The sequence below is a fragment of the Delphinus delphis genome, chromosome 3 (assembly GCF_949987515.2).
Source record: "Delphinus delphis chromosome 3, mDelDel1.2, whole genome shotgun sequence".
NCBI classification, from domain to species: domain Eukaryota; kingdom Metazoa; phylum Chordata; class Mammalia; order Artiodactyla; family Delphinidae; genus Delphinus; species Delphinus delphis.
The window spans coordinates 23,970,127-24,114,305 of NC_082685.1; the positions used below are offsets into that span (position 1 = coordinate 23,970,127).

At 39.7% G+C, this 144,179-nt stretch overlaps 1 protein-coding gene, 2 long non-coding RNA genes and 1 pseudogene across 5 annotated transcripts in view; 3 read left to right on the forward strand and 1 right to left on the reverse strand.

The window, feature by feature from the left end:
* Nucleotides 1-12,182: 12,182 nt before the first annotated feature.
* On the forward strand, nt 12,183-12,841 carry LOC132421940 (golgin subfamily A member 7 pseudogene; annotated as a pseudogene).
* A 39,902-nt stretch (nt 12,842-52,743) lies between these two features.
* On the reverse strand, nt 52,744-117,137 carry CPEB4 (cytoplasmic polyadenylation element binding protein 4). Of its 3 annotated transcripts, XM_060008368.1 has the most exons (10): nt 114,634-117,137; nt 97,441-97,522; nt 78,865-78,915; nt 69,901-69,924; nt 67,991-68,164; nt 63,312-63,401; nt 62,829-62,947; nt 61,317-61,431; nt 59,620-59,801; nt 52,744-57,144 (listed from the first exon to the last, which is right to left on the reverse strand). In XM_060008368.1, exons 1-10 carry the CDS (start codon nt 115,756-115,758, stop codon nt 56,917-56,919), a joined length of 2,190 nt encoding a protein of 729 aa, XP_059864351.1. In that variant the 5' UTR covers nt 115,759-117,137; the 3' UTR covers nt 52,744-56,916. The 3 variants fall into 3 exon arrangements, with proteins under 3 accessions (XP_059864351.1, XP_059864352.1, XP_059864353.1); XM_060008369.1 differs by lacking the exon at nt 69,901-69,924; XM_060008370.1 differs by lacking the exons at nt 69,901-69,924; nt 78,865-78,915.
* Nucleotides 117,138-133,654: 16,517 nt separating this feature from the next.
* On the forward strand, nt 133,655-143,729 carry LOC132421941 (uncharacterized). The gene is made up of 3 exons (XR_009518789.1): nt 133,655-133,710; nt 140,560-140,728; nt 143,634-143,729. It is a non-coding gene; the product is annotated as an uncharacterized lncRNA (long non-coding RNA).
* A 58-nt stretch (nt 143,730-143,787) lies between these two features.
* Nucleotides 143,788-144,179, forward strand: part of LOC132421942 (uncharacterized) — a 4,763-nt gene continuing 4,371 nt past the window's right edge. The window contains exon 1 of the long non-coding RNA XR_009518790.1: nt 143,788-143,804. This is a non-coding gene — a long non-coding RNA (uncharacterized lncRNA). The remainder of the gene's footprint in view (nt 143,805-144,179) is intronic.

The window sequence follows — 144,179 nt, forward strand, 5'->3', positions numbered from 1 at the left end:
AGAAGATATAACAGTTGTAAATATTTATGCACCAACATAGGAACACCTCAATACATAAGGTAAATGCTAACAGCCATAAAAGGGGAAATCGACAGTAACACAATCATAGTAGGGGACTATAACGCCCCTCTTTCACCAATGGACAGATCATTCAAAATGGAAATAAATAAAGGAAACACAAGCTTTAAATGACACAATAGACAAGATGGATTTGACTGATATTTATAGGATATTCCATCCAAAAACAACAAAATGCACTTTATTCTCAAGTGCTCATGGAATATTCGCCAGGATAGATCGTATCTTGGGTCACAAATCAAGCCTTGGTAAATTTAACAAAACTGAAATTGTATCAAGTATCTTTTCTGACCATAAGACTATGACACTAGTTATCAATTACAAGAAAAAGAACTATAAAAAATACAAACATATGGAGGCTAAACAATATGCTACTAAATAACCAGAAGATCACTGAAGAAATCAAAGAGGAAATCAAAAAATACCTAGAAACAAATGTCAATGAAAACACGACGACCCAAAACATATGGGAGGCAGCAAAAGCAGTTCTAACAGGGAAGTTTATAGCTATACAATCCTACATCAAGAAACAAGAAAAATGTCATATAAAACGCCGAAGCTTACACCTAAAAAAATTAGAGAAAGAAGAACAAAAACAACCCAAAGTTAGCAGAAGGAAAGAAATCATAAAGATCACATCAGAAATAAATGAAAAAGAAATGAAGGAAACAATAGCAAAGATCAATAAAACTAAACGCTGGTTCTTTGAGAAGATAAACAAAATTGATAAACCATTAGCCAGACTCATCAAGAAAAAGAGGGACAGGACTCAAATCAATACAATTAGAAATGAAAAAGGAGAAGTAACAACTGACACTGCAAAAATACAAAGGATCATGAGAGATTACTACAAGCAGCTATATGCCAATAAAATGGACAACCTGGAAGAAATGGACAAATTCTTAGAAATGCACAAACTTCTAAGACTGAACCAGGAAGAAATAGAAAATAATAAACTGACAATTACAAGCACTGAAATTGAAACTGTGATTAAAAGTGTTCCAACAAACAAAAGCCCAGGACCTGGTGGCTTCACAGGCAAATTCTATCAAACGTTCAGAGAAGAGCTAACACCTATCCTTCTCAAATTCTTCCAAAATATAGCATAGGGAGGAACACTCCCAAACTCATCCTACAAGGCCACCATCACCCTGATACCAAAACCAGACAAAGTTGTCACAAAGAAAGAAAACTACAGGCCAATATCACTGAAGAACATAGACGCAAAAATCTTCAACAAAATACTAGCAAACAGAACCCAATAGCAACTTAAAAGGATCATACACCATGATCAAGTGTGGTTTATCCCAGGAATGCAGGATTCTTCCATATACGCAAATCAATCAATGTGATAGACCATATTAACAAATTGAAGGATAAAAACCATACAATAATCTCAATAGGTACAGAAAAATCTGTCGACAAAATTCAACACCCATTTATGATAAAAACCCTCCAGAAAGTAGGCATAGAGGGAAGCTACCTCAGCATAATGAAGGCCATATGTGACAAACCCACAGCTAACACTGTTATAAATGGTGAAAAACTGAAACCATTTACTCTAAGATCAGGAACAAGACAAGGTTGCCCACTGTCACCACTCTTATTCAACATAGTTTTGGAAGTTTTAGCCACATCAATCAGAGAAGAAAAAGAAATAAAAGGAATCCATATTGGAAAAGAAGAAGTAAAACTGTCACTGTTTGGAGATGACATGATACTATACATAGAGTATCCTAAAGATGCTACCAGAAAAATTCTACAGCTAATCAATGAATTTGGTAAAGTAGCAGGATACAAAATTAATGAACAGAAATCTCTTGCATTCCTATACACTAATGATTAAAAATCTGAAAAAGAAATAAAAGAAACACTCCCATTTACCATTGCAACAAAAAGAATAAAATACCTAGGAATAAACCTACCTAAGGAGACAAAAGACCTGTATGCAGAAAACTATAAGACACTGATGAAAGAAATTAAAGACGATACAAAACAGATGGAGAGATATACCATGTCCTTGGATTGGAAGAATCAACATTGTGAAAATGACTGTACTACCCAAAGCAATCCACAGATTGAGTGCAATCCCTGTCAAACTACCACTGGCATTTTTCATAGAACTAGAACAAAAAATTTCACAACTCTTATGGAAACACAAAAGACCCCAGGTAGCCAAAACAATCTTGAGAAAGAAAAATGGAGCTGACTCCATATATATATATATATCTGCAGTGAACATGGAAATGCAGATATCACTTCAAGACACTGATTTCATTTCCTTTGGGTATATACCTAGAAATGGTATTGCTGGATCATATGGTAGTTCTATTTTTTATTTTTTTAGGTACCTCCATACTGTTTTCCATTGTGGTTGGACCAATTTACATTCCCATCAACCATGCACAAGTGTTACCTATTCTCCACTCACTTACCAATACTTTTTATCTATTGTCTTTTTGATAATAGCCATCCTAACAAGTGTGAAGTGATATCTCATTGTAGTTTTGATTTGCATTCCCTTGATGCTTAGTGATGTTTAGTGTTTTTTCATATACCTGTTGTTCTTAAAGTACCACCAGAATATGAGTGTCCCTTCCCAGGAAATGGACTGTGTATCTCCACCAAGGAGTGAGAGCTTATAATATTTGCAAATTCCCTGTGAAAATTTCCTTTTTGTAGAGAAATTTTACTTCCTTTACTTTTTACATTCATGTTAAAGAATGGGAGAAAAACTACCCCCCACTGACTCATATAAGGTAAGAAAGGCCTGCCTCCTCTCAGTTCATTCTCAAAACAGTTGCCAAAGTAGTTCTGTTAAATGTTAGTCAGTTCGTGTCAATCCCCTGCTCAAAACCTTCCAGTAGTTTTCCATCTAAGTAAAGTCCTCAAAATAGAACACCTCACTCTCTAACTTCTCACTTCATCTACTATTCTATCTTTCTTACTCTACCTGAGCTCTTCTTTCTTTTTTCTTTCCTTTTCTCCAGCCTCAGGATATTGGCCTCTACCCAGAACGTTCCTATGCTCTTTCTGCACGTCTGGCTTCCGAACTTCAGGTTTTTATCTAAATGTCACCTTCTATGTGAGGCTTTCTCTTCACCTCAGTACTTAACACTGTATCCCTTGACATACCTGCATCTCCTTTATTTTTCTCCATAGTATATTTTTATCATATTTCATTCACTTCTGTTGCCCCAGGCCTAGAACATGATATAGACTCAATAAATATTACATAAATAAATGAGTAAATGAATGAATGTCCCACTGGAACCTGACTCACATAAGTTAGGGCTGGATGTCACCACTCCTCCACAAGTTCTATCCTAGACCATTATATAATTGAAGACTCCCACCTTCAGGCAGGAGTGGGTAGCACATGTTTGGTAGCTACCTAGTATTACCTTTTGTTGAGATAATTTCAGTTTTCAGTTGGTCTCTTTTTCTCTTGATGTCCGGAAGATTCCATTTCATGGTGATATTTTAAAAAGAAAATAAAAGGTCAGGCTCAGAGAGGATATTTCCTCTCTGAAATATACCAACTTACATAATTCATAGATTAAAATACTGCGATGAATGGAGTCATCCATAGTCAACTAGGCTATTTCCAGTTATTTGAAAAATTTCTCTAAACTTCACCAGACTCCTGAAATAATAAGGTACCATAAGGACACATTAGGGTCATGGAAAGACCAACATGAGAACTGACAACTAAATGGAGTCATTTGAGATCATATTGGAGCATGTCCTGAAATCTGAAAAAAACTCCCTCATACTCAGATTCTTAGAAAGTAGAGAATAGGGTAAATGAGGATATTTCATGTCAGGTCTTTCAACTGGGAGTCTATATATTAATTTGATTTTATACTGTAACTTTTCTAGGAATATAAAATGTTTTTATACATGCAATCAGATTTCTAAAAGCATAGGAATCAGAGGTCTCTTTTAGGGTTATTGTCATTTATTATCAATAAAAGTAAACAAATTAAGTAAGTGGTAAATGAGTTTATCATGATCATGAGGAAAAGTGGGATAATCTGGGCTCAAATTGTGTTATTCCCAGGAATGTGGATATTTCCCCACACTTTACTTGACTTTTAGAAAGTTCTGAATAAAACAAATGAACCATGATGACAGTCAACAATATGCATAAATTTTACCAATGTAATATTAAAAAGTAATATTAATGTAATATTAAAAGTCTAAAAAGATTATATGTAACCTAATGTCCTTATTAGAAAATTAAACACCTAGATTTATAATGAAGTTTTAAAAAGACATATAATTGCAATAAAACTATATAAAAAGCAAAATAAAGAAATCATATGCATGGATTCAGTATGACAGTTATCTTGAGTAGAAAAAGCAAGAAGAAAGTAGCTATAATGTAGCTATCTTGAGTAGAAAAAGCAAGAACAAAGTAGCTATAATGACATGATAGCATGAAATTAATCATAATCAATTAAGAGTAAATGGACCAAATTTCTGAATTCAGCTTAGTATGTGCCAAACTGGAAAGAGCATCACTCCCACCATAACAAAAAGAAAGCTGGGTAACTGCAAAGTCACAGTTTTTCTTTAATCCATCAGATTGCTGAGGGAGCAGTACAAACAATTTAGTTGAAATTTAAGGAAAGACAGGCACCTCCAAGAAGAAACAAGGTGCTAGCATTTGCTCACCTAGGGTAAATGCCAGACATTGTACAAATTGGTAAGAACAATTCAGCTTAAAATTCTGATGGATTGCTAAAAGCTTAATGTGAGCCAGTGTGAAAGTATAGAATGAATCCCCCAGAACCACAGACATGAGAATTTTCACCTATTCACAAGTCTTCTACACATATCTTCCCAGGTGCTCACAAGAAAGACCTCAGACAGAACAGAGACCCCAGACAGCCCTCCCTTATAGTGTAGAACTTGGATAGGAAAATAGCAGCACTGAAAGAAAGGCACAAAATCCTGTTCAGATCTTTCTTCCCTATCTCCCCTAAAAGCAAAAGAATTAAGCACTGATGATGTATCCAAAAATTAAGAGACACATGAGGAAGCAAGGACAAAACTTCAACACACAAAGCAATCAAAAGAAAAAGATTCATATGTGATGCTGTTGTTTGAGTTAATAGACAGAGAATTTAAAATAAGTCTGATAAATAGAACAAAGTGTCTAGTGGGAAAGATTGCCGATATGCATTGGCCAGATAAGGAATTTCATCAGAAAAATAAAAACTGTAAGTTTTTATTTCCATTTTCAAGTGTAAATGCTAGGAATAAAAAAAATGCTGGAATTAAAAATTTGTAATGCTAGTAATGTAGTGCAATGCTAGTAACAGAGATGAAGAATGCCTTCTGAAGGCTCGTCAGCAGACTTAACACAGTGGTGGAAAGAATCGATGAACATGAAAATAAATCAATAGAAATTGCCCAAACTGAAAAACAAAGATACAAAAGAATGAAAAATAATAGCACAGAGCATCCACAATCTGTGAGACAATATCAAATGTCTAATATGTATAATTTGGATACCAAAAGAAGAAAGAAAGAATGGAATGGAAGAAATATGGAAGAGATAATGACCAGAATTGCCCAAAAGTATTAACACCAAAAGAAATATCCAAAAAGAGGACACCAAGAAGGATAAAAAGAAAAAACAAACTACCACAACCTAGACACATCATATTCAAACCACTGAAAACCAAAAATAGAAGGAAACTCTTGATGGCAGCCAGAGACAAAAGAAACTTTACACACAAAGGAACAAAGACAGAAAAACAGCAGATTTCTCATCAGAAACTATGCAATCTAGAAGGTAATGGAGTATCATCCATAAAATGCTTAAAAAGAAAAGTTAGCCCAGAGTTCTAAACAGGGAAAATATTCACCAAAAATGAAAACAAAATAAAGAATTTTTTCAGAAAAACAAAAAATAAGAGTAATCATTACCATCAGACATGCACTACAGGAAGTGTTAAAGGAAGTTCTTCGGTCAGGATGAAAGCAGACAGAAACTTGAATAAACATAAATAAATGAAAACCACTAGAAATGGCATGAGTGTAAATATATACTTCACATTTTTATTATTTTTAATTGCTCTAAAAGGTTATTTGAAGGTAGGCTGAATAACTTAAGGTGTATATTGAAAACCCTAAAGAGACCACTAAATCTTCTTAAGAGTTAATAAATAAAAATCTGTGGTAGGTACATTTCTAAGGTGGTCACTAATGATCTCCACTTTTGGTATTCACATCCTCATGTAATTGCTTGCCCTTGAATACAGAAGAAACATAGTGACTTGCTTCAAACTTATATAACTTGATAAAAGTGATGGCAATATTTTCACTATTTTGAAGAGGCCCACATTGCAAGGAACTGAGGGTGGCCATAAGCTAACAGCTAGGAACCAAATGCTGCCAACAACCAATGAGAGAACTTGGAAGTAGGTCTTTCTCCAGTTGAGCCTTCAGATAAGACCACACATGCTGAGCTGATACTTTGCAGCCTTGAGAGAGACCATGAAGTGGAGCCTTCAGTATAGCTGTGCCTGTATTCCCGGTTCATAGAAATTCTGAGATAATAAATGTGTGTCTTTTTAAGCCACTAAATTTGGGGATAATTTGCTGTGAAGCAACAAACACACAGAATGGATGCTTTCTGGTGAGTGTTAGCATGTAATACAAAAATCTTCACACTTTGTGCCCCTTCCCATATGTCTAACCATAAGCCTCTAGCCCAGACCTTCTTGTCTCCAATCTCCCAGTCTTTCCTACCAGGCCCCAGATCAGATGGCCAGGCCCTTGCTTACAGCCCAGGAATTCATACAGATTCTCACTGTGAGTCACTTCTATAATAAGTGGATGATCAGGTGTGTTGTTTTCAACTCTGCTCTTTTCCCTTTCCAGTATCTTTCAGGGCCACTCTGGAACATGACTGTCATGCTGCCACCATATATATTGGCTTGCATCCATGATCAAGCCAATCCATCCAAAGAGAGCTCAGACTTTTCCTGCTCTTTCAACTGGTTGTATGAGACTTCCCATATGGCCATAGGTGCAAGCAGGGGGAGGGGAGCTAGTACAAATGATGCAGGTGATCTACCTGTTCATGTGGCTTGTTTGTGTTCTCTGGTCCTGCTTAATCTTCCTTCCCAGATGTGCTATTTCCATTTTATGATACTCTGCTGCAGGTACTTCAATTTCTTGACTAGATGGGTTCAACAGAATTCTTTTCATAAAGTGAAGTTTCAGATTCACAGTCATTTGGTACTTCATGACCAAGCAATCTGTCTCTACCAGAGCCCCAAAACATGTTGGAGCTGTTTCTCAAAAGGCATTTTATTTCTTGATGTAGACATAAATTTATCATTCTACTATGATTTATAATTCTATTATGGGGCCTATGTTAAGCTTTTCATAAGCTTCACACTACATCTTTTCCCACTACTGATATCTCCAACACCATAGGGTCTTCCAAATCTTATGCCAAGCAGCAGGACTGCTTACACCACAGCCTGGTCCTATTGCAGATCTCTTTCCTGCACTGGGTCCCACTCAAAGTTGGCAACATTCTATGTCACCTAATAAATGGACCAGTTCAACATTCCTAGGTGAGAAATGTGTTTTTTTCTAGAATCAGAGATGTCCACCATGCATGTGCTTCAATTTCTGTGGTAAGGGAATCAGGATGCATGCATTTTTTTTTTTTTTTTACTTTGGAGGGGATATCCTGGCATATTCCTGACCACTGGACCCTAAAAACGTCACTGAAGTTTTCTTCATTGGAATCCTAAGATTTCACTAAAAATTCAAGCAGGTCTTTGAAACTTTGCAGTTTATCCCTCACACCCTCTGGAGCACATGTGCATTATCAAGGCTTTCAGAGTACTAGCCATCTATTGTTTGACTTACCTGATCAGCATTGTTAATGTAATGAATCACTGTGATGTTCTGTGGGATGACCAAGCAGGCCAGCTCTCTTTGGACTACACTATGATGAAAGGCAGGAGACTTAACATAGCCCTAAGGCAAAACTAAATGAACACTATCTTCCCTGAGTGAATGCAACTGTCTCTGACCTCTGATTGGGATAGAAAAGACTGCATTTGCCACATCAGTGGCTACACATCATGTTCCTGCTCTACCAATGATATTTATCTAGCACAGCAGCTGCAAACAGGGCTACTGGTTAAGTCTGCAGTAGTCTACGATCACTCTCCGGGATCCATCTAGTTTCTTCAGGGATAAGAGTGGTATATTTAACAGAGGTCTGATAGGAATCACCATCCTTGCATCCTTTAGATCTTTAATGGTGGTGCTAATCTCTGCCACTCTCCCTGCATCCCACAGAATGTGATCTTGTTTTTTTTTTTTTATTTAATACCTTGGTTGGGAAAAGGGGGAAGTTTCAGACATTTCCACTTGTCCTTCCCCACTATGAGAACCCTTACCCCAAATGACAAGTATCCAATGTGGAAATTACTCCAACTACCAGGTATATACCAGGTATATTCCTGGGGACTATGGAAATGACCCCTGAGTAGCTTGTAGATCCAGTGGGCCCATTGTAAGCCAGACTGTAACCAGGATTCCATTTATCACCTGGTCCTGAGATGTCCCCACTCTAATCAGAGTGCCTTGAAGATGCTTTGGGGCTCCAGATATCCAAGTAAACTCAGAACCTGTGTCCAAGAATCCTGAGTATTCCCTTTTTCCCATGTATCCCAAGAAAGTTCCTCCATGTCTATGGATTCTTTATTATCTATAGTCTTACGTTTCAGACCCTTTGATCAAGCACCTCAAAATCCAATCTCTGGGGTATGCTCCTTTCTCATGACACTGCATGCTAGCTAATTCTTAGAGTTCTTTCTGTATATAATCTCTTTCCTGCCTTATGTGGCCTAGCACTTTTCCAGTTGGGTTACCCTAGGATTTAACCTTAGTTATGGCCTAGTAGCTAGGAGAGGAGATAAGGGCAGCTCCTGAGGAGGGCACCTGTTGCCTTGAAGGGGAAGGGCTTCTGCAACACCTTCCAGCAAAGGGGAAGGGTGGACTACGTTGCAAATTCCTAGGGTTCAGGGGAATCTGCAGAGCCAACACCTTCAGGGAAATATATCCAGATAGTGCCATTACACATTCCAGGGCCTCAGATTTCCCCAACCTGTGCCTTGACTTTGTCATAGCAGACCTGCCTTAACAGATCATTTATTCACCTCTGGAGCTCTTCAACTTTAGCTCTTAGACCCTCTAACTGCCACTTAACAAGGTCAGTTCTTCCACTGCAACAGATAAAGACCTTTCAATAAACTACCAGAGAGACACTCTGGTCCTCACATTTATTCTTTAACTGCTTGTTAATGGACATACAGTTTTTTTTACTATCCTCTCTGTAGAGTGTTAATACAACATAGCTGTAACCAGACAACTAAACTATGTTTGAAGGCATTACTTGCCCCATATCTTTCAAATGCTTGGATCATCACACCTGTGAAGATATTCCACTCCACTGTGAAGTTTTTCCAAGTGACCACAGTTGAGATCTTTAAGAATAGGACCGCCACCGTGTGCCAGGGACTATCCATATTGCACATACCACTCAGAAAGTGTCTTGTTGCCATCCGGATGGTGAATATACCATCCCAGTGCCCCATCTTGCTGCCTACTTTATCAGACCACTCCGGACATCACTTGCATTCATTTGAGTCCTCTCAGAAACAGATGCCAAGGTGGAGGAATTAGATGTGCAAGTATTTATTGGAGAAATGCCTGGAGGGAAAAGAGAGAGAGGCAGGGGAGCCTAGGAGAGCCATCCCAGCATGATGAAGGACTGATCTCTGCAGGGGAGAGAGGGAAGGAAAGATTGTTGGGTAGGAAAAGTCTTAGACTCTCTCTCTGCTGTGGTTCTAAGAAAGTTTCAGCGAAGCAAATGGGGAGTCTTTGAGGCTCATCTCACAGAAATGTATCTGCCTTAATATCCCTGCCATGCTTAATCAGTGGCTAGGAGCAACTAGTTGGGAAGCAGGGTCTCATACAAATGTAATAGTCAATGCACAATGCAGTACAGGTGGGCCATCAGTCAATTATGTCCCCCTATGTGGTAGGAAATCTGAGAAGCATATTTACATAGCTGCCATAGATATATGGTCCCTGACTTAGGAACTTGTGATGCTACTCCAGTGGCATACCACTTCCCAGCCAAGCATTCTCCCTTTAATTAATGATGCACTAGTGTGTTTCCACCTCCACTCCCACAGGCCTGGCTCCCCAACTCAAGACTAGTCTCTCATCATTGTATTATAAGCCTACTCTCAAAGACTCCTAGGTTACCCAAAACTTTCCCCAAATTTTAACCTTTCTTCAGCTTATACTAGATGGGAAAATGTCTTGAATTTTAGTTATTTCCTTTGCTAAAAGATCCCATTCATTTTTCCTAATAGTTCCAAAGCTCACCTATAATCCTCCAGATGACTGGAATAAATGGCTGAATAATATTTTGAAGTACTGACATGTTTCTCCTCTATTCTGTACTCACCCAAATGCTTAATTTGAACCACTAAAATATCTTTCCTCCCCAGCATGCACAGCTAAGCATGAAACACTCACTGCAGACTCCAAAACAGAAGTTGCAAATACTAGACTATTGGGCAAAAATAAAATGCCTTTGGTCCAAGCAGAAGAAAGGAAGAGTCAGGTAAACATTATTAAATGAAAATTTAAAGACTTAGAGGAAATATCTAGAACATTCATTTTAGTAAGAGTCTTCATTACTCCACAGTTCTAGAACAGTGAGACCAAGCTTGTATCCAGCATTAGACTCATTTCTAAAATCTAATAAATATTGACACACTTGATAAATTAAAACAGACTACTTCACTATGTCAAGTAGTATAACTCACATAAATATAAACTTACATTGAAGCAAACCTAACATCCTCATTCATGTTCATCACAACACTTTATGCAGCATAAATTGCAGTGTAAACAAGTAAATGTCTCATTTTACAATGATTTAAATTGTATTAAGCTAAAATTTGAAGCTTTACCCAAGAATTTAGCAGCCTGAAAATTTGCCCAGTGCATTCCAAAGAAGTTGCATGACCCTCGCTGCCGGGGGACCTTTGGACACTGCATGGCAAGCAGGGCCCATTCACTCAGGCAATGTATCCTTCAACGGGAAACAGATGGATTTGGTAAACAGTCACAAGACCATGTTACCACAAACCCTAGTCTGTTCTAGGCTCATGAAGTAGTTAACTTATAACTAGAAGAAACAAAATTATGAATTATTTTACAATCCTTACATCTTGTACCATTTCATGAGAATTCTGTATTACTGCCACTGTGTAATGCCATTGTAAGAGAAATGAGGAGGCTCACCCTCTCAGTACCCTCAAAAATAATGGATGTCACTGTCATCATCCTGGATAAAAAAAGAGGACCTTCACCTCAAGGAAAGAAGCAAGGAGTGCACATGGAGCTTGATTAAGGGAAAACCTTTTGTCTCCTCCCTCCCACATTTTCAGTTCCAGCCTTTGATACAATTTAGGGAGAGAGACTGCATCAGCAAAAAGCAGAACTTATGTAGGTACTAGATGATTACTACTAATATTGAGTAGAATATAAAGGGACTTCACTGAAAAACACTTCTAAATTATTTTCAGAGTTCTGAATCTCTCATTTACTGATATAAAAATAATGTATCTTAATTAAGGGCCTGGAAAGGAGAAAGTCTCCTCTGATCTTTATCCAGAAATTTCCCTAAAATACTCCACTTTACAATACAGACTCTGCATAAATTTACTAACTTTCCCTAGGATAAAAAGATGGCTTAAATAACTATTAAACACCCCAAATAACTGTTTGCTATGTAAATGGTAGGTCTTTATCATAATTGAGAAATTTAGAAAAAGTGAGGAAGCCAAAAATAATTTAAATGAATCCAAATTTAACTTAAAACAATTAAATCTATATGAAGGGATGAATAAAGCAGTGGAGGTGTAGGCGGTGCGACAGCCGCTGGAGGGCAGCGGAGGCGGGTTCGTGTTTCCCGGGCCGAACGGGTCTCTGGGGTGCGCGGGGCCGGGCCCGGGAGCGCGGCCCGTCCTGTCCTCGCCATGAGGCCGCAGCAGGCGCCAGTGTCCTGGAAGGTTTTCATTCAGTGAGACTACAGCAGTGGCACCCGCTGCCAGTTCCAGGCCAAAGTTCCCCGCGGAGCTGGAGAATCGGATGGATAGGCAACAATTCGAAGAAACAGTTCGAGCTCTAAATAACCTTTATGCTGAAGCAGAGAAGCTCGGGGGCCAGTCCTATCTTGAAGGCTGCCTGTCTTGTCTAACAGCGTACACCATCTTCTTGTGCATGGAAACTCACTACCAGAAGGTTCTGAAGAAAGTCTCCAAATACATTCAAGAGCAGAATGAGAAGATCTATGCTCCCCAAGGCCTCCTCCTGACAGATCCCATGTAGAGAGGACTTCGAGTTATTGAAATTACTATTTATAAAGACAGAGGCATGAGTAGTGGAAGATAAACCATAGGATTAAAGGCCCGCCTCCAGCTGGGACCCTCACCTGTGCACCGGCCGACCGCAGAGTGTACCCCACCTCCTCTCCAGAGCATCATTCCTTCGTATCTGCTGCCAGAGCCACGGTGCCATTCACTCCAAGGACTGACTTTGTAAAATTCCACACCTGGAGCGACCTCTAGTCACTCAGCATCCACTTTGTGTCTCCAAATTGTGTAGGACTCTGTAATCTTTTGATTAGTTTTTGAGAAAACGCAATGAAGCATTTCACTTTTTTTTATTCAAAGCCATTAATAAAACATGCAGTTGGTCAGCCCAACACAGTTTATTTCTTACCTGCCACCAGTGCCAGTGGTTCTCGTCATTCCTTGGGCTTCAGCAAAGTCGTAAACTAGCCAGTGCTCAGTCTTACTCCCCCAAATTCATAAAATGTTTTTCTCCAGGATTTTGGTGAAGGGTGGGCTGTGTCTGGTTTTGCTAATGCATCTCCCAGATTTCAGAGAATTACCAGTTTTGCCATGACTCAAAGCTTAAGGATCAAGTTCTGCTGTTCAATTTCTCAAACCAAAGCTCATTGGAAAAATAATGTATAATGTTACTTGTTTTATTATAGCAATTCCTGATTAAAGCAGTATTTAATGCAATTTCCAGGTTTTTGTTTTTTGGGTTTTTTTTTTGAGAATTCTGTTATTACTGCATTACCTTGAATATTGGGAAGATGTGGTATGTGTTGCTTGTTCCTTATAAAAATAAGTAAGCACAATAAAGTGGATGCTAAACCATCAAACACAAATGTCCCTGCTGTGTCCCTGAATAAGCAAGTGTTAATAAATAGTTTAATTATAGTTTTGTTATAAATATAACTTAAGAGAAAAAAATTGATAGGGATAATACTATATATTGCTAATTTTTAACTATCCCTACTGGCAAACCTTATGATTCCTAGACTTTCCTCATATACAGTATTCAGTGCACAGAAATATTATGATTGGTTCAAGTTCAGTAAGTTAAGTGATTTCCAACTAAAAGTCTCAAGTCTGGGTCACTGTTTCTAGTTCTTTTTGGCTGTGTGTTCTTAGTATTGGGATTTCCTGTGCCCTTCATCTTTGGGGTTTGAGAGCACTGTATTTGGGAGAAAGTTAGGACATATACTAGGAGAGAATGAAACGGTTAAAAGTTTTACTTTCAGAGATATTGTAGGTGCTAATACTGGATTTAACATTTCAGATTTAATTTCTTTTATGGGTCTGTTAGTTATTCAGTAAATCCCATAGGTCTATGTAATATTTTAATTGTATGAAACTTGTTACTTTATAGCCTATAATAGTGTCTGTCTGCCTTTTAAACCCATTGCAATAACTTTGCTGAAATATTAACACATTAGTAAAACTTTTCTTAAACAAACAAAAAAAAACCAGCAGTGGATGCAGACTCACTAATAAAAGGGAAAAGTTGGCAATTTTAAATGCATGCAATTATATTGATATGCTAATTTAAATTTTATGTAAAATATTAATTTGAATGAGTATGGAATAAGTATTAATTCTAAAAATAACACTTGTATGCATATAATAACAATATTTAACTAAAATTTTTATTAATTTGCAAAGAAACACTACTAATTGATAAAGAACATAGTTTTTTCTATTCAACTATTAAAGTTCCAATTCCAACAAAACACATCAAAATTAACATATAATTATAATTCAATTTAAAGTTCCATCTTTAAACTCTTCATAATCTTCTTTGGTAAACAGATCCAAAAATAGGTTAACCCTAAATAAAAGATGACAAAATTGAATCTTGTTAATACAAAATGTCATAATCAGTAGTCACTGAAAAATTTTAACATTTCTAAAACTGCAAAGCAACAGTTAGCCACTCCCTGCGTTTACTGTTTGGATTTTTACTTTCTCTAGTTGACCATAAAAAGCTTCTGATGGACTCAATATGTAACTCATATTTTCTTCTCCACTCCAACTCCTGCCAATACCCTTGGTGACTTCAACAGTCCCAATTACAAGAACTGTGACACAAAAAAGACTATATCACAGGCCTTTATCTCCAGGCCTCTCACAAGCACTCACAAGCAAAGTCACTCAAAAGCAAAGTCACAAGCACTCACAAGCAAAGTCACTTCAGCCACTCACAAGCAAAGTCATTGCTTGGATGGTCACTGTCATCACTTGGAACTTCTACTTTACTTCTAAGCACTGGAACTCCTAAAATATTCCCAACTGATATACATATACTTCTATACCCCTACTTTTTTGTACCCCTATACTCTCACTGAACAAGGTCACTGTCCTTTAAACTGTTGATCCCTTGATCTCCCACAAGCTTCATTTGTATCCCCCCAAACTGACAATCATTTCTCTCATTACTCCTAATTAAGCCCCTAGAATCCCTCTTCGAGGGACTGAGACTTCCTCTTCATCCTAGACGTTGCCTGACATTCTGTTCTCAGTCCTCTCCTCTCCCTCCAACCCCGCATTGAGGTTTCATCTGCATCTACTGCTAGAACTACATATGACCTTTATGCAGTATAGATGTCACACTGGATCTGATATGACACTTCCAATTGCTTACAATTTTCACCTGAATACCTATCGTCTAAAATTGTACGTGCCAAAATAAAACTCAGTAGCTTCACAAAACCAGTTCTTTCTCTTGACTTCCTTATTTCTTACCTGCTCATTCTCAAACCTTAGTATCATCTCTCATACTGCCCTACATCTAGTCATCTGTATCCTCTCCACTCTCACTAAGTGCATTTCACTTTTCCCTTGGACTGCTGTTACAATCCCTAGATTTTCTTGTTCACCTCTTATCTTGCCTCTATTCCAAACCTTTTTATAAAATGACACTGGATTCTTTCTAAAATGCAGATCTGATCAACCCACTGCTTTAAAATGTTCTATACTGATGATATACAAGATATTTGCGTAATTTCTAATTATCTTTCCATAAAATACTTATTAATTACAAAATGAAAAACAGTAACTATATATAGTGGAGAAATGGACATCTTAACCAATAGATCAAAGTTAACATCCTCAATAAGGGATAAATGAAAATCACATGACTCCAGATGTGATGTTCTGAGAAGGAAGTAACATTACTTATATAATGTTCCAGCCAAAAATGCAAAATATGAATCAAATCATGGGAGGTATCAGCAAGTCCAGAGGGATAATCTGAAAAATAATTGGCCTGCATTCTTCAAAAATGTCAATGTCATAAAAGACAAAGAAAGGTTGAAGAACTGTTACAGATTAAAGAAGACTAAAGAGACATGACAATTAAATGCGATACATGACACTGGACTAGACCTGCTAACAGGAAAAAAATCCCATTAAAGACATTATTGGCACAAGAAAAAACTGGAATACAGACTATAGATTACATAAAAGTTTTATACCAATGTTAAATTTCCTGAATTTGATAACTGTAGTGTAGTTATAAAAAAGATATCCTGGTTCTTAGGATATACACACTAAAGTATTAAGGGGCAATACTTGATACACATAACACACAGAGAAAGACAGAGGGGGAGTAGGATAATGATAAAGCGAAGTGGCAAGATGTAAAAATCGGTGAACCCAGGTAACGGGTATTCTGGAGGTCTTTGTATTCTTCTTGTGATTCTTATGTACATTTGAAATCATTTGGAATAAAGGGTTACGAAAATGTTCCATGTTTCTTCATTGCCTACTGAACTGAGTACATATCCTTGGCCAAGTATCCATGTGAGACCATTTGAAATACATTCTCAGTACATTGTATACCTTTCTTCACTATGACTACCTTGAAAAGCTTTAATTAAGCTGTATATTCCTAAACATTTTCTGTGACTCCATGAATTTTCTCATGTCCATGTCTTAAAGTATACTCCCTTCCCCCACATTCCCACTTATAAAAGTCTAATTTCTCTGTTCCAAAGCCCATCTTACTTACCTTTTCTACTACTTTCCAAACCCCACCAAACTGGGTGTAACCTATTCCTAAGAATTGAATGAGCCCAGATGATTAGTAAATCAGGGCACAATTGAAAAAAAAAGTGGGGGGATGACATGCTCAGTTTAAACCATGTGGCATTTAAAAGTAACTGTAGAACAGCCTAAAGAAATTCAGAGGCACATGACCAGAGGTCAGAAGTAGGATAGAGATTTAAGGGTCATACACCCAGAAAGAATAACTGAAGTTATAAAATGGGTGAGTTATCTCAGAATAAATATGTAAAGAGACAGCAGGACCAACAATTACTCCTAGGGAAGCATTTGTTATTAGATGGTAGCAAAAGGGACAAATAAAAAATACATAGAAAATATGGTCAGAAAGGTAGAAAGAGAACCATGACATAGTCTTCAGGATAATAAGAAGAAAAATTTGAACAAGTAGTAGTAAAACAGTATTAAATGTGACAACATGTTCAAAAAGAAAAGAGAACTAAGCAGAGACATGAAAAAGAAAAAACATAAAACTTGGACCATAGAGAGAGTAGTTTCAATAGCGTTGTGAATATGAGGCCCAAATGAAGCTTATTAAATTTCAACAAATATTTAATGAGTGCTTTCTATGTGTCAGACACTGGGTTTAAGGAAGGAAACAGGCTAGAATTAGCAATGGGTATACATTAAAGGTTGGAGATGGTAGGATGTAAAGGGGAAGGAAAAAGTCTACACCTTTTCATTGTTATCTAAGTGGATTCTTACCAGAAGATGACAAGAAGATTCATTTTGTGTAATCTGAATCTAGGAACAACATAAAATATAAGGAAAATTCAAGTTGGTCTCTGGCATTGGCTTTCCCATTAATAAATATATAATAAGGAACAAGAATTATAATACATTTTTAAAATATAATTATTAGTTTCCATAATCAGGTTAAAAATTGTAATAAAAATAATGAATTACAAGGATACCTTTCATTTATAAGAGGCTATTTCTGGAAAACACAGCATATTATTTTAAATTGCTAAATAATCCTTACAAGATCATATTACAAGATCATTGATATTTAATAGAAGGTCTATTGCTGAGGCACAAAAGAACCCGACAAGTTCAAGGTAATGGCCAGAGCAAAATTAGATGTGATCTAGTACATTTATTAGAGTAACTGGATCTGGATTAACACTCAGAACAATGTCCAGGGTTTGTGCACATTTCTCTGCCTGTTCAAACATCTTTGTCACCTAAGAAACCACTGACAACTTTTTTCCTCTTAAATGCCCTCTGCTTCATTCTCCTCCTTAAATGGATAAGAAAAATAAAACAGAGTATCACTAATGTGAACATTAGTTCATGTACCATGATTGCAAACAATTTATGCTATTATGGATGCAATATTACAATAACAGTAATGAGTTTCCAGTGTTACACTGCTTACAAAATGGCATTCTGTTTTAATTATCTTACGAAAATATTCTTCACAAAATCAAATTATGCAGATTTACTGACTGTCAGTATAAAAGTTGTCCTTGAGTGATTGCACTAAAAACTTATAGAAGCATTCAGCATGGTAATATATGTATTAGGACATGCATGTAAAGGAAAGAAAATGCCTTATGATTTAGCAATTCATGTTACATAAATTTTATCCAACTTAACTGTTTGAGCATCCAGAACTTCCAATTACTTTAATAAACATACTAGATTACATCTAATGCTCTGGCCACAATATCAACTCACTGATGCAGCTTAAAACATGGTTTAATTTATGAATTGTTTTCCAGGAATGAAATAATGACATCAAGGCCATAACTCAAGGGCAGATTTTGCTAAATGCATTAAATTGGACTGCAGCATAATGAAAAGGAAGTGACTGTATGAAGCAACACAGAATTTATACTTCTATAATACAACTAAAATGTTTTTCTTCATCAATATGGATGAGTTTTGTAATCTGTATTAAAAATTTGGCGTTTTAAAAAAAAGTTGGCATTAAAATTCAAATTTAATAGACAAGCGTGTTCCCTTGACTCAGTCAGTTCCAGTCAACATTCACCTTCTGCACTCTTCCACACACACATACACCTGTGGTCTACTCTACACTTAATGCTTTACAATGCATTGACTTTTCATTACAATGAACAGTGATAATATGGTAGCCTTTTTTCTATAGCTCTATACATTGAATGTGACAATTAGGAAAACTACTGGTCTAATGTAATCCAAAGGTAACTAAACTATTAGAGAAGCAAGTTCTCTTTAATACAATGAAAATTGTGTTAACTTACTTTCACTACATAATTTCAGCCTAAGTCTGTATTTTTCATTTTCTTCAAGCATTTTAGAAATGACTTTGTACACTCCATTCCATACTGAAACCTTAAAAAGGTAAGCACAGTTAAGGAACACTGGGCAGAGAATCTGGACTACATTGTGATGTAGGCAATTGGGAGTGAGCCAACTGTGTTGCATGCCAGTTTTGATATTATCATTATAAAGCAATATTATACTTAGAGATCTAAAAATTAAACATGATTGTTTTCCCATATTCAGTGAATTCTCTGATATCTTTTTCCAACTTCCTAGCATTTCCTCTCTGCAGTATTTAAATTAACTGTCCTGGTCGAAGGCAATGTCTTTCAAAGGCAATATCTAGTAAGTCCTATGGTTTCAACATACTCAATTTTGTTTTGAAAGGTAGTAAAAATAGCGAATTTCTATTCCTATGTCTATGTCTAAACCACTGGACAATGATATGATTTTAAATGTGTTTTATTCTACTTAATAATTAAACATTTCTCCTAGGACATACCAAAGCAAACTTACTAGAGAACGTGAATATACAAAATAGGAAGAATGGAGACTATAGAAGCAGATAGATCTAGGCTCAAATTCTGGCTTCACCACTTAACCAGTTGCTTGACATTGGGCAAGTGTTTTAATCTCATTTAGGAATAACTTCAAATACTGGATTATTAGAATTAATGAAAAATATAGGTAAAGCACTTACCCCAGTGTCTGGCACAAAGTAGTTACAGGTAAATATTGGCTATTGCCCAAGAGGAATTGGTTCTTAGAAGAAAAATTTCTTAGTATAGTGGGAAGATTAAATGCTCACTCAAAATACACTTGCTGCAAGGATTAGTCACTTTGAATGCTATTTTATACTATACATGTATTAGAAATCAAACAAACTCAAAGCTCAGAAATAATATAATTTTATGTGTCATTATCAACTAACAGTTTCTTTAAACTGAAGTGTAAAATATATAGTGGTAAACAAAGATTTAGTAGAGTAACTGATCTTGAATATGTTTAATTAATTTTACTTATTTATTTATTTTTCGCTGAGTTGGGTCTTCATTGCTGCGCGCGGGCTTTCTCTAATTGCCGCAAGCGGGGGCTACTCTTTGTTGCGGTGTGCGGGTTTCTCACTGCGGTGGCTTCTCTTGTTGTGGAGCACGGGCTCTAGGCACACGGGCTTCAGTAGCCGTGGCTCGCGGGCTCTAGAGCGCAGGATCAGTAGTTGTAGCGCACGGGCTTAGTTGCTCCGTGGCATGTGGGAGCTTCCTGGACCAGGGCTGGAACCCGTGTCCCCTGAATTGCAGGCGGATTCTTAGCCACTGAGCCACCAGGGAAGTCCCTTGAATATGTTTAAAACACTCAAAGTTACCATGACATCTGGACAGCCAGACATGAAAATGGTTCAGCATAAAGGTTCATGCTTGTCAGCTTTCCTGCTAGAAACTTGTACACCCCTTGCCTTTAAAAGAGCAATATGACACCAATAGAGATGCTTTTTCTTTTCTGTGAAATCCATGATTTTCTTATGTAACACTATCTGAGTTTGTTATATTCTATGGAACATATATTTTCATGCTTTGAAAAAGCTCACAGTCAGCTACATTTTGATTAAAATGCATTTTATGTCTTCAGACACTGGAAGGACTACTCTTTATGGTTAATAAATATTTCCAAACCCAGTTTCATTACTGCTAAATTAATTCTATTTTCTCATCTCAGTAAATTAAATTTTTCAAAAGATGGCACTATTTTTAATGTCTTGAGTATCTTCACACGTTTGTATTTAGACAGGTTAATCTAAAATTCAAAATATCACTCATTCCCCTTTACAATAATATACCTTTTTCTTTTTCTTCACTATTTTGGAAGCTTCATTCAAAGGTATGGGGAAGTCAAACTTTTTAGCTAAATTCTTCTGGGTTAAACCTAATTTAAAAAAAAAAAAGAGAGTCACAAGGTAAAATATCAAGGTCAGCACAGACTTTAAAGGATTCACTATCCTGAGAATTGACAATTATAAATGTCTCTTGAGCTCTCTTTGGGGATATTTACACTTGTTGGTATATTTCAGATCACTAGATAATACCAGTTTACCAATTAGCTAATACTATATTGGAAAAAAAGAAAACTAAGGATAAACTACCTTGGGGGTGCCTAGGAGATCTCCTTCCTTTACTGATTTGAAAGGTGAGCCCCCAAAAGGACAGCAACAGAGTAAATAAATAGCAAAAAACACATCTTGCCCCAGGCTATCTCTATAGTCTTTCTTCTCTGTTCAACTCCAGGTACACATTATGCTTCCAACTGCACAGGAGACCATGTGGTTCCTCAAATACATCTTGTTCTTTACCCCTCCCAGTCTTTGCACATGCTGTTCTATTGGGCTAGACCACTGTGTGCATGCATGCCTGTACACACAAATACAGACATACACACCTGCCAGGCAAATGTCTACCTGCTCTTCAAGACTCAGCCCACACATCACCTCCTCTCTACAGCCTTCTCTCAAACACCCACAGCCCCACAAACAGCGGGGTAGACAGCACTGGTTCCAGGAACAGGTTCCAGGGACACTTTGTTCACAGCACTCAGCACACTTTTATAGCATGTGTTTATACAGTTTCTGACACTAGGCTGTGACCTCCTGGAGGGTCAGTGTCACTGTGTGCCTTATTCATCTTTCTATCTATGCTACCAGACACAGAGTAGGTACTAATAAAGGTTTGTCAGAGTGATAAGCTTCCTGACTCTACTCACTAAACCATGCTGCCTTCCCAAATATTAACTGTGAGAAGAAAACCTAAGGGATTGTGTGTCCAAAGACAAACCTGTACAACAATGAGCATGTGTTCCCTGAAAGCTTTTATATTTATTCTCCTTTTCTCTGTAACACTCTATATGTACCCCAACCCTTCCCCACCTCATTCCTGCCCTACCACCACTCTATACCTGGCTTTCTTCTACTCCTCCAATACTTAGCTTTCCAGGGGTGGAGGGCCTTCTCTGATTCTACAAAGCACCCTATGCTCAGTTATCATAGGAATTATCACATTGTTTACTTGAGGAGTATGTTCTATTCTTCATTAGAGGTCCAGTACTGTATAAATTAGATACACAATAAATATGCTGTTTGTTGAGTGAAATAGAGTATGTTCTAAAATGGTATGTCCCTATTTAAAATGATGAAGGGGAAAAACCTACAACCAAAATTACTCTACCCAGCAAAGATCTCATTCAGATTTGACAGAGAAATTAAAACCTTTAAAGACAAGCAAAAGCTAAGAGAATTTAGCACCACCAAACCAGCTTTACAACAAATGCTAAAGGAACTTCTCTAGGCAGGAAACACAAGAGAAGGAAAAGACCTACAATAACAAATCCAAAACAATTAAGAAAATGGTAATAGGAACATACATATCGATAACTACCTTAAGTATAAATGGATTAAATGCTCCAACCTAAAGACGTAGACTGGCTGAATGGATACAAAAACAAGACCCATATATATGCTGTCTACAAAAGACCCACTTCAGACCTAGGGACACATACAGACTGAAAGTGAGGGGATGGGAAAAGATATTCCATGCAAATGGAAACCAAAAGAAAGCTGGAGTAGCAATTCTCATATCAGACAAAATAGACTTTAAAACAAAGACTATTACAAGAGACAAAGAAGGACACTACATAATGATCAAGGGATCAATCCAAGAAGAAGATATAACATTGTAAATATTTATGCACCCAACATAGGAGCACCTCAATACATAAGGCAAATACTAACAGCCATAAAAGGGGAAATCGACAGTAACACAATAATAGTAGGGGACTTTAACACCTCACTTTCACCAATGGAGAGATCATCCAAAATAAAAATAAATAAGGAAACACAAGCTTTAAATGATACATTAAACAAGATGGACTTAATTGATATTTATAGGACATTCCATCCAAAAAAAAACAGAATACACTTTCTTCTCCAGTGCTCATGGAACATTCTCCAGGATAGATCATATCTTGGGTCACAAATCAAGCCTTGGTAAATTTAAGAAAATTGAAATCATATCAAGTATCTTTCCTGACCACAACGCTATGAGACTAGATATCAATTACAGGTAAAAACCTGTAAAAAATAGGTCTTCCCTGGTGGTGCTGTGGTTGAGAGTCCGCCTGCCAATGCAGGGGACACGGGCTCATGGTCTGGTCCAGGAAGATCCCACATGCCGCGGAGCAGCTGGGTCTGTGAGCCATGGCCGCTGAGCCTGCGCATCTGGAGCCTGTGCTCTGCAACGGGAGAGGGAACTACAGTGAGAGGCCCGCGTACCGCAAAAAAACAACAACAACAACAACAACAAAAAACTGTAAAAAGTACAAACACATGGAGGCTAAATCATACACTACTTAATAACCAAGAGATCACTGAAGAAATCAAAGAGGAAATCAAAAAATACCTAGAAACAAATGTCAATGAAAACACGATGACCCCAAACCTATGAGATGCAGCAAAAGCAGTTCTAAGAGGGAAGTTTATAGCAATACAATCCTACCTTAAGAAACATGAAACATCTCAAATAAACAACCTAACCTTACACCTAAAGCAATTAGAGAAAGAAGAACAAAAAAACCCCAAAGTTAGCAGAAGGAAAGAAATCATAAAGATCAGATCAGAAATAAATGAAAAAGAAATGAGGGAAACAATAGCAAAGATCAATAAAACTAAAAGCTGGTTCTTTGAGAAGATAAACAAAATTGATAAACCATTAGCCAGGTTCATCAAGAAAAAAAGGGAGAAGACTCAAATCAGTAGAATTAGAAATGAAAACGGAGAAGTAACAACTGACACTGCAAAACTACAAAGGATCATGAGAAATTACTACAAGCAACTATATGCCAATAAAATGGACAACCTAGAAGAAATGGACAAATTCTTAGAAATGCACAACATTCTGAGACTGAACCAGGAAGAAATAGAAAATATGAACAGACCAATCACAAGCACTGAAATTGAAACTGTGATTAAAAATCTTCCAACAAACAAAAGCCAAGGACCACATGGCTTCACAGGCGAATTCTATCAAACATTTAGAGAAGAGCTAACACCTATCCTTCTCAAAACTCTTCCAAAATATATCAGAGGGAGGAACACTCCCAAACTCATTCTACGAGGCCACCATCACCCTGATACCAAAACCAGACAAGGATGTCACAAAGAAAGAAAACTACAGGCCAATATCACTAATGAACATAGATGCAAAAATCCTCCACAAAACACTAGCAAACAGAATCCAACAGCACATTAAAAGGACCATACACCATGATCAAGTGGGTTTTATCCCAGGAATGCAAGGATTCTTCAGTATACACAAATCAATCAATGTGATACACCATATTGACAAATTGAAGGAGAAAACCCATATTATCATCTCAATAGATGCAGAGAAAGCTTTCGACAAAATTCAACACCGATTTATGATAAAAATCCTCCAGAAAGTAGGCACAGAGGGAACTTACCTCAACATAATAAAGGCCCACATTGACAAACCCACAGCCAACATCATTCTCAATGGTGAAAAACTGAAACCATTTCCACTAAGATCAGGACCAAGACAAGGTTACCCACTCTCACCACTATTATTCAACATAGTTTTGGAAGTTTTAGCCACAGCAATCAGAGAAGAAAAAGAAATAAAAGGAATCCAAATTAGAAAAGAAGAAGTAAAGCTATTACTATTTGCAGATGACATGATACTATACATAGAGAATCCTAAAGATGCTACCAGAAAACTACTAGAGCTAATCAGTGAATTTGGTAAAGTAGCAGGATACAAAATTAATGCACAGAAATCTCTTACATTCCTATACACTAACAATGAAAGATCTGAAAGTGAAATTAAGAAAACACTCCCATTTACCATTGCAACAAAAAGAATAAAATATCTAGGAATAAACCTACCTAAGGAGACAAAATACCTGTATGCAGAAAATTATAAGACACTGATGAAAGAAATTAAAGATGATACAAACAGATGGAGAGATATACCATGTTCTTGGATTGGAAGAATCAACATTGTGAAAATGATTGTACTACCCAAAGCAATCTACAGATTCAATGCAATCCCTATCAAACTACCACTGGCATTTTTCACAGAACTAGAAAAAAAATTTTCACAGTTTTTATGGAGAAACAAAAGACCCCGAATAGCCAAAGCAATCTTGAGAAAGAAAAACGGAGCTGGAAGAATCAGGCTCCCTGACTTCAGACTATACTACAAAGCTACAGTAATCAAGACAGTATGGTACTGGCACAAAAACAGAAATATAGATCAATGGAACAAGATAGAAAGCCCAGAGATAAACCAACGCACATATGGTCACCTTATCTTTGATAAAGGAGGCAAGAGTATACAGTGGAGAAAAGACAGCCTCTTTAATAAGTGGTGCTGGGAAAACTGGACAGCTACTTGTAAAAGAATGAAATTAGAACACTCCCTAACGCCATACACAAAAATAAACTCAAAATGGATTAAAGACCTAAATGTAAGGCCAGACACTCTAAAACTCTTAGAGGAAAACATAGGCAGAACACTCTATGACATAAATCACAGCAAGATCTTTTCTGATCCATTTCCTAGGGAAAGGAAATAAAAACAAAAATAAACAAATGGGACCTAATGAAACTTCAAAGCTTTTGCACAGCAAAGGAAACCATAAACAAGATGAAAAGACAACCCTCAGAATGGGAGAAAATATTTGCAAATGAAGCAACTGACAAAGGATTAATCTCCAAAATTTACAAGCAGCTCATGCAGCTCAATATCAAAAAAACAAACAACCCAATCCAAAAATGAGCAGAAGACCTAAATAGACATTTCTCCAAAGAAGATATACAGATTGCCAACAAACACATGAAAGAATGCTCAACATCATTAATCATCAGAGAAATGCAAATCAAAACTACAATGACATATCATCTCACACCGGTCAGAATGGCCATCATCAAAAACCGTACAAACAATAAATGCTGGAGAGGGTGTGGAGAAAAGGGAACCCTCGTGCACTGTTGGTGGGAATGTAAATTGATACAGCCACTCTGGAGAACAGTATGGAGGTTCTTTAAAAAACTAAAAATAGAACTACCATATGACCCAGCAATCCCACTAGTGGGCATATACACTGAGAAAACCATAATTCAAAAAGAGTCATGTACCAAAATGTTCATTGCAGCACTATTTACAATAGCCAGGACATGGAAGCAGCCTAAGTGTCCATCAACAGATGAATGGATAAAGAAGATGTGGTACATATATACAATGGAATATTGCTCAGCCATAAAAAGAAACGAAATTGAGTTATTTGTAGTGAGGTGGATGGACCTAGAGTCTGTCATACAGAGTGAAGTAAGTCAGAAAGAGAAAAACAAATACCATATGCTAACACATATATATGGAATCTAAAAAACAAAAACAAAAAAAGGTCATGAAGAACCTAGGGGCAAGATAGGAATAAAGACGCAGACCTACTAGAGAATGGACCTGAGGATACAGGGAGGGGGAAGGGTAAGCTGGGACAAAGTGAGAGAGTGGCATGGACATATATACACTACCAAACGTAAAATAGATAGCTAGTGGGAAGCAGCCACATAGCACAGGGAGATCAGCTCAGTGCTTTGTGACCACCTACAGGGGTGGGATAGGGAGCGTGTGAGGGAGGGAGATACAAGAGGGAAGAGATATGGGGATATGTGTATATGTATAACTGATTCACTTTGTTATAAAGCAGAAACTAACACACCATTGTAAAGGAATTATACTCCAATAAAGATGTTAAAAAAATAAATTTAAAAAAATAATAAAATGGCATGTCCCAGTTTGTGAGAAACATGCCACTGATTCTGAGTGGGGCGCAGACATAGCACTAAAGAATATTAACTCACATGGTGAGAAACTCATTCCCTTTCAAATTCTTTTTCAATCTTCTGATTACAGCCAGGAGAAAGTCTGAGTTTGTAACTATTATGTCATTAAGACTTTTCTAAGACTTGCTAATCTCTCTTTATGACTGCAGCAACCTCCAGCAGGCAACCTATTTGGCTAGAATTTAATATTGTTTTACCTTTATTAGATTGTTTTTAATTAATTTCTATTTATGGAAAATGATACATGTTTTCCACTGAGGTAATGATGTAAAGTGTTCTAAAAAGAAAATTAGTTGGGAGGAAAAACATGCACCTATTTAAATAAATACATTAAGTAAATGATAGTGCAGATGATGTGCAGATAAAACATAGGAAAATAACTTAAGTTTGGGAAACTCAGCTCTTCATATACCCATATGTATCCTTCCCTCTAAGTACCTACAACCTTTGGAATACTACACCAGCATCACTTCCAAATGTTTTCTGTTTGTTAGTCTTACATAACCTAGACATATACTCCTTGAGGTCAAGATAGGAGCCATCACGTCTATCTGTATTAGTTGGGAATATAAAATATAGTTGGGAATATAAAATATGTCAAATATAAAAAAGGCAAAATTATTTCTTCCACTTATTTTGTGTACTTTACTGAGGCTATGGCTCCAGTGTATACCGTAGATTTTTGTCCCAGCTTATGCTTCAAATCTGCCTCTCCTCCTCTTTCCACACACTCTGACCCTGTCAAAATACACTTCTCCTTCTTCCCAAATCATTATCCATCCCTGATCCATACTCAGTGCTTCACTAACATGTTTTTCCTACCTGTAATCCCCTCCTATCTCAGGAATATGTGTAAATTTCATGGAGCTACTTCCACCACCACGAAGACTTCCTTGACTCCTTCATCCCCAAATTATTCACCACCTCCAAAGCATTTATTTGTACCTCCACAACAGCATTCAACATCCTCTACTATATATAAATTATGGGTATGTATCTCAAGTTCTGTGAGAACAGGGAACCAGCTTGACTGATTAGTCTTGTTTGAAACATTAGAAGAGTTACCTGACTTGGCTGCCCCTGGACTTCTAAACTATAAGACATCTCAAACGGCTTAAAAGCTTATCTTCCAGAAGTGTCTGTATCTCTGATAACTCGACTCCACCATTCAAAAATCTGCAGTGATTATAAAATTAGAGTCCCCAAGGCATTCCATAATGTGGTCCAAAACTAATTTTTCATTCATTCAATAAATATTTAGTGTATGCACTATGTGCTAGACACTGGGCTGATCACCTTCTCTTCCCTTAAGCCATTCCTGCTGAGTGTGCCAACATATACTGGGCACCTACTCTATACCAAACACTGTGCTAGGCATTCTGCATGCATTACTTCATTTAATCTTCACAGTAACTCATTAAAGTAGGAACTATTATCCCCATTTTACAGAAAGGGAAACTGAACATCAGAATAGTTAATTAACTTAGCCAATATTACACTGCTAGTAAATGAGAAAGCCAAGATTATGACTTTCTGACTTCAAAGCCAATGCTCTTGATAATATCCACTGTCCCACTAGCAATTTCTCCATTCATTACCTTGATTTCTTCCTTCTATGTCTCCCTTTCCCTGAACTACCAAAGCCCTTCTAAGTTGTCTCTCTTACAGCACTGATGCCTGCTAGCTTATATTTCCATTATTCACATTATTCATTTACAAGTCCCTTGAGAATAAAATATTTGTCTGATCTATCTGTGTCACTAGCACCTGACTTAGTGCCTACAGTATGGTAGATGTTAAATAAATGTTACTGAATGGGTAAATAATTCACCTTTGTTTCCAACAGAGAGCCAGACAAAAGTATGCAATGAATGTCCACTTAACGTTAATACTAAATACATCCAAGAATGAGTAAAATCATTAAGCACTTAGTGATTTTACTCATTTTACTTAATGAGTAAAATCATTAAGCACTTAAGCACTTTCTGGCTTGATTGAAATATAAGTCTACCTCAGGACCTCCTTCCCTTGACCCTATTGTTGGTTTCACAAGCACAGCAGAGTGGTCACCAAAGTTAATGGCTCCATCATCCACCCAGCTGCCCAGCACATAAACTTCAGACTTGGCCTCAACCCATCCTTCTCCCTCTTCCAGCCAGTCATCAGTCCTGTCCATTCTGCCTCCATTGCCACTGTCTTAGTTCAGGCCTTCTATCTTTCTACTTTATTACTGCCTCAAAACTGGTTTCTGGCTTCCAATCTCTCCCAATCCCACTCCCTCCCCGTTATCCTCCCTCCAGCTCTGATCATGTCACCCCTGCCACAAAGGAACGGCAAAAAATTCCAAAATTTCAGGACCAAACTTCAAAACAAACTGCATTATTGTTTGTTTCCCAGAAGAGAAGCCAACTAGAGGAAAGCCATTCTAGGTCAGCACAAACCAGCTACAAGAGCAGAAAGCTGGTTTCACAATCTCAGCTCTTTGCCATCCTGTTATTTCTACCTGACTTATGTGGCGATCTCCAGCACTAATTCATGCATCCTTTCCCTTCCCCGATGAGCTTCTTCACCTGTTTTTCAATGTTCTTCACTTCCAATCCACTATCTTAGTGCTGGACTATTATTTGTCTCTTTGATCTGTTGGTGCTAATGCAATATCAGATCCATTTTATTCTTTCCTCACTTCCTGCTCTCCCCCGTTTAAAGGTGAAGAGCTCACCAACACCACCATACTCTCTCCAATTCCTAGAGTAAATCTTTTATCTGTTTTTATTATTCAAAGGAGGGGGAAACCTAGTGCTAAAGTGTCTTTTACTACCCCTAACATTTTTTAATCACCAGCGCAGGGGCCAAAAAAGACAAAAAACCTGAGTGCCTTTTAGCAATGGGACCTTTAGAGGAGCATGAAGTCTAAAATAGTGCCCCTGATGAAGGATCTCTGAAAAGCTTATTCTCAGGAGTCAATCAAGTTACACAGAGTACAGTTTTATACTTCCAAATTATCAAAGTAAATTTAAGTAAGTTAAATTATCAAAGTAAAATTAAGTAAGTTCTGAAAGGATACCAAAAAATATATTTATATATTTTTCAACTTGAGCTTCAGTCTTGCCTGCCTCCAATGCAATCTCCCCTATACAGCATGAACTAAGTAAATCTGACCCTATTACTTCTCTTGTTCAAAACCTTTCAAGGCAGAACTTCTGGGTAGCTCTAGACGATGTGATGGGGTTGGGGGGAGAGGCAGGGTATAGTAATCAACTTCCAAAAATTTCTCCCCAAACAACTTTACATTACAAAAATTCTACACAAAACCACACCCTCAGCATTACTTGAAGACAGAGAATGCTGGAAATGAAAAATAAATGTAAGCAAAATGAGAAAAGTCATTACATCGTGGCACTATGATCCCATTTGCTCAAACCTCACCCTAAGCAGGGTTTTGTGGCCAGCAAGGAAGAGAAAGGAGGGACCCTAGAAAAGGTGGCTGCGGGAGAGCTGGAGCAACCAACAGCAAACTGAAATCCACCCTAACTCTGAAAATACTAGAAGATAACCAGGCAGATCACAGCACAGACTACAGGAGAGAATTTCAATGTACGATTTAAAGGGCCAGATGCCAAAAATGTGCACTTTAATGAGACTGATTTGGTTAAAGGGGCAAGCATGATTTAAAGGGATAAAAACAACTTAAAGGGACAGTCTTCCAATCTCTTGGCTTATGGAGGAGAGAAAGAACCAAAAGGAAAGCTCATAAATTAGGTCACAAAGAAAACATCAGTAACGTCCATAAAGTGGAGACATTACAAACAACACTCTGATCACATGCAATAAAACTAGAGTTTACTAGGAAAAAGAAAAAGTCCTGGAAATTTTTGAAAAATTAAATCTATTAAGCAACTCTAGAGTGAAAGTGATAATACAAACTGAAATTACAAAAAAATATATTTTTAAATGGTGACAATAAAACCACTATACATTAGAATCAGTGGAATTTAAAGTAGTGGTTAGAAGAAAACTCATTGCACTAAACACTTTTATCAATAAAAAGGAAGAAAAAAATTAATTAAATTTCTTGCTCAAAATAAAAGCACACAAGAAAAAAGTAAACCAAAAGAAAGTATACATAAGGAAATAATGAAGTTTTATCTTTATTATTTACCTTTATTATTGAGGAAGAGACTAAAAAAACAAAATACCTAATTAACAAATCAAAATCCTGTGTTTTTAAAAAAATTAACAAAACACTGGTGAACTTGATCAAGGACAAGGAAGAAAGCACATACATCAAAAAAAAATGAAAAGGGGGAAATAACCATTGAAACACAAGGAATTTTTAAAAATCAAAAGAAACTATTTTGCAGATCTCTATGCAAATAAATTTGGAAACCTAGATGAAATGGATAATTTCCTAGGAAAATACAGATTACCAAAATTGACCGATTAGAGTTGGAAAGTGTAAACAGACCAATTTCCATAGAAGATACAGAAAAAGTTATTAAGGAATTATCCCACAAAAAGCACTAGACCTAGATGGTTTCACAGAAGAATTCTACCAAATCTTCAAACACCAGATAGTCTCAATGTTCTATAAATTATTCCAGAGCACTGAAAAGGAAGGAAAAGTTCCTAATTCCTTTTATGAACTAAGTATAATCTGATACCTAAACCAGATGAAGAAGTACAAAGAAAGAAAAACTACCCTGTCTCAAATTCCAATGCAAAAATCCTAAACAAATTATTAGCAAAGAGAGTCTAACACTATATTAAGAAAAAAGTACATCATAACCAAGTGGGATTTATTTCAGGAATGCAAAGTTGGTTCAATCTTAGGAAATCCATTTGTATCATACACCATGTTAATAAATCTAAGGAAAAAATATTATCTCCATAGATTTAGGAAAGCCTCTGACAAAATTCAACACCCATTCTTAGTAAAAACATTGAATAAAATTAAAATTGAAGAATACATTTTAATGTTTTAAACATACACCCCCTTAGTCTTAAAGCCAATACCTTATTTAATGGGGAAATACTAGAGGGATTTCCCCTAAGATCAGGAACAAGGCAAGAATGCTCACTATCTCCACTATTATTCAACATTCTATTCATGGTATTAGCCAGTGCAATTAGACAAAAAAAAAAAAAAAAAAAAAATCAATTGCAGGCATAAAAATGGGTTAAAAAGAAATAAAATTATCTCTATTTACAAATAATATGATAGTATACCTGGAAAATCATGAGCATTAATGACAAAACTAATTCAAATAATAAATGATTTCAGTGAAGTACTAGGATCAAAAATTAACGTACAAAAATCAGTAGGCTAAGTGAAAGAAGCCAGTCACAAAAGCGCCAATATTCTGTGATTCCATTTATATGAAATAGGCAGAATAGGCAAATAGGCAAATCCAGAAATTTGCAAATTTGGTATTTTCCAAATTTGCCTATTGTCCAGAATAGGCAAATCTATGGAGACAGGAAGTTTAGTGCTTGTTTAGGGCTGGGGTTGGGGGCAGTGAAGGGGCACGGTGAGTGACTAGTTGCTAATGGGTACAGGGTTTGTTTGAGGGGGTAATAAAAGTGTTCTAAATTGATTTTGATGATGGTTGCACAACACTGTAAAAAAATATTGAATTGCCCGTTTTAAATGGGTAAACTGAGCGGATTGTAAATTACGTCTCAATAAACTATTTTTTCTTTTTTTTTTTTTTTTGTTTTAAGCACAGGTAGAGGGATGGGCTCTCAAAAAGAGGTAGGACTTTTCCAGGTGATGGAAATGTTCTAGATCCTGATTGTGGTGGTGTACTATCAGGTGTATAACTTTGTCAAATCTCCTGAAAGTTGTTGGGTTTGTTTGTTTGTTTTAATCAAGAGGCTTTATATACACAAACAATGAACATCTGGAGGACATTACGGAAGAGGAAACCCCATTTACTACAGCAGAGAAGATCAAATACCTAGGAATAAATTTAACAAGATACATGAAAAACCGATAGAAGGAAAAATTTTAAAAACATTCCTGAAAGACACAAAAGTAAAGTGAAAATGGAAAGACATCCTATTCTCTCTTTTCAAAGAGGAAGTGACATCATTAAAGATGTCGGTTCTCCTCAGGCTAACTTATAAATTCAGTGAGTCCTGAAAGGAATATGGACACACACGCCAAGGCCCCCATCATTCTGAAGGACTTCAGTGGCTCCGTTCAAGAGCCCCCCTCTCGGATTCGGAACTCAAATGACCTTCACTTGCACTTCGGCGCCCTCTCGGGGCAACACCGAAGCGCAGGTCGGGATTGTCTCTCAGCCCCCGGACAGACAGGAGGGCGGACCACTGCCCGCGGCCAGCGCCGAGGCCTCTGAGCGACACTACGAGCCCGCAGCGGCCCACCGGGAGGGAGGCTGACCGGAAGCTGACAGGGAGGCCGCGAGCTGAGAAGCCGACGGCCCTGAGACTCGGACCCCAGGCAGGACGGCTGCCGAGGAGGACGGAAAGGCGGGCTGACCAGCCGGCACCCTCCACAGGCCGGAGGCCCCCTCCCGAGTCCCCGCCCGCCCGGCCCTTCGCGCCACCTGCATGTGCCTCCTGCCGAGGCCGGCTCCGCGAGCTCGACGCCCGCGCCGGAGAGGAGGCCGCGGGGGCCCTGGGCGGGGAGCCGGGGCACAGCTCCCCGCCGCCAGCGGCCCCCGGCACAGCCGCCTGCGGCTCCTCCCGGCTGCGGCCGGCCCCGAGCCCGGGCCTACACAGACCCTGAGCCCGGCGGCCGCCCAGCTGAAGGACGGCGCCGCATTGGTGCGAGCCGAAGCGAGTCACGTAGACGAAGCGCGTCCGGTCCCGCTCCTGCTCACGGCTCGCCGCCGTCATCGCTGCCTTTTTCGCGCAACCGCCGCGCAGTGCCCTCAGCAGCCAGCCCAGCGCTACTGGGGGCGGGCGACGCGCGGAGGAGGGGGCGACCTGGGGGCCAGACCACTGTGTGTGTGAAGGGGGGACGGGTAGAGCTGAGGGGCTGGACCACTGTGCACTGTGTAGGGGGTGAGGGGCGAGCTGTGGAGCAGGACCCTGGGGGCGTGGGGGGCGGCATGTGGGTTGGGGAGAGATGAGGGATGAGGGAACAAGTAGGGGAGTGAGAGAGGCTACAGAGACCGGTCACCCTGTGGGCAGCGGGAAGAGGGGAGTTTGGACCACTCTGCACGGAGTGGGGAGCAAGAAGGTGTTTGGTTGGGGGGTGGATGATGGACCACTCATCTGAAAGTTGGAGTTAGAGTTTGGAGACCAGATCACTTAGGGGTGGGGAGCAGACCATGACGGGCAGATCTCTCTGAGAAAATGAACTGAACCAAGAACAGGGTGGGGGGAGAGGGAAGAGACCAGGTCAAGTAGCTTTACCATGGACCATCTCTAAATCCATACAGCATTTTACAGCAGAGGATTTGGGGCTCCAAAATGTAGAGTGACTTCCCCAAAGTAATAGACAGTGACAGAGACATACTCTCTTAAACTTCAAGAAATTGGATTATAAATATGCGCAGAAAAGTGCACGAATCATCAGTATACCTTTGGATAGATTTTCACGCAGTGAACACACCCACGTAGTATCCGCTGAGATTAAGAAATGGCGCACTGCAGAAGCACATCACGTCCTTGCCCAGTCCCAATCCCTTTGCCTTCTTTCCTGATTTCAAACAGCATCAATTAGTTTTGCCCATTGTGTTTGACTTCTTTTACTCTGTATGTCTATGAGACACAATTTGTTGCATAAGTTTATACATCATTTGAATATACTACCATTTATTCATTCATTCCACTGTAGAGGGAAATTTGGTTGTTTCCAATTCGGGGTAATCATCAATCAATAGTGCTTCTGGGAACAACTATATATATATAGTTGAATATATGTTATAGGATATGTACCTTAGTGTGGAATTGCTTAGGGTATTCATATGTTTAGCTTTAGCAGCTACTGACAGACAGGAACCTGAAGTGGTTGTACCAGTTTTCACTCCCACCAGCAAAGTATGAGAATTCCAGTTGCTCCACAGGTTCACCACCCTTTGGTGTTGTCAATCTTTTTCATTTCAGCCATTCTAATGGATGCGCACATTAGGACTCTCCAGAAAAAGAACCAATAGGATGTGTGTGTGTAGACAAGTCCATAATCTTCAGGATAGGTCAGGAGGCTGGAGACACAGGAAAGAGTTGATGCTGCAGTTCAAGTCTGAAGGCCTTCTGCTAACAGAATCCACCCTTCTTCAAGAGACATCATTCTTTTTCTGTTTTTTCTATTAAGGCCTTCAACTGACACCATAATGAGGTCCATCCATATTATAGAAAGTAATCTGTTTTACTCCAAATCTACTTGTTTAAATGTTAATCTTATCTAAAGAATACCTTCACAGACACACGTAGCATGTTTGACCAAATATCTGGGTACTGTGGCCTGGGCAAGTTGACACATAAAATTAACCATCACAATGTGGTATTACTTTCTTATAATTTGCATTTTCCTGATGATGTGTGAAGCTGAGCTCATTGGCCACTTGGATATTATCTTTTGCATTTTAATCTCTTGCCTATTTCTCTTTATTTTTTTGGCTGCACTGGGTCTTTGTTGCTGTGTGCAGGCTTTTCTCTAGTTGCGGTGCACGGGCTTCTCATTGCAGTGGCTTCTTTTGTTGCAGAGCACGGAGTCTAGGTGCACAGGCTTCAGTAGTTGTGGCATGCAGGCTCAGTAGTTGTGGCTCTCGGGCTCTAGAGCGCAGGCTCAGTAGTTGTGGCACTTGGGCTTAGTTGTTCCGCAGCATGTGGGATCTTCCCAGACCAGAGCTCAAACCCATGTCCCCTGAATTGGCAGGTGGATTCTTAACCACTGCACCACCAGGGAAGTCCCTCTTGTCTATTTCTATATGGGGTTCTCATAATGTTCGCATTCATTAAGAGGAGTTCCTTACATATTCTATATATTTGCTATTTGTTAGTTGTATATATTGCAAATTTTCTTCTCATCTGTGCTTCACCTTCTTATTCTCTTTATAAACTCAATAAATAAAAAAGTTTAGGGGCTTCCCTGGTGGCGCAGTGGTTGAGAGTCCGCCTGCCGATGCAGGGGACATGGGTTCGTGCCCCAGTCCGGGAAGATCCCACATGCCGCGGAGCGGCTGGGCCTGTGAGCCATGGCCATGGCCACGGAGCCTGTGCTCCACAACGGGAGAGGCCACAACAGTGAGAGGCCCGCGTATCACAAAAAAAAAAAAAAAAGTTTAACTGTAACGTAGTCCAATATATCAATGTTTTTCTTTAGTATTATACTTCTTGTGTTTGGTTAAATAAACCTTTGACTATTCCAAGATATTCTCCTCTGTTATCTTCTAGGAGCTTTACTGTTTTATCTGTACATTTAAATACTCAATCCACCTGGAATTGATTTTTTATGAATAGTATGATGTAGAGGGACAAGATTAATTATTTGTCCGTATGTATATCCAGTTGATTCAGGCTAAAACTTCCAATATAATATTGAATAAAAATGATGATAATGAACACCCTTGTCTTGTTTCTGATCTTAAAGGAGAGTTTCAATGTTTCACTATTAAGTATAACATTTGCTGTAAGTTTGTTTTTTGTCATATCATTTAACAGATTAAGGAAGTTCCCTTCTATTTTTAATTTGCCAAGAGTTTTTGGTAATAAATTGGTGTTAAATTTTATCTGATGCTTTTGCTAAAATCTATTGAGACAATTATTTTACTTCTTTATTCTGAAAATGTGATGTATTACATTGATTGATTTCTAATGTTAAAACAAACCTGCATTTTGGAATACGTCCAACTTGTTTGTAACATATCATCAATTAATATGTTTGACATACCTCTAAATTTGATTTGTTCGTGTTTTGTTTAGATTTTTTACTTCTATGTTCATGAGAGAGAATGGCTTCTTCCTTACGTATTTCATAGAATTCATCATTAAAGACATCTAGTCATGAAGTTTTCTTTGTGAGTAAGGTTTCTGGTAATCATAAGATTATTCAGATTTTCTATTTCTTTTTGGGTCAGCTTCAATAAATTGTGTTCTATGAATTTGTTCATTCCTCCTATCCTTTAAAACTTGATGGCAAAAAACATGTTCAAATATGTTTTCATTATCTTCTTAATGTCCCTAGGAGCATTGTGATATCCCTTTTTCATTCCTGATACTGTTACTTTATGCTCTCTTTTTTTAAATTTGATCTCAACAGTAAGTTATCAATTTTATTAATCTTTTCAAGGAATCAACTTTGACTTTGTTGATTCCTTCTATTGTTTTCTAATTATTTTTATACTATCCTGTGATGGATACTTAAATCATTGATGTTAAGCCTTTCTTCTTTTCTAATGCAAGCATGTAATGCTATACATTTTCCTCTGAACATAGCTTTAGCTGCATCCCACAAGTTTTGTATGTCATATTTTCATTACTAGTCAGTTCAAAATATTTTATTATAATTTTTATAAGACCTATGGGTTATGATAAATATATTGTTTCACTTTCAAGCATTTAGGAACTCTCTACTTTTTGTTGTTTATTTTTATTTTTATTCCGTAGTGGTTAGTGACCATACTCTGAGTGATTTCAGTCCTTTGAAATTTTCTGAGACTTGTTTTAGGAGCCAGCATGTGGTCCACTTTTGGGAAATATCCGTATGCATTTGTAAAGTATGTGTATTCTGTAGTTGTTGTGTCTAGTGTTATATATATACAAAATTAGATCATATTTGTGAAGTGTCTTATCTGGGTTTCCTATTCCAAGTATACTTGTTGATCTTTCTTTGATCTATTTGCCCTATCAATAGATCAGATTGTTCTATCAGTTACTGAGAGGGGTATGCTAAAAATTTCCCTCTACGGCTCTGAATTTGTTTGTCATTTTGGTTATATCAATATTTACTTTATATGTCTTTAACTGTTGTTAGGTGCCTACACATTTAGAATCATTTTGGTACTTTGACTCTTTTATCTTTAGGAAGTGTTTTTTGTCTCAACGCTGCTTCTTGTCATATATTCTTGTGGTTAGTGTTTCATGGTGTTATCTCTTTCATTCTTTTACTTTCAACCTTTTTTCATTCTTATGTTTATAATGTGTATTGTAAGCAGCATATAGATTTTTTTAAATTCTAGAATATATTTTAAACACCATGAGACATTAAAATTATTATTGTTTTATATAGTCAATACTCATTTTGATTTTCTGCTATATTTATACTTTTCATTGTTTTTTATTCATTCTTACATATCCATTCTTCCAAATGGGGTTATTTTCCCTCTACCTAAAGAAAAACCTTTACACATTACACTAGTATAGTTCCACTGGAGATGAAGTCACTTAGTTTTTGTTTACTTGATATGTCTTTTTTTATAACTATTTTTTTATATAACTGTATTTTTAAGCAATCATTGCTGGGTATAAAATTCAAGGTTGCCAGCTATTTTTTTTGCAGCACTTTGATACATTCTGTCTTATGGCTTCTACTATTTCTATTGAGAAGTCAGCTGTCAGTCATATTACTGCCCCACTTGAAAGTAATACATTCTTTTTCCCTCTGCCTGTTTTTCAGATTTTCTTTTTGTCTTTGCTTTTCAGACATTTTACCGTGATACAACTGAGCATGATTTTCTTTGCATCTGTCTTGCTTAGACTTCATAGTGCTTCTTGAATATGTGATTTGTTATCATTTATCAGTTTGGGTGAATTCTACTCTAATCTTTCCCTTCTTTTCTGAGACTCCACTACACATTTTAAATCTTTGTACTCAGTTCCATTTATCTCTTTTGCTCTTGTCTGTAGTCTCTGTCCTTGTTTCTCTTGAAGCTTCTGTCTAGTTATTTTCTACTGATCAATATAGCAGTTCACTAATCCTCTCTTCAGTACCATCTAATCTTCCATTAAACTCCCTTACTGAGTTCTAAATTTCAATTATTATAGTTTTCATTTCTAGAATTTCACTTCCATTCTGCTGAATTTTCTTCTTCAGAATTTCTTCAGAATATTTTCTAGAAATGTTGATCAGAGTTATTTTCAATACCATTATGATAACTGTAACAACTTTTTTCTCTCTTGTGTTTTGGTTATCTGATTTTTTTTTAATCCTGGTGTGATAGGGAATTTTTTTAACCAAATGCCAGATATTGTATAATTAAAACTGTAGAGTTTATTGAGGGGTTGGGATGATGTTATCTTTTACAATTTACTTTTGATTCTGGCAGGCACTTAAGGTAGGGGGAGCTCATCTTAATCCTATCAGAAATTGAGTTGTTTATAGCTTGGCTTCAGTCTTTACATAGGCGAGTGTATATCTTGTTTGGTCTTACTCTTTAGTGCTTAGCTCTTCAGGTCTCCCAACTTAAAGTCTCGGGCCTTCGCAGCGCTCCACCCGAGATCAGCATGGATGGATACTGACGGGGTGACCAGCAGGATGACAAGAGAGCCTGGTGGGTGAAAGGGGTTCACACAGCCAGAACCTTCTCACCGTTCAGTTCTCAGCCTATAGGCCCCTCCTGAGAGCGCCCACCCTGGGACCCTCTGTCCAGAGCAGCCCCTGTCCCCAGTCCCTCCCTCATACATGGTCTCCACCATGGCCTGAAACTGTCTTTCTCATTTAGTGGTTTACTTGTTTATTGAGTGCCACCCTCTCCCCACAACCCCACAATTGCTACATGAAAGTGAGGACCTTGGCCCTTTTGTTCCCACAGCATGTACCCAGGTGCCTAACACAGTGCCTGAAACACACAGGCCTTCCACTTTCATTTGTTGTATTAATAAGGAAGTACAGGCAGACCCCAGAGATATTGTGGGTTCAGTTCTAGACCACCGCAATAAAGCGAATACTGCAATAAAGCAAGTCGCACGAATGTTTTGGTTTCCCAGCTCATATAAAAGTTATGTTTACACTATACTGTAGTCCATTAAGTGTGCAATAGCCTTGTGTCTAAAAAATGTACATACTTTAAAAATACTTTATTGGTCAAAATTGCTAATCATCTGAAGCCCTCAGCAAGTTGTAGTAGTAACATCAAAGATCACTGATCACTATAATAGATATAATAATCATGAAAAAGTTTGAAATATGGTGAGAATTACCAAAATGTGACACAGAGATAGGAAATGAGCAAATGCTTTTGCAAAAAAAGGGAGTGGATGGAGTTGTCCAAGCAAGGTTGCCACAAACCTTCAATCTGTAAAAAAAGCAATATCTGTGAAGCGCAATGAAATGAAGTGCAATAGAATGAGGTCTGCCTGTAACTAAATGAATGGGCAGACAAATTACAAAAGGGCAAGAGTAGAAGGAATGAACGGCAAAAATCCCACAAGAACCATCTCTTCCACACAAGACCTTTGCAAAGAGCAAGCTTCCTCCTTTCCTGGGTCTTGCTCTCTTCCAGCCCCACCCCTCCCTGCATGCAGCCTCCTGCATATCTCCCAGAACTCACTTTCTCCCTCAGAAAACTTCACCCTGCCCAGGAGGAGCTTATCCCTTGGTCCCTTCTTGTGTCTTGGAATCCCAAGCAATGCCTTTGGTGTCCGCCAGGCAGGCGGTGGCCTTCTCCGCTCTGTCCTACCTGATGGGGACGATGGTGGTCGGACTTGAGTCCTAAGAACCAGGGTGCATGGGAGTGTCCCAATCCCAGTTGGGTCTCTCTGTCAGCACAGCTGCTTCTCTTTATTAAGTCACTTAGCGAAGATAAACATTCATTTTCTGTGGCTACATACAGGTCAAAACTCTGTGGAGGAAGAGCTGTTTATTTCCCCTGCTAGCATTAGAGGCCAGATCTCTAATTCTCTCCTGTTCTCCACCTCACCTTGCTGGTGCCATTTCAAAAGAAGCCACCCCTGTCCTTAAGTGTGTTTCCAAGGGATGGTACCAGCTTCCGCATATCAGCTCCACCAGCTTCCTTTGACTTTAGTCTTCTGATAACAGGGGGAGAGAGTGTGCTTGTTCATTCCACCATTTACCTAGCCAACATTTCCTCCTACGTAATCAACCCTTTGTACCAGGGTGTCCCACCTCTGCCATTCCACTGACATGACAAGGTCATTCTCCACTTTTGACCTTGCTCTCCCGATTTAACCTCACCATGGCTCCCCGTTGCTCTGAAGACAAAATGCAGTCCCCTTCATGGGCCTCATAGGGCCCTTGCGGAGCTGGCCCCTGCCTGCATCTTCACCCTCATCCCAGCTCTCCCTTGGCCTCCAGCCCTACCCAACCTCTGTCAGTTCCTCAAAGGCACTGAGTCTGATTTCACTATAAGCCACCGCGAGCAGCATTTCAACTCTGCTCGAACCCTGTTCTCCTTGCCTCAGTTGGCTACTCCTTCTCATCCTTTGGAACTCAGCTTACAGCCTCCTTCTTCACAAAGCATCCCCCTCCCCAGGTGTTAGTTGCTCCTTATGTGCTCCTAGGGCACTGAGGACCATCCTGGAATAAAGTTATTTCAAATTATAATCACCCGTTTACAGGTCTAACTCCGCAGCTAGACCCTGGGGGTAAGGACCATGTCTATTTTGCTCTTCTTGTGGTTATTTGCTTGCTTGTGCCTGAATCCCTCCAGACAATGAACTCGATGAGATCAGGGCAATGTTTCTGCTCACCATCATATCCCCAAGGCACCACAGCATGCCCAGCACATAGTAGGTCCAAAGGTGCCCACAGCCCCATGTTTTTCTCCACACCATACCACCAACTAACTTTAACTGAATGCTTTCTGTGCACCAGATTTGTGCTAACCGTTTGTACGGAGCGTGTAGTTTATGTCTCACAATCACTCTATGAGATAGGAAGTGTTAGCCCCACTTCACAGATGAGGAAGTAGAGGCACAGAAGAGGTTTAGCAGCTCAGCCAAAGTCACAGCAGAAAAGTCTTAGAGCAGGGAATCAAACCTGGGCGGTGTGGCTCCAGCACTCACGCCCTTAACCCCTACTCAAGACTGGCCCTATCACAGCATCCATCCCACTGTGCGGTGGCCAGCCCTCTCCTCCCCTCCACGGAGCTTCTCCGCGTGAAAACAATTGAGAAGAGGGAAGAAATGACTGAATGGCTTACTCATTAAAGTAAGCAGCCCTTTTAGTTGCTCAGTTAGCTTCATCCACCAGGTGGCAGTCGCACCTCCCAGATAAAATCATCTTTCCCTTTATTTCCCCCCATTTCCAGAAAGAACTCAATTTTTATATTTACCAAGGAATGAGTAGTCTGAATTCAAACCTCGACTCTTTTCGGTTGAGCTTTTTGAAAATGATGCTTGGAGAAAGTGCGTTTCTAATCCCTAGGCGCCGTGGAGTGCGTGGCCCCCGGCTGCTCCGCCAGGCTGGTGGAGAAGTTCAGCGCCTGCCTGGGGGGTGCCCTGCATAGAAAGACCGGGAGCAACTGTGCGAGATGTCTTTTCAGCCAGCAGAAGAGATGATTTGCTCCTCCCCCCACCCCTCATCAAACTGCTGCAGGAGCAGAAAAGCAAAAGATGCATATTCCTAGTCGTGAATTCCATTTGGCCAGCAGCAGGCGTGGGGACATACGGTCCCCTGAGGAGATAGCCACAGATGACTGTCAGAAAAGGGCCTTCCCACCTCATCTGCGCCTGAAATGTTGTTCCTTCCTTCTCCACTGGCTCTGCCACACGCTTCTGGCAGCTTCCACCGTGTTCCTGAGAGTGGAATGGGTTTGGGGACTGAAATGGTTCTTGCTGCCAAGCCCACCTTGACTTTCCAAAAGCTAACCCCAGGACTTCGAGAAAGAAAGAAGCCCAGGCCAATTCCATAGCAGGAGGAGGGAGGCAAGGGAAAAGGTATACTTTATTTTTTATTTATTTATTTGCGGCACGCGGGCCTCTCACTGTTGTGGCCTCTCCCGTTGTGGAGCACAGGCTCCGGACGTGCAGGCTCAGCGGCCATGGCTCACGGGCCCAGCCGCTCCGCGGCATGTGGGATCTTCCCAGACCAGGGCACAAACCCGTGTCCCCTGCATTGGCAGGCGGACTCTCAAACACTGCGCCACCAGGGAAGCCCAATATACTTTATTTTTAAATGAAGAAATTGTGATATGTTTTAAATGCTTACATCGAACAAATAAATGCTGTTAACCCCCAAAATACAATGTAACAGAATTATGCTTTTCTCTAAGAAATCCCAGGAGTTACTTTTAAGACTGGATTCTTTGTGTTACAAGCAGAGGAATGGCCCTGAGCTTAAAGGGGTGTGATGGCTCGATTCTGTTCTCCTACTTGTCATTAGATCTCTATGGCCATTGTTTAATGTCAACTGTCTCCATTTTTGGCCTTTGTGAACGAGAGGATCTTGGGTCCCAGGGGACCTAGCCTAACACTGAGTTTGTTGGGACCAAATGGATGGGAGGACCCCACCCTATGGGGAATTGAGAGCGAATCCTCTAGGCCTGGTAGCAGGGAAACTCAGCCCATTCCCCCTCCCCTGCTGCCTCACCATCACTAAACCAACACAGAATTAGAGCCTGTTCAATGCCACTAAGTGCCACTTGTTACTTGTTAAAGCAGGATCTCTTGTGCCCTTTCATACAAGCCAAGCATTTCAATGAGACTTCAGAGGACAGGAGGGGACTGGGGTAAAGATTGCCCTTTGTAATCAACACCCTCCTTTCTGAAGCTTCTGTGTATCTGGGTAGGATTAGGACGGGCCTTGTTTCCTTCTGCTTTCACAAAGGTTTTGCCTTTGCCGAAGTGTTCCGAGGGAGTGGGGTTAGTACTGCATGGTAACTTGTATCTCCTCCAAAAATAGTGCAGCATGTGGGATTTTGCCAAAACCCAAGTCATTCTCAGATATCTTCCTCACTCCCCACATTTCCTCAAGCCAGTGTCATCCACTGACATCCACTGACATTCACCGTCATCCACCATTATCACTCACAGAGACCACTGCCACCCCCTCCTAAATGGTTCTTCTGCTCCCACTCTTGCTCCCCTACAATCTATTCTCCATGCAATTGCCAGAGTGATCACTGATCACTTCCCGTCCCTCTGCTGCAGCTACTCTTCAGTGGCTCTCCATCTAATTTAAAATAAAATTCAAAATTTTTACCCTGGCTAGCAAAGCCCTGCCTTATCTGGCCCCTTGACCTCTCTGAGCTTATCTCATGACCCCTCTGTCTTGTCACAGCCTTGATATATCAAGCTCAGTCTTGCCTCAGGAGCTTTGCATATGCTGTTCCCTTGCCCAGAACACTTTTCCCTCAGATTTTGCCATGGCTAGTTTTTCTCGTATTATTCAGATCTCAGCTTAAATCTTACCTGTCAGAGATGCCTTCTCTAATCTCCCCAGTTCAAGTAGCCCCTTCCCAGTCTCCACCATATTATCCAGTTTCGTTTTTCTCATAACATTAACAGTAATAACATTTTCTTGTTTATATATGTGCTTACTTGGCGATTGTCTGATTTCCTCTTCTGAATATAAATGCTAACAAGATAGGGACTTTCATGGCTTTGCCCCCATAATATTGCCAGAGTATAGAACAGGGCAAACACTTAGATGAATGATTGAATGAGTAAGAAAACTCCTTGATACGATTCTCCTTTGCAGGTTGCCACCTTTGGCTAACAGAGAGCAAGTTCAAAATTCAGATTAGTGGTTCTGTGAATAATTATAAAACCTTATCTTTGTAAGGCATTATCTCCTGAGATCCACCCAACAACTCCCAATGCTGGGTGTGGGCATCACATTTCACTAGGGCTCAGATTACTGAAATGACTCAGCAAAATCACATCGAGACACACACACACACACACACACACACACACACACACACACACACACACACACACACACACACACACACACACACACACACACACACACACACACACACACACACACACACACAGCTTAGGGCTCAAATCCACGTCTTTGTCCCCAGAATGTAAATGCCAAGAGGACAGAGACTTTATGTGTCTCATCCCCACAGTATCCTCAGAATAATGTGCAAATATTTGTTGACGAAATGAATGAATAAATGAATGAGCAAACTCCTGGACAGAATTCTCTCTCTGGGACTAAGGCAAATTCTAAGACATAGCAGCTCCCAGCCTCTTGCTGTATCTGGCTGGTCTCTTCTAGCCTCAGGAGAGACCAGCTCTTTGCTCCTCCCCCTACCTCCACCCGGGGGCCTGGGTCCCCCAGTCTCCAGTCCACAAGCTGTGTCCATTACCCAGCCAGACTCTCTTCTCTCAGCACCCACACTATCCCTGTTCTTGTTACTCCAAGGCTTCCACAGGGACTTGCTTCTTTCTCCAGCCTCCAGCGTGGTCTGAGAAGCTTGTTAGAAGTGCAGAGTCTCAGGCTCCCAGGGGGGCTGAACCAGAACCCACATTTGAGCAATATCCCCAGGTGAACTTGGCACCCATTAGCATTTGAGGACTCTGAGCTGCCTTTATCGAGCATTCTGATCTCTATTTTGCTTGGGAAATACCTTAGGCTTGGGGCCCCATTGCAGCACAGCCATCCTCTTAGTGGCAGTTTTGAGAGCCGGCCTGGGAAAGAGAACTAACGTCAGGATCCTGTGCGTCACCCACTCAGCAAACATTTATTAAGCACTTACGATGTGCAAGGCGCGTGACAAGTCCTAAGGACACAATATGATTAAGACAGCATTTGTTTCCCCTACCCCAAAACGCAGGTACACAAATTACATAGCGTGATAATTAGTGTAATAAATGCTACTCAGAAGGAGCACTTGTGATAACAATCAAGTGTGATGATGGTGAGTCGCGGCGGGGGGAATCTTTAGAAAGGGTGATTCAGGAAGTTCCCTCGGAGGTGATGTTTAATCCAAGTCCCAAAGGGTGAATGAGGAGCCTGGTCTGTTCTGAGTTGAGTTGAAGCGCGGGAGAAGGCAGAGCAGGGCAGGTGGATAATTTCTCACAGGAGGAAAAAAACGAGAGCGAACACCCTGCCCGAGGAAAGGGGGCTTGCGTTGGAGGAAGGAGAGGTTCGTCCGCTGCGTGGCTGGGCATGATGGAGACGGAGAGAAAAAGGAGAGGAGGTTGAGGTGGGAGCCGGGGCTAGATCACGCTAGGCATCCGGGCCTGGGGAAGGGTGCGGATTTTATCTCCAGGGCCAAGGGAAGCTGTTGGAGGGTTTTAGCAAAGCCTGGCAAAGCCAGATTTCTGTTCCACTCTAGCTGCAGGGGGAGAATTGCAGCAGGGTGAGTGTGGCAGCGGGGAGGGGCCGCCAGGAGGCGCTGCTGCAGCCCGAGGGGCACTGGGCGTTCACATCACTTGATCCTCACCATCCCCTCCGTACAGAGATGGGTGGGGTAGGGTGTAATATCGCAGAGGGGAAGGGACTTTGCCGAGGTAGTTGCTGCCAGTAATGGCCAGATGTGGGGCAATAACGGTGACGATAATGAGAGTCTCTAATGTTTATAGTTGTGTGTGTGTGTGTGTGTGTGTGTGTGTGTGTGTGTGTGTGTGTGTGTTTATGACTGCCTCATTTAATCTTCACCTCAACCCAATGGAGGTATTATTATTTGTGCCTTCTGATGAATGAGACCACAGACACTCAGAGGTTACCTACTGTGGCCAACGTCACTCAGCCAGCGGTGGCAAAGAGACAGAAATCCTGGGCGTCTCACCCCAGAGCCACGTCCTTAACCCTGGTGGTTCCTGTCTTTGGGGTTTGAACCCAGCTTTGCCTGACTTCAAAACCCATGTGGTCTCTACGATCCCACTCTGTGCCTGGGTCACTTTGCCTACAGTTTGCCACTCATTAGGGCAAAGGGGAAATAATCGAGGAACTGAAAATCGTATTTTCTCAAAAGCAGTATAATGGAGCTGTCAGCTGAGAGACCCAAGGTCTACTTTCCAGCTCCACTCCTCTTTTCCTGTTTCTTTCCCTAAAGAGAAAGATTCCAGACAACCAGGGTCCCAAGACATAGCCCCTTGGAGTTCATGCTCATGCTGGTAGCACAGACTCAGCCCCTCTGTTGCAGAGTGTGGTCGCCCCATGGGAGGATCCCTGTTCCTAAGATGGGAAGGAAAATAGCAGGAACTGAGCACAGCAGCAGTGGGCACTGGGCCTGGAGTCTCTGCTTTCTCCGTCACCATAGCAACTCTGCCGGGGTGGATCTGGTTGAACCGTGAGAATAAGCAGGAGGTGGGAAAGCAGCATCAGAGGGTTCCACCTGCTGCCAGTGACCCTGCTGCCCACTCCTGCCCCCCCCCCACCTAGTACAGGGACTCGCAATTCGTAAGGGTGTAGATAATAATAATAGCACAACAACTGTCATTATGATGCTACTAATTACAGGTAAACATATTGAGTACTTACTCTGTGATAACACGCACTAACTCCTATCAAAAAAAGACATGGCTGGAACCCAACTTTCGAGAATTATGGAGCTCCACTCTTCATATGTAATTCAGAAAAGAAACTATTATGATATAAAACAAGTATAAGGAAAGCCAAAAAAAGATTCCAATTTCCCCCCTTTATGGGGGACTACAGCGTCACTGCAAAATCGCCTCGCCCTGGGAGAGAGAGAGATGAGATTGTGATCAGGAGTGTGGGACGCTGTGTCCTGGTTATGGGGTGTATGGGGGTGGAGGGAGGTGCCAGTGGCTTCTGGACACTAAATTGCACCTGACAGTTGCATTCCACTGCCCTTCTCCTCCCATCCTTCCCATTCCCTCCACGCCCGCCTTCACCTACCCTCCTCCCCACCACCTTCTGACACCCCTCGAGGAGGGCTGCTGATCCTGATTTAAGTCGGACTCTTTAGGGCAGTAAATCTGCGTCCCCACTTGCATCCCTTCCAATTTTAGAATTTTGCATTTGGTCCTTGATTTGAATTCTTTGGGTGGCAAATAAAAAGGAAGTTACTGATGACTGTGTTTGGCTATGGCCTTAGTATCTCCCTCAGAAGAACCATTGTGCTGCAAATCTATGTTCCAGATTCTAAGTTGGTTCTTCCAGGCTCCACAGTGTCACATCTGTTCAGGAACAGCTGTTCAGGCTGCAGCAATGATCAAAGCTCTACATTCCAGAGCTCCGGTGCTCTAAAAATGGCAAACACTTCTTCTTTCTTTCTACATATATATAAAAATCAGGAACATAAATTCTCTGTAGAAATCTATTTTAACGATTCTGACATCTCAGCCCAGAAGCAAAATACTCAAGGGCTGTTCTGAAATTCAACAGGGCACACCAGTAAGAAAGCCTTTCCCCCGCTCCTTTGGATTTTCAGGACTATTTTTGTTCTGATTACAGAGATGGTGCAGAGTCTCAAAGGATGAGATTCATGAGGAGGCTTGATTTCTATATAGAACGTGTTGTTCAATTATAGTTCTACAGAAGGAAGTAAAACCCTTTCTCTTTGGTGGGATTTTCCTTGAATCTCAAAGAAAATCTGATGTATAGTTCTATACCTGTGTACCTTATCTGTATCTGTCTGTCTTGTCTGTCTGCCTACTTACCTACCTACCTATCCACGTAACCATCCATTCTCCATCCGTTCATCCAACCATCTGCCCATCCATCCATCCAGCTAACTAGAGATCCTTCCTTGGCACCCACGTGATAATGATTGGTTGGACCACTTCTTCGTCACCCGACAACTTAGCGGGCAACATAACAACCACAAGGAATAGCCATCACCTTATCTTTAAAGACATCCTTGTCAAACAAAATAAAGGAAAATAATTTTTTGATGGGTTTCTAAAATGGTATGTATCCTTTCGGTATAACGTCTTGGTGATTTCTTAGTCAATGCAGGGCGGGGAATAAAATTTTACTAAAATTTCTTTCTTGTTGGAAACTTACAAGGGGTGAGGAGAAACAGCACCTGGGTGTGAACCCTGATTTTGAAAACTGGTTAACCTTTCTAAATCTTGACCATGTTTAAAAGGAGCATGCTAACAGTACCTGCCTCATAGGACTGTGGGCAGAGGCAGAGAGGCACGATGCCTGCACCTGGTAAGCACTCCATCGATGCTAGTAGATGTTATCATTATCATGATTATTATTCTCACTGCCAGAGCGGCTTGTGTTTCTGGGATCTGGGGGTTCACAATACTAGAGAAAAGGCCCTTCCTTCTTCCTGCCCCCCAAACTGATATGTGTCTTTTCCTGGTGGTGAAGTCAAAGAGGGAGGATATGCACTCAGGAGTCTGTAGTCCCTTGAAGTGAATAGAAATGACATTTCAACTCCCTTGCCCCTACTCCTGGAAATGTATACCCCAGTCTGGCTGCTGAATCACATACACACATTTAAGGGAGGCCAGCGGGGCAGACAAGAATTGTAGAGGTAAACAGGAGCCCCCTTTGGCCTCATAGATGGAAGCGCTTTGGCCTCCTTACCTGGCCTCCCCTCCCCACCTATATGACCTTGAGCAAAATCCTTTAACCAAGAACCAGTTCTTGGGGGAGCAAGTGACCTCATGCGTGGACTCCAATCAAAACTCACCTTCTCTCTAGTGAATTGCTTCATCACCCTCTCTCTATACTTTCAAATACGAGAGCTTGCACCTAGATTAGGTTTAGGAATGACATTTTTTGTTTTGAAAACAAACCTAACTTAAAAAAAAAAAAATCCTGTCCATTGCTATTCCAGGGGCAGTGAGGTTTATAGAGGAAGAAGGGTTGTGGTAGGTGGGGACTGGAGTCCAGGCTTCACCACATACTAGCTGTGTAAGCTTCCAGGTCACCCAACTGCTCTGGGACAGGACACAGTTCTGTATTCTGTTCAGTGCCTCACGGGGGGAGGGGGGGAATGGGGGTTAACCTGCCAAAGTACGTAAGTGCCTGATGCACCACAGTCAATCAGCAGTCGCTAGCTTCCTCTTCCAGAACCAAACCATAGATCGTCCTCGCGGTCATGAAGCCATTCCACATCCCCTCCCCCACCCCACACAGTTAAACACACAAGGGGCCACTTGTCTTTTCCTTCCAATATGAGAGGTGAATTATGCCTCCATTCGTTCAAATAAGGAGGCTCAGGTCTTTCCTGGATTCTGTCTAAAACCTTTTACGGTTTCACAGACTTAGGTTACTGCCAGTTCCCTTCCTGCTAACAAGTTTTAAATGCCCTCTTGTGTTCAGTGGGGATCCTTCCTGGCTATGTTTGGTTCTTCTCTCTTTTGGTGTTGGGAGTAGGGTCGGAGAAGCATTGAAAATAGTCTCTTTAAAAATGGTGACATCTGCTTTGATCGCAGTGACATTTTGATGGTGTCAAAGCCCTGCTTACTGAAATAGAACTGCAATGAAAAGGTGAAGAAAGTGCAGGCTGAGCTTCTGGCATTGTATTCACTGATTCACCACCCTCCGCCTCCCACTTACCCACAAGCAGGTTTTTACCGACGCTTAATCAGATTATCCGCAATAGCAAACACTGCGGGTTTGGGCACACGTTGGATTTTGACGCTGCTGTTCATTTTTAACTTCCTTGAAACAAACTGTACTTTGCCAACTCTGGTCACCACAGTGAATCACAGTAAGACAAAACAATGACACCCAATTTGACTAGAAAAAGACTCCAAGTTAAAATACACCAACAAGACTCAGCAAGCCAAAACAAAACGTTCTCTAATAAAAGAGACCAAATGGGTACTGCTAGATAAGGGGCTCATAGTAGGGTAGAAATATTCGTTTTCTGAATTCTTAAGTGTATTTGAAGCCTGTGGTCCCTATTCTCAGAGCATGGGGTGTGGGGTGTGTGCTGGGGGAGGTTGGCAAAGGAAATTTCTGATGGAGGCAAATGATATGCGTTATCAGAAAGGTAGACAGTGCACCACAGATTCAGAGTACAGGTTGCTTGGGTGACGTGGTATTTGTGGCACTCGTGAGAAATAAGGGCCGATCTGAGTCAGCGAGGAGCATAATCAAAATAGCATTGCAAGGTGATAGTTTCTGCTGCAGAGTAAACTCTTTTTCTCCTGGGGTGGGAGCAGAGGGAAGAGGGAAGAAAGGAGGTGAACTGGAAATGGGACAGGGGTCAGAGGCTAGGCAAGTATGTCGAACCCAAGTTCAATGCAGACCATGGCAACAGCCAAGGATATGACTCAGGCGGGGCAGGAACAGGAGCCCTTGCAGAATACAATCCAAAGTGGGGTTCTAAGGCTGACACCAGCAAACGTACTACCAAGTAGAGCAGTGCACCCCAAGTATGTGCCATGGGATCCTGCATTACCTGGAAACAGAGTCTACAGTCAAAGCAGCTCAGGGGGAAAACGCTTGAAACAAAGCAACTAGGTTTCTTCACTGTAGAACTTCTCAAAGCCTTAATAAGTCAATTGCCTATTTTCCAAGAAACAGGATGCTTTATTTTCAGTGCTAATTTAATGACAGAACTTTTTATTTTTTTTGTCCTTTTCTCGCGGTAAGGACTATCTTAATGCTCTGAAGATGAGAATCTGGGAAACAAATATTAAGAGTTTCTTGTTTATTATTCTGTCATTACATACTTCAGAAAAATAATTACCCTTTCAATGTGTTTAACTCACTTCATTGACACCTTCAATGTTCCTTAATTTTTAAAATCAGGAACTTATTTTCCCAAGGACTTTCTTTCTCTGACTTTAAGTATTTCTCAAACTTAAAAAAAAAAAACTTATTTTCCTTCTGAACTGTGTATGAATACAAACCCATTACCAAAAGAAGTTATGACATAACTTCATTGTTAAGGACCGTTATGAATGTAGTAAAGAGCTTTCCTTGTTGGGTGGGTTTAGGTAAGCTACCATTGAATAAAATAAGAAAATGCAGCCCTTATAACCTCACACAACATTTCCAGATTCACTATTCCATGACTTAAGACACCAGAAGTACTACACCTACATATTATTTCAAGATACCAGTTACATCACTTATAGTTGATATATCACTTGCCTAAAATAAATATTTCCTCAAATAAAGAAACTAAATCTAGTCATGTTTTTTTCTTCCTCCCTCTCCCACAGTGCTGAAACCATGCCAGCATGCCCAGGGATACAGCAGAGGTGGCAACCAAATGTCACCCACATCTCCTATGTCCTTGGGGCTTTCTCAGGGGCCCTTCACTGAACTCTGAACTTAAGTTTTGGCTACTGCCAGCCAAAGCTTCTGTGACCTAGTACTCCTGGGGGCTCCTATGCACTGCTGGTTCAGCGTGAACTCTCAGAAACCCCTACAGTTGGAAGAGTTGTATATTGGGAATATTTAGACAACTTAGAAGCAAAAGACCTCCAGAGTCCGTTTGTCTCAGGACAAGAACTGCTTCTTCTAGTCTTAGGAATACAATACCCAAGGTAAGAAAGAGCAGAAATTAAATTTGACAAAGCAGGATATATTCAGTGTTATGTTTTATGCTATAATAAATCCTTAAAAGCTTGAAAATGCACTCTAAAATACAAATGACTAACACATCACAGTATTCAGTAGTCCACATGATTTATGGACCAACCCAAAGATAATACTTTCAATTCACATGCTCTACTGATTTTAATCCCAGAGGCCACATCCTGTGACGTCAGGATCTAGGGAGGAACTGGGTGGTTAAAATTCCAGAGAGACTTGTTAACAACCCAGATCCTCTTGTTAGAGTGGCCAGAAATCAAGGTTCTTCACTGACAAAGACCCAAAACTAAACCTCTCAAATACTCATCTTCCCTATTAAGTAAACACGTGTTCCCTTACTTTCATTGGACATTTGGCCTTAAAGCAGATGACTGAACGCTCGGATCCTGGGCTTAGGCCTCACACACATGCTGAAGGCTACAAATGAAAAGACTTCTGCAGGGCAGCGTGTGAACTAACAGTGCAGGCCAAAGACGACCACCCCTGACATTTATGGGTTTACATAAGCAAGGCACACTTGCCAGGAGTACTTATATGACCGGACATCTTTTCATTTCAGTTCCTTCTGCTTTGGCCAAAGAGTACATTCCTCATATTTTTAAATGTTATATCCCCAACCGTGGAAGCATAATCTACTTATGTTGAAAATAAATAAGTATATTAAAAGAAAGCTGAGTTAAAAGTTTTATTCATTCAACATCTCACATTACAAATATTTAAAAATTATATGCATACTGGTATAAATAGTCATTTGCAAACTATTTAATAACATTAATTTTCCACTAGCACTTCAACAAATGAACTCTTTTAAAAAAGGAACTGTGTTATATAACTTAAGAGTAGAACATACAAAAATAGGAACTTAACGTGAAAATGACTTTAATAAAAAATGAATTACCCTTATTTAAAATGCTATAATAAATACTACAACCTCCCCATACACAGTAAAAACTATATGGAAATTCAGCCAAGTAGTACAATTAACTGACATACTTAAATAACTTTTCCTTCTGATAATATGAGCAATACACTGGAAAAAAAAAATTAGGGATTAGTAAAAACTAGACACCCACTTGCTAAAAGTTTCACTTCCAAAAAATATAACAAAAATCTGATGAAAATTATAAAAACTAATTATACTTTAAATTTTAAAAATATAAAAAATAAAACAGTTGAATACAATATTGTCCCAATTCTTACAATGCTATCAATCACAGTAGCTTTAAAATAAGATAATAAAATAAAGCAAATGACCAAAACCTCTTTTATTCCATTTTTAAAAATAATCTCAAATTTACATTAGTAGAAAGATTGAGTTCTGATTCTTTTCTTTAGAAACACCAGCAAGAAAGAGGATTACTCTTAACAGTAGAAAATGACATTTTTAAATGTCTGTAATTAAAAACAAAGAATTACACTGCAAAGATCTTTCAAAAGTTTGAAATAAGTATTGCACATAACTTGAAGTTAACTTGCCACAATTCATCACATTCAAGTTTTAAATCACCTTTTAACAGAAGATTCAACTCTTCAAAACAAAAAGGGTGAATTATCAAGTCTTTCCAACAGCACTCTCATAAAATGCTAAATTCATTCACTGCAAGTTTTATTTTGCATTCTGCAGAGGTCTGTGTATGGAGAAGTATATATATTTTACCGAAGCTTGGGGACCAGAAGGGGAAGGGAGAGGGTTCCTTTACATAGAAAATAATCAGAAACACTTTATTTTACATTGCAAAAATAACCATGTAATTACTCTGTAACTACATTGTAAGTACATGGCTGGTGCCATGCTAGTGCGCTAGAACTACATGCTTGGTACATTGAAGTGATACCCTAAAATCTGTAAACTAATTACATGTTAATTATGTTTTGAGTTACATGGTAACTCCCAACTACAATCCCATGTAATCTGAAGGACATGTAATCAATAAAGTCCAGAGTAATAGATAATAATTGTTTATGCCCTGTAAATTGAAGTGTAACCAAATAATCTGTAAACACGCTTGTCACACAATCACAAGTAAATATTAGTAGAATAACAATTTCTTACATTAGTCATGCATACTAACATTACACACCTGTCCCACGGCAGGCTATTTTTTTTTCTTTATATATAATTTAAAAGAGCAGACATCTCTGAATCAAACACTTAACACCAATTTATTAATATTAAAAATGGCTAAACATTCACCAAAAATGTCTGCGTTACGAATAATTTTAAAAACTTAGTAAGAAGCTGTAGACAATTTTGTTATTTTAAATTTCTACCCTATGCTTATGCATTTCATTTTTTTTTAAGGAACTACAGTGTTATCTGTCATTTTCATGCGAATTTTTTTTCATTAATTTGTGACTTTACATAGACTATTTCTTAAATTATAGGTACACCAATAGCTGGTGCTGGGGAAGGATGTTTAAGCAACATGCTTTCTCTTCTCTGCAGACTCTAAAATAGCATTGCCAGTGCACAACATTCATAATTTAAAATGTATGCAGAGCACTGAAATGTATAAAAAGCAGAATATAAGAAAATAAAATTTATTAAAATTATTTATATTAAAAAATGAAGTATATGAAGATCTCTCAGTAATAAAAGTACAAAAAGCTACTCTTTGCAATATGAAAAATTGAGGTATTGCATAAAGAGATATCCCGTCAGTGAAAAGTGTGCCTAAAAATGTTCACTGTTGGAAAAACAAGATATACAAAAGTAGTGCATAACAAATATACATTATGTGCATGACAAAATAAGTTAGCTACAAAAACACTGTACCGAAATTCAGCAGGTCATGTACAAAGGGAGAAATTATTATTCAAAGCTAGTTCTTATTTCTTGTTAGCTCATCACACCTGTTTACTGAGTAGGAACAGCACGATAGCACACCCCAAGCCACCTACAAGCACTGAAAAGAATAAGAAGAGGCAAATGAACATTCCAATTAGAATTATGTCGTTCAGGAGAAAAGAAAAAAAAGTCCCTGACCAGCTACGCAAGAGCACCCTCCATTCACATGACCGCTTTCAATATTTGCAGGGGATTCTTTCAAAGCAGCTCCCTTTCTGTATCTAACAGACAGCAAATGCCTCCATTTTGACCTTTGGAACTTAACAGGTATATAGTTCATTAAAGCCTGGATTAAAAATAAAGGACTGCTTTTCCAGATCAGTAGGGGTCATCAGCCAGGTGGTTCCACCGCACTCCTGGGGCAAGTCTTTGGTTTTGAAGGATCCAAGATGGTACTGTTAGGTAGCACAACTAGCAAGATTGCCATTAGATTTTTTTTTTTTTTAATGTTTTGCACACTGATGATAATCCTTTTCATGGTGGATAGGGCATTTCATAAGAGAATGTCCATAAAAATAAAAGTTACTTCCATGACCAGGGCTTCAAGAGACTATTTTCAATTTACCCCTGAAGCATACTGTTCAACACATCGTAACGCCTTTCAAAAGCTAGTTTTATTTATAATAAAGCATGCATTACTTGATGAAGTTGGCACTTCAAACACTGACTATGTCCCATGCTAAGTTCTGAAACTGTAATGTTATTTTATTTTATAGGAAGAGTAAGATAAACAGACGTACCTTTGCACAGATTTACACAGTTACTTAGTTCAACAGTGCAAAACACTTTGCAACTACTTAACTTTTTTTAAACTTTTTTTTTTCGTTTTCTATGTTACAACTAAATTACAGGATACCCAAAGTAACTTTAAATCTAAAAGTAAGCCAATCGGCAGCCAATTTGAATATTGGTTTTGTCTTCCAGTTTGGGCTACACACGGTAGTCTAACACAAAATCAAAAATGATATCCTTGAGGTATCTCTAGATCTGTTTGTTTTTTTTTAACGTCAAAATGGAGAGCAAAGGCTGACACCTGATGAGTGTTAGTAAATTAGGATATAGAGTTTATATATAACATCAAAAATAAAATTTATATATTTGTTCTTTAGGAGAGGAAATGCTAGTTTTCCCACCAGTTGTCATTAACTCTAGCTTTGGTAGGTTTCCTGGGGCTGTGACCAGATAAGTAAAAGTTTAAAATAAATAAGTGCACTCCCCTCAGAAGTAAATGTACCCAATTTTTATATTCTAAATTTAAAAACCTGTTTAAAAGAAAATAAACCTAGCTCTGCCTACTTTACTATTTTTTTTTTCTGATGTGGTAGTAACTTTGCGGCATAATGAAATCACATTCCGCCTCTAAACCCTTAAAATTAGTTATAATGCTGCTTCAATCTTGCTCATGCATTTGTGTTTGCTTTAACACGCTCTCTCCTGTTAATAATTGTTAACTTCTTCCATTGCTGTTAAAAGAATAAGAAGGGGACGGAAAAAAAGAGAGAGGCAAAAAATATGAAAGAAAAGAAAGAGAAAGGCAAAAGCACTTCCCTGGGGGAAACCCCGCGTCAGGAGAGATTGATAGTGTTATTGTTATGTGGTTATTTTAATAAAAGTATTCTTATCTGTTACATTATTAACAATAATTTAATTAAAAACCCAAAATACTCTATTGTTTCATTTCTCTTTTAATATTTCTCTCTCTCCTCTAAGAAAATGTTGCGGGAAGTTTGGATCCTCTTGGGCTCCAGCAAAACAAGAGAATGAAACTTCCATGCAACATGATGGCAATACGAAAAAGGAGTTCATACATATTGTTTTCAGTGACACGAGAATCTACAAAATGCCTATATTATAGGTCATTCTTTCCATTAGACTTATTGTTAAGTTACAGACTGCACAAAAGGACATGCCAGCATGAAGAGGTTGAGGAAGGGGGCAGAATTAACAGAAGAGTGCACTTATTCTGAGGCCTGAAAATGAGCACTGTAGTTATCCTTTAGTTCCAGCGGAATGAAATATGTCGAGGACGGTCACCGCCTTCCTTCACCAGGGGCTTGTGGAATTCCCTGCCAGCGCGAGAATGAATAGCAGCCCAGCAATATTCACAGTAATACTGCAGACAGGTAACATTAGCACAGAAAAATGGAGCAAATTTTCCCCCACAACGGGCCCCCTGACATTCATCACACAGCTGATCGTCCAAGACATATGGCTTAACTTCCACCTGCAATCAAAAATAAAACAAGGGTGTTTACATTTCTCAGTGAATGGACCAGGCAACTCTTATACCGTGTACGTACATTTCCATCCACTGTCTGAATGAGTCTGTGCCAAGGTACCCCAAAGGAAGAGTCAATAATTCTTTTACTGAAATTAGCTGTCATCATTTAAGAAATAAACTGGTAAGGCTTTTATGCCCATTGTTTTACATTTTTGTCTTATTAAATAAACAGTTTTCAAATGAAAAGCAAGATCCCAGCAGAAAGTTAAGAGTGAAGCCAAGTTAACGTTTACGAACATTGTGAGGTTAAACCCACAGGAGAGTTTTCATAGACACAAACCGTCACTTTAATTAGTGGATCTGGATTCTTGTCATATGTGGAATTATAATTTACACAAGACCAACTGAGAGATTCCCAGTGCCACAAAATAGCACTTCAATGTACAAATCAGAGGGAAGCTGCCTGCCTTCTGCATCACAAGCCTCTGAGCTGTAATAAGGTTTGGGTCATGGTTTCTATTTACAGTGTACACATCTTGGGTTATAATCACAAACCTCGAACTCCAGGAAAACAAGATGCAGCCATAGTACTCATAATCTAAAACCTTGCTTTGTTCTTTGTCAGGAAGAATGGTTTACTTCAGTCTAAAAGTCAGAGGTGAATTTATAAAACTGGGTCTGTTCCAGTGTTCAATAGGCCAATGTCATTTGAGCCTCTCAAGCATTAAAAATAACCTGGCTATTAATTCTCCAGTGGGAAAAGAGTTGGTTATTTTTAGTCTTGGAGAGACTCATGATTGAAACTCCCTTATACCAGGCTATGACTACCACTGGTGCCATCCACTTCTGACAAGGAATCCTGAACAAGGTTAGCTGTGAACAAAAAGAGAAGAATGATATGGAAGGCAGGAAGAGCAGATGTAATCAGAGGATTAGGCTTCTGGCCCCGAGGCCATTCCATAACATCTACAGAACGGCAGGAACACTGGTCAAAGAATTGGATCCTGGAGGAAAACAAATTACGTCTGAATTTCTAATGGCTAACCTTACAATTCTGAAACCGATGATGGAATGAAGCGATGAGGTGGGAGTGTCCGTTTACTCAGATGTACATATTTTTTAGTGTGAATAAAAAACAAGGAGGCATGTTAACATATACTGCAACTAATCCTGCCCCCCTCCTCCATGTTTACAGTATAATGTATACCTTTCTCCTTAATATATTCACAGTATGATGATCACTACCATGGGAAACTTTCAGCTGCCACCGATGTGGAATGTACATGAAATGGAACATAAGCAGTAAGTGTAAACCACTAGTGACTTGATAGTTTCTAGGTACTGAATTGAGAAAGGCACAATACAGTCAATCAACAAAGACTTTTCTGAGCACAATGCCTTGGAGTGTTGGATACCTAAGTCAGCCCTAATGAAAGTGCCAGTCTGCCACGAAATGAGGAGCTGACACCAGAATGTAAATCAACACATTGCTTTCTTCATCAAGAAGGTCTTTCTATGAAAAAATCTCAACTGAACTATAAACACTGTGCTTATTAATACAGCAGATTCACATTCTGGTATAAATTCCTATGTCACCACAAACTCCTAACAAACCATTTACCAACTGGCAGTCGGTTCACAAGCCGTATTTTGAGTAGTACTGGTGTAGGATAGAGTTCCATCCACCAGAACATAAATCCATGAGGACAGGGACTTCTTGCCCTAGGCACTAAAATGTTTGTTGAATGCATGAAACACAAAAATAAGAAATTCGTGAATGCAAAGAAAAAAGACATATACTGGAACACATAGTCTCAAATACAATACATTAAAAAACAGAAGAGTTAACTTTGAGGGTTTTTTTCCAGGCTTTTGATTCGGAGGATAAACACAACAAAGAGGAATATAAAGTGTGAAAATAATGCTAATGAACTACTACCTAATTTCAGGCAGTAAAATAGATTACAGATGAAAGGATTCTGAGTTCTACTTAATCTGTTACAATGAAATATTTCTTATACATGCCGTCCTAGAAATGAATTTACTCAATCATTTGTTACATAGGAAAATAGGGCTTGCTGAGGTATTTTTGATATCCCAGGTTTAAAAAAAAAAACCGTGAGGAGATCTCAAGGGTGTTCATGTTTGTATAGTTGATATAACATAGTACAAAGGATTCGGCAAATATGCACTGAATGACTAACTGAATAAGTGAATGGATGGAGGTGATACCTTAGGAAAGATTAAATGGACTCGAGCAAAGTGACTGTAATGTTCTGGTTAGGCTATTCAAAAACTAAGAGACAGAAGAAATTCATATGAAACTCTTAGATGTATCCCAGAGCATGCATCTAATGGGTCCTACGGGAATAACTATCAGCTGTCAGTTTACTGTCACATAAAATTCCCCCACTCCAAGCTCGGTGATGACACAGACGGCCATTTCTAGAACTTGCCAGAATGTAGTCCAGGACTTACCCGTTTATCTATCTCTCCATGCTGCAGCTGCACGAAGCGGGCACTGATAGCAGCTATGTAACTCTGTTGATTAGAGAATGCGACTCGCCCAGCTCCTTTTGGGTATTTCAGCTCAGGGTCGGTATCAATCCCAGCATAGCACACGCCTCCATACAGCCGGTCCATTATCATGGCAAGCTCCACTACATACGGAAGGAGCAAATGGGACATGTGAAATCAGGAAAATTCATCTGGCTCTTACATCAAAAGCAGTTCATCTGTCTGTCATTACAATAATTATTAAAGTGAAACTAGTTATTATAACCAGTTGTACATGTGTTCATCTTTAACCTACTGTAACTAAGGGCAGGGACTCTGCTGAGTATTTCACATATGTTCACTTTTAATCTACACAACAACCCTATGAAGTAGGTAGTAATTTTCTGGGGAAACTGAGGCACAGAGAGGATGATTAATCTGTGCAAAGTCATGGATAGTTAAGTGATTGTGCTGCACTTGGCACCCTGGTCTATCTGCTCTACGCCACGATGCACCATATATTTACCAGTTAACAATGTACTGCTTAATATAAATGATCATTTGAACACTAGAAAGCTGATTGGCAGGCTCTTTGGGGGTCCTTTGAGCATATTTCCAACAAAATCCTTTTTACCTTTCCTTACCGTGTAGCTATTTGCCAATTTTTCACATAGAAGCTTGAAGTAGTGCTTCCCTGGTGGCGCAGTGGTTAACAATCTGCCTGCCAATGCAGGGGACACGGGTTCGAGCCCTGGTCCTGGAAGATCCCACATGCCGTGGAGCAACTAAGCCCATGCACCACAACTACTGAGGCCGCGCTCTAGAGCCCGCATGCCACAACTACCAAGCCTGCGTACCACAACTGCTGAAGTCCGTGCACCTAGAGCCCGTGCTCCACAACAAGAAAAGCCACCACAGTGAGAAGCCCGTGCACCACAGTGAAGAGTAGCCCCCCTTGCTGCAACTAGAGAAAGCCCGCACGTAGCAACAAAGACCCAACGCGGTCAAAAATAAATAAAAAATAATCAATAAAAAAAAAAGAAACTTGAAGTAATAAATGCATCTTCTTCTCCATGAAATGTTACAATTTTGAAACTGCATTCATGTTCATTTTATGTTCTTTATCTCACTTATACTATTAAACCTCAAATTACTTGAAGTTGGGGATGAAATTTCTTCTGTAAGCACTGCTCTGAAAACACAATGCACTGCTAAGAACCCTGCTGTATTTCAGAGCTCAGTAAGCAGCTGTTGAGCACATGGGGACGTGGAAAACAAACAGCAAACATCTCGATACCTAACCCATCCCTGAAGGGTTTTTTTCTCTCAGATGATGATGAGAGCGATGAGCATTAGCATTACGAGACCGTGCGCTAAGCACTAGGCATCCACAATCTCATTTAATCCTCAAAACAACTCTCCATAAAGGACATACTTATAACTCCTCTTGACAGATGAGGAAATTGAGAATTAGAGAAATTAATTTGAGCAGGGTTACTCAGCTATTAACTGGAAGCAGAGCACATGAATTCAAGCCCAGTTACTTGGATTCCAGAACTCTCACTCCTAGACATGAACTCAAATGCTTATGGAGAATTTATCCTGAAAAATCTGTATATTTCTTATGCTAACGGATAAATAGGGTTTGTTTGTTTGTTTGTTTCTTTGTTTAATCATACCAGCTCGCAATGGTCGGGGAACACCACCAACAAATATAGTTTTTCGTGGGTCAAGAGGCTGTGAACCATCCATCACAAAGTCACTGTCACTGAGATTCCAAGGCCGAATCTGTACCTAGAGAGTATGCAAACCAGAATGTCTCATTCTCAACACAGACAATTTATGGAGAAAGGAAGTTTAAAATTATTGCAGAGTATTTTACTTTTAAAAGCAATAATCCATGTCATTACAAATCAATAAAACTGGAAAACTAGAAAAGACTTACAAGTAGCATATTCCAACCTTTCATTTCACATTTAAGAGTAGACTAACCAAGGTGGAAAGTTCAATTTAGTTGCCTATTATAACCCAAATCACTTAACACTAACATGCCCTTAATTATCTGTAAGTTAATTAACTATTTTACAGCTTATTTGGGCCCCTCTCCTACGCAGCACCCCAGTAGCCATATAATTTAAATTTAGCACGGTATTGGATGTTGATTAGTATTCAGTGCTATGTGAACTAGGACTGTGTGTCCAATCCTATGTCCAGGAAATGCAAACTACTCCTGATACTAACAAATCTGTTACATTGTTTCAAAAAGCATTTCAAAATAAAAATATTGATGATATCTGCAGTAAGCTTTTTATGATAAAACACTTCAGTGTGTCCATTACAATAACCAAGGATCAAGTACCTCAATTCAATTGTTTGCGTGTATAAACTGTTACCAATGCCCACACCAAAGGCTAAGGGGTTGATAGTGGGGTATTCCCAACAGGTACACCAAACTAAGTCCCAAGGCCAGAAGGTCCCAAATTTAAATACCTAAATTTAGGGACTGGCAGGGAACAAGCAAGTCAAATAGAGTCTAGCCACATAAGAATTCTGGGACAACCCTAAGACACTAAGAGGAGCTCCACAAATCACTGTTTGAGCTGAGCCCACTGGCGCCTCCATCCTGAACTGGACCCCATCACTAGGTACTGGCTGAGCGATACCAGATTGTTGGTTTGCCAGATTTGTCGAAACAGGCTAGTTGCTACTATTCCTAAAGACTAAATTTTATAATAAAGAAAAACTTCTTCAAAAAGAAACAATATGCAATGTACATTTATGTATATACATAATTCATTTTACCTGGCGAGTACCATATGCAAAAAGTTAAGGATAGTATTGGGTAAAATCTTGATCAAAGAGAGGAAGGAGAAAGACAGATCTATTTGTGATTTGAGTTCTGTCATTCAGAGGAAATTCAGCTACTTTATATTTACCAAATGCATTTCCAGGTGAAGTCTTTTAATAGAAAGATTCACCAATATTTTAACTAACCAAAAATTCAATGTCAAAATAATGTGCACAAATATACAGAACGTCAATGCTAGGAACCTGACAAAAACAAAACTTTTTCATTTCGATTCTACTTAAAACATGTCAATTAACAGATACATAAAGATGTCTGTGGGTTTTTCAGAGCTAACAAATAGAGGCAAAAATGAGAAGCTATTTTCATGCTAGACTGCACTTACTGGCTTGTCTTTGATAGTGGGACTTGATACACAAAGGTAGAGTTTTCCATCTTCTTCAATACATGCATCAATGAGAGCCTGAACAGAGCTTTCATCTTGAAATAGCAGGAATGCATAGCCTAATAAAAAAATTTTTGAAAGGTTTATATTTTTCCTATTTTTAAAATAATTCTTCGAGGGAAAGGAAGCATAAAACTAAGGAAGGGAAAAGGTGTAGAAAAAAATGAAAACAAACAGAAACCCCTAAAAGTTAAATCTCACCCTAAATCTGATAATATCAACATAAAGTTCAGTTTGGTATTATCTTGAAACCTCTTTTAGAGTAAAATTAAATCTGAATTGAAAGTACATACTAAATACAAATTTTAAAGACATATTTGGGAAAATGTAAGTTTAACAATGAAAAATTGTACAGTGAAGGTAAACATTTATGAAAAGAACATAAGGAGAAACTATGCATGTATATTGAATATTGAAAATTACCTTTAGGAGGAAAATAGGATTTGCTCTCTGCTTTATGAGGCCAATCCACAATCAAAGGGCCAAAGCGACGAAAACTAGCTGTGATCTCATCTAATAAACAACAAACCAAAAAAGTAGATTTAAGTATTTTTATGTTCATTTTTGGGAAATAGTTTAGAAAAAAAGTTTCCTATCTACTATTTACAAGAATAGTACACCAAGACCTCCCACATCTCCTTCATCTGGATTCCCCTTACTGTTAACATTTTGTGTGTTTGTCTTCCGCCTCTTCCCCTTCTATCTATGCATGAATCTATCTATCTGTCTATCTATCTATCTATCTATCTATCTATCATCTTTTTCTGACATGACGCTCTATTACCCCCAAACACAACTACTGGTACCTGCTCAAAGCAAGGTCACTCCCTTATGTACCGCCAAACAACGCTGCTTCCAATCAGGAAATCAACATTGATAAAACACTCCCAATTCACAGACTCCATCCCAATTTTAAACTATCACAATATATCTCTTTTTTCCTTTCTGATCCAGAATCCTATCCAGAACCATGCTACATTTAGATGTCATGTCCCAGGTCATCAGTCTTTTTCAGTTTACAATAGTTCCTCATTCTTTCCTGTCTTTTACATGCTTAGTAGCTTTAAAATATACAGACCATTCATTCTGCAGGATGGCTCTCAACCTGGGTCGGTACTGTTTCCTCATGACCTATGCATTCCAAACAGGAAAACCACCATAATGATGCTATGTCATCCTGTCCTTTCACTAGGTATGTTAATCTTGTTCAGCTAGTCAAATTGATACCTGCCTGGTTTCTCCACCAAAAAGAAACCATTTTCCCCTTTGAATCTGATTAGTATTTTGTGGGGGAATATTGTGTTATCCATTAATATCCTGTTCCCTCATTAGACTTGGCATCCACTGAAGACTCCTACCTATATCAACTACCACAATGATTACTGCCAAATGCTGATTACCTATTTCTATCAATCCTTCTACATTTACTAGTTAGTATTATAAAATAAGGAAGAGTTTTCCCTTCTCCCCCATTTATTTAGTCATGTATTTATTTATACCAGTATGGACCTATTTTATTCAGTGGGTTGTAATCTGATTCTCTCCTCATTTATTTTGATGTTCAATCTGTCTTCAAAATTGTCCCTGATTTGGGGCTTCCCTGGTGGCGCAGTGGTTGAAAGTCCGCCTGCCGATGCAGGGGACGCGGGTTCGTGTCCCGGTCCGGGAAGATCCCACATGCCGCGAAGCGGCTGGGCCCGTGAGCCATGGCCGCTGAGCCTGCGCGTCTGGAGCCTGTGCTCCGCAGTGGGAGAGGCCACAACAGTGAGAGGCCCGCGTACCGGAAAAAAAAAAAAAAAAAAATTGTCCCTGATTTGGCCAGTGGGGGTTCCTATGTCCTTTTGACCTATCCCCCCATCATCCTTCAAGGGCTTCCATACTTCCTGGCCCAAGAAGATACTCCACGCTTTCATCTTGTTCTTTCTCTGCCCTACCCTTAGAATTAGCCGTTTCTCCCCCCACACCCCAAGAAATCCTCATTCCTTTCAGTGACAAAAGATATTCAGAAACTGAGATTTGGGTACTCCATATAGTCATTGCTAGTGGTTATTTATTATTTCTAATTCTTCTCAGAGGACCAAGCTAGGAAATATATGAATATACACACAGATACATTTACAACTGTTTCTGTATCTGTGTACATTTATAAAAATGAGTTCATACTGGCAATTGCAAAGTCCACTCCAACATCACGTGTTTTTCTCTAGCCTTCCCCCCTCCCCATGTTTGTAAATTCCCTTCTCGCTATGAGAAACTAAGTTCTCATCATCCTCAATATGTTGGCTTCCTTGCTCAAAGTAACCCATCTTTCAGCTAGCTGCCCTGGCTGTCTCCTCTACCTTCCACCTCTGCACCCTAGCCCTTATTGCCCTGATTTATTGGGCACCATGCACACTGCTGCTGAGGCCTCCGAGCAGGCCCCTCCATGTGTATACCTACACATGCCCTCCACTTGGCACCCTCTTCCCCCTCACCAACCACCTTCCTTGGACACCAATATCTCTGAGCCTTATGAAGAAGGTAAAGGAAGGGCACGTGGGATGGACAAGGAAGACTTGATCATATTTTCCTATTAATGTAAACGATACCAGTTATGCTATATTATATATTTGGAGAACTAATGAGTAGACTATAGGAAAATAAATTTCCAGGAAACTTCTAGAAAGAGTAGGTAAGCATATGTAGGTAAGACCTGGGAGTAGGGCAGGAACAGAAAAGAGAGATGAGAAACACGTTCAAATTTCAGTCTGGTAGAACTGTTCTCATCTCCTCCAGATTGTGAAACAGTAGTCTGTTCGAACAGCTATGATGCCTGTTGCTATGGTACCATTTAGCTCGTGTGAGACTGATAAATAGGGGAATGATGTCAGTGTAACCTAGACATTATACGGGTTCACAAATGACTTTTCCTAAGCAAGGTGAGCTAGCATAGTGGGAGAACCATAACCTTCAGCAGGAAAGGAAAAAGCCCCCAGCTTGTGTGATGTGCAGCCCCCTCAGCTCTATTATAAGAAAATAAAAAATGAGCACAGCAACCAAGCCTCTCTGGTCAGAGAGGTGTCCCCCCAACCTTGCAGGGCTCTTATCTCCTGCGAGTTTCCATTCCTCATCTGCTCAGAGGTCCACTTTCATCTGCATTGCCTCCAAGCTAGCAAGCCAGCATTTCTGCTCTATTGGTTTTGTGCATTTTCAATATTCCTTGAGGCAGCCTCTAACCATACTGAGCTGCTTGCCTGAACTGTCCAAGTTATTTCCAAGGTACTAATTCTCTTTTTGTTAGTGCTTCTGGTACAAAATTCATTAGGTTCTAAGTGATCTGCCTCTAGCCCCTTTTGCCCCACAAACTCTGTGATTCTTAGTGCACAACTCTGCAGAACACAGTATTCTTCATGAATAGGTATTTCACATTTTAATAGAAAGGGCTGCCTGCCTAAATTGCTACCAACTTATCAACATACATGGTCTTGAGGATAAAGTAAGATGACTAACACAATTCCCATTAATTTTGCTCAGTTTAAACCACCTCCTTTGCCAAACTGGTCAAATTTACCTGTGCCTCTAAGAATTTTAGGAACGATACATTTAAGATTGCTTAGTAATTTTCCTAAAAGATACAGACTAACTAAGCCAGAGAAGGAGCTTATCCCGAGCAAGGTCAGATAAAATTCAGTCTCCTCTTTCTGTATATAAGCACATAATTTCCTCATTGAAGTCCATTCAGGGCTCAGGAGTGTTAAAGATTTGACCTCTAAAGGCTCATAAAACCTAGAATCCATAATGCTAAGGAAAGTGACGATTCCAGCTAGAGAAAAGAAAAGGTCACACCCAGGAGCTTACTGGAGTGAACAACATCATGATGAGGTGTTCAACCCAGGATGAACACTTTGAACAGAAGCTATGCCTTCTGACGACAGAATGGAGATTGAGCCAGTCTGGCCTGAAATTTCAGCACAGCTTCCTCCAGGACATTTTATCATAGACACACATACACAAAAAAAACCTGTGTTTATTTCAATCTTTGGCTGTTTTGAAGCCATTGTTGTTTCAATCTTCCAAAAGACTGATCATCTTAAGGAAAATGTAGTGGCTCAGTAAGTTTAACCTCAATCTAAATGGGAAGTTATTAAACCTCATTATTAGACCTTATAGATTTTTAGAGAAAACTCTTCTATCCTCCGTAACATTTCTTTCCATTCCATTCAGGAAACCAAGACAAAATAGATTAGGAACAAAGAGCAAGCAAGGATATATGGTTGCTATATGGTCGCTACTTTGACTTTTGTCAGGGTCACTTAGACCCACAGGTGAATAAAATACTTCTGGACAATAGTCCTCTATGTCTTTTTGCATGACTGGCTCCTTATTCAGGTCTCAGCTCAAATACCATGTCCTCAAAGAGGATTTCTTTAACCACCTAATCTCACAAGTCTCCCTTCTGAGACTTCACTACATCACATCAACCTGTTTTCTTTTCAGTACTTATTCTCTAATATTTTCACACATTTTTTACCTCCCTTCCCCCGGTAGAATGTCAACTCTATGCGAGCAGGGGCTTTCTATCTTATTTACTACTTTAAACAATCCTAAGAACAGTGCATAACATTCAGAAAGCATGTAAATATTTGACAAGTGAAAAAATACTCAGAAAATGATACGACTCCAGGCTATATTTTTCAAAAGTTCAGGCTTATTCTAAGATTTTAAACAATTAACTGTACATTTATAGAGCACTCATAAAAGGTAGAAAATAGGAAAATGAATAATTGAATTTGGCCAAGGAAGGACACACAGACAAAAATGCAGTTAGCATCTGTGTTTGCCCACAGCAGAATCCTTGAGAGGTTTTCCCAGTGATGTTTGCTCTTTTTGATTTAGTCCAGCCACTTGCTTCAGCGGGTTCCCAAAGTCCTGCTCCCTTTCCTTCCGTGAACTAACCTTACGTGTTGTGTTAGGAAGACAGGACAAGAGAACAATGCAATCACAACTGAACACCTGGAGCCAGATAAGACTGTTATTATAATAACAGCAACCATTTCCTATGCATTACCTACTATGTGCCACAGTCTGGGCACCATGCTATAAACGGCTCTTTCTAAATATACCTTCATCGATGTCAGGAGGTAATCCGCCCACAAACACCTTGCGAGAATATCGTTCTACTCTTTCTCCATTCTGGTGAGTGAAGCAGTGAGGTGAACCCAGGCCACTATGAAGAGGTTGATCCCCACGGCCATCATCCAAGAATCCATCTTCCATTGGAAACAGTGAAGACTGACCTGGAACAGAAAGCAGGAAAAAAAAAGCTAACAGAAAATGTTCCTTGCCACTGATTATCTTACACAAGAAACAAGGAAAACAGCAGATCCAATAAAACTGCTGCTTTTATTTTTCTCACTGAACAACAAATCACTTAGACATGCTCTTGAATTTCCATCACCTTAAGGTCCCAATTGAGTCAGGGAGAAAGTACATGGCTCAACAGAGGGCTGCTCAACCATCCCACTGGGATCTGGAAACTTGAGTGAGGTGTAAGTACAATAGGAGACAGCACTCTTTTGAAAGCAGTTGGCAGCAGACTGCACCACCTTGGCAGGGCCCCATGGCCACTGGCAACCTACACATGTACACTAAGGATTAAATTTGACCATCAGATGCTAGATCACTTAAATTTCTTTAAAACATCATACAATATAGCCTGCCCAATTTCCTCTAAGAATGTCCCTAAAATGAACAAGTTGATTTTCAAAGTGAGCACTCAGTTTACCTTAACTAATGGCATGCCATCAAAATCCACTTGATGCTGTTATCCAATTTTGTTGGCTAGTCTTACAGAATTTAAGATTTTTAGGCATGCTAAAGATAAATTTTCTTTTAGTTGAGTAAGTATCAGCTGGTACAGGTAGTGTCTAATTCTAAAAACTAGTCATTACGTTTGCTGTTAGAAAATACTATCATACAGAATAAAAACAGAAAAGACCAGAGATGCCAATGTGGTTAATATTCTTCCCATACTTACCTGTCAGTAAACTATGAACGTATAAATCATAAGCAAAGCAAAGAGCTACAAAGAACTGTAGAATCTCTCAAGCACTGTTTTGTCACTTTTCAGGCTGCCAATTTACTTCTAGGTACTACATAAGGAATTCGTTAATGGATTCTGCAGAAATATATCTTAAGTGCTCTTCTTTTACTGAAACATTCCAATATCCTTTTGTCACCACACTTGTCTTCCTTTCAACTTTCATTATTAAACACAATTGACAGTATATTTGTTATGAATTTACCCTATAAAACCACAGTTCAAAAGAGTTATATAATGAAGATAAAAAGTGACTCTAAAATTGGAGGTTATTTCTGGATCTTCAAAAGTCACTTATATTTTAAAGCTACGTTATTTAACTGTCTAACTTACTTTCTTATAAAAAGGCAAAACTATAGTACAGGAGGCAAAAAATAAAGTTTATTCAGGCAGGCACTCTAGGAAATGATTCTTTGAAATTCTCTAAAATGTGTAGAGCTTTCCCCCCCAATGTTTGAAATTTATAGGATTAGTCATCTATTTAGTTATTCTCATTTTAAACAAAATGCAGTATTATGCTCAGTAATAAATAGACAAATAAATAAAAATTTTTGAAAGCAGATTTAAGCTATTCAAGCATAACTGAACCTCCAATATAATCAGGTATTTTGGGACCAGTCACACTATATTTTCCTTTTTAAAGATTCTTAATTTTGTTCTCCTAAGAAATTCCTTTCACAAAGGAAAAAGGGAAACAAATCTTCAGATATAAATAAGGTGAGTTTGAAATTATTTCAATTCAAACCCAAATCCTACCATTCTGACTCCTTCAAATTAGAATGTCTATGTTAACTATAACACATAAAGTATGTATTGATCACAGCTATGTTTCATTCCCCCTACCCGCTTCCCAACAAGGGTTAGAAATTGAGCAAACTTGGGTCCTCTCCAAATACAACTGATACATTCAAAAGTTAGAAACAATAATGTTACCTCTCCTTCGCCCATATGTCCTTGCTGCATGTCAAATGAGAAAACAAAAAAACAAAAAAACAACCTTTCAAACATTGTCAAAAGAATCAACTGTGATTTCATCTACCAGCTTTAGAAACTGAAAAAAATTGGCTGTATTCCTCATTTCCTGGTAAGCATCTCAAAAAAAATATGGAATTTGGATGGTGAGAGGTCAATTTAATGCATTCCTTCTTTTTTAAGTTCTTCTTTTACTTTTTTAAGTAAAAAGTGTATTGAGCCTTACTTGTTTTAAGGGAAGCTTTCTGCTCTGTCACCCAAGGTCCAAACTAGTATGAAACTAAGGGATATGTAACATGATCTAAAGCAACTCCTACCATATTGATCTTAATTTCTCCCAGAATTCCCTGCTAACTAGCCATTCAGTAGATATTTCAATATTTAATTCATGACTTTTTCGCCACTACAGGATAAACAGCAGTTTTATACTATTTCTCAATTATTCCCTAATAAAGAAACTCATAACAAATGAAGTCTTTAGGAAATTTATAAACTTCCTTTTAGCCAGCTTCTTGTCCCTAATCAAATCTTCCACCATGGCCCAAATGATGAAAAGTAAAAAGTTTGGCATTTTATCACAAAGTAGGTTCCAACCAAGAAGAGAAGAAAAAGAATATAATATAGTATAATACAGTATAATATAGACTTATAATTATTATATGTATATACCTGAATACTCAGAAAATGGCAGTATAAATTTCAAATCAGGAAACTTCTGAGAAAATGTCTTCCCTCAAACAAACTGGAACTTGTATGTGCAGTTTGTCCAAATACCCTAATTCTATTCAACAAACATTTCTTGAATGCATGCCTGATCTTGCTAAACACTATGGATGAATTGCACATGGGTCTGACTACATGGAACTTAAAGGCCAGGTGGCCACATAAGCAAATAACGGTAATGTAACCATTACAGCAGTAGGCATGTTAAGTGTTAGGTGCAACGGAAGCAGAGGAGGAGGAGAAACTCGTTCTGATTAAAGAGACAGAGAGGGGAGGGTGTGGCTCTGAGATGGACCTTAAAGAGAAAACAGAGAAAGGGCATTGCAAGACCTGGCAGTGGCATGAATAGGGGTGCTGTAATGCTCAAGGAAAGATGCCGAGAATAGCAGCATACGCAACAAGTGAGGTCTCTTGACTGGAAAGGAAGTGTAAACAGGAAGCTGGGATAGGTTTTCCAGTTAGAAATTATAGCACATTTTAAGAGATCACTACACTAACTGGTCAGGGTTTTCATTCTTAGCCCTCTCGATAAATGCTAAGTAAGTACAGCTCAGTAAGTTATAACTGAGTTATAACTTAGAAGTACCATGTACCTATTTTCCAAAATGAAATTATGTCTCATACCAAAATAATTTCTATCATTACTAGATAACATTGAATTTCACCAAAGTACTTAGGCAAATGGATTAAAACCAGTAAAATCTCCCTCAGCTGTTAGATTTTCACTTTAGTAGTTCTTAAATTTGGGGTGGCAGTGGATGTATTTTCTCACTTAGTGAACCTGACAGAGGTTAGAAAGACAAAAATATCACAGAAGTAGTTGCTTAAGAACATTCTATTCATACAACTGCTTCAAAGACAAGGGAGTTTGGGGAAATTAATTATTTGAATATCTTGGTTCTGTCAATCTTAAAAAGTTGATTGATGCTTCTTGGATTTCTGAGAAAACAGATATTTGAAAAGAGTGGGCTTTTAAAAGCTACAAAATTAACATTAAAAAATCTCATAGCTTCCGCTATTTCAAAAATAAGTAGAGTTTCAGGAACAGTAAAGGCTATAGATCAAAAGCAAAAATCAAATACTCTCCAAGTCTTCAAACGTGTACTTTCAAACTTTGATTCTGTACCACAAAATTAAGCTGCTTAATATAAAAGAATTCATGATTAAATTCCACGATTAAATTCTAAAAACTATATTTAGAAACATTTTCCCACATTTAGGGAAAACAGGTTACAGGTGTACAATGCTTATAGCTACAAAAACTGCCTAATCAAATAGGCAAATTAATATAAAGTATTACCAAAAAATAAAAACAATGACATTCTGGAGCACAGAAAATGAGAACGTTTAAATTTTTTATTTCCACTTATTATAATGCTATACATTATTTTAATGTAGATTTTGACATATGACATATATACAGGAAAGTTGACAAATCGTAAGTGTACAGTTCAATGAACTTTCCATACCATGAACACACACCTATGTAACCAGAACCCAGACATTAACAGAATGAAGGGTAAGTGGTGCCACTTCATCTATGTACAAAAGCGGTACTTAAGCACAATTCTCTCACCTATTTCAAATTATACTTGGTGAAACATATTATGATGAAATACTTATAACACAGAGCTTCACCACTTTCCTGAGGAAAATGTCAGATTTCCAATCTTATGATTGCAAGTGTTGCACATTATTTGATGTTTTTCAAATACTGGAGGAAGCGGCAGTTTAAAAAAAAAATCACTTTAAATATGTTTAAAGAAATCTATATTTTGAAAAACTTCTGGCTAAATCAGCTAAAATAAACCCTGCTTAGAATTTTCCGTGAATTACCAAAGAGTATACACTGTTAAAAGTTTTCAAAAATGCATACTATTATTAAATAAAAGCTTCTAGTTCCCATCAGAGTTAAGATTAATACTATTTATATGTTTATCTTTTATATTTATTACTTAGTTTTGATTTATATAATTTAATGTTCAGTATTAAAATGATTCAAGCATTTTTTTAATGGGCTGGAAACATTATGGCTATAAATTTTTATAACTTCTGGATGCATGTTGTTATTAGATCTATGATAAATACTTTATTTCCAAAGTGTCTTTACAAGATTGCTTAAAAATGCCCTATATTCATCAGTAAATTCCCTCCAGTAAAATTTCAGTAGTCTGGCATTCTAGACTTGCAAAAAGGTACAGAAAGACTTACCGGGTCTTTTTCAATACACATTATATATGTATTTCATTATAAAACTGAAAATATCATTTATTTATCTCTTTAAAAGTATCTTTTTCTCATTTTATAACATTTGTTAGGCACAAAAGGAACAAATTATCCATAATAGTGATATGTTCATAACAAAGAGTGCAGCCAGTTAAAAAATATGGCACATATTCATGTGTTCATATTAAAGCTCTCTAAAATGTAGTTTGCATGAGGTGCCTAAGTGTGTATTGTATGATTCTTATTATGTGAACTTAAAAATAAAGGAAATATAAACAGATATGTGGGAATATACACAAATGTTTTTTCTAGAAACAACCACAAGAACCTTTGAGGATACGGACTGGGATGGGGAAAGAAGGAATGATTCCACTTCTTGTTTATCCTTTTCTGCACCATTTAAATTTATTACTACTGTGTACACTATATTACTACATTTGCTAATGGACCCTTTTGGGTTTTCTTCTTGGTACTTACATTAAAAACAAACAAATGATATATTAAAGAAAAGCATCCTTTCCTACACGAGGGCATCTAATCAACTCTGTAAATAACAGGACTTTATGACTAGCTTTTAGTGGGCAATGAAAGACTGATCCTATTCACACTACCTCTGGCCTACCTCAGGCTCTCCATCTACCTCTCACTGCCCCCATGTTGAGAAGGCAGATAGCAATGCTACTTGGAAAAACAAGGGGAGAGGGCTCAGATTAAAAGATGTTATCAAATAACTGACTTTTCCAGTAGCACCAAAAAAAAAAAAAAGTATATGGGGGAATCAAATTAGTAAGTCAGTTAAAAAGATATAAATCAAAGGTTGGAAGCTAAAAGGAGTTGATCTGTTAACAAAAGAATAAAGGTGGTAGAACCCAAAAGCAGAAAATCATCACAAAGACCAAAGCATACAATTCAACAGAGATGCAAAGAATCATTTTAAAGGATTTTATAAATCACCTCCTAATTTATTAACGGGCTCATTGTCACAACATTACTTTAGATGTATGCTTAAGAGAATTTCCTATGTCACACTGGCTTCTGTTTATACTAGCCTGCTGGCATTAACAATATTCAAAGAATGTTGATAAGGTATAATAAAGATACGAGAGGATTATTTATAAAGAGCTATCTTACAGAAGGGCAGAGTATGAATGTAATTCTAGTTTCTGTATATCCCTAATCCTCAGTTTCTTATTTATAAAAATGGAGAAATGAAGAGAGAATCATAAAAGATACCACATGTATATATGATGGTCAGTCAGACAGACGCTCAGTAAATAGTTTTCTTCCTCAAAAGTAAACTCATATGTATAAATTCTTAGATTGGTGTTCAACAGTTACTTTCAGCTTTCCATTACTATTCCAAGGCTAACAACTGTAGAGCACTTTAGAGTTTATAGTCTGCTTTCATATTGTCTTTTTCAAGAAAGGATCTCTCAACATGCTCCTTACTGTAGCAACTAGAACCATATTATATACATTTTCAGCAAGTGACTATAATCTACATTTCTCCTGGGTAAATTTTCCCCTCCCTTTTCATAGATTTCTGCCCCGCCCCCATCCCCTTTAAGCAAAAATCTTCTCCCTTTCCTTCCAAAGAACTATAATTAAGAGGTGTTGTTCTGTGCTAACCTTTAAAAGATCTCTTACTGATCTTCTCTTCTGGGAGGAGCAAACGTTTTAGCTGATGCTTCTAAGGGAGAGACATCCACAGAGACTAGGAAATACACACATACATGCACCTGTTTGAAACTAATTTACTGGATTGGCCAAAAAGTTCATTCAGTTTTAAGTAAAAATGAAAGACGCATTTTTCATTTTCACGAAGAACTTTACTGAACAACGTGTTCACTGACTGAATGAACTTTTTGGCCAACCCAATATTTTGCTGTTCTATAACTTTCCCTGCCACAAGGTTCATTTTTGAAGCAGCTAATCCTAAGGGCTAAAGCAGTGAAATGGGAGGTTAGGGAAAAAAGTACCAGGCACGAGCACTTTTATACAGAGATAGTGGTGGTTAAATATTAGTTTTCTTGGATAAAATAAAGCTTCAAGTTGGGTAAAAAGAATAGTAATCATTTAATCTGATATCTATCTCAGAGCTAAACCAAGACACACCAGAGGAATATAAGGTGAGTCTGGCCTATGCTTAGCACTCCTTTCGGACTTAGCTGAGAAACTGAGTAAGTTTCAGGCTTGCTTATCATAACATAAAATGGATATTCTAACTATCTTCCTACTATGTATAAGATTAACTAGGAAACGGCATCTGTTACAGGATGAATAGTGTTCCCTCCTCAAAATTCATGTGCTGAAGTCCTGACCCCCAGAACCTCAGAATGTGACTGTATTTAAAACAGGACCTTTAAAGAGGTGGTTAAGGTTAAATGAGGTCACCGGGGTTGGCCCTGATCCAATGACTGGTGTCCTTACAAGAGATTAGGACACAGACTTGCACACAGGGGAAAATCATGTAAAGACAAGGAAAAGACAGCTACCATACAAGCCAAGGAGAGAGGCCTCAGAAGAAATCAACCTTGTTGACACTTTGATCTCAGACTTCCGGCCTCCAAGACTGGAAATAAATTTCTGTCTAAGCCACTCAGTCTGTGGTACTTGTTAACAGTAGTCCTAGCAAACTAATCCCATATCCAGAAAGTATCTAGAAAATTGTTTTGTTTTGTTTTGTTTTAATACATTTAAAATCCAAGGATTTTCCCCAAGAATGCCCCTCAAAAATATCTCTACGACTAATAACAACAATAATAATTCCCTAGAACATGCAATTATTATTTGTTGAATTATACTGGCAGTGTCTTTTAAAAGTCATGAGTGGTAATATGAAGGTAACTGCATAATCTGAAAACTGATGACTGAGCATAGCCAAGGGGAAAAAAGAAAGCAACCTGAATCTGATCCACTGGATAAGTAAGCTCTTTTTATCTTTGTACATGCAAATTCCAATATTATTCCAATATAAATTGCTGAAGCTAGTAGACTAACTACTCTGAATCTTTTTTTCTTTTTATTTATTTAGGATTTAAACCCCACTTCTTTCCAAAACGCTTTGTGATTGCTTGAAAATTTGAAAACAAGTTATACAATAAAAATCATGTCAAAATTCAAATGTCGATGTGAGAACCGTCTTTCACATTTTTATTCAAACAAAGCAAGAATGGTTCTCAACTCAACAGAGGCTTGGAAGAAAAAGCTCTGAAAGTTATAGTTGAAGCAAAGTAGAGTATAGCTATATAATCACCTTTCTAAAGGTTTTTAAAAGCCTGAGTAGACTATTTAGGTGGACAGGAAAGAACAGCTCCTGATGGTTCCTTAAAGTCTTAAAATTGAATAATGAATATAAAGCAACACAACATATCTGGCTTTTATTTTCAGTTTTAAGAAAAAGCTGAATGGATGTAAGATGCAAAGGGACTGTATTTAAAAGTAAATAAAGTTTCAGGTTATCGCTCTTAATAAGACAAAGAAAGCATGTTCGTTCATAGACAATCATAATCCCTTGTTTTGTATTTTTTTCCCTTGTAAATCTTTGGCACTAATATTCCCAATCCCCCCAAAATGACATTCTAATTATTTAATTTGACTACATGCCAGGTGCTATGCTAAATGATTGCACATGCACTTAAATCTCCACCACAGTCCTGTGAAATGGGTAGCATTTGTGATTTTTAAGTTTATCTTCATTAAACATAATGAATGGATTATACTAGATTTTCAATATGGGGATCCCCAAAACCTGAGCTATACTGAGAACAAAGCTACTAAGAATCAACATATGAATGAGATCAATTTATCTACAGAAGCAATCCACCATAGAAGATGGTTCATAAATTTGACTGAAGAGAATGGGCAATGCCTAAGCCTAAATCAAGGTGACTAAAGGACTGTCTTAACATTCCTCCACCTCCACCTTGCTTTAATTTCAAGATTTTTAAGCAGTCTTCCAAAACCTGCACTTTGCTATCAGAGAATGGGTCTATCAGTAAATTCTAGCATCTGGTCTACCCAGAAGTTGTACTCCTCATTATGAATGCATAAATTGGCACCCGGTCCTAGTTGGCTTGTTATTAAGAACTAGCACTCGATCAAATCTGACAAAATCAAGTTCCGGGACCTTGCAAAGCTGAATACTGGATCTGAGAGCATGGCAGCCATAACCCCATATTCTGGGTCTTGCCTGAGGAGCCAGCAAGTTTCCCCTCTTTGACATCTCTTTGCTCTTTATCATCCTATCTTTCAGTCTGAGGTAATGTTAACCTCAGTCAGTATACGTCTATAACAAAATTTCCATGTCTACAACAGTAAAAACCATCTAGTCTCCTTCTAGAATCTATGGGCCAATAAAATTTCAAAACATAAACATTCAGAGGGGAAAGTTACCTTTCTTTTTTCTTTGCCAAGTAAGGGTTGTTAAAACATAATCTATTCTTAAAGAATATTAACGGGGCGGGGGGGAGGGGAGGTAAAAGGAAAGAATCTCATAAAAGACTCAAAAAATATTAAGTGAATTGGGCTTTAAGGAAAACCCACTAGAGAGTGTTTCTTTTTCTCATCTCAACAAAGATGACCCCAGGGGCAACTGATCTAATTTAGCGACTTCATGAAGCAATTGGGACAACAAAGAGTTGATCACTTTGCCTAAGATCACACAACAGTATCTCAAATCTTGGTTCCCTGCAATTTCCAGCACTTGACTCTGGAACTCGTTCCACAGGAAAAGACGAAACCATGCTACAATGGCAAGCCTTATATTACCCCCCCTTATCCTGATGCCACCGTCACCACTGTGTTTGGTTTTCGGTCTACACACATTTACACTGAGATATTATATTTTGGCATTATTTCTGGCAAATGTAGCATGAAAAGACGAAAGACTAATGAACAAGTGAGGTTTTTACAAACCATATAGTCTCCAGAGGATCTAATGCACCCAGCAACTCTCATAAATCAAATCTTCTAACATTCTTGGCTCAACAATCTTACATTCTACAGAACACTGATTTTAAACACTAAGCAAAAAGAAATCCAGTCATAAAAGCAATTTTTAATTCCTCATTCATACTATAGCATGGACAAGCAGTAGGATTTTTTGGTTTTGCTTTGTTTGGGGAATGAGCAGAATATAGTTATTTGGTCAAGAATAATTCACAGAAGTGGTGGGACTGAAAATGAGTTTTGGCAAATGGAAGGCATTAAGAACACACAAATTTGAAATCCATATTCAACAGTAAAAGAGTGGAAAAAAAGTAAACAAGACTTCTGTATTCCACCCAATTATTTTAAGCTATAGTACTACAAAAAAGACAATTTTTAATTCTTTAATTCCTTCTGTGAGTAGATGGCCCCTCCTTCCGTGTGAAATTTAGTTTGCTTCAGAATATGCACATAAAAAGAGAACTCAACAGCGCAGTGGTAATATTTAGAATAGGCAAGGAGAATTTACCGAAGGCACTGCAAAGGCTAATAAAACTTCATTTTTCTTGTTGTCATTAGACAGCAAACAGTGAATGACCTTGTCCTTTGCAGTGTCAAGCCCTGTGGTCTCAGGCTGTTTTGTCTGACTTTCGATCTCTGATTATCTCCCCTTTCTCCTGGAACACTTTTCCAACTACATGGAAATGGTTTTTATGTTGACATTTCAAAGGTCACTCTACAGAAGCTAACATTGGATTAAGCCATTCTTTATGTGTCATTATGGGAGTCTCATTTATTCTCATTGTCACCAGTTTCAAGACAGCAAATTAGCTGGCTCTCAAAGTTTAAAAAAAGTTCCTGCTCTAATTTGGAGGAATAATAATTATCCATAAAATAGGTGATAGATTAATAGCAACTTGCATATTCATTATAGAGCAAACTAATGTCATTTCTCCACCTGCTGAGGCTTAACTACTGTATTTTCTACCCAGTACTAACTTGTTACAGTTCTTTGAACTTCACTAAGGTGAATCAATTATCACTTACCATTAATAAGCAGAGAGCTATCGGATCCTGGATATGAATAGTTTAGACGACCTGAGGGTAAAAGAAGGCCGTTACTAAATTTATTTTTTTTCATAGATGGTTTAAATGTATTCAACAACAAAGCTGAATTAATTGTTTAATAGGTATTTAAAAAGCCGTATTATGAGATAAAACTTAGCTGTGCTAATAAACACAGAGTCAGTTGACATATCAAACAGCATATTCACAAACATTCAAAAAGGGAAAGTTTCAAAGTGGGAAAATAAAATGCCCCTTATATTTAACTATTCGGTTATTCTAATTTCCAAATCCCCATCCAAAGGAAATTTTTTATACCATTATGTTCTCATACCAACTCATAATAACAATCTTCATATTTTTCCCCATAAATGTGCAATTTTTCTTTCATGTGTAGTTTTTCATAGCTTTTTAAAAGTATGTAGTTAGCAGTAGCATTTTTTTATATAATTCGTAACAAAAGTGCCAGTCTTATGCCTACATGTACAGACACACTAATGGGTTTAAATGCAAATTTCGGGGAGTAAGTACAGAAGGTAAAGAGGCACATTTCATTGTACTTACACATGAAGAAAATATCAAAGCACATGGCACAATGCCCAGAGGCACAATAGCATTCAGCAAATGCTGGGTTAATTTCCTTCGAATTTTGAACCTAAAATGGGCACCCAAGGCACCCTCCAGAAAAGGGTTTGTGAAAGTCTAAAATTTTGGGAGGATGCTCTACCTTCCAAATTGGTAGCCACAAATAAAGGGGGGGGGGGAATGCATTTCTGTTTTGCAAGAGTTTCTACATGCAAGTCGAGGTAGCTAGACTACACATCATGTAATTAGTTCTATGCTATAAGTTACAAAACTCACTATGACAACATTTTCATGTCTCCATATTCCCCACGCCCTTCATAAGAATGGTGGAGAACCCTCAAGTCTTATTCATCTAAGGAATGGATAGGGGAGCTTCACTGTTAATTACCCACCACTGTCTAGCACTCTATACATCAGAAGCAGTGTGAGAATTTAAAATTGACTCAGAATTACAAACATTCCAATTAGGAAACCAGCAGTCTAAACTCTGACTCCACAGAACCACAACAGACTCTCTAAGACAATGAAAAGGTGGGTAAGCAGAGGCTCTCCCAGGCCTGGAGGCTGGGGCAAGCCTTTCAAGATGCCAGGAAGACTCCACCTAGTTCCAGAGAACACTGCGGGAGCCAGATCTAATACGTGGTCCTATCAATCCACCAGCCACACATTTACAACTCTTTAAAAAGGAACTTTAGACCACAACTATCCTTCAGTCTCTCAAAATCCTACTTCTTTGAAATAGTCTCCACAGAAATAAACTCATGCCATGAAAAGAGAAAACTGTTCTCTGTGGCTAACAGCTTTAATTAATCCACGTGCAAACCTTGGAGTCTCATGTGAAACAAAATCTGAACTTAATTTTTCTACCATTTAACACCAAATACAAGGATTTAAAAAATTAAGTTGTTAATTGCTCCACTTAAAATTTCAGCATGTTCCTACTTAGGGAAGAGAGGTAGGGATGAAGACGGGCAAGGAGGAGGTGAAAATTAATTTTAATATTTCAATTTCTTCCTAAAAATTGGCTTCATTATTTAATGCTCATATGCACACAGTCAAGTATCCAAATCCAGTGAATTCCAGCTGAACTGCTTTAACTACAAGCCCAGATCATATGACCTGTCACAAGTATTATCTTTAAAAAAGCATAGACTTGAGATGCTGGAACAAGAACATGACCTTAACTGTTAAAAACTTGGGAGGGAGGGAGGGAGGGAGTGCTGTTTCTGAATCACTTGACTCAAATAGCAGCTGATTTTCCATGATGGAACATTTGCATTAATTTTGTAGCTGTAAAACCCTCTGGTAAATGAATTAACAGCTATCATTCATACCATTTTTATTTATCATAAAACATGTTTTAAAAAGATGATATAAGTCAACACAGAAACAAAAATATTTAACAATATTAACTGAAGTTAAGAAAATGTTTTGCTATTTCTAAGAAGATACTCTAATTGGGTATCTAATTGAAGATACTCTTAACACTCCAACTGAAACCAGGGCTGTTCCATATGAACTATAATGCTTCTTACTTGATACTAAGGAAGGATAATTAACGATGAGGATCCAAAAAACAAATTCCCAAACTAGCTGGCCCAGTTTAACAAATCAAGTTCCACCTTATCAGAAACTCACCTTTGGGGTACCTTTTAAGGAGAGAGAGAGAAGAATATTTCAACTTGACAGGCACGAAAATATCCCTTAACTCAGTTCTCTCAGAGTCTGCCTCAACACACACCTCCTAAAGAGATGCCACCCTCCACCCCCAAGGTAGGTAACGTTTGAGACTTTTTCTGATCCTTAGACTTCTAAATGCAGTAGTTCTAACCTTCAGCTAAGACAATAGAGCACTGAAGAATCAGTGGCAAAATTCACAGTTTAACTCTCAAAGTGATACTTGTTTTTATTTTTTGACCTGTTCTCATGAGTCCTGTCAGGCTGGAATTAGTTCTGGCCTCTGAGTAGTAAAGATACCTGTAATATTTTGTTAAACCAGCAGCAATGCCTTCTACTTCAATTTTAAAATATTAGCAGTGACATTAAGAAACCTTTGAAAAAAACTTTCATAATGCTTCCCTATCCTACCTGCCCTTTCCTTCTATAAATTTCTTCTGTAATTAAAATATCTAGAGTCATCCACTCATGACATCTATTATGGAGAATATATATCACTTCCTTTCTGGAAATTCTCTGAAAGCTCCCATTATAAGTGCCATGGGACAAGTGCCTTGTCTTCTACAAGCCTTTCACCTTCTCCCTGTACCCCTTTTATTTCTGCTCTAATATTCTCTCTGCTCTACGGATGCTAATTTTCACCGGCATTTTTGCATTTTCTATTCCATGGCTAGATTACTGACAATCCCCTCCCTCCCTCTGAGACAGTGGCCCTCTTTCTTTGTTTCCAATGGAGGATATTTTCAAATCTTTTTTTGTTTGCTTGTTTGTTTTTCATATTTTTTTCCAGGGCGCCTTTCCCCAAACGGAAACCCCTTGTTATATTAACTCACCAGATTTTATTTCTATCTATATTGCAACAGCCAACCTTCTCACGTAATCATTTCAGCTACTGGCTAACTTTCTTATCTCTTTTAAGTAATAGCCCCCTTTAGGAACTAGAGCTTTTTTTTTTTTCCCCCTGATAGAACACAGCTTGTGGGATTTCAGTTCCCCAACCAGGGACTGAAGTTGGGCCACGGCAGTGAAAGCCCAGAATCCTAACCACTAGGCCACCAGGGAACTCCCAAGAGCTTTTTTTTTTTTAAAACGTAGGCACCTCGAGTTTCCTGTTTGGGCACCAGGTAAGCATTTAATTAGTTCATTCCACTGAACTTAAAACACCAGCACTTCACAAATGAATAAAGTGAAGTAAAATAAAAATCCCTGCGATATCTAAATATGAATAGAACCCAGTGTTTGTGGGTTTTGTTTCATTGGTTTTTTTGATAACTCATCTATCTATAAACATAACTCAGGTTTGGGCACATCTAGAATTGAATTCCTCAAGGGAGAAGGAAGGCATTAGGATTTCAGGCAAGTAAACCTATTTAGTGGATAAAATTCAATCTTTGGAGGCTCTTGGTATTGATTGTGTTATAAATGCAAAGAAATACTGCCAGCTCAGCAGTCCTAACCTTAAGGGACGCAATTGACAGGAAAAGCAGTCATCTCTGGAGGCCAGCTGTGGCATTTGGAGCCAGAAGCCTGGCATACATCATGCAAAAGGCATAGACTATATTTGGTGACATGACTCAACCTAGCCAAATATAGGCAACTGATACAGTGTGACTCTGGGGAACTACACTACCAAATTCTACAGCCTAGAAAAGATTCAGACTCGAACTAGGCAATTGTATGCTAAGCATTTGCGAGTTGGAAAGAACCAATATTTATCAACCAGAATGACTAAGAATTGCTGGGGGGAGGAGGTGCTCAAAACAACAGTGTATATTATCATATTCTTTTAAGACACTAACTAAAGTAACTGAGTTAATGAGATGGAAGGAGAAAAGACTAGAAGGAAATACTCTAAAATGTTTCCATTATTTTCAAAATTAGGTAAAGTACCCTTGTTTTCTAAAATGTAACCCAGATACTATTGCTACCGATGATTCAGCAGTAAATGATACAATAAATGTTGCCATTTCAAACACACAAGCAACGAAAAATATCAAATGGTCTATAGCACTATTAGATTTCATGCTATGGCCTTCTCTTTTTCAGTCATGCCAGCATTGTTGGGGTCATGGTACAGGCCAAGGAATGATAACAGGGGATAACTCTGCAAGGTTGTCTAAAATATAGCCATGCAGTCCAAAGAAGTGACAAGAAGCATGAAATTCTGGGTTAGTATTTTTATTGACTCACAGTATAAAAATCTAGATACTCCAACAAAAAAGGAGAGGTTTTCAGTGGACATCGTTAAAAATTTCTCATAGGGAAAGTATAGGCATGGACTTAGGTCCATTTCTAAAACCGATTAAAAGGTTTATGCACATGACACAACACACACACACACACACACACACACACATACATACACACATATACATTATTTGTTATTGTTTAACTAGAGATGCTTCTCCTGATTTTGCTCCTGCTAATTTTATTTAGCTCATATCTAAGTAAGCCAAAGCTATACTGCCATAAATAATTTTTTAAAGGAGGTGCTGTAACTGCCTTTCTGCATCTGCTGTTTTCACCAACACTGCCTGAGACTTGCAGCAAGATGGCGCTGTGGGGGCCTGGATGACGCAAGCAAGGTCCAAGAAATGTGGAATAAATTCAATTTCTGAATACCAGCTTTATACTCACACAAACGCAGAACACATATCAATATGAACTAATAAAAATGTGCTTACTATGTTCTATCATTTAATGATACAAGGATAATCATTTTAAATAATTTCTTCCAATGACCTAAAAGTAACTCCCCAAATCATAATCAGTAACCTTATTCTACCCCCTGACCTATCTGTGATACAACCGACTTCCAGTAAAGATGTTTCCACTCAAAACTACAAAGGAGACACTGGCTGGGGCTGACATCAACTGGATGGAGAGTCTTGCCCCCTCCAAAAGAGCCATTTAAATTACACAGTTTAGGCTACACAAAACCCGTCTCCAGGACAGATTTGACTTTCAGTTTAAAGACCGGGGCTTGTAAAAATACTTGAATTCTCTTGCCTACCTCTCTAGGTTCATCTCTCACAATGCCATTTCCCTTCCCACATGAGGTACTCTGCACGTTCAGAACTACGAGCCCATTAACTTTTACTTCTGGGTCCCTCCCTCTGTCTGGAACGCCTTCCTTTCTCTCTGGCCCCAGTATTTCACCACTCAAGCCTCCGCCGTTCTGTCCAGGTAGCTTCTTTCTTAGGCCTCACATCCTATGGAAAGTCCCTGCCTCAAGCCACGGGCTCCCCGGTTCAGACAGCCTTGTGGGCTCCATAGAGCACGCTTTACACTTATTATACTATATATATATATATATATATATATATTTTTTTTTTTTTTTTTTTGGCGGTACGCGGGCCTCTCACTGTTGTGGCCTCTCCCACTGCGGAGCACAGGCTCCAGACGCGCAGGCTCAGCGGCCATGGCTCACGGGCCCAGCTGCTCCGCGGCATGTGGGATCTTCCCGGACCGGGGCACGAACCCGTGTCCCCTGCATCGGCAGGCGGACTCTCAACCACTGCGCCACCAGGGAAGCCCTATACTATATTTAAATCACCTATCTCTAAGCTCTGTTCCTAGTCTAGGGCAACAAAATCTTTGAGGATAGATTTCACGTCTTGCATCCCAGAGCTTAGAGCAGAGAAAGGTACTCAATAAATAGCTGTTGAATAAGTGAATAAAACAAAGCTAGCAGCTGGTGGTCTCTCTGCCATGAAACACCCAGTGAAAAGTACAGAGTTGGACCAATCCCATCTTGTGAGCTAGGTCAAATTACTCAGTTTCTCTGAAGTAAAACAGAGATATTTCTATTTACATGTGACAAATTCATGAGATAATTTTTGCAGAAAGCCCAGAAAATTCTCCCAGTATAGAGTATGTGCTTAATTAATATTAATTCCTTTTCTGTCACTAACTTATAAGCCAAAGATAACCAACAGTTTTCTACTTGTGAGAGAAAGAAAGGAAGGATTCCTCTTAACCAAATTAGACCCAAACTGGAACCTTGGAGAAGGGAGTGGCTATCTGCGGGATTTTTGGCTTCAGAGAAATGAGAGTTTGCTAACGTTCTGAGTTACAAACAAGGATATCACTCTTCTCTGGGGGAGAGAAGAGAAAAAACCTAACTCTTTACTTTTATGATAGCCAAACAGGCAAAGTAGCAGAAATATTTTAGGAAATGTGAAAATTCAAAGGAACTTAAAAATGTTCCTTTTAACAGAAGCCAAGGAGGATCTCTTCTGTACCAATAGCTCAGATCTAATTTTTCAATTGTGATCGGATAGCTGAAAACCAGAATGTATAGTGGCCAAAAGAAAAAAAAAAAGAAAAGAACCTCTATCTTTAAGGTAAGTAAAGCAATGGGATTTGTTTCTACAGATTGAGGAAGGGTTCGGAATAAAAGAAGGTTTCATAACAAAAGATGGTTTGCTTTGACTATAACTCAGGGCAGGTGCAAAGATGGAAGATCTAAAAGCATCTAAGAATTTCAGGCAGAAGGGAATGTCTAGAGAGTCACTAGCAAAGAGCTGACCCAATTAAGGAATTTGAAAGATTTCCTACTGCCAGTAAATCTAACAACAAACCAGCAAGCAGGAAGGCAGGCTATTTTTATCCCTGCCAGAGGCCTTCTGACTCTGGATGCTGCATTTAGAGGACAGAGCAACAAGATAACTTGCCTTAAGAGGATGTTATGATACCAGTGATTAATGGCAATATTTTAGGCTTTAAAAAATTAGGCATAGTTTTTATCCACAGTAAACCAGCCAAAGCCAGTTAAAAAAAAAAGAAAGATAATATAATGGAAAGAAAAGTGGAAAAACAGACCAATGGATAGTAGAAAAGCTGTAATAATCCAGAAACAAAGCTAAGGCAGTAAATTAAAATTCTACCTTGCAAAAAGGTTGATTAAAAGAAGCATGTGTTATAAGAGACATATTTTAAAAGAACCAGTGAATAAAAATAAATAATTGTAGAAGTGGCCAGAAGGTAAAGATGATGTTGAGCAATGGCTCTCTGTACTGACATGAAGAAGACCAAGACAAACTTAGGAAATCCCTAGGTACTATAAACTAAGTTACTTGCAAATGATTGAGAACTTTAGAGATGAAATAAGCCATTCTTAACACTGGTTACTTAAGTGCAAACCCCAAAAAGCCATCAGCAAACTCAGTAGTTGGCTTTCTGCATACATATCATCAACCCTAATCACTTACTTAATATAAATTCTGATGACTTTATTGAACCTTCATGAAGAATGCACTTGGATTTCATGCCTAATCTGATTTCATCTTTTGTTGTCTCAAAAGGCCAGTTCTTATTTTCCTTTATCAATACTAAAGGCACTGAGTCTTCCTCGTATTAATTAGCCCTCAAAACTAAAAAACAGGCTGTTCAAAGATAACTGCGAATTATTTGGAGAATAAGTTGCATGAGGCCAAGAGTCTTAGTTTTTATTTCCTGATATATCCCAACAGCCTGAAACAGTGCTTGATATTTATTTGTTTTAAGAACAGCCTCCCACAGCTTCAGACTTTACATACATATCTAAAGTGGTTCTCAAAGTAGAGTGAGGCTGAGGTTGAGGAGGGAGAGAGTCTATCTGAATCACTTCCAGAACACATATGCTTAAGTCTCATGACAGACCTGGTGAATCAGAATCAGCGAAAAGAATAAGCCAGCTTGGAAAAGTTCCCTCAGTGATTCTATTTTGACCTCCACCCTCCAAGAGGCACCCTTCAATAAGAAATCAGCAGGTGTGAGATCTGAATCTTTTACAGAAGATTATGATAAAATACAGATTTTAAATTCTGTCCCCAGTCTCCTACAGAGAAATTAAGAAACCTGAATGCCTGCTCTCTGTCTAAAGTATACTAAGACAAACTTTTTTAATGTTTATTTCCCTCACAAATGCTACACAATAAATACCTAAGCTACTGAGCCAGAAGTCAGAGGCTATGTGTTCCTATCTTGATTCTCTAGGCACCAGTTAGTCGAGTGACTTTACAAAAGCGGTTGTATCTCTCTGAGCTGCAGTTTCTGCAACCGTATATTGGAGATCGCAAAACTCACATGGAAGGTTATTATAAGGATTTAAATTAGAGATAATTCTCAGAAGTGGCAAAGAATAAAAGCCAGAGAAATGGTATCAGAAGTAACTGCCCTTTCACTTGAAACTGGTTGTTAACACTGTTTCCTATACAGAATGTCCAGGTCCACCTCAAAAAAGAAATATGTAGCTCAGCATCAAATGTGTCCTGTGGTCTACTACTACTCGGGACACGGAATACACTCAAATGTGTGTGGAGCTGGAATACAAGCAGAAGCTAAAATGTAAGGTACTTCCAAACCATGTGGTTGAAGAAAGCCATCTCCCCCTCCTAACAAGGGCTACCATGTTACTCCACTCCAGGGTGCACCCCTCCTGTCACAGGGCTCCCCCTACCCCCTGGCACTGTGCCAGATGTAGCCTGACAAGTCCACACTCCTAGACATGCCTCAAAAGGCAATAAGATGGCTTCAGATGCCAGAGACAACATTCCAAAATGCTACTTGGTGGAGATGATAATCTAGGATAAGGTAAGCGACTCCTCCTCACTCCTCTTTGTCCTCGTCCCCACTATTTCCTCTATTAAATTCCTTTTTTTGTTATGTTCTTTTTTGGTAATGGGGGACATTCTAATGGTAGGAGTTTAAAGCGGAACAACTAGAGAAGTTCTCTACAGCAGTGTTTCATAACCTTCCATGATTATTAAGACCTACTTCAATCAATATTTCAGAGAGGCTCCCCACCATATCAGCTGAAGCCCTCAAGCCCCACGCCAGTGGATACTACAAGTAAAACAACCACAACAAAAACCCTTAATAATAAAAGGCTACTATGAATTCAGCAACACCTTTAAATATATTTTCATTGTATTACATCAGCATCCATGTGCTTTTGGAAGATAATCATGCAACACATACATGACAAATCTATCATCTAACTAGAATGCTTGGTTCTAATAGGTTCCTAGACCCCATCAAGTAATTCCCATGGCTGAAGAGGCCCGTGGTCCACAAATTGAGAACAGAAACATTATATCAAGCCAAGTTTAAACAACTGCTTCCTTGACATAGTATTTTTGGGCCTATCTCAAAAAGAAAAAATGCAGTCTAGAAACAAAGCCTTCACTCAACTGAATAAATTTGATTGATTTCTGGTTCTATCCCTTCTTACAAGCTACTCAATATTAAATGCTGCCACACCCCAACTCACATGAAATCCATGATACTTTCAGTCATTCAACTATAAAAACCTTCAACTTTGTCACTGAGAAATACCATGCCAGAGAGACTGCGTGGAATTGCTGATAGCAACTTAAAGATCACTAAATTCAATCCCTCCATTTCCTCCTGCAGGGAGAGAAACCAGGATCTAGAGGGAAGTGACTGACTTAAGCCATGTAACTGTTAATGGCAAAACCAGGTCTTAATACACTCCTAAATGCTTCTCTTTATTTCTAACAATTTGGGAAAGTCTATTATAAGCTAACAACTTCTGATCTTTTACAATAAAGAGATCAAGTGGCCAATTTAAATATCTCCATTTAATTAACCATGCCAGACATTTATTATTTGGAATACTATAGCCAGTAGAAGTTAGACTTTTTTAGATTCTTTATACTAATTAACACTAATTACTCATGGCTGCTCTTCAGAATGAAGATCTGCACTTTAGTGCTGGTTTCTCAAGAATTAAAAAAGGGTCCTCTAATTGGTTGATTCCTCCTTCTCTTCCCAATGCATAACAACTGGCATCAGCCCAGTTGGATTCCGAAGAGATTATGGAACTGCTCTCCCTTCGGAATTCCACTAATGTTCTTAATTGACTGGTTACCAGGTAATACCCAGAATAAAACAAAGCCTTGCTTTTAGAACAGAGTGTGCTAGTGTGGGACTGAATTCAGACTCGGTCTATCAGACAAGATAATGAAGCCCAGAGGCAGCCTAGCCATCTCCATATCTGATTTGAAAAGTAGTAACTAGTTTAAAACTAGCTAAAAGGTATTCCTTTTGCAAATTTTTACTGCTGAACAGCAACAAATGCATCAAGTTTTTTCTCTTTTCCCTCCTGTAACTTAGGTAATGAGGATAGTGGCAACATGAGGGGAAAAAACTAAGGAGTAGTGAATAAAGAAATTCACAAATCAGGTATACACAGCTGCTAAGTAAATCAACTGCCTACAATATTCAGGTAGAAATTCCATGCCTGTCAGGAAGAAATAATTTTGTGGCACAATTGTGCAACTATTCTGCTTCCTGTTGTTAAATTGAATGCAAAGAGAATCTTGCATATTTTTACGACAGCTATGAATCAGGTGGCATTGCTTCCACTCCCTTAAAGTCAGCAAATAACATATTCCAGGATTATATAACAGGATTAAAGAAAGTCTTAAGACCTTCACAGACAACTCACCATTGTATTTACTCCATAATCAAAAGGGCTTTCATTATGCAGATTATTAGCATATAGGGCTGTCCTAGTAGCTGTCAGGAAATGAAACAGCAAGTCACCTCTCTACAGAATTTTATAATATAGAAGGAAAAAACAGAAAAATAATAAGTGACACTATCAAAAGGTACAATATATTATTAATTTGGACATGGTGCATGAACAAAACGGATCTCTATAAATGTTCTGGACCTCCTTCTACTTTTTTACACGGTAGGGAGGTCCCTAATATTTGACACTGACAAACTGCTGACAAAATCTGAAAACCTTACTACTTGAATTTATTCAGATTTTATTTCTGAATGGAAAATATTTTTGTCTGTCCACATGGTAATATCTATACTTACTAAGCTGTACACAGTACTTAGTGTGAAAATGTACAAGATCACACTCAAAAGCACTCACTAATTTGCTACCTGACTGCTGCTTGTTTTTTGATTTGGTATTTCTAAGTGTTAACTGTCACATATAGTTTATTCCTTTACCAATCCCTGCCCTGAATGTGAGTCTAACAAAATCAAGTTACAACAGCCATAAAGTACGTGAGCCTTAATACAGTTGTAAAGGAAAAAAAAAAAGTTAATGAGCTAAAAGCACCTTTGAAAGAAATCGTTAGGCTCTTCAACCTTCTAATAACATAAAAAGTTTACTGTCATTTTCCCCTCTGCCCCCCTTTACCCTCATCTCTCACCCAGGTAAAAGCAGAGTTGAAACAATGTTTTAAGATACCTACTCAGTTTTCCTGGGCTCAAGACTCTCTGTGCTCAATGTTCAGGATTAAGATAAGGGACTGCTTGAGTAATTATGGGCCCCCATCACCGATGACATACGATAAATTCCCCCTTTGTGACAACTGCTCGTATGATTTTCGGAACAAATAAGAACAAGGGTCAATATTCTATCACAAACACATGGAGGGCAGAGGACAGAGGATCACTACTTTGTACTTACCAGTACATATTATATAAAAAAATCAGGCAGATGAGGATCTGGCCAAGGCACAGGAGCATTTAGTATGAACCAAGTTGGTTTCACTTCAGAGCCTAGAGTAAGGAAGACTTCAATCCAAGGCTACGAGCACATCCGTGTTCACAAACATCACATTTTGTCCTCCCAGGCATTGCCCTTTCCCCTCCTCCCCTTGAAAAATTTAAAACAAAATAAAACAAAACAACAGCAATCCTCAACGTGGAAAAGTATAGTCACACAGTTTGAAACTGACACCTCTGTAAACTCTGCCTGCACTGTGCTGTGAGGAATCAGAAAAATCCTGACCAACAGTAAACCGAAAAGGAGACAGTGGGTCCGAATTACGAATACACCCTGCACCAGTAATACACAGAAAATCATGCCCCACCACTTTGCCCCCTTCTTCCTCACAAAGGAAGTTACCTCAACACAGAAGCCCAGGTCCCATCCTACGGCACAACTAAGTCAAGCAAAAGAGAAAGAATGTTTAGGATGTTCCATTTCAGCAGTCAGGAAAGGGAGAGTGGGGAAGGAGAGGAAACCACCTCACTTCTAATAGCCACACGCGAAGTTCAACTGTAGCCACGTTTATGAACTGTATTCTTTGCTGTGTGCCTTACTCCATTACTCATGAAGCTTCTAGGCGTAAGGCAATTTTCTGCTCCCCAGAGACTGCAGCCACTCCCCTGCTACGCTGCTTTGAATTACTTGGTATCACCCAAGCAGAGCAAGAAAGAACCAGCCGAGTTCAGGAAGGCTCCAGCCAGGTTTGCAGGGCTGCTGCCTGGAAGACTCTGAATCTTCAACACTTGTAATATTTAAAGATCCCCCAATTCACCAGAAGACATTTGATACCACATAATGGTAATTTGTTAAGAAGGAGAAATTTGATTATGAATCCAAGTAAAATTTAGCCGTTTTGCTTTATCCGTGTCTTCCTTATGGTACTTTGTATCATGGCCCATTAAATATCCCTTGAAGAAAAACATCCATCTAATCCTTTAAAAAGGTGACTGGGGAGTAGGGTGCAGAGCAGTGCATAGTTGTCTCTCCTCAAATTGCCACAGGCAAACTGATTTAAATAGGAAAAGGTTAAATACTGTAAGAGATTACATCTCCCCACAACTATTTCAAATAAATCATTTAAATAATATTACAGCAACAGAACTTATTCGGTAAAAGTCCCTTTCATTTTTTAGAACTGTATTTACTCTGAAACTCAGATTTATAACTGAATGATATTAAATTTAGTCCTATTGTCAGCAATTCTCATGGAAGGTTTCCAGAGCTATCTCAGTGTACACAAAGTCAGTATACAATATCTGTTCAAAACATCTGTATCGGTATACAACATCTGTTCTTGAAAATACTGAGCTAAGTGACTGCAATTTGGAGTATAGGAATATTAAAACAATTGTGGATCGAAGGAAAATTTAAGGTTTTCTGGTTATTATTTATGATATCTTTTTAAAGCAGCACTAACTTTATTCCTTCCCCTACTGTAAAGATATAGAATTTAAATAATTATCCCAACAGTCACTCTCTCCCACAGTGACATAAAAAATCTTATAGAAAATTAACAAAACTGGCTTTGTGTACTAAACTTTCAACTGAGTTTCATGATTTTCTTCTAGAGATTATTATAAATGGTTCTGCTTAGCAGCAAAGAAAAGAGGCACAGATGGAATCATCACTTGCCCACTCGTTGAAGCATTTGTTTCAAACAAATTCACAGCCATGAAAAATAGTTTGGAGAGGGCCCCTAATTTAATGTGTAGATAAGGAAAAAAAAATCTCAGAAGTATTTTAAAATGCAAGGTCACAGTACCTTCAGCAGTCTGGAATTAAATGCATAGCATTTTTGGAGTAGGTCCAGCTCTTAAAATAAGTTCTTATTAAATTAATGCATGAGGCAAGTGAGGCAGTAAGGTCTAACACACTCCCACTACTTACTTGACTGACATATGCAATAGGTTTCTCGGGCACAACGGGAATATGTAAAAGACTGGCACTTTAAACAACTTGCATTTCTGAATGCAATCATCATTGCCCACATGCAAATTAAGTATTTAAAATGCCTGAAACTCAGAGGGACTGGGGTAGATATGCTGAGCTTCCCCTTCCAAAAACTGGAAGCAAGATACTTCCTATAACAATATGAAGAGTGGAAGACTCTAATTTCACAGTATTCTGAGGAAAAATAAAATGATATTCTGATTCATAATTTAGTTAATTAATATCTGAAGAACTATATAATGTTTTGACAATTTACAGATTGCCTTTGTTCTCTCAGTAATTTTGCTGTCTCATTTGGCTTTCTAGTGAAATGAAGCAAACTGGATATTAAATTGTTTTCATATATATGATTTAAAACACTCAACCACTACTATGAAACTCTGAATTGTTCTACTCTGACATCTGATAATTTTCAAATACTCGTTTTTGTCTTTTTATTCCAGTGCTGTCTCCCTCTGCTTCCATTCCATGAACTACTGCTTCTTGGTTTATACACATATTCCTTTATTCCCTTCACATACAGGAAAGAAAATTTAAGAAGTCTCCTTAATTTTTAGAGGTTTCTCCTACTGTACACTGAATGTAATACCACTTCATGAATCTTTATTTCACTGTGTCCAAACTATGCTTCATAAGGGCTGAAAACAGATGCACTCGCACGTGTTTTTAATCGATTTCATGCTGCTCCATTTCTAAACAATAAGTAGCAATTTCACAGGCAGGAAAAAACATAAATAACAGTAAGATACAATACTTCCCAAATAATCATCTCAGCATCTACAATAGTAAAAGATTTTCCTGTCCAGGTGAAGAAAATACTTGATAAGCCTAATAATTATAGTAGCAATGCACAAGCTGCCATCTCAGAGATCAAAATTCAAAAATTAGTCTACAGAGCAGGCTCTTAGCTCGTAAGACTGGGTGTGCAGTGAGGAAAATGAAATTGTTCTCTGGGGAAGAAGTGCTACAGACTGTCACTGGTGTTAGTTATGGAGAAGGCAGTACATAATTTCGTGGATAAAAATACTACATACAGACATGCCAGCTGATCAGTGAAAGGACATGGAGATAAGGCAGAGGGAGGACCCTTTTCTTCTCCAAGAAGTAAACCTCTGTACATGGAGAAAATGACAGTAGCCTTAAAATTCTTAGAAAAACTATTTTTAAATGAACTGTAAATATATATATATATAAATTATGAAATGAAGGCTAGCTATTTATTTGCACATTTCTTTAAAAAAAAAAGGTTGCTAAACAAGCCAACTGGAATCAACAGCATATTCATAAAAGATAAACTCAAAAATTATATTTGAAAGTTCCTAGGCATATTAACATCTTGTCTGTTGATGGCAAAAATAAAATAAAATTTTAAACCCACTTCATTAAGGGAGATTTTTTTCTTTTTTCCCAAAAGGAAAAGGCAAATTCAATTTGGGGTTTCTTTTTTTTTAATTTAAATAAATAATACAGCCTTAACGACTTCATTCAATTGACAGGTCTTGTATCAATTTTAGGCTTCATTATTTAAACACATACACACAAACGACATATCTATGAGGAATTGCAAATGAAAATAAAAATAAATGAAAACAACAACAATAATAAATAAATAAATAAATGAAGTCATTCATAATATATTTTATAGTTATTTTTAAGATAAAACTAACCCAAATATAAAACCTGCCTCCATATGATAGTTTTTTAAAAACAATTTTCAAATTAATTTTTTGAAAGGCATATTATTCTGTACTAGTCTCATAGAAATAATGCCCATTTTCTGTTTTATCTGTTTCTAAGGAAGCAGAGCACATGAAGAGGCTATTTATTCATTTTCAAAATGGACAGGCAGTTTTATATACTTACTTTAAAAGGACAATGTGTTAGATTTTTTAAAGATATTCAGCTTTTATTATCACCTTTAAACAAAATTTCACAATAGAACCACTGTTAAAATCAAACACAGTTTTCCTAAAATAGCTATCTAAATCAGAGGCGAGTTTGACAAGAAATAAAGTATTCCCCTGAGCAAAACTGCATTGCGATAGACTACAATGGTATAAAGTTCATCATCTTGGTTTAAAAAAAAAAAAAATCAAGCATAACTGCAGTCTGGCATTTTAGGACCATGAACTCATCTGTGAATTCCTTACTTCTCTTAGAAGGAAAAAATACACAAAGTTCATTTAATATGCTTAAGTCTCCTTGGCACTCATACTGAAACCGGTTTTCTCATTTGATAAGCATGAAAACAGAACTTAATAGATGTTTAGTAATACTCGATACCATTTATTGAGTGTCTTCTCAATGAACTGGCAGTATGCTGTATTTTATAGACACATGATATCATTTAATCCTCATAACTACCACAAGACTATAGTGGCAGAATGGCAATTTATTTTTTTATTTTTTTTTTATGGTACGCGGGCCTCTCACTGTTGTGGCCTTTCCTGTTGCGGAGCACAGGCTCCGGACGTGCAGGCTCAGTGGCCATGGCTCACGGGCCCAGCCGCTCCGCGGCACGTGGGATCCTCCCGGACCGGGGCACGAACCCGCGTCCCCTGCATCGGCAGGCAGACTCTCAACCACTGCGCCACCAGGGGAGACCCAGAATGGCAATTTAAATCCAGGTCTATGTGACTGCAAGACCCATGGTCTTTCCATCATGCCACACTTCCTCTTTTATGTCATAATTTCACAAAACATTTGTGTTCCCACGTTAGGTCAATCAGTTAATTTTTTGTCACCAGACTTAACTTTTAATTAACTTTACAGAATCAGCCTAAAGAAACCTAATTTAGGTAAAAAGTGGTAAGAATAAATTTAAAAGGGAATATAGAATAAAGGCAGAAGTTTACACAATGAACCACTTAGCAAACTAGAAGAAAAAATAAACCTGAGTTGTCCTCACTGTATCCGATAAACCAAGGAAATGTTGTTAATCCTATTAGAATAATGTGTGCAAACTCTTACATAAATACTAGTTAGAAGCTTACTTCTTAGAAGCATCACATAATAAAGTGTTTATACTGCTGCCATTTGTAAACTGTTTTCTCTGATAAAAGACATAGGTACTTATCATGAAAATGAGTTCTAATTATTATCCCTATTATCTAGTACATAAGAGAAGAGGCTCTCAAAAAAAAAAAAGTTGCTGAGGAAATCAATTAAGGAAAAAAAGTGTCCTTTAGAAACTTTTTCTGTACTTAACTTTTAATTCTGAAACAATCATAGACTCACATCAAGTTACAAAGAGTAGTACAGAGAGATTCTGTGTACCCTTTTTCCAGTGTTCTCAACTGGGAACATCTTACATAACTATAGTACAAAACCAGGAAAGTGAGACTGTATAATTCACAGACTACTCAGATTTCTCCTTTAGCTACTTTATTTTGAAGTGTGCAGTTTTTCTGGTGCTAGACAGGGCCTTAGACTCTCCTAATTTTTCTGATGGGAAAACAAAGGTTCGAAGAGGCTGAAGGACTAGCCAAAGTCAGAATGCTAAGAAGTGACCAAAAAAAAAGCCAATTCTGAGAGACCTCTTTCCTCAGAAACAAAGTATGCAATCAGATTACAGGCCATCAGAATTCCCTGAGGAATTCAGTCAAGCCCTTCAAAATAATCCCACTTCAAAGTTAGTTCATCAGATGGACACATTTTTTCACATATTATTTTTCATTTCTCCAGACCTCAAAAAAATTCCTCATAAAAAAATTTATTGTTATAGGTTTGCTGAAAAATAGTTTTACTGCATCAGTAATATGATAAACCAAACTCAAAGGAAAACTAGGCCAAGCTGGTTACCACTTGAAGTCACAGGCTCTTTGCCACCTTTGATCCCAGCACAAAGCTGTGTTGGCACAAAGCAGGCTCAGAAACATTGGATGAATGAATGAATGAATGAATGAGCGAACGAACAAACAACTTGTGACAGGACCAAATATATCAAACAACCCAAATGTCTTTAAAAAATAAATAAATAAACTCTTCAGTCTAGTAAAACGAGATGTTTTGCAGAAAAATATTTTATTTTGTGGGGTAGTTTTCACAAAATCAGAGCTAGAATGGCCCTTAGAGAACATCTAATCTGCTCATTCTCAACTCTGGCTACACAGGAACATCACGTGAGACACTAAAAAATATCATAAGCCCCACCCCACACTTGGGATGGGGTCCAGGCACCTGTATTTTTAAAGCTCCCCATTATTAAGTCCCTTACCATAAGAGTGGTTCTAAGTCCCCTATTAAAGATGAAGGAATTGAGGCCTAGTCAAACTGCAATATCTTATTCAGGGTAAAAGAATTGAGACCAGAATCCAAGTGGGAATAGCACTATTTTTTTTTAACATAATACAGAAAAAGTATTTCAAGAACTACAAAGCTTCATTTTAACTTTGAAACTGTTGGCCATTTTAAAAAACATGAAACTAGGCCAAAAAATCTATCAACATTTGAACTCTTCCTAGTGTATAGGCACTGTCATTGGTGAACAGACATAAAGGTTTTGCGGCACTTAGCAGGTTTTGCCTGAGAGATAAAAAAAAAAAAAATTAGGAGTATGGTTCCCATCTTTCCAGTTAACTGCCCTCCCTTAGCAATAACTCTTGTAGGTAGTTCCCTTAATTGGTATTGTGAAGGGCTTACAGCGGATGTGCATAAAATGTTTGTTTTTGAACAAAAAGAGGTACATGTATAAAATTGATGGAACTGACTGGATATAAAATATGAATCTATAATATTTGCCATATTGCTCATCATGTTACACAGATAATACACATTTTAAACTATTTACTAAAATCAAATAGTTACATTTGGAAAATTACCTTTAATCGAATCATTTTCAGCTCTCATTATGTCAATGAGTGAACTCTCCAGTGAGTGCATGTCAAAAGTCCTGGGACGATCCTGTAAACACAAACAGCCACAAACCACTTTTAAGACAGCATTTAATTATAAAAGAGGATAATAAGCTGTATTTGATGGGACACATCAAAAAGTGGCAATTTTCCTCCCTCTCTGTATAAGGCACATTATTACTACATTTTATTTTTAACACTTCCAAAACACCAAAACCACAAAAGTTAGGTACCCAGGGCTCAGCAAAGATTGATTTGATTTCTAATAATAATTTCAATAAAAGCATAACTTTCATGAACAAAGCAAAAACAAACTAATTTTCATATGATTAAGAATATTAAATAAATGTAAAAATAGAATTCATAATCTTTCTCTGTCACTTAAGATTGCAGTCCTGTGGCAAAGCTTCCCAAACTTGCTCCAGCAGTAATCTACTAAGGTGGCATCTACATGTGCTATTCAGAATAGCTATATTTACTTATAAGCCAAGATCTGAAAATAATCATCAAATGTCTGTAAGACCACTAAGTGGTCTTACAAAGTATTCTTGTGCAAGTATGTGCAAAGTATTCTTGATTTTTCTGCCATTAAAGGAAAGACAGGGTGTGGAGAACACTGCTGGTCTAAACCCCGGCTTAACGAAATGCACTTCATGAGTGGGTGAGGAATCTGAAAATATACAACCACCCCAACTGCTGGGGCATTCTTCAGGACAAAAAGTACTAGAGATAACTAAAATTAAAGTTTAGCTTGACAGTGAAAAGTAGATGAAAAAGTTTTCAAGTTAAATACTGAAGGAGAAGAAGTAATACATGTTTCTGACCCACCTTAAGAATAAATAAACACATTAACACATATAAAGACCACAGCAAGAGTATTAAAGAAAAGGAGGTTTCCAAAGCCCTCTTTATTACATTTTCTCTCTCATTACTTTTTTTTTTTTTTGGCGGTACGCGGGCCTCTCACTGTTGTGGCCTCTCCCATTGCAGAGCACAGGCTCCGGGCGTGCACGCTCAGCGGCCATGGCTCACGGGCCCAGCCGCTCCGTGGCATGTGGGATCTTCCCGGACCGGGGCATGAACCCATGTCCCCTGCATCGGCAGGCGGACTCTCAACCACTGCACCACCAGGGAAGCCCTCTCTCATTACTTTTTAACTCAAAGCTTTGGCTTTTTAAAAGGATTCGCCTCATTTTATCCCTTATTTTTTTTTCCACGCTTGTTGGGATCTCACTTTTCCACCTTCCAGCTTCTCTAGAACTTTAAGGTTGATAGGGCAAAAGTAGTCCTTTTGATCATCCTGACATTTCTCCTTTGGCCTTCCATAACACTACTCACCCTGTACTATTATTATCCTTCCATGAAATAGGGACCACCCCACCTGACCCCACCCACCACACAGATATCCAGTAATATTCACTGAATTGTTTTAGGATACAAACTTTTTTTTTACTTCTGCAACCTGAGGGGTCCAAGGGCAGTTACACTGGGATATAATCCATATTTAAAGTAGAGAGCATTACAGGTTTTTTTCCCCGGGGTGGTGGGGGATGAAGATGGGAGGGGAGCAGATGCCTTAACATGCTCTTCGGCTCCAAACTGGTATGGCTCTTCCAGAATATCTTTCCCACTTTTCCTCCTGATCCTTTCCTCATTGTCCTCATCTTCTCAATACGGTCCATAGAGAGGCAGGAGGACAGGTGGCCAGAACGAGAATTTCTTAGGTTAGTGTTCACAAAAAGGAAAAACTCTTCTGTTTTTATCCTTCCTCATCTCAAGCCCTGAATTAAATCAAAACTTTATTGCACATTCTTTCGGAAGCCAAGTGGATTTGAGGCATAACTGGAGAAACAAGTTAAGACAAAATTCCGCTATCTCTTTCTGCAGTAGCTGGATTTGTCCTCCCTCCAACAATCTATGCACCACACTCAAAATCAGGCCAGCCACTATCTCTTCTCCACAACAAAACCAGTCTTGGAGACACTAATGCTCAGTGTCTGTTCCCTTGCCTATGTTCTCTGTCAGTTTCCCAAGGGTAGGAAGTATGTCTTACATCAAAAGTTCCCAATGTTTGTAACTCCCAAAGGGTGATGGGTGTGCCAAGATATCATCTCCTCAACCCACAGGACTGCCCAGAGGGCCTGATGTGGCAGGAACTCCCTGGCAGATGATTTCTATTTCTATATTATCATTTTCCATGCGTGCCATGATGTGAAACAGGTTGAGAAGCCTTGTTCCACATATCTGTATCACTGTGCCTCACACAGGGCCTGGCAGCTTAGAAAGCCTGCGTTATGTTTCCTCAATTGAGCAATGAATGAATTCCTTCAAGTAATTTATTTTAAATGTTGGAAATAATTCTTTTCTCCTATTTCCTTATCTTGAGGTTTGTTTTTATACATCCCCTTTCCGGCTATAGAGTTGTAGGGGGTTTTCTGGGTCAAAATGTAATGGTGGTGGGGAGAGATGAAAGAGGAGACCTCAGCCTTTTTTTTTTTTTTTAATGCAACTAAAGTAGTAAGCAACCTGTGAACTTCCAGAACTTGCATTTTGCCAATCACTGAATGACAAGAGCACCCAAGAGAATCAGTCGATAAAGAATATTATGCAGTGTTTTTGTTTGTTTTATGACAGCTGTTTCCATCCAGTAAGTAAAGAAGCCTCCTTTTCACCTACAATTTAGCGAAGCCACTTCATACCGCCCCCCCCAGCCTATTGCCTAGAATATAAGGATTTTTGCTAAAATAACCACTGACTTCTAATTGGTACATTAAAACTAAAATCCTAAATGAATATTTAAATTTTCAGTAATGCTTTGTGGGATTAAAAAACAAACAAACAAAAAGCCCTCTATCCTTTTTACACTTACACTAGCTTTCCTTTCATTCATCACGGTTTAATACAAGGATGATAAATAAATACCAATATACAAACTCTGATCAACTGGGACTGACTCTCAGATGCAATGTGTTGAGAAGAATTTTCAGGCTCTGAATGGAATTAGAAGAAAACAGTGTCTCAACAGACACTTGTAAGTGCAAGATACAGACCCAATGGCACAAGCACCACATTTTTGCCAACCCTGGTCTAATATGTACTCCTCCCCACGATCCAACCTTATTCGCAATTACAATTATTATAAACTACTTTACATTTGTATAACACTTTGTTTCTTATGATGCTATGGTAATTCAGAGTTTCAAGCCACATATTTTGTCAAGTAAACATTCTGTTCTCAGAGAGGGTCCAAAGTTTATCATTCTTGATTTCTCCCTCACTGACTTTTTTCTGTCTATTTTAAGTATCTAATTTTACAAAAAGGACCAAAATGTAAATGTCTGTGTCATTAAGAAGTAGGTTGAGGGGTACAGACACAAATAAACCCAAGGAATAAGAACAGCACAAACAATGTTGGTTTTCCTGCCCAAGAACCAAAGTGACAAGTCAAGAGTGCTTTGATTTCTATATTTCATCCTTTGATTTTTCCTTTCTGGCTTGCTAATTGAGCCAAATATCAAAACCACTTACCTGTTTTCTAGAATCCATTTCCCAGAAAGTAAACTAACTATAAAATAGAAACCTTGTTAAGTGACAGCTCTTCTTGATTGAACTTGAGCTGATGATCAAAATATGAACATCAGCCTAAATCAGTGGAACCGAGCATTAGGCACTAGGAAGCCTGCAGTGTCATGTGAGCTTGGCATTTTCATCCTCTAGACCCTTTTCCTGATCCGAAAAAGGAAAGAGTTTGATTAGATCTCTAATATTCCTTTCCCACAAACAAAATACACTTGTATTCTAGCTTTCCGATATCCTAAGATAGTCTGTGCTCTTTCAAGATTTGCAGTTTAAATTATGATGAGTATGGAAGGAATCAAAGATGTGAACAAGAATGACTGATCAAAGTTTATCACTTCTTGCCCACAAAAAGGTGGGGGGGGGGTCAATGACTGATTAATAAGAAAATGAACTTTTATAGTCTTAAAAGGACAGTCACTGCGTTTTCATTATGCTAAACATAATGCAAAATAAGAAGCATTTTCCAAAAAACTTACTTAAAACAATTTATTGAAGGGGGATGTCCTGATTTCCAATAAAAGTTCAAAGACTCTATTGTAAAACAAAAAATCACTCATCTGCTTCAACCCACTGCTGCCAGTTTCTCTTGGCAGACTACAGAAATAAAAAGCAGAAAAGCAGAGCTACCCTTTACTGAGCATCTACTGAGTACCTGACATTATTCTAGGTACTTTTTAAATACTGTCTTAATTAATGTTCAAACCTCCTTTTAAGTTAGATTGTATTATTCTTTTTTTTTTTTTTTTTTTTTTTGCAGTACGCGGGCCTCTCACTGTCGTGGCCTCTTCCGTTGCAGAGCACAGGCTCCAGATGCACAGGCTCAGCGGCCATGCCTCAAGGGCCCAGCCGCTCCACGGCACGTGGGATCTTCACGGACCGGGGCACGAACCCATGTCCCCTGCATTGGCAGGCGGACACTCAACCACTGCGCCACCGGGGAAGCCCTATTATTCTCATTTTAATGACAAAAACTAAGACTAGAGAAAATCCACAGTTTACTGAACAGACAGGTTACTGCCTAGTTCAGCAGCTTAGTCAGGATGCAAGCCCAAGTTTCACTCCAAAGCAAATGGGCTGCCTTGGGTAAAGTAATGGTCATGGCAGTCAAAAGACCACATTAGTTAAGATATATATTAGAATAAATGAGATACTCTGTCTGCCATAAGGGTCCTAGGGGCAGGAATGTGCTGGCTAGTACCTGGCAAACAGTAGGCACTCAAATATGACTCAATAAATGAAAGAAAGAACAAAAATTATGTATAAGAGTAATATAGGATAATATCGGAGATACTAAAAACATAAGAAGAGATAAAGAAGCTTTATCTTCCTTCTTCCTGTTGAGATGACAGATAGATGTGGTCCACAAATTAAAGACCTAACACAAATGCATCTCTAGGTTAACTACGGCCAACCACAGGAGCAGAAGTGGTAGTAATAGCAATAATAATAGTACCAGCAGCTAACGTTTAACAAGCTCTAATGCTTTACATGCATATTCTCATTTATTCCTCACAAAAATCCTATACAATTAAGTGTTAAGTTATTATTCCATTTCACAGATGAAAAAAGTGAAGTTTAGCATGATTAAGTAACTTTACCAACATCAGGTAATGGAGAAGGCAGAATTTGAACCCAGGCCTTCTGACTCTAGAACATGTGAGCTTAATAATCATGAATGAAAATAAAAGACCATCAATTATTTTCAAGGCTCAGCAAAGCAAACTTGATTACAATGTGTAGACCTCTTTTTATTCTGTAAAAATTAATTGTATTTAATATATTGAGTTGTAACTTGTTGGTTTCAGTTTCTGTCATCTCTACTTCACAGGACAATTTCTAAAGGAAAAACCACACAAGCCACTATGAAAATCAAAGTTGATAAAAATAACCTTCTGACAAAACAAATTAGTATTTCAAACAGCAGGACCTGTCCTTTTAATATACACCTGAATAATCCTGACTGCCACAGCAAAATAGGAAGACCTACGTAAGCAAAGAACTGATGACACGTCTTTTTATAACATCCCAGAGTAGCCACAAGAAGGACGTGAACCTGTTGGGTCTATTACAATCAGGATGAACAACCAGATTGCAATTATGCCACAAACCAAAATTATCATTTTTGTAGCTTTTAAAAAAAAATCCAGATGGATAATGTAAGCCAGTGTTTCTCATACTTAAAGAGTATATCAGAATCATCTGGAGGTCCTGTCAAAACAGACTACCGGGTCAACCCGCCAAGTTTCTCATTCAGCAGGTCTGGGTAGGGTCCAAGAATTCACATTTCTAACAAGTTTCTAAGTGAAGACAGGGACCACACTTTGAGAACCACTGAGTTAAGCAATTCCATTCCACAGGTTAACTTCATTAGATACTTGGGGGTGTGAGTTGTAGCTTACATCCTGTTGACAGCTGTGATGCAGTCCAGCTTAAATATTCTACATCAACCATTCTAAGGTTTCCTTATGAAGAGAAAGGGCTTTGCTCTCAAAACCCAAATCAAAGCCCTCTCTTCCAAGCTCTAAGATGCATAAATTGGAAAAAAAATTACAATTCAGTTCAGTTTCAACAGAACAACCGCCTTGACCACTCCACTAATTGTTCCTGTCTTCTTATACTTGAGTTAGTATGTTTTAGCATTACTAGACCTGGTCTAAAACACAAAATGTACTTAATTGAACGTGCCCACATTATTAAGAACCAAAGCCAAAATTCAGCTACTCCCTTTACTCATTGCCTTCCTATAAAGACATACATTACTGTGAGCATCACTTCTCAGACTGCTAGGTATCTGTATCAGCTTATGGAAGTTTCTCTTTCCGGCTTAAACTTTCCCTGGTGAAGAAGGGAAAGGAAAATATTTTGGTTTGAAAGGCAAAGTCTATGCCAGTGTATAGCTGCCAAAATAAATAGGAAGTCTGAGATGCCAGCACAGCCCATAATTAATCAAAGGTAACTCTGGGAGTTTTAATCCAAAATTTGCCAAAATGTAAATATTTTTCTTGGATTAAGTATTTAAGGCCACAGATACCAAAGCTTGGCAATATAGTCAGCTTTCAAGATTCCACTACCAGATGACCCTTCCATCCCTGTGCAGGCACAAGTCTCTTTTTCCCCATATCCCCCTAGAACGCTGACAGCCCACATATTGACAAGTTCTGTTACGGCTACCCACCCCCTCTGCCACTGGACTGCGAGCTCCACTCACCTCCACAGCCACAGACTGTAGCAACTGTGCAGCATCCAGTAAGTCCCTCGTCATCGTTACCATCATCATTAAAGTGGCTAACATGTCCCTCCTGGCTCTGTGTTGTGTCTCAGATGAATGATGTATGATTTATGTACATTAGTTCCTCACAACCATCATGTAAAGTGGATACAATTATCACCCCCATTTTAGGCAAATGAGTTCTGAGAAGTTAACTACTTGCCCTCAAAGTCACGAAGTAAGTGGTGGAGTCTGACTTCAGAGCAGAAGCTCAGAAAAGTGGTCCATTTAAATGAGCTTTGTCATGACCTAGAAATTCCAATCTATCAACACCTGCAAGGTATGAAATCCTTCACTGTATACAGGGTCTGAATGCAGAGAACAAGTGTCAGAGGTTAAAGTGAAAGAGGTAATTACCTGAAGTAGGAGAAACCACATTTAATAGCATCTCATATTTCTTAGCAGGATCCCTCTTCAGTCAGTGCTTTCTCATTAGGACCGCTTTATAATGAGGCAGAGTCTTCCAGATCTTGGGCTACCAAGTGCTTCCTAATAGAATAATAAACTATAACAAAATGAATCAATGTCTTTGGGGTATTACCCTGACTGGATCAATAGCTCCATTTCCTTCCACATGAACTGATGAATCTGATCTCTCCAGAAAGCCTTTGAGAAAATTTTCTTTTATCCTACCTTCACTAAATAAACCACATTCAAGTTCACCATTAGAAATCCTTAAAGTGGTAAATATTTCTTGTCACCACTTGACTGTATTAAAAACAGAACTTGGCATTCTAGACTTGATTAGTCAGTTCCTAAATCAATAGACCCCTTCCTCTTGTTAACTATTTGTTCATTTTCACCTTGCCTGGCAGAGGGAAATAATTAAAATCTAGTCCAAGACCTGCGTGTAAATCACCACTTAGAAGACAACTGATTTTGACACTGCATTGTCTCTGAACCTTGATTTCATCACGGAAATAAGGATCCCACCTCCCTTATAAAACTGGGGTGTGGAGAAATGAGACAAGGTCCGCACCACACCCACCAGCTAGGAGATCCTCTCAATAAACATTCCCTCTGCCCCTTCTCTCTCTGGTGAAATGGCAAAAGAGCCCGAAACTAACATATTAAATTAGGTATTGTTTGTATCTGAATAATTCAGCTGTTCTCTGCTATTTCCTATAGCTCATTTTCATAGAGAAACAAAAAAGGGGAAAAAAAAGATATTTCCTACCTAATAAGCTATTCGGGGCAAGAGGTCATTAGTTCAGGAAAGTTGGAAGAGCTACTAAAACTAGGCCCTGAGGAATGAAGTCATTTAGACCCTCTGGCCATTCCTCTATCTTTGGCTGCTTACTGGCAGTCAGCAGTCCTCTGCTATACATCTGCTGGGCCTGATCAGGGTCCGGAGTCAGCAGAGAGAACGGTCACCCAAATACACAATCTTTATTCTTAAACTGAGGCTTGTATCCTATAACCCATAACATCCATAATGTCTCTTCTCTTTCATGAGCCTTGACAGCAACGTCAAAAGGCAGCCTGTGCCCAGTGTCGGCCTCTGGGCCCTCACAGCTCCCCCCGCCACATCCTTAGCTCTCCAGTCTCCGGAGCAGAAGGCACTTCTCAACATGCAGGCACAGAGCAAGAGGTCACCAGACTGTACAGTTCACGAGGACGAGCATGTCTGCCTTGGTCATGTACTCCTAGCACACAGTCCATTGAAAGCATCAAACATTTGTGGGTTGAAAAACAGCAAGAGATGAAAAAAAATGTGATGCAGTCCAAAGGCCTGCAAAAGACCCCAAACCTTTAAATTTCCCTTTGGAAAAACAAAAACACATTAACAAACAAAAACACAACCAAAACGCTCTCAGTCCTGTCCTGTTCTCTCTCCTTTTGGAGATCCTTCCCCCAAGTCCACAGAAGCCTGAACCCAGGAGAAGGCTGAAATGAAGAGAGGAAAACTGAACAATCTCCTCCCAAATTTGTGGTCATCAGCTGATGTTTTGGTGTCTTGTTGGATCTCTTTTTTTTTTTTTTTTTGACGGCCATGTGACCACCAGCACCCTTCTTGACCTAGAAGGGAGATGCAGCCAATAGTGGTTTCTTTAGAGATTAGCATCAGGTTGAGCGGTGAAACAGGCTAAGCAGGTACAACAGAAATGTGGGCCTTGCTTCAATTTCTCACTATTTTTCTTTAAAAAACAACTAGAAGATATTTTTGTATGTTTTTAAGGGGGGAAAAAAAGACTATCTTTTAGAGACACATACTAAACCATTTACAGATGAAATGATACAATACCTGGGAAATGCTTCAAAATAACATGAAAGCAGGAAGAGACAGTTAGGAAGATGGATGAAAGAGGACTGTCCAGGAGCTGATCATTGTTGGAAGCCAGGTGACATGTATGTACATGGGAATTTGCTATACACTACTCTATTATTGAATATGTTTAAACTTTTCCATAATAAGAAATAAAAAAGACTTGGGGGGAAAAACTTTATCCAAAGAGGAAACAAACAAACAAACAAAAAAACCAGTTGGTCACTAAACTTTCCAGCAATGTTCAAGAAAATGGGAGCAACATCTGGGTTGACTCCCACTATTAAGTATTGAGTTTATTAAACAAAATTATAGTTCAGATTATAAAATTCTTCTTTAGAGTTAAACTCAAATTACCATACACCAGTTACACAATGGTTTTCACCTTTTAAGAATCTGTGCTATTTGCAAAATTTTGAATTAATATTTCTATTTGATGATTTTCTTATACCAACAGAATCTTTTGGAAGCCAAATATTAGGCATATTTCATTTTACTTCAAAAACACTGGACAAAAGAAATGTGAAAATGAAGGATCAGGAAAGTTGAGGAGCTTGCCTTAGGTCACACAGCTAGTAAGTGGCAGAGCCATCGTTGAAACTCAGATCAACTCAGATCTGACTTCCATATGATAATTAGGAGGTTTTTCTGAGTAGCAACTGTTCTTACATTGTTTGGTTCTTTTTAAGGTTCTTAGAGACAGTAAGGCTACAGCAGTTATTTTACTGACTAGCACCAGATGCATTCCTCAAAAACACCTGGGAAAACTATTATTAAAAGTATGTTGCATAACATTTAAATATAAATATGGCTTTAAAGTGTATAATACTGAGGAATTAACTATAACTTATTTTAGAGCTAAAAGAAAGCAATGACTGGGATATATCTGGTAAATATGCAGCAAATAGAAAGTGCCCAATCTAAATACTCTACAATATGAAAAGTACTTCTTCAGCTTAAGACTTTAAACTTTAAAAATTCAGTTTGCAAACATGAGGGAGGACCTGTAAGTGACTGATGGAGTTTTTTTCCTTGACATGTAATGAGACCTAAATTCTGTGACCCACAGGCTAAAGTTTGCCTTTTGTAGTACCATTTTGTCACAGAACTTAAAAAAGCACATGTTGTGTACAGGTGTATATTTATAAATGTGACCATTAATAAAATATTTGGAACTGTCATTTACACACTGTTTCTGTTATACCTAAAGTTGAACCTGTTAGTTTGCCTTGAAGTTTAAACAACTCATGGGTTAAAATGAAGTATAACTATTGGGCTAGTTGCTAATTTGTTTACAATGATAAAAAAATGCATGTTCAGTATCATTCAAAGATTAGCACAGGTCAGAAATAATTATGAATCAAATCAAAACAATTTTTATGAGATATCTACCTATGCCTAGTCCATAACATAGCAGGTACTCAATAAATATATGCTAAATAAATTAATTAAAATATAAAAAACAGAACTTAATTCCAGGATAAAAGCTAAAATATATTCAATTCAAATCTATGGCACCTTTTCCTGTCTTTTAATGAACAAAATCATAAATTCTTCATTAAAGTACAGTCTCCTTCTAAGTGTCCATCGACAGATGAAGGGATAAAGAAGATGTGGCACATATATACAATGGAATATTACTCAGCCATAAAAAGAAATGAAATTGAGTTATTTGTAGTGAGGTGGATGGACCTAGAGTCTGTCATACAGAGTGAAGTAAGTCAGAAAGAGAAAAACAAATACCGTATGCTAACACATATATGGAACCTAAAAAAAAAAAAAAAAGGTTCTGAAGAACCTAGGGGCAGGACAGGAATAAAGACGCAGACGTAGAGAATGGACTTGAGGACACAGGGAGGGGGAAGGGTAAGCTGGGACGAAGTGAGACTTATATATACTTATATATACTGCCAAATGTAAAATAATAGCTAGAGGGAAGCAGCCGTGTAGCACAGGGAGATCAGCTTGGTGCTCTGTGACCATCTAGAGGGGTGGGATAGGGAGGGTGGGAGGGAGACGCAAGAGAGAGGAGATATGGGGATATATGTATATGTATAGCTGATTCACTTTGTTATAAAGCAGAAACTAACACACCATTGTAAAGCAATTATACTCCAATAAAGATGTTAAAAAAGAAGTACAGTCTCCTTTAATGTATACAAAAACAATCAAATGTTCTAAATTTCTTAAAAATAGGCAAAATCTTTCAAACTACTGAAAGATGCAGGCTGCCAATGCTAATAAATGTTTAGGTATATAAACAATTATTAAAACTTCTCTTCAAGAAAACTGATAATTCTGCTAAATGTTTTATCTGTCCTGGGTTGCATCTAGCTTATTTAAAAGTAGTACTCTGAGAAGTGGAGCATATATGATAAGATAAGCAAAACTAAGGACTGCTCAAAATCTTTCATACATACCCAAGCTTTTTGTAGTTATTTTAATTTCCTGATTTTACTCAATATTAGAGATTTTAATTTTATTTTAAACAAAAAAATGTAAGCTACCTAATACGGCCACATATTTAAAGTAACTTAGAATAACCCTTCACTGCCAGGTCTGTGTTCTCAAATTTAAGTGACTTGCTCAAGGTCACACAGCTAACTAGAGTTCAGATCAAACGTAAGTCTGTTTGGATCCAGGGCCTGTGCTTCAGTCTACTATATTTTTGGCCTCACACAATAGCCTTTCTCAGTAATTATCCAAGTGTTAGCTTCAGAAATTGATTAAAAATAGGATCTATATAGATCTTTTATCTTTCTATTGAGAATTTTCTGAAAACCTGAAAGTGTAACTCCTTCTGTTCCAATATTATACAATATGATGAGAATCTACGTTAACTTTGAAGTAAAAAATTCTACACTGCTATAAATTTATCATGGTAAAAATATACTTTAATTTCCTCAAGAACAATTTTGTTTGAACAATTAAATACAAAATGACTTTTGTCAGGAAAAATTAAAATGAATGCTCATGTTACAAGCTCCCTGCCTTAAATAGAAATATATTATCTCATCTGTGATGGGACCAAAAACTGAGGTAAAATATAGTGCTGAAAAAATGTGATAATGGAACCTCAAGCTTATTTTCCTTAATAGAAAGAGCAAAAAAGTCGTAAGGAAAATAGATTTAGACTGTAAAATTCAAAATAGGCATATGTTAACTTTAAGACTACTTTTCCATTTCTTTCTCATGAACACCAACAAAAATTATTCTCAAAAGCATAAACTCATGAACTAAATAACATCTTTCTAGTTGCAACTAGCAACAAGCACATTCACTAGGCTTGCAATAACCAGGTTTTTCCTGAAAGATGTTGGAACAGTGTGTTGATCATATTCCATGGCTTCCCTGAAGACACATCAAAAAATAATCAAAAAACTACCCTGCCCAAGTTTCAAGTCCATCAGAAAAGCAATTAAACCTAGTTAAAAGGCTTTCTACAAAAAGGTGTAAAATGGTATCTGGTAAGCTTTTCCCAAACTTTTCCAATATTTCAATTCTGCTGGAACCAGAACCATCCAACCCATACCTTACAGTTAAAAAAAATTACTTTCCCATCTTCTAATATAGATTAATACAAAGTCAAAGAAAATGTTTCCTATATCCCTTGGGACTATATGAGAAAACAAAAAATGTAACAACGTTGCACTTTAGGTAATTTTAATATTGATAATTCACCATGACTTTCAGACCCGAAGCGATGCAGTAACTTTCTGTTTTCAGATATAAGATGCCACATATAATTTTGAGGATCAATAAACTGAAAACACAAGGAGAGTTATTAAAGTAATATAAATTATTTGCCTGGTTAAGACAACTTAACAAATCCATGGTGACCAAGTAAGAGCAAATGGGCTCCAAATCCTAAAATGTCTCCCTATCAATCAAGTTTTAGGATCATCTTTGTAACAGATTTTGTCTCCCCCCTTTCCTTTTTCTTTTCTTTTTTTTTTTTTTTTCTTTTTGGTCTTCTTCTTGGTTCTTAGCTAATGGAGATGGGGGCATAACTGAGCTGAATATAAGAGAGTACTAGGATATATAGCATACAATTCTCCTTTACATTCCTGTAAGGACAGAAGATCTAGGCACCCCTCCAAAGAACTGCTATATTCAAATTAATTACTGGCAGATGCCCCAATATATTATTTGGTTTGGACATCAGGATTCCAGGATGTGTTTGGCAGGATGGGTAGGATTTTCCTCCCCTTAATGTAAGGGTCAAATCATGCCTTTAGTCACATAAACATGGCCCTTGTTTCTTCATTTTGAAATTAAGACAATAAAACTAAGCCTCATAGGGTTGAGAAATCCTATACACGAAGTGAGATAACATATGTGAAAGCACGTAGCTCAGTACCTAGTATATAGTACGTACTAAAATCAAACAAAAAAATATTGATTTGAATATTATTTGTTTAATATTTTAAAGTTGACAAATAAATATATTCTATTATTTTCCACTTTTCAAAACTTTATAATCAGCTTTTAATCATCAGGTATCAATGATTCACTGTAAAAATTTTTCTCTCATCTTACACGTTTCCGGGAGGCATTTACCGCTGCCCCCATCTGTAACATGTCTATGTGAAAAGACACTGTAGTATAATGGTTAAAAGCCAAATCTCATGTGTGAATAGTAATAATAACAATAATAATTTCTACTTCATAGGATTGTTGAATGAAGTAAATGAGTTAATACATGTAAAACACTTAGACTATCAAAGGCATGTTAGCTATTATTAAATACATATTAGTTTAGTTGTATCTGAAAACTGGATTTCAGGCATGTTATCTGCATCCACATAATGAAAACTTTAAGCTAAGCAAAAATAACTTAGAAACAAATTTTAATACAAAGAAAATCCCAAAATATAATGCCTGTCATATCAGTTATTTAGAGGATTATTCACATATTTGGAATCTTTGCTCCTGCTCCATAAACATGGGTAAAAGAGAAGGTTAAGATTGGCCCCCAAAATTAATTTAAAATGTCATCATGAATTTTAATTCACTGTATGTACCCAAACCTAAATTAAACAAATGTAAAAACCATTCTGATTCATTTCAAATTAAAATAAACACTGCCCAGTATTAGTTACATTTCAGGTAAATTATTTCCTTTTAATATAATAATTCCATGCTAGCCTTTGATTGAATGCCAATATTATAATATAGCCATGTAAATTCTATCCTGTAATTTCTGTGGTAAATTTTAAGATCTCTCTATAACACCTAAGGAATGCTTTCTAAAAGCAACGGAAATTGAATTACTAATCTATAAAATGTCTTTCCTAAAATTAATAGTGTTTAAGGCAATAAATTTAAATAAGATAGCAGTGTTTAGAAAAAAGTATGGACTGTGATTGCAGCAGTTTAAATTTCACAGTAGCTTGCTTTAGAATCATAAGGAACTTAGGAATCACCTAGGTCACCACCACCCCCAATTTTATGAAGAAACTGAGGTCCCCAAATGCTATGACACTGATAGGGCCAAGACCACAACCTAGGTGTCTGGGCTCCCAGTCAAATAAATGTTTCTTCAAATCTTTTCATATCAGATTTAACCAAGTAATTCATATCAACTCAAAACAGTATTTTTTGCCAAAAAATTATTCAAAAGAATAATTCTCTAAAACACACACACACAGAACTGCATTCATTTAAGTAAGCACCACGGTACTCAGTTTACTAACTTCTTATATTTTCAAAACCCTATTAGGAATTTCTTGTCATAAAGATTCTTTTCAAATCACTTATTTTTATTGTGACTTACAACTCAACCCAATGCTTGCTCTCAGCTCCCCATCTCCCAACCTCTCTCTTTCTCTCTCTTCACTCTCTCACACACAGAAATATACACACTCTCCTAAAAATGGTGGGGATGGTGAACAGAAAGCAACAACTTAGTTTCTAATCCTACCAAATTTCAGCCAGGTATATTGACTCATCCATTTTCCATTCTCAGCATAACAGACAACAATTCTAAGGGAAGAGTTAGTTTCTAACAGTATCTTTTAGTATCAATCTTAGTCTACTATTATTTCATACACCAGCTTAATCTCTAAGAAACCATCTGATTAAAAAAATTTCACATGTTAAACACATCCCATTAGCTCCATAAAAATATTAGTAATGTGCATATACATATAGTTTATACATTTTCTGAAATTTTTATTTTTCCCAAAGCAAACCTTTATCAAAAGTCAGTAAACTGAGAATGGAAAACAAACTATGAGGTCACATAAATTCATTCTGTCACTTTATAAGTAGCAAAATAGAAAAGAAAAGTATTTTTAATTCTGAGCCAATCTTAACCCAGTTAAAATGTTGAGAATGCCGTCTTAGATTTTTTTCAATTAGGAATATATAAATAATTCATAAAAGTTACCTTTGCATTAAATTTCCCTTAAATTTATGTTCAAAGGAATATCAAAACCAACTTTTTAAAAACAGACTTCATGGGATTGCCAATGTCTTCAACAGCCTTTCACCTGACCACTAAAGCATGATAATTGCTCTCTTCAGTTTGAGTAAAAACCCGTTCTAAAAACAAAAGCCAACAGCTTTTTTTATACCTGGGCAAAAAAATTATTGAAAAAAAATTTTTTTAACTAGATTTCACCAAATATTTTAAGATACATCCTAATCATTATACCTGAATCCTTAGAGAAGGGATATTTAATTCCTTGGAATGACACAGGGTTCTCTTAGCAAACTTCCCCTCCCTCTGAGCAAATTATTAATTAAAACAGATAATTCTACTTGTGTTGACATCATATATGGAGACATTGCAATTATTTTGAAATCTGTCTGAGCCTTTGCCGAAAGATCTCTAAAATAACCCTCTAGATATAGCACATGTGTATGCCTACACATGTATGTAGCATTTTTTAATCCTTGCTTTTTAACCTAGAGTTTGTACTCTTATCAGCTGTGTGCTCTTGGGCAAGTTATTATATCTTGCTGATACTCAATTTTCTCATCTCTAAAATGGGGATAATAACAGAACTTATCTTGTGGCGTTTGTTCTGAGGACTGATTCAATGTTAGCTTAAAACCCATATAAATTTCCTAAACACATATAAATGATCATACCCCCAAAGTATACAAATTTAGTGGGGCATCTGACGTTCAGTTAACTATGAAATTCCCTTTATCCTATGTCTATCAACTAGACTGGCTGCTCATTAATTAAAAAACATGAAACAATGTGACTCTTGCAGAATAAGGATACACTGGTGGCAAGAAAGACAAGTGATCTTTGCCTGGGTCTATTTTTAGGAATGGTTTAATTATCTACACCCCCAGTGTTAACACGGGAAAATAAACAAATGGGTGAAAGGCATCATAAAAGACTCACTCTGAGATCAACAGTTTCATAGTATGCAAAAATAATTGGGGATGAAGAAAATATTTAGATCATTTCTCTAGCAGTCCTTACTGACACAAGGCAGGCCAGAATTTGCAAAAAGGTTTAACAGGAATTGATGAATTCAAACTGTTCAGACCGCAGGGTTCAGAGAGGTTTCAGGTTTAAAATATAACCAGTGAGAAAACTATAATTCAATAGCTGGTTTTCAGTGAATCACTACCTTACAGCGGACAAAAATTAATTTGCGAGGTTATATAGTTATGCAAACGGGTAGAAAATGCTCATCAGTTTCCACAATGAAATATATTTATATCTACATTATTTATTCTCACTTAAATAAGTAGGGAAAAACCAACCACGATTCTCTTGTCAGGCTAGAAAGGTATTATAGTTAATAATCATGACATCACTAGCTACCTGGTATTCATAATTATGATAATTTATACGATCATCTAGGGGAAGATAACAATTAGAAATTTACCAAAAAAAAAAGCTGAATATTTTGTTCCAAATTATACTCCTCTCCTGCCAAAATCATGCCTGGTAATTAACTCATTTTCTAAGAAGAGCTCTGATATGAATACAGACAATTCAAACTCTCTTCGTTACATAGATATTACACCCTGCCGTTTCCTTATTTCATCTTAATCTATTAATGGAACATAATCTTACCGGAAAAGGAAAAATGTTGTCAGCCCTGTTCAAGCTATCTTCCATCCAGGATTTAGGAGCAAAGGCAGAGCTGGGGCGAGCGTACTTCTGGAGCTGAATATGATTGCTTGCAAAATTTTTCTTCAAAGGCGAGATGGAGTTCAGGGGCGTTATTCCTCCATTCAGCCCTCTGCGGTGATCTCGGCCTTGGGAACCTCCCCAGCCACCATATCCACCACCTCCTGGGCTCCAGGAAGAAGACGGTGTAGGAGAGGGGCTCTGGTAGCTGCTCCATGGAGAGGGGGGCTTGTTAAGATTATTCGCCAAATGAGGCAGCTGGTTAAAAGCAGCATTTCTATGTGTGAAAGGTGGGGGATGGGGACTGGCAGGAGACCTCCTTTGCTGCTGATGCTGGCTGTGATGATGCTGGAAATGAGGGTGATGGGGGTGGTGCTGTGAGAGAGGCCCGATCTGAGGAGAGAAACTGCCTCCAAAGCCAGGGCTGACATGATGGGGAAAATTTTGAAACAACAGAGCACCGTTATTAGCCGAAGCAGCCGGGACCCCTCCCTGGTGAAAGAAACTTGCATCTTCATTGATGATTGTAGAGGAAGAAGGCGCTATCGCTGCTGACCAGTTACTGAAACCAGTAAGAGACGACGCGCTAGATGTCAAGGGTTGGGTTGAAGTACCTAGCCCCGTGGCTTCTTGATAATCAAACCCTGTCAACACTGGTGATTCGATTCTTATTTTCTCCTTCCCGTTGCCGTTTTCTGAAGAATTGTCCCCTTGATTTTCTTCAGATTTTGCCTTCTCAGTTTCAGGCAGTATTCCAGCTTCCTGACCTGGACTGGGGGAGAGCTGCTGCTTTTCTAAAGGGTCTTGCTGTTCCTGTTGCTGACTTTTTGCCTTTTCTGATCCCAAGATCTCATCCTGAATGTTATGGGTAGCCGGGGCAGGAAAGAGCCAAGCGGACCCGGCACTGCTGCCATTGGCAGCTGTGTTATTATTTATAAAAGCAGCGGGGCTGGGGGTGGCATTTTGGTGATGGTGTGGAGGCTGCAGATGTGGATGGAATCTGACTGGAAAAGCAGATTTATTCCCAGTATTGCTTTGCACTAGCACTCCAAACCCGTAATCCCCCATTTATTATTTCTAGGCTCAGAATCTTATGATAAAAAAAAAACAACAACCTGATGTCTCACGCCTTTGTATCCTCTACCCCAAATTTAAGTTGCTTGTTTGAAATGTCTTATTTTTAGCTAGCTCAAAGATCGCAGCTTATCACCCTAAATAGTTCAGATTTGGAATTCTGGTCTCTGAAAGAAAAAAACTAAAAAAAAAAAAAAAAGGTCTTAAAACATTGACATGAATCCAACTTATTCTAGGAGGGAATAAAAACGAAGAGGGTAAAAATCAAGTCTTTGGTTAGTAAAATAGGCGCTTTCTTTTTCCAAAGGAAAACGTACATGAATGACAAAAACACAGCTTCTCAAGCATCTATGGATGTAGAAGAATAAGCATTGCGCGGAGTAAAAATATATATATATATAATTTAACAATCACATATGGTCTTCTTCAGCAGTTTAGATTCACTCACATAAAAATTAGAATAGGGCTAAGGGGAGAATACGTTCTTTTCTTGGCAGCTTGGTTAAAAAAAATCAGGAATAATTTAAGAACATTATATATTATATATTTATATATATAGATTATATTAGGTTATTTGGGGTGGGAGGCGAATTCCTGGTTGCGGGAGAGGAAATCAGCATTGACTAATGGAAAGATGATTGCAGGGAAGTTTCTGCTGTTCCTGGTCCTGTTTCTGATCTTTCACGGGGTGCAGTTTTGGCCTCTGGGGCTGTTCCTGAAGCTCTGGGTGCAGATCTTGCTGCGGTCGCTGTTCCTGGGGCTCCCCCCGGCCTCCTCTCCCCCATGAAATGGGTTGGAAACACCCGTTTCTCCCTCTTGGGGGTGTCGCGATCAGGACGTATTAGAGAGACTCGACGAGGACAAGCTGGCGGCCCCGGGGTGCGGGGACCAAGGGGTCGACCTGGAAGGTCCTGCGGTTTCGGCCTCTACCCCTCTCTGCGGCTCCGGGGTTTTTTTCCCTCATGGGACCCAGGGGCGGTTTGTTCAGTTCTCTCAGTTCGATTCTCCGCAGGGGGGAAAAAAGAGGAAAAATAGGAAAACCCCACCAGCGTAGTTACTCTAAAAGAGAAGGGCCTTCCCCCCTTTGCTCGCTCTCTCTCTTTTTTCCCCCAGATTTTTTTAAAAACTGTAATTTAGAAGGCTTTTGTTTCTCCTCACGGTTGCTGGGCCGTCGTCGCCGCCGCCGTCGCTTTACCCCGGTCCCGCAGTCCCCGCTGTCGTAGTTGCGGACTCCGCCTGGCTCTTCTTCTCTCCTCCTTCCTCCTCTGCTGTCGCCGCTGCCGCCGCCGCCGCCGCCGCTGCCACCGCCTCCCGGTGCCCGGGTTCAGCAGCCGCGGCTGAGTCCTTCTCCTTAGGACCGAGCCGAGTGAAATGACAACCAGCTGGAAAGACCGAGAGACACTTCCGGTTCGAAGAGGGAGGGGTGGGTTAGCGCAGACACCCCGCCCACCTGCCGAAAAGCCAATCAGCTGCTAGAATTCAGATTAGGCCACACCCCTCGGCTCAGGCGCCCTCCCAGGAAGGTCGAAAAGTTATCTCGAGAGACGCCCCTTCCGTCTGCGCCTCGCCCAGTGAGGCCTGGCGCCTGGAACCCGCTCCCCCGATCCAGAGTGAGCGCAACTGGTCGCCATCTTTAGTGTGGGCAAAGGGCTCCTGCGCGGTTTATCTCGCCTAACCACGCTCTGCAGGAGGAGTATAGCGGGACGCGTGGAAGAGAACGGATTCCTCTAGCACTGCGGTAAAGAGTCCAGGTGTGGGAGATCGGTGGGGCAACCCCTGAAACCGCGGATGAACGGGAGGACTGCCCATAGTAAACGTGGTTCCCCAGGCATCACGTGCTTTGACCGGAGCTCCTCCCCAGAGGGATCTGGAAGAGGAGGCGGGTTTTCCCGGCAGCTGTGCGGTGCCTGGAGTTGCGTATGTCCTTGTCCTGAATGTAGACCTCACGCGGGACTCTCCTTTCACCTTCCATTCCCCCACCCCCACTCCTCCTGCTTAGTTTAGGCTCCCGTCTGGTGCAGTCTCAGGCACAAAGATACAGCTGCTGTAAACGTCTGTGGCTGAGCCCTCATTCCCATCCGGCTCTAGTGCACCCTTCTCGCTTACTAGAGGGACATTTCCAAAACGAAAAGCTTGTTAGGGTCCTCACCTGCTCAGACCTCTCTGCGACTGCCCACTACCTCCTTGAAAAAGACCAAACTTTTTAGTCTGGTGTTCAAGGCTTTTCCACTCTGGGGGCAGTATATCTTAACACCTCGTCTCCCTCCAACCGCCTCATGCCAAGGTGCTCCAAATATAATCTCAGCGCCTTTTAACCTTCCCTTTCCTCACTTCTCCACCTGGTAAACTCCTATTTAGTTTTAGGAATCGGTTCAAAAGCTGCCAACTCTGTCTTCCGAGCTCCCTCTTACGAACGTCCATGGCCCAGTGTACATCTCATGCTTCTTTATCACCCTCTATTGTAATGGTTGCTTATGTCTCCTGGACCTGTGGTCCACTGTGGGCTCTTTGAGGAGGGAATCTTGTAGATAGGAGTCATCAGTGAATGAATGCTGAAGAAATGAGTGAACAAACCAACTACAATGAAATCTTTCCTGAATGACAGTCCCTTTTCCAAATCTGAATAATTTCATTCCTTATGCCATTTGGTTTGGGACTCACATCTCTCAAACTTTAATCATTTAGATTGTTCATTTGCTGCTCAAGGGCTCCATGTCTTGTTCATATTTGTACGTTCTCACCACTATGACCACCATCAGGACCTAGATTAATGCCTTGCTCTCAGCACTCGCTCTAAAGTTGTTGAATAAGTGAGTGTTTTCCTTTAGTAGAAAACGAGAAATGAAAAGAAATCAGAGGAGAGCCACGAGTGACTATGGCAAGAGTCGGGAATAAAAAAGGGAGAGATCAAAGACTTTTAAGAAGAATCTCATGAAAAAAGATGGCTTCCATTTCATTTCCCTAGCCTTTCTTCAATGACCCCAACTTCTGCTGTTTAAGTTTGTCAGTCCTCCCATACTTCCATGTAGAACACCTGTTTGGGACCTTAATCGGTGATTTTTTTGTCTTTTCATTGTGCCATGAACATGAGTCTTGTCTCTGTAACTCTACTTTGAGTTCCTTAAGTGTTAGGGATTGGGTCTGATTCTGCTGTTTATTCCCCACAACTGGACATACCTTGAGACTTAGCTGGTTCAGTTAGGTGTCACTTCCTCCAAAATGAGTTCCCTGACTGCTCCTTTTTGTAGCATCTTACAGATTCCTCTCATTTACTCACTGCTGGTTGTCAGTGAGTTAGTTTTTTCACGAGCAGAGCTTGTGTCTGATTTATCTGTGTGTCCTCAGTGGCCATCAGAGGGTCTGGCACAGAGCAGACTCAGGACATGTTTATCGAATGAATGAATGAATGAATCTTCAATGTCCAGTAGATGGTTGAGAGTCTTTTGGGGCTGCCAATTCTTAGTGACTAAACTGGCTGCCATATTTGAAGGAAAGAGGGCTATCTTTAGAACCAAACAGGTAATTTGAATTCCAGATCTGCTACATCCTAGTTGTAGAGCTCTGGGCATCACCACTACAAGCCCCTGGTTCCTCATAGATAAAATGTGAATGATATTCCTCCCTGGCTAGGAGGTGGTAAATTACGTGAGATACAAGTGAAGTGCTGGGCTCATAAGAGGTTTCAAAAATGTCAGTTCCTCATTAACATATGAAGCGCAGAGAACCACTTCTCAAGTGCCTTTTGCCTAGAAGCTGCATGCATGAGTGAATCCAGGAACCTATGTTGGTTTGTAGAGGGAGGAGACACACCAGAGCCATAGTCAGGGTGCTGCTAGGTCAGCCTGATCTTTTAAGGCTAAATCAAGCATGGGCAGTAGGTTTGGGCTGGGCTGAAGCTAAAATGATCTCTGCAGACATCAGGTTCCTGGCTAGGGATTAGGAGCATGGGAGAAGGAAGCGGGAAGCAATTCTCTAGAGTCAGTTGCCTACTCAGAAACCCAGGATACCCAGCTCAGGGCTGCCCTCCTTGAAAACATTCTGGCCTCAGAAACTGTCCCAGGTAACCATGACAACAATTCAGCAGCTCTATTTAGGATTTCCAAAGAGATCAACAGTTGCAGATGAGTGCTGGCTTGAACACTTTGCTGGCAGAAGAGAGCACCTCCCATGAAACATGCTCACTGGGAAGCCTCCAGGTTGCAGAGAAAGCAAGCTCTCCCTGGACATTAAGGTGCTACCAGATTTTTTTTTTTAATTAAAAAGATTTTTTTTAAAACCCTCCCTCCCTGTCCATTAAGGGCTGACACACCTTCAGAAAAGTTGTAGGCTAGTGAATGGACCCTGCTGGCTACAGCCCAGCCCCCTCTGGGGTTTGAGGTCAACCACACCCCAAAGTCGGAGCCTCCCAGGAAGCAGGGCCCTAATATTTCCTTCATCAGCCTCTCTTAAAGCTTGGCAGGCAATATAAATCTCACTTCATAATCACACAGAGTGAACTCTTCCCCATGCTAGCTAATGTCCTCCACCACTGCCCTTGAAGCACACACTGTCTTCTCCCAACAGCACACACCCAAGCTCCCCAGGGGCCTGTCTAATGACTTTAGCAATCAGGGCCACCACCCATCGTTGCCCAGGTTGTGCACTGTGCAACTCCATAAGGCACCACAGACTATGATGTGAATACCCATCCCCCTGTTGCACAATGCAGTGGCCCTGCTTTGGTTCATTTCCATGAGACACCGAGGCACATTATGGAAATATGACACTCATACACAAAGCCACCAGATACTACCATAAATTACATGAACACATGCTCATCACACGGAGAAATATGTAAAGCAGTTGATCTTTTTAGATTTGGTGGCCCAGGAGCTTTCTCTAATGGAACTGAAGGACACCGTGTCCTTGGTGTTGTTTTGGGTAGGGAGCTGTAGTGAGAAGACAAGTCCGGGCACGTACATGGTCCAGTCCCCTAAGAGATTAATACCCAGCAGTTATTTTGCTTAGCAGCATTAATAAGGATTCTAACATAGTAGAGGAATATATATGTTACGGAAACGAAAAACATATAATATTAATATTCAAAAGCAGGTCTTGTGAAGGTAGGGGAAGAGGGAAGGATGGAATTACTTTTGCAATATCCTCTTTTCCAAAACTACTTGAAAGCTCACTACCAGAAGGCAAGACAGACAGAAAGAGAACCACGTCCTGAAGGCAGGTTTTATTAAACCCACCTCTGATCTTCACCCTGTTTCAGTGTTGGAAAGCAGGCACATTTACTTAGAAAGCACCATTGGTTTTTTTACAGTTAATTGCTGGGTTACATTTTCTCCTTTTGTTTGTTGTTTTATAACCTGCAAAAGCCCTCTGCATTTTAAATACTGTTTTCTTCCTGCTTTCCCACTTAAGGTGTTGTCATTAACATGGAGTCCATAGTTAACAATCCATTTTGGTGGGGAGCGGTGAAGTCAGTTCTTCCAACGCAATGTCACTGAACAAAAGGTTTGGAAAGGTCCAGGACAGAGACGCGCTTCACTTGATTTCGCCATATCCCGGCAAAGATTTAGGTGAGCTGGAATGGAGGGTTGACCTTCCAAACTGTGACATGTATCACATGGGATGACTTGGATTCTTTTGTGGTTCCAGCCACATATGTGGATGGGCTGTTGACCTAGATTACCCCTGGCTGTTTTGATTGGACACACTTCACTTCCCTGTATCAAAACCATGGCCAGGCTGCCAAACAGCCACCATCTCACACTCTGTGGCTAGACTAGAGGATCTTCACCTACGATGCTGGAAAAAGAAGAGCTTTTTGGAGCTCACAGGGAAGCTACAGAGATCAGAGATCTGGGAGTCAGAGACCAAAATTTTAGCCCCAACATAGCCTTGAGCTCACAGGCACTGGTCCAGTGTGTCCAATGATTTCCTTTCAGCCAGAATTTTTACTGCCAAAGGAGTTTCACTTTGGAACCCGTAAGCAGTAAAGTTTCAGAGAAAGTCATCTATATAAAAAAATACTAAAGATGGTTCTTTCCTTTTATGTCCAAATTTCTTGCTCCCCTATTCTTGGAGCATATATATATATATAAAACTAAAGAACAATTATAAGAGTTGATTCGTAAGCATCCAACCTCAAACTTTAGCATGCAGTCCCCATGGGAGCCCATCAAATGCAAATTCCCAGGCCCTGCCCCCACGATATTCTGATTGTTTTCTCATAGTATTTTCTCATAAAGTTATAAGGTACTAAAGATTTTCTCATAATAATGCAAAAGCACAGAAAATCCAAATGAAGCATGCCTAAAAGAAGTGTCTTTCTCACATGAAAGAAGTTTGCAAGAGTCCATATAGCGCTGGTGGGGTAGTTTCAAGAAGTCATCAGAAACCAGGGTTCCTTTTATTTCATTGCTTTTCCCTCCTCAGAATTCAGCTTCTACCTAGGATCTAAGATAGTTGATCTAGCTCCAGCTATCACGTCTGTATTTCAGACCAAAGGAAATAGAAGAAGATGAAGAAGGACACAACCGTTCTTTGAGGGAACTTCAGAAGACATACACATCACTTTCGTTCTCTTCTCATTGGCCAGAATTTGGCCATATGGGCACACCTAATGGCAAAAGAAGTTGGGAAGGATAGTCTTTATTTCATGCTTTATGTATTAAGCTAAAAATGTATATTCTATTATCAAAGGAGCACAGGGAGGTGGATATTGGGGGTGGGGCATGTAGACCAGAGAGGTTTCATGACTACCTGAGGTCTTATAGCCAAGTCAATGCCCTCATTTTGCAGTTGAGGAAACTGAGGCCCAGGGAAGGGCCTTGTCTAGTATAACTCAGTTATTTTGCCCAGGTATCTTGACTCAAAACTCTTCCCTCTACTCGGTGGTCCTCAAATTTTAGTAAGCATCAGAGTCACCTGGAAGACTAGTTAAACTGGAATTTCTGATTAAATAGGTATGGGATAGAGCCAAGAATTTTCCTTTTTTTCTTTTTTTTTCATTGCCCTATTACTTTTATTTTTTTAAATTTTTATTGGGGTATAGTTGCTTTATCATATTGTGTTAGTTTCTACTGTACAGCAAAGTGAATCAGCTATACGTATACATATCCCTCTTGTTTGGATTTCCTTCCTGGACCGGCTCACTGAATTTTTCTAAGTAGAGAATCTAATGACCTTACTCCATTGCTTAAATACTTTCAAGTGGCTTCCTTATGTATTCAACTCTATTTTTCAAACTTGAGTGATTTTCATTCCAGCATCCCAGTTTTTGCCATATGGATGTAGTTCCTGCATTGTCATTCCTTTAACATTTTTTATAAACTGGTTTATCTTTAAAAAAACAAACAAATAAATATGCAGTCAAGACAACTTGATTAGCCACCCGAAATGCTATAACCAAAAGGTAATTATCACATTTAAAATAATGAAAACAAAATAATGGTATTGAATTGCTCCTAGATCCTGTGAGTATATCACCGGCCCTAAGTCTGAGGCTTTCTTTCTCTTTGTTAAAAAGGAAGATTAATAAGGTTAGAGAGAGGTGCTAAAGACTTACTAGCCCAACCTGGAAAGGTCGTCTTTACCTAATGAGAAGGGCTGAAAAAGAATGGAAAAGGAGCGAAATTTCTCATTGTGTGATTCAAGATTATATACTGTCTTGTCTGTGTACCACCTACAACTATCTCATATACCCCACTGGGAAGGGACCCATTCTCTGGAAGGCACTGCCAGACTCCTGAGTGTGGCACCCCATGCACCTGGTGAACTGGCACCTGCCTAACATTTTAGCATCATCTCCTGCCACTCTCTGAGAGCACTGTTCCAACCATTCTGAAAAACTTGAGGTTCCAAGTACTTACAATGTCATGAATACTATTTGCTGGAAGTAACAGAATGCATGAGTAAGAGTGACAAACAGTAAGTGGTGATTTTTCTCACACATCAAGAAGTCTAGAGGTGAGCAGTTGCTGATGCTGGCTGGTCAAGTATGACAGGGCTGTGGATCGGAATCTCTGGATGTTCTTGGCCTCACCTTCAGGGTCTTAAGATGTCTGCCACAGCCCCAGTCATCACACCATGACATTCAGAAGCAAGACACAGAGGGCTTCAAAGAGCTGAGGGTTTCTGGTCACGAGCTTTCCTCTGATCAGGGAGGAAAGGTCTACCTCAAGGACCCTCCAAGCACACTTCCTGTTATATGTTTTTGCTCAGGATGGGGTCACATGCCTTGATCTAGACGAGATCTGGGCCCACCTTCCCTGAGACCAAAGGATCCCAATGTGAAACAAACAGAATCAGAATTCTGCTAGTGAAGGAGCAGGAAAGTCTTTGGAGGAATCAACAAGCGTGTCCTATGCTCACCGCACAACTTTCTTAGGCCTTTCAGTGTATGTCTGTCTGCCAAGAACAGCTATCTCGTTTGCCAGGGGAGATGGGACTCAAGCACCCTCACTGCCTTCTCTGACCCCCCCAGCAGAGGTGGGCATCTTCTTCCAGGTTGGCACAGACACTTGGCCACATAACTATTTATGTAATTGGCTATTTAGATCCACCCACTGGAGTTGCTCCTCCAGGTCAGGCACTTTTCTTTCTGTTGTGGAACCCCTAAGCCCGGCATTATGCCCAGCACACAGTAGGCCTTTAATGAGTGTTTAAGGTTGAATTAATCAGTTTTCTTTCCTCTTGTTATACAAGTCATAAGGAAGTCCGAAGTAATAAATGTTAGGTTGACTTTAACAACAAGCCTTGGAAAATTTGGGGAATCTCCTAATAGCGTACATCAAGTTTCTATTGGCATAGCATAAAACTTCTACCACACTGCTGATCTTTTGGCGAATCAGTGGCTTTATAAACTTAGTAAACCATTTCAGTCTTGTGTAAAACACATTGTACAGGGTAATAGCTTCATTTGGCCAAGTCATCTTAGGTGCAGTTCCACGATTGCATAAAGCTAGTCTTTATTGATATACCCTCCATGTTAAACAGCCTGTTAATGAAGTGTGCCTTGAAGCCATTGAATAGTGCAGATACACACACGTACACACGCACACAAAGTTATCACCACCTGAAAACAATGGCAGAGGCAGTAATTGTATAATGTTAACGAACAATATCACATACAATTGGATGTGCCAGTTTCTAACATAGCTGAGTTGATTCTCAGTAATGGGTTTCTTGAAATGACCTGGCCCCCACAGAAGTATCGTCAGGTTCAACAGCCCATGTAAAATATAATAAATGCATAAATAATTTAGCAAGGGAAATAGGTAGCATTATGGCCGCACTTCTGTGCTGCTCTTATTTAAAAGCCTGGCAGCTTGGTAGTTAGAAACCACTATGTCCAGGGGTGTTGTAATTCACCATTTGCTTGGAGTTGAAATGAGGCAGAGGAGAGCTCCAGGCCCCTAGCTCATTTCTTATTTAGAGGCAGGGTTTTTTTGTTTGTTTGTTTGTTTGTTTTTAATCCATTTGGCTATTTAAATTCCAAAAATAGAAAGAGGAAGAAGAAACACGCTTCAAATTTAGAAGTTTAGAGGCTAGTTGGAGTCCTCTTAGGCAGGCCCTGGGATGTGTTTTTTTAAGCAAGTGAGTTTACAAATTAGTTTCATTGTGTGTGTGTATGTCTTTTTAATCCATGTATGGCAACTGATGAGGCAGTGTTTTTCAAATTCTAGTTCTTTTTGTTATCTCAGACACATAATTTTTGCTTTATTGTTGTATGACCTATCTTATTATTCACCCACCATTTTGCCCAGGTATCTTGACTCAAAACTCTTCCCTCTGCTCGGTGGTCCTCAAATTTTAGTAAGCATCAGAATCACCTGGAAGACTAGTTAAACTGGAATTTCTGATTAAATAGGTATGGGATAGAGCCAAGAATTTTCCTTTTTTTCTTTTTTCTTTCATTGCCCTATTACTTTTATTTTTTTAAATTTTTATTGGGGTATAGTTGCTTTATCATATTGTGTTAGTTTCTACTGTACAGCAAAGTGAATCAGCTATACGTATACATATGGACTCAATGTTTTAGAACTTAACTAAATGAGTTGGAAAGAAAAATTCTGTTATCACCAATGTAAATAGAAAAATCAATACACCATGCCATAAATGGATGCTGTCATTTATTTTTTCCTAACCCACACTAAAATAAATGAGTCAAGCAAATGCCTAGTAATAGAAATAAGAGTTCTTCTGTGCCATCTAAAGACATCTCAGAAACCGTCGGTGGCACTTTTAGGGAAGCCTGGCTTACTGGTTGAGTAATACGTACCTTTCGAATCAGGCAAGATTGGTTCAAGTCCCACCTCTGACATTTGCCAGCTGAATGACTCATGAGCAGGTCTTTTTGTCTCTCTGAGCCACAGTTTCTGCATCTGGAAAGCGGGGATAAAAAATTGTTGAGCAGTTAGTTGAGAGGATTATATAGGTAATACATGTAAAGCTCTTAGGATGGTGCCTACCTATAGCAAGTGTCCAAGAAATGTCCCCTATGATTATTATTCATTTGTGATTGGGGAGATGTGGGTCATCACAGAGAACCAACCACCAACAAATTCAGTCCAGAACAGACAAAATGTGCTAGGTGTCTACCATATGACAGGCTCTGTGGTAGGCCCTGGGGACATGGAGGTAATTCTTGAAGTGACAGACGTGTACAGAGCTAATGACAGTGCTACATGGGAAGTGCAGGGAGAGGTAGGTTCCCAGGTTATTATGGCAGGCCAGAGGAGGACATGATGAGAGTCAGTGGCAGGGAAGAAAAATGAGCAGATCCCCAAATCAGGCCTTTCCTGATAGCTTATGGGGGACATACATCAGTACTAGGAGATACCAAGTAAATTGGATTTCTGCTGGGGAGGAGAAAGTGCATGAAATTCAGACATATATACAGCAGTGGAGACATACCATTTACTTATGGGCTTAAGTGACATTAATGAATTGGTGAATATCATTTTCAAAACTAAATGGTGGTCAAGCAACTTGTAAATGGAATTTTAATTTTCTTTCCTTTCATAGAGGCCACAGTGATTCACAGATACTTTTTAATTTGGCCAGCCGGATGATTTTTGTGTTTTTTTCATTATTATTATTACTTGGTAATGTAAAAACTATGCAGTTTCATAGGAAAACCCAGATTTGTGTTCTCTCTTTAAAAAAAGTGGAAGATGTAGCCATCTGAATCCATTCCCCACATATGGCAAATTAGGGCTGGCATTGAGTAGCTGCTGCTCTTGTACGATGGGGCATCTGCTCTACAACACGCCCAAGGCGACAGTGCTGCCCTAAGACTCCGGCAAGTGGGGGCCCTGCCCTTGACCCCATGCAACCAAGGGATGCCTGCACTGCCTCGTCTAGACCAGGCTGCTGGGCCCTGGCCACGTGACCCAAGCCTGCTTCCAGAGCCTGCAGAGACCTCTTTCCCAGTTAGTTCTCCCAAGGGCGAATAGCACTGCTAGGGAGTATACCCCATGCCCAAGGGGTGGCCAAGACAAAAGCTGGAGGGAGGGAAGGGACTGAAGCTTGAATGTGCAGGCCCTGGTGTCCATCCACCTGTACAGAGTTCCTTGCTGTGGGGGATGGAGTCAGGCATGGGAAGAGAAGAAGAGCAGACGGTGTGTTGAGTGGGGTGTGGAAGCCCTTGGCCTGGGGACCAGTTCTCCCCATCATGTTCAGGTAAGGAACCCTGAGGAGTCTGAGAATTCTACATTGAACTTGGCCTTCCAGGTCATTATAAAGGTACATTTGTCAGGGTAGGAGACTAGAAGTTACTTCAATTTGTTAACTCGATTTATAGCTTGTAAAGTATTTAGTGATCTGGTAGATGGACTTCCATTTAAACTTTTTCCCAGGGCCTGCAAAATATGAGGAGTGGGCCTGCTGGTGGATTTCACTCCTTTCTCCCTGCTGCCTGACCCCCATTAGTGCTGAGTTTGTGGTTCCCAGTAGACTGTGAGCTTCGTGAGGGTGGGAAGTATACCTGATGTTTGCACTTCATCTCCTCACCCCTAGCACAGTCCTCGGCTGGGGTACCCAATTCATACTGAATGAGTGACTGTCTAACCTGAGAGTTGATAGTTCAGGTTAGTCCCCTTGGAATTATCTTCTGTCATAGATGTCCACACATCACAGATTATTTAAAATTGTCTCCTTAGCAACTTCATTAATTGCTAGAAATGATTTTGGTTATTTGTTTTTCTGATGTAAAATGAATTTATGTACACGGTAACATAATCTGGAAGGTTTTGTAAAAAAAAGTAAAAAGAAGAAGAAAAGAGCATCACACGTCACCCTCATTCCACTGGTAAAGCCATTATTAACATTTTGATATATTCATTTCAGTCTTTTTTCATATGTTTCTTTTCAGAGTTGAGATCCTACCCAGAGATTGATGACAATAAGCTGCCATGTTCCAAACTTCGAGCGGCTTTCTGGCTGCTGTTTGTCACTCCCCGTGATGCCTTTTAAAAGATAAATTGCATGAGAAACTTCTAGATTTCATGGAGAAATATTGAAGTGAGGAGCATTACAAACATTTTCCCAAGAGGTGAGTGATGTGGTTCTAAAGTGTTGTGCGTGCGAGAGTTTGTGATTTACCCTACTTAGCGATCATTCATCATTTTTATCAACATCATGATCACTGTCAAGGGTCAAATATTTGCCATCTAGTTTTTTACAGCCTTCTTCTGTTCAGCTCGATGTGAAGAATGCTGCCCACACTTGGCCCCCTCTCTTTCAAAGCCAACAGACTGCCATGCATACATGCTTGTTGTGCTGCCAACCGTCCCCAAACCCTGATCAGGTGATGCCTAAATACCATGCACCACTGAAATGCTGAGACTGTCCAGTGTAACAGGGGAGAGGTGACTAAATTCCAAATTGCAATAAGCATGACAAGCCTATAAATAAGGGTGCCATGGGGACACGGAAGAGAAGCTGCCTTACTCAGCCTGAGCTCCAGGGAGGGCTTCCAAGAAGAGGGGATATTTGAGAGCTGTCTGGAAAGCTGAGCTGGGGGTTGGCAGCTGCAGAAAGGAATCGGGTGTTGGGTTGAGGCCCCTTGAGGGTGTGGCTGGTGCAGAGGAGAGGACCTTAGCAACATTTAGTGACTCTGCACTATGTATCAGGGGCCATGCTGGGTCCTCAGAAGACAGAAATGGCTAGGCTGGTGAATGAATACATGAACAGACCTTTGGGTGACATCCTACCTGATAGGATACTTCAGAACTACATCCTGATAATTAAGCCCAAATCCAAGGCATTCTACATGATCCCTAATTAAAGTAATGTAAAATGTCCTCTACAGTTCGGCAATATCTATTAAAATAAAAAGTGTGCATATCCCACGATCCAGAAATTCTATTTCTTGGTTCCTACTGTAGAGACAAAACCTGTTCAAATCACTTGCTTGTGTAAAAGGGTATATATTGCAGCACTTTTTGTCAAAATGAAAAACAGTTGGGATCAACCCAAATATTTATGCATAGAAGAATGGCTGTCAAAACTAGGCTGAATCTATCCCATAGAAATGTATGGGAAGTTAGAAAGAGTAAGGTTGATTTATATATACACAGTAAAGGCTATGAGACAGATAGCTGAGGGAAAAAGTTACATAATACGCATACAATATATCATTCACGTAAAAAAATTCCACACACAAAAACCACCATGTTTTCTATAGTTACAGAGACATGAGAGTTTTTATTAGTTCATAGATATACATTTTATATAAGCACACAGATAACTAATTAAATGCATTGATTAAGGGCTTTTTAACTGAAAACGGTGGCTGCCTTTGAGGGGTTCAGAGATTGGAGGAAGTGGTGATAAGAGATACGGGCCTTACCTTTTAAATCTTTTTACAAGGAGCGTGTATGCTGTGAATGACTTCTGCAATTAAAGGTTAACTAAAATGGTGAAAATGTTCTTTCAGGGTAAATCAGTACCACTTATTCAGAATCGAACTGAGCAACATGAAACAAGACACTAAATTGTTCCTACCCTGTGACCCAGTAATTTTCCTCTGGGGAGTCCAGCCAAAGGAAATAACCCCAGAGAGTCACAAAGATTTTCATATAAAGGTGTTCAATGCATTATTATTTATCAGAGTGAAAAAAAAAGGGAATCATCTGAAATGTCCAGTAATGGGTGACAGCTTAAATGGTAAGTTTGCATAATGGAATGCTGAGTAGCCATCAAAACCTGTTGCAGAAGAATTTTGTCGACTTGTAAAAATGTGACCAAAGTCATATTAATATAAAAAGGTGAAGGTAGAATGATCTCAAATATGGTATAAGCACAAATACACATACATAAGACCCACGGGGGTGAGCTAAGGGACCCAGGAGAGCTATTTGACTGCGCCTCATGTTCACCTAAGGTCCCAGATTTAGATTTTTGACATCATCTCTAAATGCAGTTCTATAAATAATCATAGGGATACTCGCACATAGTCACAGATATACTCTTGCTAATATCATGTGACTCTGATTGTTGCCTGTAAATATTTAAAATACAGCACAGTTTTTTTCCATCCTGCTTTAGCATTTGCTTCACAAATAGAGGAAGCCAGACTGGTCTCACTGGCTGAGAGACCCCGTTCTGCCACAGGTACAGAGGATCAGAAGGAAATACCCCGAACGGGAGTATACAAGCTGGTTGCCTCTTGGCAGTGGGATTTAGATTTTTTTAATGGCTAGTTTTCTGTTTTTCCTAAATTTTCTACAATGAGCATGATAAATTAGGAGTTTGGAGTAACATATACACACTACTGTATATAAAATAGATAAACAACAAGGACCTACTGTAGAGCACAGGGAACTCTACTCAATATCTTGTAATAACCTATAATGGAAAAAATCTGAAAAAAAAACATATGTGTATAACTGAATCACTTTGCTGTACACTTGAAACTACCACAACATTGTAAATTAACTATACTTCAATTTAAAAAAAAAAGCTCCTAGAATAAGAGTTTTGAAAACAAACGGGAGAAAAACAAAACAAAACAAAAACACAGAAGAGGAAGCGTCCTCCTTTAAAACACAAAAGCAGCGCCTGGCTGGAAAATGTGCCACATCAGGATGTCCCCGGGCGGAGTCCTCGGCAGGCTGGCACCAGGGCTGGACAGAAAGAATGCGGCTGGACCCTGCTCCAGTGTGTCACGGGAAGGCCAGCGCGACTCCGGCCCCCGCCCCTCCCCCCCGGGTCCTGCTGGGTGAGGCCAGAGCAGTTCCGCAGACCAGAGGCGCAAGAGGATTCGGGTTCAAAGCCGGACCTGGGGTTTCGAGGTGGGGGAGATTGTCCCGGCTCCTGATCAACCAGGCGAACCTGCGTCCGTGGCTCTAAATCAGAGTGCGCAAGAGCGGGGAGGAGCAAATTTGCAGGAACAAATGGGACACTCAGGTCGGGCCGATAAATAAATCCCTTTATCAGGGGACTTCAGAGCGGAGGATTTATTTGCATAGCCGACAAGCTGCACACTGGTTGGCAGGCATAATAGGGTGAGAAAGACAAGAATCACTAGATTACGGTGGAATCTCTTATTAATAGATTTGGGCCTTAACTCTTGACAGGTTCACGGTGTGTGTGTGTGTGTGTGTGTGTGTGTGTGTGTGTGTGTGTGTGTGTGTGTGTGTGTGTGTGTGTGTGTGTGTGTGTGTGTGTGTGTGTGTGTGTGTGTGTGTGATTGTGTGTTATAGTCAACAAAAATGAACACTCCTTCCCACCACCCTCCTCCCCCAGGCTTTTACTTCTCACTAACAAAGCGGGTGTAACTGGTTCCATCAGTCGAACAAACACAAGGCCATCAGTTCTTCCCCTGGTGAGGAAATCGCTCCTGCGTCCTCACCGGAGGAACACGTGCTCTGATAGGTCAGGGAGCACATTGAGTGTCTGGTGGTGAACAGCTGGGGCCAGGAGCCAGCACCCTCATTAGAGGAAGCTGCTACTATTTCCAGCCCGCCTCTATTCACTGAAAGCAGGTCATTACAAACACAGCGCGTTTTTGCATATTAGCCAAATTAAAAGAATAATATGTTCTCTCCTTTCATGTGCTATACTGATAAATCCCAGTTTATGAATGAAACATGCTGATTAGGTAGTTAAAAAATAATTAGTCCCAGAATGTGTTTCGGAGTCGGAGACTTAATGAAAGCACACACAAATACTGTTTCCCAAGTATTCAGTACATGTCTCTGAAAGAAAAATATTCATCAGATGCATCTATGAGAGACTAATGATGAAGTAGCCTGATCTTATTTTTCTTTCTTTCTCACCATGTGGGTTAACATTTGGATGTTATTTGATGCCTGACAGGCTGGTCACTTTAGAAATATGGGTGATGGCTGTTCTCCTTGATTGAATCTCGATTTTCAGATTGTCAAGAGAAAGGGTCTCAGCTCAGAAGCTCCATCTTGTTCTGGAGAGAACCTTCCAACCCTGCTTTGGAGCTTTCATTTCTGGGTCCAAAGGTTAATTACAGAAAGACTGGCAGTGGAGAACCAGGGGGTAGCATCCAGTGGGGTCCATTAGAGTTTCATTGTGTTCCCACAGCTGAGAAAACCAATATTGGGTTTCAGACAAAATCTGAGTGTTTTGGCCACTGAGAATCAGGAGGTTCCAGACACTCCAAGGACATAGGGGCATAAGGATGACCGCCAAGCCAAGGACCTTTAACCCAAATACCAGCTGACCATTCCTAACCCTGGAGGCTGTACACAGCACAACTGCACCGTACCATATACTACAGCTTGTACTACAATGTATATTATAAAAACCACCCTTGCAAATGCCTTCACTTGCCTATCCGATGTATGTGGTACAGTAAGATGGTTTAGCTTCCATTTTTGGACCAGATCATGGTTTCTTTGATTGAGCCCCCAAAGGAGTATATGTTTGCATTTAGGAACTTGGCTGTGTGGAAGTCACACCGAGATGCTTTGGCCATGAGAGGCCTGTGGGAAGAGAGATGAATCAGGCTTCACCCCATAGTTACTTCAGGGCGCAGGCCATTGGGAATTAAAATGTTGTGTTTTTTTTCAAATATGTATAGTGCAATTTACATAAGTGAAACAGTCCTACTCCCCTGCAGGGTATGGGCTAAGGGAATAAGATTTGGTGTCAGACAGGTCTGGCTGTCCAAACTGTTATCATATTCCTCTGAGTTTCCACATGTGTATCTGTAACTTTGGGATAATAATAACTAACACCGATATAACACTTGCTATGTGCCAGAGGATTTTAGGTGATGTGACTTCGCTCCTCTAATCTTGGCAATTCATCTCCCTCTGACAGGCAGCAGGGAACATGTAGCAGACTACAATAAATGGCAGCTCCATTATTGTCTTACCGCTGCTCTTCAGTTTCATCCCCTGTGACTACCCATCCCACGGCCTCCATTTCATTCATTCGTTCAACAAACATCTCCTGACCACTCTGGGCTTCTAAGGGACCAGAGATAAAGAAGTCTCAATAGCCCCCTAACTGACTCTCTCTCCTGTCTCTGCTCTTGAAGTTTGTTTGCCTAATGACCAAGCCCTCACAACTCAGCTCAGGCATCTCCTCCTCTGTGAAGCTCTCTCTCAATCCACCACGAGCTGATATTCACCCAATTCCATGTAAAGACTGGAATCTGTTCTGACGGGTTAGGCGACCATTCTGCCTGGTACGTTAGTACCAGTTGTAAAATATCTGGAAAATCCCCCCGACCTCCTGGCCCATCCCTCTTTCCCTTACTCCACTCTGGGGTCCCACAGCACTTTGCATGCATCTCCATCTTTACTTTATTATCCCGCATTTTCATTGTTGGTTTTTCCTCTCCTAGCTCCCCTACCTGACTGTGAGCCCCTGGAGGGCAGGGTGGAGTATCACTCATCTCCAGGGCTGGCCACTAGAAAATATCAATAATGGAGAGAGAGGGAGAGGAGAGAGCAAGACGGATAGAAGGTAAGAAACATGGGGGGAAAGGGAACTGGTATATTTTTGGCCCATGTGCTGATCACCATGAAGAAGTGACCACAGGCTATAAAGCTGTCTTTATAGACACCTCCCCCAGCCATCTGCCCCAAAACTCTGGCACGAGAAATCTCTGCCTTTCCTATAAAAATGTCAGCTCATATGCAAATTGTATATAAATGTTGAGTATTATCTGAGTTTTACATTTGGAAAGGGAAAAAAAAAATCTCTTGCTCTTGCCTGTGTCTGTTTCATTGTCCGGCCCTTTGAGGCGCTGGTCTGTGAGTGTCTGTGCCAGTGTGTGTGGCTGAGAATGGACGCTTTATGTGCAAAGGAAGCGAGGCTTTTCTTTGGCTGCTTCTCTGAACCCAGCTGCCAGTCACAGGGCTGGCTGCCTCGATCCACTTCAAGCAAGTCTCCTGTCTGTGTTTTAGCTCTGTATTGAGGAGGCTGCTGCCTTTTCAGGCAGGCCTTTAGGATATCCCTTGAGTCAGGAGTGTCCTGGGGCCATGGAAGGCCCACAGCCCAAGTGCCAGGTAGCACAGGGCAAGGGCACAGAGCCCTGATATGCCTTCTTCCTCGGGAAGCTGTGCTACAGTGGAAAGGAGTCAGGCAGATAGCACCAATGTGGCTCTAAGTCTTCAGCTGAGTGATCTAAGACAAGCTCTCTGACCTCTCAGTTTCCTCATCAGAAAAATGGGGAGAGCAGAATTGCCACCTCGATACGGTTACTGTGAGGAATAGGTGAGATAATGCATCTGATCACATTTGGTGAACGGAGAGGTTAGATGCACATGTCAATTCATTATTAACAGGAGGTTCAAGTTGAAGTTCTAGCTGAGGCACCAAGGTATGACAGCTGCTGCATTCCACAGGAGGGGCAAGGCCAGCCAAGAGCAGAATTTACAAAAGAAAATTCCAAAAACCAGTCAAACCCTTCTCAAGGCTCTCCACCACTTTGGAAGGTAGGAAAGGGGTGGGCTGTTGAAATTTTGGGAAGGTTTTGTGATGCCTTCTTTGGAGAAGGAGTTTGTGCTTTCACCCTGAGTCTTAGCCCATTGGGGCTCTCAGAGAGCTTGTTTTGTGTGCCCTGCAGCTGGAGGATGTGGTGGGCCTGGGCCTGACCTGTGCTCAAGGGAGCTACAGTGGCTGGTGGCAGCAGAGAAGGGGAAGAGGGACATGGCCCTACGATGGCAGGCCAGAGATAGGTGAAACGGGGGCCAGGTATTGGGGACTGGGGGGTTGTCACATTCAGAACCACAGTAGGAATGTCAGCCTGGGATCTTTGTGAAAGAGATCCTGTCCTGAAGGAAGTGCTGGAAGGGAGAGGCCGAGATGGGGAATGGCGGGGACTGGCCAAATGGAAAGCCTGGACTTGTCATCATGGGTGGTCCAGCAGGGATATCTCTAGAAAACCTAAGTGCGAAACTGTCAACTTCAAACATCTGTCAGACTCAGAGAGGGCAATGCCAGCCTTTGACAGTACCAAACAATTGAGAACTTTCCTATCCCCCTTACTTTCCTTCTCTATCCGCATGTGATCCTTGGAGGGACCAGAAACTAGGTTATCATGCTAGTGGGGGAGCAGAAAGACCCAACCCGCAGGATCCTGCTGGCAGCAGGCCCTGGTGGAAAGAGGGGAGAAGAAGTAAGTAACGAATTGAGGCAGTTGTCCCTGACTTAAAGTGACCACATGACCTTTTATTACCTAACAGCGATTAGAAAACTCACGGGACTGCTCATAATCTCATTCAGGAGTGAGGAACAGATTACTTGCAATGAATAGGTTTAAAGGGAAACGGGAGACAAAAATCAAGTTGTTTTTATAAGAATCCTGCTCGTTCAATGTATTGGATACATTATTTTTCCTAAGCTAGCACTAAGCATGTGCTAAGTACTGTGCAAAGCACTTTATAGTTTCAAAATAACCACAGAGGTAGGTGCTATTATAATGTCCATTTTGCAGGGGAAGAAACTGAGGTTCAGAAAAGTGAGATAATCTGACACAGGTTGCAGGATGGATGGCGAGGGGCCGGGATTGGGAGCCAGGAGTCAGGCTCTAGACTGCCATCCTGCCTTCCCACTTCTGTGTCTCAGTAGGCAGATCAGACAAGGGCTAAAGTTGTCCAAGTATACGCAGCTAAAAATACTTCAAGGATTCACAGGAATTTTCACAATCCCTTTGGGGAAGGACTTCAAGGAGGCATGTTTTGGTTAGAATGACTTGGTTTTAAATCTCAAGACCCACTCAGGCTAGCTTAAGGAGAAAGCGGGGAGAAGAACATCGTCATAAAGATACAGGGACATATTCTGGAAGCCTGTTCGGCCCTCTCTGCCTCCACCCCTCTCCTTTCTGGTTCTTATATCTCTTCCTTTACCCTCTGCACAGTCCTTAATCCTTTTGCAGATTGTAGCTGCCTCAACTCTCGGGTTAAGTGTCCCTCAGTGCCAGGCCTGCAGAGGACAGTTGGCTAAATCCTGATTCCAAGTGCAGAGAAAGAGTCAGTTCAATATATACTGTGCCTGGCATAATCTTAGGCACTTGGGATTTAACATTGCACAAAATAGGAAAAAAAGAAACAAACCAAAACAAATGCTGCCTTTGGTGGTGGTGTCCCTTCCAGTGAGATTCTGATTGGTCTATCTCAGGTCAGCTGACCTCTTCCCCCAGCCCAATCGAATGTGCCCAGGGGCGGGATCACAGAGGATAGCCTCCGTGGCTGGAAGCCCAGCCAGGAGGCTGACTTGGGTGTGGAATCCAGGGCATCCGGTTCTTGAAGCCAACCCAGCCAGAAGATGTCAACCTGCCTTGGATCTGGTTCTAGCAAGGCTTCAGCCCTCCATAGTGGCAGCTGCCCGCTGCTAGGTCCTATTGGCTTTCCCTCTCAGCAGGGCCCCTCCCTCATCAGCTTTGTCCCCAGTCTCTTTCATGCTGGGATTGACACACATTGTCCCCCTTTGGTGTTGGATGAAGCCAGATCTTATTTTCCTGTTGCTTTTTGTCCATCTCTCCTCTGTGAGTGAAGGCCTTTAAGGAGGAAACAGGGTAGTCTCCCCCTGCCCTGGTGCAGACAGCCAGGGGAGGCAGAGGACAGACTATATACTGGGGCTCTTGTCCCCCCAGATGGTCTCCTCTGAGGCAGTGACACTGCTGTGTACAGCTGGGCCTGGCTGTGGGCGCCTGGCTGAACCGGGCCTTGTCAAAGTGCCCTCATCCTTCATTGTCCCACAGGCAGGGGTGGTGATGACCTCAACTGTTAGGGTCCTCCCCTGCTTCCTGTTTGATGGCCACCGTGATCAGCTTGGATAATACCAGCCACTGCTTTTCGATTGTCTGGGTTCTGGGCCTCCCGCCTTCCTACCATTTCTACAGCCTGTTTTTCCTTTCTTTCCTTTTATTTATTTATTTTTTTTAATGTGAGCTACTGCGCATTCAGTAATGGAATAGATTACATCAGATGCTGTGTTTGCCAGCCTCAGTGCTAAGCTACGCATCTCACTGCTGCAGCAGAGGATGATGCCAACCTCGTTTATATTGGGATGCAATTCACAGGGCAGAATCCCCCCAGACAGGCTTCTGTAGGATCCCTGAGTTTTGTCAGTTGAGAAGCATGGTACTGTCTTCTTGGTGGTTAAGAACGTGAATGTCTGAGTCAGAGCAGACCAGGATTCCATCCTGCCAGAGCCACTTAATATGCATGACCCTATGTATGTAACTTAACCCTCAGTGCCCCAGTTTCCTCGTGTACAATGAGGTTAATAATGGTTTCCTTGTTGCATCATTGGAAGTTGAAATCGGGATAACGTATGGAAGATGCTTAGCACAGTTCCTGACAAGCATGGTAATGACCCAACACACAGCAGCCATTGTTAATATCTTCATTACATCCCTTCTCAAGCTCTGTCCACCCAATAATCCCTATGGCCATAGAAACAGTGTGCTGGAACCAGGCTTTGGAGTCAGACAGATCTGCAGAGCTCTGACAATCACATATAGCTCCTAATCCTGTGAGGATAAAGTAAGTACATAATCATAATAAGCATATATAAGTGCTTAACACAGCTAACTCACTTCATCCTCACAACAAATCTGGGAGGTAGGTACCATTATCGTATACACTTCACATATGAGGAGACAGGCATTAACACGGGGCTTAAGTCACTGGTTCAAGGTCACAAGTTGGTAAATAAATAAGGCGGGGAGTGGGTAGAGTCAGCATGTCTAGTCACTCTGTCAATTCCACTCTCTACCATAGGAGTTCAAAAAAATGTGAATTATATTTCTACATGTTGCAGATGTAAAATGACAAGGCGACAGAGCAGAATGGATGCTTGAGACAATGTCTGTGTGAATCTGTGAATCATTAGGGAATATAGGCAAGCCAATGATACAACCAAATGAGGTTAAGAGTGCCTACTGTATACCAGGTGTCCTCCTGAGGGTTTGGCGTGTGTAGCTGCAAATTAATTCTGAGAACCACCATGCGTGGTAGATGAATAGGCCCTGGTGGCTCATGTGAATTCTGTCCACACATATATTCGAGGTTCCTAATCTCAGATGAGGCTTGAAAACCACTTTTCCTTAGAGCTGGGGAAAAAAGTGACTGGCTGGTCCAAACCAAAGAGCAAACAGGATGTGCAGAGATTCGGAAGGGCAGCTTCATCATGGCCAAATTTCCAACCTTATTTTCCACGTGGGCCAGAAAAATATATGCGCAGAGCAAAGTGATCTCCAGGCTGAGAACCTGGAGGTGTCAGTCAGGGGCTGGCAGGAAACAGATGGCATGCTCAAATTAGGCAATTCGAGGAGCGTTTAATAAAAGAGCTATTTACAAAGGTGTGGGGGAACCACAAAGATAGCCCAGTTCCCCGGGACTGGTAATAACTGAGTTCTGTCACCTCCCCTAAGGCCTGAAGAGAGAGGGGGAAAAGTGGTGACCAGAACCGTGAGACAGAGTACTGTGTGGAGAGTTCCACCTGGCAGGAGCTGTGGCCTTGGGTAGAGGGACTCAGCCAACCCACAGAGGCCCAGCAAGGCGGAGGCAGAGGAATAAATACCCCAGTCTCACCTTCCTCCTACCTTCCCATCTCCTGTTCAGGCTCCCCATTGTTTGAGCCTAACCAGGAACCAGAGGGTAAGGGGCTCCATTGATTGAATCCACCAAGGTCAGCCTCCCAGGGGCAGGCACAGAGCAGGGTGAAAGTGGGTGGAGTATGGGTCTGGATGGGCACAGGGAAGATTTCTGGGACACTGGTTCTCAACTGGAACCACAGAGAGGCCGTTGCCCACCCTGGGACTGGAGATTCAAAGGCAAAGAGAAGTTTTGGATCTTAGGGATGGTGGCCTGTTCCAGGGAATGTGGAGGTGGATGGCTGGTACCTGACTAGACTCGTGTTGGCCCAGCTGGGAGCCTGACATCACCTTCTGTCCCTCCACACTTTGGATGGAGTCTCTCAACCAATTCGAATTGAATCAACTGTTGAATCTCATTTTTCTCTATGGCTATATTCTCTTAAAAGCCAGAAGTAGCCAAAGAGGACTTTGCAAACAGGATGTCTCTGACTACAAACACATTTGTGTCCTTCAAACGTGGCATACATTTCCCTTTTGTGATGTCTCTCATGATGTTTGTGTGCATGTGTCCCACTATTTAAATACAGACCCCACAATGGCATGTTTTTTTGCTTGTTTGTTTTTTGTTTTTTGCAGGCCTCTCACTGTTGTGGCCTCTCCCATTGCGGAGCACAGGCTCCGGACGCACAGGCTCAGCGGCCGTGGCTCACGGGCCTAGCCGCTCCGCGGCATGTGGGATCTTCCCGGACCGGGGCACGAACCCATGTCCCCTGCATCGGCAGGCGGACTCTCAACCACTGTGCCACCAGGGAAGCCCCTGGCATGTTTTATTCATCTCTGTATGCCTGGTACCTGACACGAGACTGACATACTGTAGGATCCCAAAAATATTCGTTAAATCTTTATGTCCCTGTAGTCCTCAGCAGATTCCAATTTAACCGGCATTTATTACACCCCTACCACTTTCTAAGCACTGTGTCAGGTCATTTTCATATCAGTTCTCTAATTTAATATTCCCAACAGCCCCTGTTATTCTCCCCATTTTTACAAATGAGGAAACTGAGGCTCAGAGAGATGAAAGAGGCAGAACCTGGATTTGAACAGAGTTCCACTTCCCTGGTCTAATGCTCTTTCCTTTCCTGCTCAGAAGGTGTCCTCTGATTGGTCATTGAACAGTAACCTCCTGCATATGCATGAGCTGACTGCATGAATGAGCTCAGCGGAGCCTATGTGTGTGTATGTGGTTTGTGAAGCTCTGAACATCGCTGATGGTGCTGACCTGTTCACAGTGCTCATCCCAGGTTGATGGCTGCTGCCAACTAAAGCACTCATGGATATCCTCCCTGTAAAGTCTCCCTAAACCCACCCTGCAATATGACCATGAGATCAGATCCGATGGATGCTGCCCCTGAACTCAGCTCCAAGTTGGATGCAGGAACCTGGCTCTCTCATAATTGGCTTGCTCCCATTGATTCAGAGCACATCTATTTCTGACAGTTTCCTCTTTCAAATACTGAAAACATGAAATTGTCAAGTGCCTACCCTTCAGTTGTTCTGCAACGGAGCTGCCAAAATTCTAATTGCCCAATAAAATCCACCTGTCTTAGAAGATCCCCAAACACACCCCCACCCACCAAAAAGAGAACAAAAGTTAAAAGTTGGTCCTTGTTATACATATTCCATATGCCTTGAATTTGCATATAGTTCTCTCAATCCTCATAGCATCCCTGAAGATAGCACTATTTATTGTTAACTGTATTTTACAGGTGATGGGCCTGAGGCTTCCAGATGGTGAGGTGTTTGTCCAAAGTCACACAGCTAGGAAGTGACAGAGTGCGGACTCAGGGCGGATCTGGACTTCTGTCTCTTGCCCGTGGATGAGACCAGCCCGAGGGACCTTTCTGCTGCTTTTAAACCTGCTGGCCTCAATCACAGGTAGTATCACCTCGATTCCTGCTCATTACCTTCTGCCCTATTTTACTGAAGATTCAGGGCAGATTTGAATCTGGCCTAGAAAAACATCTTCCTGACCCCTCAGAGAGGGAGAGAGAGAGAGAGAGAGAGAGAGAGAGAGACACGAAGGAAAGTGTTTCTAGGCTGTTCTATAGAACTGAAGGCATTTCCATGACAATGCCTGCCAGTCCTCAGGACACTTTAAGTGTCTCCTCCTATGGCCCTATCTCCCCTTCTAGGCAGGGGGCTCTTCAAGGGCAGCGTCTGCATCTGATCCTTTTGTCTCCTCTCACACTCAAAGTCTCAGTGTCCATCCACATTCACCGAGCACTTTCCACATCAGACACTTCCATAACTGTAACCATCTTTCCTGTTTGTGGCAACCCATGTGGAATCGATTGTACAATTAACCCATTTTACAGATGAGGATATTGAGGCTGGGAGTAGGGAAAGAAGTTGCCCAAGGCCACAGAGCTAGTCAAGGGCAGAGCTGGGAATTGAGCACCAGCTGTGTAGCCCCACCGTCAGTGATCTTTGTGCAACATCAGCAGCTACATCTGCTGAGCAGGTGCTCTGTAAATGTCCTCCTTGAATGACAAAGGAAGGAGGCAAGGAAGGAGAAGAAGGAGGGATATTGAAAACTGTTGAAGATAGCAAAATAAAGAGAAACAACAGAATTTTTCAAAGCAGTAAATTGATGGAAGATTAGAGAAATGGGTCTAGGGTCTAACTTCCTTTCTTCTAAGGCCATGAAAAGACAGGCACACCCCCAAGATCAGAGAAAGGAAAGCACGGAAGCAGCTGGGATTTGAGCTTCCCAGTGGACCATTCACTGGGCTCTCTGTGGTCAGAAGGTCCACCTCACAGCATCAGGATATGCCTCATAGCTCTGTGTCCAAAGAGTAAGATTCTTTTCAATGAACTTGAGCAATTTATAGATATGATATACATATACCTACACGTGCAGTGAAGTTAGAGGTCTCTGCCCTTGGAGTTAAGTGACCAAGGATCAAACTCCAGGTCTATCCTTTCCTAGCTGCCCAGCCTTGGATAAAACTTCTTATGTCTCTTAACCTCAGTTTCCTCATTTGTAAAATTGGCATGTCCTCATTTCACAGGGGGCTAGTAAATCAAATTAAGTAGTGAACATAAGCCCCTAACAGGGGCCTTAGTTAAATGTTTCCCACATCATTCTATCTAATAAATTCTTTTTTTTTTTTTTTTTTTTTTTTTTTTGCAGTACACGGGCCTCTCACTGTTGTGGCCTCTCCTGTTGCAGAGCACAGGCTCCGGACGCGCAGGCTCAGCGGCCATGGCTCACGGGACCAGCCGCTCCACGGCATGTGGGATCTTCCCAGACCGGGGCACGAACCCGTGTCCCCTGCATCGGCAGGCAGACTCTCAACCACTGCGCCACCAGGGAAGCCCCTAATAAATTCATTTTAAATGAGGAGAGACAAAGTAGCCCCCACTGCTGCAAGTTCCAGCTCTCCACCTCGGTTAGCACACGGAGACAGTACAGAGCAGAGAGGGTTTCCAGGGACTCTGGAGCCAGACTATTGGGGTTTAAATCTGGCTTCACCATTTGCAAGCCAAGTGACCTGGGACAACTTAACCTCCCTTTGCCTCAGTTTTTTCACCTGTAAAGTGGGAATAATTATAGGACTTCCCTCTTAGAGTTCTTAAGAAACATGTGGTCCCTTGGAACCCTGCCTGGCACATAGCAAGTGTTCAGAAAATGATAGTTATGACAGTATTGTCATTATTATTATTCTGTGCTGCATGTTTTTCTTATGGCTGTTGCATTGCCCCCTCCCTCACTTCCCTCACATTCCAACTGCCGAGCGGCAGGACCCAGATCTGCAGGCCAGAGAGGCCTTACTTAAGCGAGGAGAGAGCCTCTTCATCTTTCACTGATGTCAGGAGGGCTCCTTATCAATTATTGAACAGTTTTTCCAGGAACCCAATCTAGAGAGTGCAGTGCCCTGGCTGCTGCAGAGCCTGGCTGGCGGGGGCTCCCGGAAGGCTCTGGGCACAGTGGGGATTGTTATCTGCTTGCTCTGTGGGCAGAGGGGTCTGGTGGCTGCTGGAAGGACTCCTGCTGCAGGGTGGGACTCAAAACTCAAGCCTCCCGGCAAGGTCCTTGACCCTCCCCCAGGCCTCGCCCTCACGGACCCGTTCTAACAACCCCAAATTAGAAGACCTATTCTGCACCTGGTGTGTTTGAGCCCAGAGCCTGGAAGTCATTCTGAACACCTCCCCCTCCCTTGCTGCTCACTTTCAGGCCATCCGTAAGTTCTGATCATTTTGTTTTTCAGCATGACCCAAATCTGCCCTCTTCTTCCATTCTTGTTACCACAGCCTGGTCCAGGCATGCTGGGGCTCCCACAGCAGCATCTCTCTGGCTTCCCTGATCCCCACCCCCAGTGCGTGTATATGCATGCGTGTGCACTCACACACACACACACACACACACACACACACACACACACACACACGGCGGCAGCAGCAACAGCAGTGGCGGCAGCTAAGAGTAATGTTTCTAAAATGCAAACCTGGTCATGTCACCTCCATGCCTAAAAACTTCAGTGTCTCGGTGTTGCTCATAGGAAAATATTCAGCCCCTCCATGTGTCCTCAAGGCCTGTGGTTAACCCAACTTCACCCCAAGCCCTTCTTGTCTTCATTCATGACCTGCTGGCCACTCTACCCTGTCCCTGTCACAGAGCCTTCGCACCTCCAGGCCCTCCCCCGTCCTGTTCTCTCTTCCATATCTGCCTCCTGCTTATCATGCAGTTCTCAGATAATGTCACTTCCGCAGAGAAGCCCCCCCTGACCTCCTGTCTAAAGCAGTGACCCCACACCCTCACCCCTTCTTCCCTCCACAGACCCTGCATATTTCCACCATGAGACTCATCCCAACCACAGTGATTGTCAATTTATCAGCTTCCTTCTTTAGAGTCTCCCTCCCCCACTAGAAGGTGAGCCCAAGAAACACAGATCCTGTCTGTCTTGCTCACAGCTGCGTCCTCATGACATCCAATAGCTCCTAGTGCCTGGTAAGTGGGCAGCAAAAATTTATTACATGGGTGCACAGCAGCTAGGCAGTCATGTTGTGTTATGGGGTGCGTGCTGGACCCGTGTCCAGAACCTTGGGTTTGAGTCCCAGCACTATGACCTCTCTGTGCTGTTAAGCCCAGCCTTGGACCCCTCTGAAGCTGCAGTGGAGTCAGGAGACCTGGGGTCTAGCCCAGGCTCTGCCACTCGCAGGTTACGTGAGATTGGACAGCTTGCCTTATCTCTTTGAGCCTCCGTTTCCTCATCTGTCAAAGAGGAGTATACTGTCTACCTCACAGGGGACTTGTCAAGAGTCCTTGAAATGGTGTGTGTGGAATCTGGGCAGGTAGACAGAGACTGACACATTCTGGGAACGA

What these genes read in the sequence shown, in the direction of transcription:
- CPEB4 (XM_060008368.1), bottom strand. Translation starts at nt 115,758, where the DNA reads ATGGGGGATTACGGGTTTGGAGTGCTAGTGCAAAGCAATACTGGGAAT. An exon ending in GACATATGGGCGAAGGAGAG is followed by an intron (nt 68,165 to 69,900) that starts GTAACATTATTG and finishes TTTCTGTTCCAG; the next exon opens with GTCAGTCTTCACTGTTTCCA. An exon ending in ATGGAGAGATAGATAAACGG is followed by an intron (nt 57,145 to 59,619) that starts GTAAGTCCTGGA and finishes TTTTGATTGCAG; the next exon opens with GTGGAAGTTAAGCCATATGT.